The sequence below is a fragment of the Suricata suricatta genome, chromosome 15 (genome assembly GCF_006229205.1).
Source record: "Suricata suricatta isolate VVHF042 chromosome 15, meerkat_22Aug2017_6uvM2_HiC, whole genome shotgun sequence".
NCBI lineage: Eukaryota > Metazoa > Chordata > Mammalia > Carnivora > Herpestidae > Suricata > Suricata suricatta.
Window position 1 is genome coordinate 12,535,287 of NC_043714.1, and position 144,179 is coordinate 12,679,465.

Consider the following 144,179-nt stretch of genomic DNA (forward strand, 5'->3'; position numbering starts at 1 on the left):
TAAGCTTGCTAATTTCTTTCTTCTCTTAACTAACAAAGTATTCATAATTTATACCATATAAAGTTATCACTTGACTGTAAATTATTTTGAACCAGTATCCAATTGTTTGAAATTTATGAGTCTCCTTTCTCTAATAAGCTCTTTGATCAATATTGCTCACTGCAGTATAACCAAGGATGATTTATATTAGTCACCACAAATGCTTAATGAAATATTGTTCCAAAGTCTTTCTTAGGGAAGTCACGCCATATACTTAGTCTCTATCCTCAATGCCTAACAGTTGGCTGAATGCATAGAAGGTACTCAGTAAACGCTAATTCACCTGATACGGGCAACTATTAAATATTTAAAGCATGTAAATTATTTTATTGAATATATTTTCAAGGTCTTAAAATATAGAAGGCTGTACTTACTAGAATTAGTGTCTGCTGTAATGTATAAACCATGTGTGTGAACCCTTAAGAGGGACCCTGCATAAATTAAGAAATACATAATATTTATATGATGCTTAAGATTTGTTTTCCAAATCCAGGGAAATAATATTGTTAAGTTGCTCATGATATAAGGTATAAAGTTAAAGATTCCTTTACAACAAAAGAAAAAATAGAATGCTTGAATCACTCTCACTTTAAAATAACTTATATTTTAAAGCTTTTCTCCCTAGTTTCTGGGCTCTAAACTTTGCTCAAACACTGGCCCTGTGATAGAACTTGTAATTATAGGGGCACCTGGGTGGCTCAGTCAGTTCAGGTCCAACTTCGGCTCAGGTCATGATCCCACAGTTTGTGGGTTTGAGCCTCACGTCGGGCTCTGTGCTGGCAGGTCAGAGACTGGAGCCTGCTTTCGATTCTGTGTCTCCCTCTCTCTCTCTCTGCCCACCTGCTCATGATCTGTCTTTCTCTCTGTCTTTCAAAAATAAGTAAATGTTTGTTAAAAAAAGAACTTGTAATTATGTTACAGTATTATGTTCAGAAATATCGTATTTGTACACTGTAAAATATCATTTATACCATTTTATTTAAATTTAAAAACATTTTTAATGAATTTCTACTGATTTAGACAAAGGTGTCTAGGCATAGTAAATATTTAAGAATTTTCTTCTTCCTACTATGTATCCTTGTCTCTAACTTTACATCTGAAAAGAGAAGCTGTATTTTTCCTACATTTGTATGCGATCATGCAAATAAAATAGACCACTTTATTATTCCTTGTGTATTTTTCTGGGAAAACATCAATGAAAAATATTCATTAGGATAAATTTCAAGTGGTGTTCCCATTATTTTTAGCTGTGAATAAGGGACAGTTGTCTTTACTGTAATTTAGTTAACCACATTGTTGATGCTGTAATCACTGTCTTATTACATTCAAGCTATGATAGCAAAAATATCACAAACTAGGTAGCTCATAAACAAAATAAATGTATTCCTCACAGTTCTGGACACTGGGAGTCCAAGATCAAGGCGCTGGCAGATTCGGTATCTAGTGAAAGCCTATTTCCTATTCCACAGCACCTTTTCTCTGGGTCTGGAGAGGGTTAAGGAGCTCTGGGAGGTCTTTATAAAAGCACTAATCCCATTCCGAAGGACTTAGCCCGCAGTACATAAGCACCTCCCTTAGGACCCACCTCCTAACACTATCACCTTGCAGGTTGGAATTTCAATGTGATTTTTGGGAGACATAAATATTTAGACCATACCATTGGCTAAGTTACAATGTTTATGATAAAGTGGATTATGAAGATGAAAAATTCATAATAGTTCTTCCATATAGAATTCAATTGGAAAGATTTTTAAATAATTCTTTTGACAAATTCAAAATAGTACCTGGTTATCATGGAAAAAAGGAAATGATGGGAGATATTAATAGAGAAGAAATAAAAAGTACAGATAATAACACTCAGAGATACATTAATGTTTTTATATACTCCCCTTTTCTATGTATATATACATATGTGCCTTTTTCTTACTTTCAAAAAACATGGGATCAATGTTACTAATGTGACATTGTATTGAATTTATTATCTGAAAACAGTTTTTAAAAATATAATGTGTAGTAGTTATATTATTGTCTATCATATACTGATGTACCATGAACTTTTATGTATCACAGTTTATGTACCATGTTTTATGATACATAATTTATGTACCATATTTATCATACTGTTTATGATGCCATGTATGTATCATATGTGTTTTAGTTTTTCATCTTTTTTAGAATCTTGATTGTCTCCCATTTTTTTAGTATAATGAAACTTTGTACATAGCTCTAGATATACATTACAATTATTCATCACAATAGATTTCCCCAGTGGAATCACAGTCTCTGAAGACTCTTGATAAACACTTTTAAAAATACTTTTAAAGACTGTACAAGTGTACATTTGTCTAGGGCCAATAAGAATATTTGTGCATACATGTTAATAGCAACTTCTGAAGTTGTTCAGTGCACAACTCACACAAATAAACTTTGACTACTCCTACCTTCAGAGTAGAAGTATACACATCTCACTGTCACTAACATTAAATATAATCACTTTTAGAATCACTGACACTACAAAAGATGAAAAAATACGCTTTCATTGAGCATTAGTTAAGGTTCAATTGCATTTAGCAGAGACTTCAAAAACCCTTGTGATGTAAGGAAGATAGAGGTTGGTGTTTACTCTTACTCAGAGCACTAGAGGTAAGCAGAAGAGGTTCCTATCTCTGCTTGGGTTCTTCATCAGCGTTTTCCAAAGACTCCTGCAGTTGTAATTACGTCTCTCCATGCATTCTGCTCCCAACCATTTGATCTAAGATAGTACATCACCACAACCACCATCTTCCAAAAAGCACGGTGGAGGAAAGTGACAAGAAGAAAGGGGAACCAGAACTTTCCTTCCCTTTAATGATACAATGCAAAGTTTTCTTATAAAACTTCTGCCTGTGGATTGCATTAATCAGAACTAAGTCACGTGGCCAAACCTAACTCTTAGAGAAATTGGAAAATACAGTGTTTATTTTAGCCTATTCTAGACCCAGCTAAAAACAAGGAATAGTTGAGGGAAAAGAACTGTTTCGAAGGATGGTCTCACTGTGCCAGCAAGGAATCTTAACGTTACAATGTGTTTGGTTATTCTCAAGGTTAATATTTTTCCCATCCATTTCTATCATTTCTTCTGTGAATTGCACATTAGTGTCCTCTCCTATTTTTCCACTGGATTAGGCTTTTTGTAAGATTTTTGTTAATTTATTATTATTCATCACATTCATTTCAAGTATTTTTATAATGTTTTAATTTATTGGAGGCTTGCACATTATGTGGTCAAAACCCACAGTGCCATTTTTATTGCTCTGATACTTAGGAAGTTTTCTCATTCCCCTGGATGAGTTTCAGTCATCAGTATTTTATTCTAGAATTTAAAAAATTAACTTTCACTTGTAATTCACTTTTTATCTGCAGAAGTTTTTGGTTGTCGTTGGTTTTGTTTTCTGAAAATGCAAAGAAGAGGGGCTCCTGGGTGGCTCAGGCAATTGGGCATCTGACTTTGGCTCAGGTCATGATGGATCTCAAGGTCTGTGAGTTTGAGCCCTGTGTCAGGCTCTGTGCTGACAGCTGGGAGCTGGACCCTGCTTCTGATTCTCTCTCTCTCTCTCTCTTTCTCTCTCTGCACCCCTCCTCCTGCTTGTGCTCTTTCTCTTTTGCTCTCAAAAATAAATAAAACATTTAAAAATCTATAAAAGGAAAATGCAAATAAGAGAAATATCCAACTTGAAGCTTACTTTTTAATGAAGAATTAGTTGTTTTTCTTTACTAGTTTTAAAAATAACTTATCTGACAGTATACTGAAAATGTTATGAAATGTTGTTATGTTCTTATGTAGTCTAGCATCTCTTTAAGGATTGTTAGTTCTGTTTTGTTGCGTTCTCTGGGACTGATGGTCAGCCAGGATAAGTGAGTATGCAGTCTTCTAGCAAGATCCACTTAGAAGGTTTGAAGTAACTGCCAGACCACCGTCAAATACTTTGCCTATCACTTTAGGTCTGTTCTTTAGTCTTCGCTTAAGTCTCATTTTCTCATTTTCCTACCTTAACAAAACAGTATTTGGTAATTGATACTTAAGACATTTTTTTGGCTTTTCTTATTTATTCTCTTAGATTTTTTTGGTCAAATTTTTAAACAGCTAAATTACTTTTGGTTGGAATTGTAGTAAATGTTAAACTAACTGGAGAAACTGATTTGGAATATTCTACTTTTTAAAATTTACAAGCATGAGGGGGAGGGGAAGAGGGAAAGAGAGTTGGGGAGAGAGAGGGAGGCAAAACTTGAGAGACTATTGAATACTGAAAACGAACTGAGGGTTGAAGGGAAAGGGGGACGGGGGAAAAGAGGTGGTGGTGATGGAGGAGGGCACTTGTGGGGAAGAGCACTGGGTGTTATATGGAAACCAATTTGACAATAAACTATTTTAAAAAATTTTTTAACTTAAAAATAAAAAATATGTTAAAAAATAAAATAAAATTAGGGGCGCCTGGGTGGCTCAGTCGGTTAAGCCTCCGGCTTCGGCTCAGGTCAGATCTTACGTTCGTGGGTTCGGGCCCTGTGCTGACAGCCAGCTCAGAGCCTGGAGCCTGCTTCAGATTCTGTGTCTCCTTCTCTCTCTGCCCCTCCCCCTCTCATGCTCTGTCTCTCTGTATCAAAAATAAATAAAACATTTAAAAAAATAATAAAATAAAAAAATAAAATAAAATTATAAAACACACAAAAAAGAAACATTCATTCTAGAAAATTTGGAAGAAAGCTGTAACAGCAAAAATTAAAATTATGTATAGTCCTATCACTCAGCAATAAATATTTTTAACATTTAAATATTTAATAAAAATGAAATGATCCTAAAAAAAATTTACAAGCATGGGTCTATATTTTATTCAAATATCCTTTAGTGTCTTAAGTCATAGTTTTAAATATGTAAATCAAGCAGATTTCTTTTACAGTAATTTTAATATGTTATATTTTTATTACTAGAGGGAATCCAGTATTTTTCTAATATAACTCTAGCAGGAAAGGCTATAGTATTATGCATCCATCTTTTACATGACGCTTTACTGAATCATCATATTAATTGAACTGATTTATCAAGCATCTTGATAACCCATTCTATCATTTCCTTTAAAGAAACTTGACCTATTATTTCCATTATATGACTTCCAATATTGTCCAGTACTTCCAAAAACGTCAGGAATAATTATGGCCATATCTGTCTTCCAAATCTTGTCCCCAGTTTGAATGGGGAATCCCTCTAATATTTCACAGCTTTCTGGGTATGGAGGGGAATAGATACTCAAAGTTCTGACTTGGTACATCTGCTATGTATACAAAAGTAGTGAAAAGGAACTAGATTATATTTCCATGAAAAAAAACCTATTGGATTGATCACAATCAAAATTAATAATCTTTGGAAGTTTTTAAGAGAATTGCATTTTGACGACACAAAGGCAAGAAACGTGAGAAGTTTTGATAAGCTATATTATATGTCAATGGTATATTAAACATTTGGGATTAGAGTTTGTAGGTGCCTTTGTTACAGTTAAAAAACAGCTTTTATTTTATATATACAGTTTTACTTGTATATGTACACATATATATAAATGTGTGTATGTATAAATATATATACGTATACATAAACACATCCTTTAAAACTAGGAAAATGGCATGGGAAAAGGTTTCTTACATTTAAATTAGTGTACATTATAATAAGTTGATTTGATCACTTTAATATTACTTTTAAAAATTATTCAAAGGTGTAAAATTCAAAACAAATGCCTCTGCCATCTTTCCTGGTTCTACTGAGAGTTATATAAGCCCCGGAACATTTCCATCCGTTTCCATTTAAGCTGAGGAATGGGGAGGATGGGAGAAAATGGGGAGGAAAATGACTGAGTGATAGTGTTCTTACAGCGCTTTATTGCAGGGTGTAATCACTTCCTAACACAATGTGTGGCGCGTCTATTAGCAACAGTTCCTCTGCCTGTGACAGGAACTCGGAAGATTTGATAAGAGCAGTCAAGGAAAGGTGAGCAATGATTCTACTCTGCTAGTTATTTTCAGTGAACTGGATTCAATTAAGCACAATAAATACTTCTTCAACTGGTCTTACAAAGCCTTCAGAGGATGTGGACATGCTTAAAAAGAACTGTATTTCATGAAATCGCTGACTGTTGCTTCTGGGTGAGGAACTTAGCCAACAGTCAATATTTAGTTATGCCGTATTAAAGGTTACCGGCTTTCAGTTAAAAATAACATGAAATATCAGGGAACGTTAGGAAACAATTTATAGACAGGTAGGGTTTTAGCATTCATGGCCTGTAAATACAGTCAGAGTAGAAATTTGGACACTAAGAAGAGTGTTTACCCAGAATAATGTAATGTGTAGTATTTATATGTAGTGTAGTTAGGACCAGTGTGTGGAATCTCATAGATTTGGATTTAAATCTTGGGCAAATATCTAATCTCTCTAAATCCCAGTTTACTTATCTGTGAATTGTTTTGAAATATTATCTATTTCTGCCTCTTAGGCCTGTGAATCTTGGGATGATAGGTGGTGTGTGTGTCCATGTGTGCATGCGTGTGTGTGTGAGAGAGAGAGAAACAGACAGAAAGAGAGAGTTATCTGAAAAGTCTGGATCATAATAACTAAAGAAATGATGTTTCTTCATCATTATCATCAGCCTAGTCATGGTCAACTTTATGCACAGTTATGAAATTGCTGAACGTCTTGGCCAGGCATGCTCTTATTTCATAAATTAGTGATTAATGATGCATAAAAAGCTAATAAAATATTCTAATATTAAGTATCTCTAGAGTCTACACTTCCAAACCCTTTCAATTTTTATCAGTTTTGCAGTGAGGCTTTTGTTGGTGTTTATGTATATTGTTCAAGGACATTTTGATTATAGTCTATATATTATGAAAACTCCCTTCTCCCTTTTGCTGTTACAAATGGCTCAGTATAATAAGGTCATTAAAAATTCATGGCCAAAAGGAGGTGAGATTCCAGTCCTTCATCCCACTGCTGCCACTTCTCAGGCCTTGACCTTGGGATAGGGCTTTACCTTTTCTAGACCATTCTGGGCCCTGTAGACCTCCTGCTTGCTCCTCACCCCCCAGAAAACTGCAGTTCATGCCCACCAAAGATGCACTAGTAATATTGAGCTTGTTGTGTTCTTTCTTCTCCAAAAAGAGTTAAGGATTGCCTCTAGTTTTATGAGTGTAGGGGATCCTTCAGCACTGTTCTTCTGTATCACCACCTACTTCCATTGCCTGTCTTTCCCTTTCTTTTCTCCTCAAATGGTATTTTTCTTTTCTCATTTTTCCCTAAGTGGTCCTCCAGAATGCCCCACTGTGGACATATTCCTTTTATAAGAATTGTCAATCTTTTCTTTCCAGAAAGCAGAGCTTGACAAAGAGGGCTGATGGCTGGTATTTTGTTAGGGATCCAGAAAGAATGAGTGAAGAAGAGGGAGAGGGAAGGAAGGAGAGTAGTAGGTGGTCTGATCCTGTCTTTATTTAAAATTCTTATATTTTGCTCATTTTTTAAATTAATTTTGAGTTGTTAAAACTATTTTAAAAAATTTTAAATACTCTTAAAATTCTCTATGTTTATTATTGAGATTTTGATGTTGTCTAACTCTTTCATCAAAAGCAAATGCCTCAGAGATGCCTGGGTGGCTCAGTCAATTGAGTGTCCAACTTCAGCTCATGTCATGATCTCGCTGTTCCTGGGTTCGAGCTCCGCGTTGGGCTCTGTGCTGACAACTCAGAGCCTGGAGCCTTTCTTCTGATTCTATGTCTTCCTCTCTCTCTGACCCTCTCTTGCTCACACTGTCTCTCTGTCTCTCAAAAATAAATAAAACATTAAAAAAATAAAAATAATAAAAAAGAAAAAGAAAAACGCAAGCGCCTGCCCACCTTGCCCCATTCCAGCACTGGTTATGAGATGTGTTATCAGTCTAGCTGCCAGCAAGTGAAACTGCTTGATTCAGGGTCGTTGTTTCTCAAGATGTATTGATAGCATCTGGGGACCATCCAGCAGTGGGGAGTAACGGGGGAGAATGTATCAGTCACCCTTCATTTCTGTTGGCTTAGAGTTGACTCCATGGGCTATTCTCTCCTCTGTCCTTCAAGGGTATGCGTGTGTGAGCATAGGAGTTGAGAGGTACAGATGTGGGCAGAAGATGAGACACTGTCTGGTTCTGTCTGCAGGAAGACAGTCAGAGGTGACACAAGTTGAAACAAAGGGCAGATGGGGTAGAGAAGATGTGAGAAGGAGACTGAGAGGAGTCCGTCTAATCTTCCCTGACACTATTCAGCTACTTCTGGGCCCTCTGTTACATGTGGTTCCCGTAACAATATGATAAAAAGTAAATGGCCCTCACTACTTCCCAGAGAGAAAAGAGTAAGTTCAGTCAGGTCAGGGAATTTATGGCTGCACTCTTTGAAAATGCAAGTGGGTTAATGCAAGTGGGTTAGTGAAATCAACTAGATTCTCTTTCTGTAGCTGGTCTTGAAGCTGTAATTGGTATTTACTGTCTCCTTTCTCCACTATGCATTCTAGACTTCCCTCCCTCTAGAGGCTGGTGAGGCGACTTGCCAGGTGGGGTGAGGTAAGTCTTCATATCAGATATGTCTACATCTCCCTTCTTTCTTTTGCTGCTGCTTTTTCTGTGGTATTTTGGAGTCATGGTCACCACATTTTCTAATTTACTCTCAAAACTGGTCACGGAAGTACCAGGAGATGCCCTATGGAATCCCTTGAGTTATCAGACTTACTCCTCTCTGGCCACACTGTGTAGCCAAAACCCTGACTCTTCACGGTAATCATGTTTCTTTACCTCCACCGGTATAGCAGCTCCTGTATTTGCTTGTGGATCCACTAACATGAGAAGCACTGTGTGAATCAGGGAGAGTACAGCTCCAAGTTCAAGGGTACCTTAATATGTTCCTTAGCAGAAGCATTTCTCTACCGAGATTTAGGATCTCTTAATCCTGCATAGCCTAATGCCGCAGGAATGGGAAGCATATATTCTACACATGGGTCACTGGGAATGATAGTTAAAAAGGGCCAATACTACTCCATCCTAGGGCTCCAGGACCCAAGTAGCCGAGCTCATGGAGACACACAAGTATATATTGGCATTTGATTTAGTGAATGTCCTGTCTCCTGGAGGTCAGCCCTTCAACCCCACGAGGTATTGATTTTAAGCTGGTACCTTAATTGAGACTTTATGAGTCCATCTCTCCAGTATCTTTTTTTAAAAATATATTGTTAAATTGGTTTCCATACAATCTCCAGTGTCTTAAACTAACCGCTTCTGGGCGACTGTGTACACGATTCCAATGTATGTGTTATGATCGGTACACTGCTTTTTTCTTAAGATAGATTTCTCTAAGTGAGGCAATACTCTGTGCAATACCACATTGACAGTTTAGGTACGTATTTGGAAAGTCAACCTTCCAAAGGTTCTACAACCAGGGAAGAAATATGGAAGAGTTGTTACTTTGGGGAAGGACAAGTCATCATTCTCTAGGGTAGAAGAGGTCCAATGGAACTGTCCTGCTGTTAAAGACCAGATGATATTCCCCAGAAATGGTGTCATAGAGAGAGCTCAGTGTAAGTCTTTGCTGGTAGTAGCCTTGGGCATTCAGCAGTGATAGTCTACATCAGTCTAGTAGAGAAGGAGTCTGTGCTATTACATTTATCTAGGCCCTTTATCTCTGTCATCAGTGCCATTCTGTTCATGGTACCATTAAACCTGTTATAACTCTGAGACAAACAAGAGGAATATTTGGCTGACATTTATAGGATGAATCCTCCTGGTTGTTTTGAGCTTTGACATCGGTAGACACTTTTTTTTAGGGCATTAATGTGTGATACAAAGTTGGAAATGAGTTGCATCATTCCCACAGATCCAACTACTGAGTACCTTCTCAGATGTCCATCCCTGGTTTTCTAGTCTTGCTCCTTTAGGTCTCATGACCAACTAGCCAGGACATTTGCTACCTTCCAAGGAGTACAAGCATATCTATAATTAAAGACACTTCTAGTTACATATAAAGTAGATGGCTAGTTCTGTAACCACACACATGTCACCTGAGAGCATTTTCCTTCCTTACTATATTATTTTAGGGCAAAACTTGAGTGGAGCTGTAATGTATCAACAGTCAGCTTTTAGCTAACATATCAAATATGAGCCAGGCCAGAGTTCTTTCCTCTTCCATCATTTGGTGGTAAGAAAATCTCACAGGAGTCCAGAAGTGTGAGTAGAGGGAGAGACCTTGTTTAGGTTGCCTTATTTGTGTTTACTGGTGCTTTGTGGATCTGCTAAGGCCGGGTTCCAGATATATGCCTTCCATCAAATGATGGGCTGCTGCTTTGTCCACCTAAACTCATGCCTCAGCAGATGTGATTACACCCAACTACAGGGTAGTAACAATTGCATAAATGATTTGTATTCCTAGGCCAGATATTCATTTTAAAAATGTAATTGGTGGGGTCCTGGTTAAGTGGACTACTCAGTTTCTCCTCAAGTCATAATCTCAGTTTCGTGAGTTCGAGCCCCACAGAGAATTCTGCATTGACAGCACGGAGCCTGTTTGTGATTCTCTCTCTCTCTTTCTCTGCCCCTCCTGCTGTCTCTCTCAAAGTAAATTAAACATAAAAAAATGTAATTGCTATTTCCATCTTATACATTTTAATGTTTCAGTATTAGGGTAATAAAGTATAGGTTTGGAAATAATTATTTATGACAATTTCTTATTACCTTTTGAAGCTATTGGCCTTAAGCATATCAGTAATAAAGGAGATACTGAAGTGGTCTAAAATTTGGAGTTTATTTAGTCTTTAAAAGATAAATGTGTAGAGTTTTACAAGTTTAGGCTTCATAAAATTATCACAAACTACCCAATCACCATTCAGTTGGGTATCTTTTGGATTAGCAAGTTTGAAGATTTATATTAATGAAGACTACCTCAATGTTTACATTAACAGTAAACCAAATATTAAGAAGAAAAAGATTATCAGTACACTTTATAAAAATTGCTAAAATAGGAATTAAGTCACCTTTCAGATCTCTTAAATGACATATATAACCAAAATTTGTTTCTAAAAATATTTCAGTGGATTTTGTTAATGTGATCCTTAAAATTTTGCTAAGGCATGATTTTGTGTAATGTCCAATTTTTATTTAACTGTGTTCAGCAATTTAATTGTTATACTACTTAGAAATAACATAAATACCCACAAGCAGACTCTCTTTATCACTTCATCAGATGACTATGTTGGGTCTCAAATGTGGCCAAGGATACTTTTAACACATTCAGGCAACCATGTGAGCCCCCTGGCTGAGAAAACGCAAGACACAGGATTGAGGATTGTAAACCAGAACAGCCAGGTGCCCAGAGGGACCGTCCCTACCAAGAGATGGATTTTTGCTCTGTCCTCAGCTCCAGTCCTCTGGCCACCTGGTCCTAAGCAGGGAATGTCAATTTTCTTGTGCCTTTTGGTACTAAACTCAGGCTTCCCAACCAGGCAGATGTTGCAAGTAGGAAGGAGTGCAACATTGCTGTGAGATCAACTCCTCCAGAATCCATACAGTTAGTGAGCAAAATGTTTTTTAGAAAGTTTGTACCAAGTTTTACTCCAATTGACAGTTCCCAAGAGCACCTGCATCCCCATCACCTCAGTGACCATAGCATTCCTTCGTTTAAGTCTAGCTGTCCATGTCCTGGGTGGTGCTCAGGGAGACTCTAACACCCCTAGGTTTGCTCTTTGGGGAAGTAGCCCATTTGGAGAGCACCACACATAGCTGCTTGGGGAGGAGTTTATTTTCCTATAGCAGCTACAAGAGCTGCAGGAGAATTTGGCTGTCCGTGGGAGTCTCTCTCTTTCTCTCTGCACCTGCCTGGGAATGTGAATCTGCTCTCCACGGCAAACCAGACTGTAGTTCGTCACCATGCTTTATATTCATATAATGTAATTCTTATAAAAAACCCAGGGCATAGGTACAAGAGTCCCATTTTTATATACAGAGAAAACTGAGATACAGACTAATTGAATAAAGTGTGTCTATGAAGTCTTACAGTTAGGATGTGGGGAAGCTGGGAGACCAAAGGAAACCTCTAGGACTCTTAACTCTTTGCTACTACACAGAGTGGTGTAGAAGAGGGCCAGCGGTTAGGGATGTTGTGACAGCCAAGGCTTTAGAGGTACAGTAAAACCTTGGATTGCAAGTAACTTGTTCTGAGCATATTCCGCAAGTTGAGCAAACATTTCTTATAAATTTTAACTCGATAAATGAGCAATGTCTTGCAATACAAGTAGTACCTGGCATCAGACATCATATGATCACAACGGAGCCAATGGTTCTTCTCTCTCTCTCTTTCCTCCTCTCTCTCTTGCTGAGGGATTATGGGTGATCCTCCTCTTCCATGCTTGGATGCTCGGCCTCAGGCTGCAGTGTTTGCAGGAACCAAGAATTTTTCAGAACATTAGTGGCACTAGTACATTTTTTGCCACTTCAGCACCTGTGGACAGTCCTTTGCTTTTCCAACAAGAGCAAGCTTAGGAATGCTTTGCTCCATTCTAGGCCAGGCTGTCTGCAGCTATAGACCCTTTCTTCTGCTGCCTTATTGTCAGTTATGTAAAATACAGTCTATGACAAGAGTTTATTAATGCTGTACTGTAGTCAACATCCAGGCGAATGAATACAATGGCCCCGTGAAGAAAAAGGTTGAAAAGCAAGGCAGTAAGAAGATGATTACAGTGGGTTAAGAAGGAAATCATGGGGAAGTACGACTGAAGCATGCAAATGGTTGAAATTGCAAGATTTTATAAGTAGTCTACATCTCCTTTGCAGAGGAGGAGAAAAAGGCACAGGAATCCCTCACTACAAATGAGATTAGGGAGATGTGTAAAATGTGGGAAACAGTGCAAATTTTTATAGAAAAGCACCACTCGAATAAGGCGGTAGCAGTGCGAGCGATGAATCGTTTAATGACAATAATACAACGTCACATTTCCATGAAATCCTCAAAAGAAAGCAAAGTAGATGTCATTGGGTAGCTTTCTTGTTGATGTTGCAAGAAAAGAAAGAGATTCCATTAGGCCAATAGCTAGCAGTGATTCCGTGAGTGATAGCGAAGTCGTCCTACACAATACCTCTCCTCTCCCTTGCCTCCCTCACACCAGGCACAAAGGTTTTCCAAGTTTACGTGCAGGTTAATTTGTTTATTTTTCTTAATATTTTGTATTTTCTTTATTATTTTGTATTATATTTCATTGTAATTATTTTCATATGAATATTTTTGGGTTTGGGGATGAATCATCTAAGTTTCCATTATTTCTTACGGGGAAATTTCCTTTGATATACAAATGCTTTGGATTACAAGCATCTTTCCAGGACGAATTATGCTCGCAAACCGAGGTTTTACTGTATTGCTATTTGGCTAGTCCAAGAGTATGAGGAGCTCCTTACCCCCGTGTTACAGATAACCCTCAGACACTGAACAAAGATAACAAAGAACTAAAGAAAACTAAGATATGTTGAGTTACTCTGGGGCTAAAATGCCACAAAGTAGCGCTTCTTATTTTGTTCACTTTGTTTACTGAAATACATCATCAAATATCCAACGAAACACGATTTTTACAAATATTCTGTTATGGTAGGAAATCTTGCCCAAGTTTGTGCCGTCGTTCCTAGCAAAGTGACGTGGTTTGAGTGGGCAATACATTAATTGATTTCTAAGATTATGAGTCTTTCCCTTTGTATGCCCACTGCTTACTGTTGCCAAATTGGAATCAAAAAAGTATTCAGAACTCAAGGTCAAGCAGATGAGGTCCCTAGTAACTGCAAAGAGATTTTAAGAACAAAGCTTAAGCTGATCAGGTTTGCTTGACACTTTAGTGAAGACTTGCCTTTTTAACTTGGTTTTGAGAACCCTACTGGGATGACTTTGAAAATCACAAATGACAAACACGTGACACCAGCCTCCTTGCTCCATCTTGCATTCCTTTAAGACATGACGAATCAATCACATGCTCCTTCTCACTGAAACTGAGTGTTATCTCAGACGTTTTTCAACACAAGGCTTGAGGCAGCTCTAACAGCTGACTGGAGTCAGAACAGGTGTCAAATTTATTTCCCATCTCTGACATACGTAATAACATGTCTACCACAGTGACATATAAAGCCAAAATGGAAATACTGATTACTTGTTACGTGTTTTATATATTGTGCTAGACAATGGAAATGGAACAGTTAAAAAATTAAGATCATTTCTTATTCAGAGCAGGCAAACTTGTCATAAGAAACAATCACTAAATCTCAATGACTTCATCAAACAAAAATTCGTCACTTGTGCAAAGCCCATTCCAGCTATTACTGACTAGGTGGCCTTGGGTAGCTGTCCCCCCGGCCCTATCTAACTTGTGGCTCCGCCATCTCTACACTTGCTGAGGTGAGAATGTGAGAGCGTACCAGACATTTAATCATGGCAGCCTGGAAAGGACACAAATCATGTGTGGTCACACCCATTAGCCAGAAAAAGTCACATGGACTCAAATAAATACAAAGAGACTACAAAATGTAGTGACTCCCTGGACTTCCTCTTCCTAAAGGTGTGGAATGGAAACCTGAATATTTTAGTAGCCAGTTAACTCTGTGAAAAATAGGCATGGAATTTTCTAGTTAACATAAGCTTTATTCCCCATCTATGCTCAGTCTCAAGTTCTTGATTTCCGGCAGCATATGTGTCCTTTTAAAAACCTGACATCATTTATATATTTATATAACAAAAAATTCAGAATATAGATGTAGGTGTAATGCATGTATATGTATGTTAATGCATTGGCACATACATGCACTTTTATGTATATAGTGTCTAAATTTAAAGCTATCCATCTTTCTCAAATTAACAGGAACTTGTATGCGTCTCTATTACTGGTATTCTTATTCTTCATCGCTTTACCATCACAGAGCTGTCTTCAGCACTTTAGACTCTCCCTTATTTAACCAGGCCCATCCAATTTAGAAGTAATGTTGAGATTATTTTTTGGCAGTGATTTTTTTTCATACTTTCTCTTGATTCCCCTAGTTCTCTATCAACTTGAAATTAGCATTGCCTTTCTCAAGAGGTATTCCTGTTTCCATCCAAATCACAGACTTATCACAGCTGGCGAATTTGGCTCCCCATGACTTTTTCTAACATGTGATTTTTATGCCGAAATTTCCATTTTTATAAATTTCCTTTTTCAGTAAATACTGACACTGTCTCATCTTGTCACGACATGCAGTGGCGTGATGCATTCCATATCATTGTGTGAAAAACTGGCTTTGTGGGAGTCCTTCTCTAGCTGTTGTTTCTTGCTTTCTCTTCTCTTGAGAGAAACCACACCCTCTGCTTTCTCCATGTGAATTTTGAGGGCGAGGGCAAAGGTTTCTCTATATATTCTTTAACTCGTTCTTCCAGGTGGGGAGGACTTACTCTAGACTGTCCTGTTTAATATGATAAGTCTGAGTCACACGAGGCTATTGAACACTTTAAATGTGGCTGACCTGAATGAGATGAGCTCTAAGTATCAAATTCAGATGAGATTTCAAAGACTTAGCACAAAACAATAATATAAAATATCTCCTTTAAAATGTTTATTTATTTTTCGTGTTGAAACACAATTTTGCATATTTTTAAAATTGTCTAATTGAAAAATCTAAATTTCACATGCAACTGACACAATATGTCGTTAGGACAACACAGCTTTAGACAAGCTCTTTTCAAAGTATAAGTGGTCATGCGACGTGCGGCTTAAGAAGACTTATGTGATACATATGCTGTCGATTTGGCTTGGAGTCAGTGGGTAACATACACTCTATGTTTTCTATTTTCTTATTGTTTTTCCTGATAAGGTTAACAATGACAACAAAATTTTAAATATTCTGAGAGTGTAATTTGGCTTGGAAAATCATTTGAAAAAGAATGTTGAATCAATGCACTAGTTGTCTTAGAAGGTATGCTGGCTTTCTTCAAACTACAAGTCTTGGCATTCAGTGTGACCTTTAGTGTCAAATACATGCTTCCTTGAATAATTCGTTTGCTCTGGTGCCCACAGCCTCAGCAATACATGTCTGTTTCACCTACACAATATTATTTGACAATCTGCTGTTATACTATACAGTTACATAGACTTTAGGTATTTAGATGTTTAGGTGTTAATTTGATGAAAAATTAGGAATAGAAAAAAGCATTTAACATCTCATCTGCTTTAATTTGATTAATTGATTGATTTTAACAGTCAAAAGTCTTTCACATTCTCCCCATATTTACTTACATTTTAATGAAAAATCATCAAGACCCTTTAATAAGGTTGGGAATGGCAGGTCAATATCTGTTCAAGTCTTTGAGGTTGAAAATAAGAATCTTGTCCATTTCAAAAGAATAATGATGAGAACAGTGAATCTGCCATTGGTGACACACAGTGACTTAAATACTCCAGTTTCTGTTTCATGATGATAAAAGGTATTTATGGAAAATTTGATCATGCATATTTGTTAAGTAGTCCTTTTTAATTTCTTGAAGTGAAACTTCCTAAAGAACTCCACTAATCAGGGAGCTGAGTTTTAATTTTTAATTTTTTATTTATTTTTAAATTTTTATTTCTTTTGAGAGAGAGAGAGAGAGAGAGAGAGAGAGGGCACATGAGCCAGGTAGCAGCTGAGAGAGAGAGAGAGAGAGAGAGAGAATGAATCCCCAAATCCCAAATAGGTTCCATGCCATCAGAGCAGAGCCCACTGTGGGGACTCAATCCCACAAACTGTGAGATCATGACCTGAGCCCAAATCAACAGTCCAAGGCTCAACTGATTGAGTCACCCAGGCACCACTGAGGTGTGAGTTTTTAAAAGCTAATTATTTCAGAATATGAATTTAGAGTGGGAATTCACTTCTTTGATGACCAGACAACTTAATTTTTTTTATGTTTTTTATTTATATTTTGAGAGAAAGAGAGATAGAGAAGAAGAGAGAAAGAGAGAGAGAGAGCATGCAGGGGAAGGTCAGAGAGAGGGAGACGCAGAATCCAAAGACAAGGTCCAGGCTCTAAGCTAGCTGTCAGCACAGAGCTTGATGTGGGGCTCAAAGCCACACACCATGAGATCATGACCTGAGTGGAAGTTGGACGCTTAACCTACTGAGCCACGCAGGTGCCCCTAGACCACTTCATGGTAAACTGAAGGGGTTTGTATGAAAAATCAATAGTGGCTAGTTACCATTGTCATGGTAACAGACACCTTTAACTTAAGGTGGCCTTTAAATATGGAAATGTTACCTTTTAAAAACACATTTCCTGGGGCGCCTGGGTGGTTCAGTTGGTTAAAGGCCTGATTCTTGATTTCAGCACAGGTTATGATTTCATGGTTCCTGGGTTTGAGCTCCATGTTGAGCTCTGTGCTGATAGCAGGGAGCTTGCTTGGGATTCTCTCTCTCCCTCTTTCTTCGTCCCTCCCCTGCTCACACACACACTCTCTCTCAAAACAAAAACATTAAAAACCACATTTCCTTTGCAATACTTGCACTTTGGATTGGCTGTTTGTTCTTAAGAGAGTTTGGGTACTCTAGTATTTTCCCAAACGTGCTCTTCTTCATTCCGTATTTATGGTTGATGAAGAGCTTTAGTAAAACAGCCTCAAAGTGGATATTTCATGGAGACGTTCCATAGAAGAAATACAGAAGAAGTTTCTGACTTTCGTTTTCCATAGTTTGCTTTTCAGTTTGTTTTTGTTGGTTTACTCTTTTCTTTATTACATATATCCATGTGAAGATGCTATTACAGAAGCTGGTGACTTTGGTAAGAACGAATTTTATTCTGCCTGTGTCAGCTTGACCACCATGAACATAAGCTGGAAGCATGGGTAATAAGAATCATACAGGAACCTCAGAAAGCACCTGGAGATGATAAAGACACTCCTGAGCTTGAGACTTTTGTACAGAGTCTTATGTGTAGAGATGATATGCACTCCCAGGCTGGACGGGAGCTACTGGTGGTGTTGCCATCAATGAACCGAGGGAGGTCAAGATGGCCATTTAGTGCAGTTATTTATTGACACAAGGAGATTGTAAATATAGGCTTTGATACTATCTGCAAATGAGGTTATTTTATCTCAAAATTATTAACATAATAAATATAAGTTCAAATATATTATAATTTTAGGAAGTCTAGTGGTTTTGTGGGGTTTGGGGCACAGAAGCAAAATATTCCAGGATTGTCACAAAACTGGAAATATCCTAGATCTCTCCAGATTTCTACCAGATTCCACTATCACCCAATGGAAGAGTACCTGAAAGACACCATGGCTGATGAGAAAAAGCCTCTGAGGGAGAGTGTGGGCTCAGATCCTTGCTCCAGTTCTTGCTGGCTGGCCAAGTTCTTTGTCACCTGTCAGCTTCGGTTTCCTCATCTGAGGGATAGATTATAATACTTTCAAGAATTTTTTGAACAACAGTTGAGGCTATGTATATCATGAAACTGATAATTACCAGGTACAAAATGATCATTAGCAAATAATGGCATCAATAAGAGATGATTTATCAATATATATTTTTTTATGTACAGAGAATGTCTCCATAGGCAGAGCTTGCTGCCTTTGGTTCTGACTCCTAGAGTCATATTTTCTGTCTTTTCTCAGAAGAACCCATTTCTTGCTAACATTGGGCCCATTCATAGGTACATTATAAATGTCCCTTCTGCCATCTTTCTTTTGTAATACACTAGTGTGGGGCTGAAGACACTGACGTTCCATGTGAGCATGGCTCACATCCAGTCCTCTCTAGTCTGTGTGCTACAGCTGCACTGGTAGCCACATCTATCTTAACATGTCCTTAAAAGAGGCCAAAAAAGAAACTTATCATTTAAAAGTAAGTATTTTTCTGAAGTATGAGTATAGATTAAAGAAATTGCCTTAGATTAGAAATAGGATAATAGTGGGGCGCCTGGATTGCTCAGTCAGTTAAGCATCAGATGCTTGATATCGGCTCAGGTTATGATCTCACAGTTGTGAGATCAAGACCCAAGACATGCTCCATGCTGGGCATGGAACCTGAGTGAGATTCTTTCTCTCCCTCTCCCTTTGCCCCTCCCCACGAAAATAAAATACTAGGGCTATAAATGACTTTTATGAAAACACGCTAATAGTGAAAGCACATACAGTCAAGTTATGAGTAAGTTCCTTCCTCTGTGGTACAACCAGCAACAATAAACAAAGACAGAGGCCTCTGAATAATGGGGTGGGGGTGGGGGCTTCTATTTGGAAAGGGGCAAGCAGGAAAGAATCACAGAAGGGATGGAAGTCCATGTGACTCGTAAATAATTGGTAGGCGTTTCAACCCTGAAGAGGTAGGCAAGCACCAGAAGCACAGGGCACAAAGCAAGTACACTTGGAATGAATCTGGCTTCCTGAGAAATGGCAAAGCAATAGGATTTAGGATAAAAGTTGTATCATAAAGATAGGAAATATTGCAATTTTAACATTTTGTAAATATGTTTATGACTTTGTATTTTCTATTAACATTACTTGGAAACCATTCTTCCTTTTACTAGGTGAGTTTTCTTATGTCACATCCAAAGACAGTCTGAGTCAGTCATTCGTGGTGGTTGGGTTCCTTTAATGCAAACCATTACTTAGACCATGTTCTTTGAAAGTAGGTGTTCTGAAAATGTGAGAGTTCATTCTCTAAATGTATTTAACAAAACACATAAGGAACTAAGATGCACCTGCTGGGTTTTTCACTTGTATGTGTCCACTTTCTAAGTGACCTGTAGCTTACATCCAAATAAACATATTAATAGTCGTTTATTTGTCAACCTTGTTCTTTCATTTGCAAAGAGCTCCTGCTGAACCGATTTATGTTAAATTGACTAAGATAGATGACTCACAATAAACCAATGTTGTATTTGTAATTGTGAATTCAAAGAGGTGAATGGCAGGAAATAATAATAATTTCAGGTATCTTTTACCAACTAGATTAAACTATCACAAAATGAAACAAATGACATCTTTGTGTTTGTTCTTACCCAAGGCTTGTATCTGAAAAGCATTATTGCTGTAGTAATTGATTTTCTTGTATTCCAAAATAACAAAGGATTTTTTTAATGTTTTCAGATAACCTTAAAAAAAAGGTGGTTTATTTTCTGCTAAGTCTTGTTAGCAATCGATGGTAACAAGGACTGTAAAAGTGCCTTAGAGAATGCTTAATTATCTGCTTGAGATGCTGGAAGAACAACCATAAGAAAGGCACATAAAAAGTTAATTAACTTGCTCTAAGAACTATATCCATCCAATTAAACTGTAACTGACGTACAGTTATCCTATACCATAACCTTTTTGATATTTCAGTATATGAAGAAAATCATTTTTAGCAAGAGAAATAAAATAAGTAATAGGAATTGAGAACCAAAGAGTTGGCCACATGGGTTTAACCTCAAAAAGCTTCTATCTTGATCATTTCACTTTTATAGTCCCCTCAATTTGCTCGTCCCTCAAAGATAGCCAGAACATTCAACATAATCCATAGAAATGCACAAAGAAAGTTTATGATGTTGTAGAAATACTAAGCGAAAATAGGATCATTATACTTCTTCACAAGTCTGAAATCTCTAGAAATGAGAAATCCCTGCAACAATGGTTTTATTTAATTTCCCAGCTGAGTTCTGCCTTTCTAGTCAAGGAAAAACTTAGCCTAAGAGCTCTTTCATCACTGGGAGGAACTTCAGAGATAGGGAAATTATTTCCATGCAAAGAGACAATCATTTTAATGAACTACTTCTATGTTAGGAGAGAGGACTGAAGAATGGTCCAGATTTGTGACCCAGGAAAATCTTCTGTGATATTGATGTGACTTAAGCACTTATGCATCAAACTAATCTGTGACAGAATTAGCATGATGTGTGATGTCTGTCGTAATATTGCACATTATCTTCTTCCGTGCTGTCTCTGATTTTTCTTGAGGGCCCTGTCAGGGGAAATAGCCAATCTGAAGTATAATTCATCATCTAACAGAGAATGCATCCCAGTTTAAGCCTGTCAGCCTGTGCCATGTGAATTGCATTTTGAATATAGATTTAATATTTGCTTCAAACATGTGCTTATCTCTCAACCTGAGCATGCAGTAATGAGTCTCAGAACTAGGGGTTGTTTTGTCCCTTGGAAACTGACTTGTTTAGAAGATGGCCATGAATTTTACACTACCCCAGTCCTCTTGAACCCCAAACAGTTCTTAATATTTGATCAGCACTGTGCATTACACCTGAGCTCTGGCGTCTTGTGCAGCAATGGGGTCCATTCTGGACCAGGGAAATGAATCCGTCTTATTCTGAGCACGTGACAGCCCACCGTGAGTAGTTTTTTGTCCTCTCAATCCCAAATGGAATTATCTTTAAGTAATCACTTTGACAAAGCATTTTATATCTGTGAAGGTTTAATACATTTTGTGGCTCTTTCAAAGTAATTTAACTATTTTTTATTTTCGATGTATTTTCCCCCTCCCTCCCTCCCTTCCTCCCTCCCTTCCTTCCTTCCTTCTTAATAAGTTGTAAGCCCAATATGGGGCTTGAATTCACAACCATGAGATCAAGAGTTTCACCCTCTACCAACGGAGCCAGCCAGGTACCCCTGGCATTTCTTTATTCAAATAATATTTTAATGATTTTAGTTCAACACAACTGAAAATGTAGTGTCATAAGGGGGCATTTCCTGCTAAATTTCAAATCACAAGTTTGTGCACCATCTCTGAGCAAAAGCATCCGTTTCTTCTAAATATTCAGTTCATTAACTCAGGTTAGAAAGACCCAGTGATGTATAATTGGAGAAAAATTCTAAGAAAGGGCTGCTTTTTCTCCCCCAGCTCTCTGTTCCTACACCTGATCTAAGTAATAAAATAATTTACATCATAATCAAGTCATTTTTTTCTACAAAGGCTTCAACCTATACAAAAAAGGAAATACCACTGGATTTAGGCAGAGATTTTTAAAAAGGTCTTTTGAAAAGCATGAATCCTGGATATGTTTTGAGACCAAAAGCATTTGTAACAAGTGTACTACTCTGGTAAGGTGTTTTGATAATAGAGGAGGCTATGCATGCATGGGGACAAGGGACATACTAAAGATCTCTATAACTTCCTCTCAATTTTGCTGCTTCAAAAAGTACAGGCTTAAAAATGCAAATGGCAAATAGCTACAGATGTTAGTAAAATAAAAATACAATCCTGAGTTTCCATTTCTTAAATTATTAGAAAAAATATAGGCTAAGTTACAGCAAATACTGTCTTAACAGATTTGGGTGACTTTATTTGCATTTCATAGTGATTTCTTAAGCCCTATGTCCAATGAATCCATTTTTAAAAGCTCTACCAGAATATGAGAATTTGGATATCTTTTATGCTTTTTCTTGATAAGATGATGGGAATTTTTCTTTAACCAAGTCCTATATTTCAGGGTTATTACTTTAAATGTCATTGACATTCACTTTGATTAATTAAATTAAGTGAACTAAAAGGAGTTGAAAATTCCCTTGGCTGAAATATCTACAGTCTTTCCCATCTCTGGTTGTTGAGACTAAGTCTTTAATGAATGTGAAAGTCAATCAAAGGCATGGAATCAGTCCTTTAAGATCTTGTCAGTCTTGTGTGCATTTGATTTCTCACCTACAGTCCATTCATCCAGCATATTTTTATTGAGCACTCCCCAAGTGGGAGAATCTTTCCTGAGTCCTGGTGATCCAGGTACGAGTAAGACAGATATTCTCTTTGGCCTCATGGAGCTGCTAGTCTTGTGTGCTTCATGCTGGGCATACCAAAGTCAACAGGACAAGATCCAGTGAAAGAAATGAATGTAAAATACACAGTTGCATCCTGGGATAAGTGCTCTGATGGAAATTTGTACTGCCATTATAGAAGAGCTCCACTCTTAAGAAAGTCAGAGAAATCATCCTTCATCCAAGAACATTTGTTCCATGATGTGAAAGGCATTTTGCAGGATCCTGGGAATGCTACCAAGGTGAGTCGGTCAAAGACTCTGCTCTCAGACTTCGCAAAGAGAGAGAGAGAGAGACAGAGAGAGAGAGTGAGCGAGCAGTGAAACAAGGAAGAGAGTGATGGGCAAAATGTGGGATGAGAATTCAGAAGATGAAGGCTCTTCTCCTAGTGGGCGCAGTCAGGGAACAATTCCTGAATGCAGCGGCACTGGAGGTGGCTAGAAATGTGGCCGCACATTTTTCAGCCTTGTTCTGCTTTATCAGAACAAGAGTTAAGATAAAGACCCAGTGATGGGTAATTTGAGGGAAATTCTAAGGAAGGGCCACTTCTTTTCTGCCAGCTCTCTGTTCCGACACCTGATCTAGGTAATAAAAGAATTTGCATCATAATCAAGCCTTTTCTACAAAGGCTTCAAGCTGTACCACTGGATTTAGGCAAAGACTTTAAAAAAGGTCTTTTGAAAAGCATGAGTGCTGGATGTCTTGTGATTAAAAGGGTTTCATGATGATTAAAGTTGGAACGCATTCAGTCTGTAGACATCTCCTGAAAATCAACTATACCCAATGCACATTAAGGAGCTTAGAAATTCTGTGGTTAAAAAATAAATCAGCTAGCCTGAATACCTCTCTCTTTCCTGGTTTTTAAAAGAACATCTGTTAACACTGAAGGAGCTTTGACATACATCAATCATTCTTTCACATCAAGATATGTTCCCTTACCCAATAGTAGACGTTAGCCAGGAGAAGACTTGGAGACACTGAGCCCTGGACAATGGATGGAGGACGAGGACCGGAAAGGAGGTGCGGGGTGGGGGGGTGGGAGAGGAAAAAAGGATTAAAATAAAGTGGAGGTTTCTGATAAATTGACAAATTTCACTAACACCTCTAGCTGCTGAGGTAAGACAAGTCAGGCTCGAAATTCTACCGTAGGGTTTGCTGGGCTTTTTTTGCAGCCTGCTTTCGGCTACCAGAAGTGTGAAGACTTTATTGGATCTCGAGGCTGGGCTTTTTGATGGTTAAAGGCAATTCCTCCTGGAGACCTAATATCACCAGTTGGTGATTCATAGCAACAATAGATTTTGACAACTAAAGGTTGTAGACACAATAAAATCTCTCCCAACACAACTTCCTTTATGGGTACCCTTACTTACCAAACCCACATGCTGACAGACTTACAACGTGAGGGGCATGGAAATTGGATGGCTGGGCAAGTGGACCATATATAAAATAAAAATAGGCAACTTAAGTAGATGTGTAAAGCAAAACAGAATAATTTAATTTCAATCTTTTACAAACTCCATTGAAAAGGAGTTATTGCTACAAATAACTATACTAATTTTTCATTAGTTGTTTCCACATATATAAGTATATATAAGTGTCCCAAAGATAAAGTTCACCTCTTTACACCTCCTTAAACTGATTAGAAATTAATATGGATTGTTATCAAAGATTACAAAGTAATACATGCTCATTAGAAATGTAGAAAATATTTTTAAATTATTTAAAATATAAAGTCCCCTCTCTGGTGATAATGATTTCTGATGTACAACATTTTACTAATTTTTCTAAGATATACATCTAAACAAGCATAAGTTTTCCTAACTTCATATCATACTACAAAAACTGTTTTGTAGTCCTTTTTCATTAAAATTGTACAAACAGTCCTTTCCTGAGTCATTAAGTATTCTACATAGTATGCCTTTATATGAACACTGTAATTCTTTAAAATACATAATAATCTTCTATTTTATTCCCAGTGTTTTAATCTCATAAAAATATGCTGAAATAAATATTCTTTTTAAAATTTTTTTAATGTTTTTTATTTATTTTTGAGAGACTGAGAGAGAGACAGTGCGAGCAGGGGAGGGTCAGAGAGAGAGGGAGACAGAGAATCTGAAGCAGGCTCCAGGCTCTGAGCTGTCAGCACAGAGCCCGATGCGGGGCTCGAACCCACAGACCGTGAGATGATGACCTGAGCAGAAGCCAGACGCTTAACCAACCAACCCAGGCACCCCCTGAAATAAATATTCTTAGATGTAAATTTCTTCACTTGCCCCCCCCTTTTTATCCTTCAAGACAAATTGCCAAAAGCAAAGTGTTGGGTCAGTTATATGAACATTTAAAACTATAATGTAGCCGATTGACAGATGGCCCTTCAGACACGGTGTCTCACAGTCCACTAGAGGGTATGTGGAAGAGTCAGTATCACCCCATCCTCACTAACAAATGAAGATTATAAAGTGTCAAAAAGAGTTCTTTTAAAGTCTCTTTTCACTTATCTTTACCCCAAATCTTACTAACTGTATTGTAATTAAAGCAAACAGGTGAAGTTTTTCCTGCTCCTGTGTGGAGTTGAATTCAGAGCTAAAAATTGTGCATAAAGGTATTTTCTGAGAAGGGTCTACACTGGGCAGACATCTTTTATTTATTTAAATAGTATTTACTATGGATATTTTGAATGAGGCAGAATAAAGGCCATTACATTCTTTCTTGTCAGATTAAGTGGTTATAAAACAGCTGTGAACACCAGCTTAATGAGTGTAGAAATTCTACTTAACTATTGATAGATTTCAATCCTCATCTTTTTTCTTATTAGTTGTTAAATACACAATTAAGTAATTATATTAGCATATAGAAATTGGAAGCACTTTCCTTTCTCAGATTTCTTAATTTTGTTCCTTAATTAGAAGTTTTACCACATGCTGATCACTTTCTTAAAATAACAATGATATAAATGTCAAATAGCTTTTCATACAAATAGTGTAGAATCAGAAATGTGCCTTGCTGTAGAGTGAATGGTGACAGCATAGACCACTGAACAGATGTCCTGTGACCTGGCAGTTTGCATTTTTCATGTTTCTCAAATGTAACAGACTTTGCACAAACGGAATTAAGGAATCATGATCCCTCCACAGTGAGAAAAAAAGTAATTTTGGCGTGTGAGATAAAAGGGGGCTCCATATTAAAATGTATTAATAATTACATTTTAATCTAAATAAAATGTGCCAAAGTAAATGAAAGATTATTTTAGGTTTTCAATATATTATTCTCCTAGTCATTTTCATTTTCATTTTATGAGGTTAAAGTAGAGGTAAATGAGTTACAAAGGAGAGATTTCTGATTACAGATTGCTATTATAGGATGCAAAATTTGTAAGATTATCAGCACGGGCAGAAGCAGAATACCTTTCATTTGGCACAGAGGGGCCAAAAGCCTACAAAAAACCATGGAACCATTAATGACCTATCGTATCGCACAGAATAACCACTGAAACAAGAAAATAAGTCAGACTAATTTATCTGAATTTTCCTTAAAGAATCATTATAAAATTTCTCTTGAGTAGAAACTAAGCTGTAACACTTTTAGTTAAATAAGGAAAAATTAAATGTGCTTTGCAAAATAAACTCTCCCGGGCTCAAAGATCTACACAGACAGCAGAATATTGAGATGTTTTATGTATACACCGTCTCCGCTTACCTGTGAATGTAAGCATCCTGAGGCGTTGATTGATGACTGGACACTGCTTTCCTGTCACTTCTAGCAATGACATAAAATGACTTATAGATGCTGCTGTCCTTCCTGTGCAAAGAAGAACCTGTGAGACCTAGATTGTGGAGGCCACAGAGAGCAGGGAAGACAGCATTAGGAAGTCCTCAGTTAATTCTTAGAAACTGTGAACTTAGAAACCTATGATGGCAGAAGTAATTGCCACAGTGAGTATTTATAAAAGTGCAAAACTGGAAAAGTCTTTATTATCTAAGGGGGCACTATTTGAAGATATTCTGGGCAACCCTTGGGCCAGGGCATGAGAGAGAGAATACAGGCACCGCTGCTGGCTGCCCCTCCCCCCCCCCCCCCCCTCCCCGCACCCGTCCTTCCAGCCCCTTTGCTGGGCTTCTTTTAGCAAGTTTCACATTTTTCTTGTGTGTTTTTCCCCAGGTCATGGCCTCATCCTCCTCTGGAGGGAAATAATAGGAATTCTTCGCTTCCTTAGCTGCACCATACTTCGCGTGGGGAATCACGGTGCTAAAATCAAACACAAGCTGCATTTACAAGAGGAATGACGTTACACTTACATCCCGTTACAATTGCTGTGAGGCCTGTATTTCCCTTTCCGTGACTTCTGGGTGCACCAGTGAGCCGCGTACAGCACGGATCAGTCTGTCACCCAGAGTCACCTTGGGTCGGGCTCTGTGCTGACGGCTCAGAGCCTGGAGCCTGCTTCAGATTCTGTGTCTGCTTCTCTCCCTGCCCCTCCCCCACTTGTGCTCTGTCTCCGTCTCTCAAAGGTGAATAAATGTTAAAAAAATTTTTTTTTTAAAAAGATCAACCTTAGCAGGTATTTGAGCCTGGAAGCAAGAAGCAAATTAGAAATGCCAGCATCCTTTTGGGTACCGAATAGATTTCCTTCAAGGGTCTCTGCACTTCATGAGTTAGAAGAAAATGTATCCCGCACAGCTTGTGCCCCCTCAAGTCACTCTGGGTGTCAGACCTGGCAGACTTCATCCTCCATCCAATCTAATGCAGACTCATTAACATTTGTCCTTAGCCACACGGATTCAGATGCTGAGTGTTTCTGAACGTTTGCAGGCAGATGTTATCAAAGATGTTCTCTTTTCACAGTTTCCTCTGTTCATTTGCATAGAACAAGGATTGCCACCCGACATGAGGCGCAGTCAACAGAGAAGCACTTTTGTTTGTTTGCTGCTAAGCTGTGAGCATGTGCTTGTGTTGGGGAAGCATTTGACTTTACTGCTTTGAATTAACTATTGTTCCAATACTGGTTTATTGTTATTTTGTTGTTTTGCTTACTCTGTTCAGAAGCAGATATTAGTATGGGGGGGGAGGGATGGAAGCCGTTTTTGCTTACATTTGGATGCTGATTTTAATGGAAAGACAGTCAGGACCCACTTTTTCATTGAATTCTGCCTTCCTTTTTGTAACCAGGATTGGATGCTCCCTACCTTTCCTCAAATGTGCATTTTATTTACTCCGTTATGCAATTTCAAGGTCAGAGAAGTTCTTGAATTAGGAAAACATCATTATCTCGAATATTGATTTGTCAGTCTTCTGAGTTACCTTCTGTACTGACCACTGAAAGAAACCAGAAAACAGATAGCAGAACAGATTCCAACCCAAACTAACGGTGCCCTTTGAGCGTGTATTGTATGACTTCTTTGGTCTTGTTCAGAAATTAATTTCCGTCAAAGGCTCCTTGTTCAACCTTCACTGGTGATGAAAAGCTGGTGAAGATTCAGAGAAAATTTGCAACCAATGGGGAAGCCTTTTCAGTGGGTGTGGTAGGAATCAGTGTACTCAGTATATTGACGGGTGTGCTCAGTCTCAGAAAATAAGGTTTCCTCCTCTTGTCCTAAGCTAAAGTCTGCTCTTGTCTTCTTCATCTCCATTCTGGCTCGTTATATTTTCTACCGGCTGGTTTTCCCTCCACGCACATACCTGTTCACTTTCTTCAGTACCTTTCTCAAGACCACACTGTCTCTCCTTTCTTCTTTTCATCAAGAGACAGCTAAGTAAAGATGCAGTAAAGATGTGCAGTGAAGATGGCAATGAGGTATCTCCACCCTCAGACATGTTTTAGTCTCTTGACCTGTAGTGTCCCAGAAATTTTAATCTGGACGTTGGGTGCGACGGCTAGGCAGATCAGTGTTGTGGCCGTTACAAGAGTTTATTAACTGAGACAATAAATGTTTGTGCAATATTTTTGTTGCAAATATCCTGACTTATTTCAGAACTTCCGTGGCTTTTGCAAATTTTGCTCTCAAAAATCCTCCTCAGTCTCATACATGTCCTCCTAGGCTGCCATACATCTTCCTCCATTTTTTAAAAATCTTTGTTTTTTTTTTTTTTGAGAGAAAGAGAGAGAGAGTGTGAGTAAGTGAGAGGGAGAGGGAGAAAGAGAGGACACAGGATCTGAAGTGGCCTCCAGGCTCTGAGCTGTCAGCACAGAGCCTGACGAGGGGCTTGAACCCACAAACTGTGAGATCGTGACCTGAGCCGAAGTTCGAGGCTCAACCGACCGAACCAAATCCTTCATTTTGAAGGCTTCATCTGGTGATGGTCAACACACTTGGCTTATTGGTTTGTTTTCTGTTCTGTTTCTACTTTGCTTTTACCTTTTGTCATTCCATCTACAGCTTTAAATATAGATAATCTATCATTTAAGGTCTTAGTGGTTCAAACAAGGGGATGCGCTTTTTACTCTCTCTCTCTTTTTTTTAAGTAGCACATAATCTAACCTAATAAGAAAGAATTAAGTTCCCTACTATTCTTACTTACTATAGCTGTGGTATTTTGTTTTGTGTTTATTTTGCTTCTTGGTGTGTGTTCCTGCCTGATTCTAATCTGAGTCACTTCCCCCAAGTCTTCATTATAATTGTGTTTAATCATAGAGTTAATGTATTTACTGTGTTGTCTATCAGTGAACAGAGTACAAATCGCTATTTGTTTAGGTCTTTTATATTTGTTAGTAGAGTTAGTAAATAAGATTTAAAAGAAAACATTTTCTTTGTAATGTCTTATGCATTCATTATACTACAGTTGCAGTAATTCCTAGATATTTTGCCTTTTTGCCAGTTTGAATAATATCTTACTTTCTGTCTTATTTTTTCCTTGGTTATTCCTCCTGTAGAAGAATTTCTTAAGCTGATCTCATATCTGACAACTTTCCAAAACTGTCTTTTATTTTTAAGTATTTATCTGTTAATTCTTTTGGATTTTCCTTGTAGATAAATATATACATGTATGTCAATAATGACTATTTTATCTCTTTCTTTTCTAATCCTTATATCTCTTTTTATTTTATCTTATTACATTTTTTAGGATCTTCAACACTATATAGAAAAAATAAAATAAAATAAAACAATAAAATAAAATTGACAAGAAACATCTTTGTCTCATTTCCTCTTTTAGAAATATGCACCCCTACTGTATATTTATGAATATTGTTAGGAGAGTAAATCTTAAGAGTTTCCATCATAAGGAAACAGTTTTTTCTTTTTCTTCTTTTGTATCTATATGAGATGCTGGACGTTATCTAAACTTGTAATCATTTCAAAATATATGTAAGTCAAGTCATGATGCTGTACACCCTAAACTTATATCATGTCTTATATCAATGGTATTTCAATAAAACTGAAAAAAACTGCACCAAAGTTACTCCATTATGTAGGTGTGGGTTTTTGGTACTGTCTTTATCAAGTTAAGGAATTTCTCTTTAGTTTTACTTTTCTCAGAATTTTTATTTTGGTATTGAATTTTATCAAACATTATTTTTCTGTCTGAAAAAATCCTATGTTTTTCCCCACTAATTCATTAATTTGATGAACTGAAGTGATAGGTGTTCTGATATTAAAATGTACTTGTGTCTCTAAATTTAATCCTACTTGAACATAATGTGTTATTTTTGTTAGTTAGTTGATTTAGAGGAGCTAATTTACTTAATTTGGATTTTCTTTCACACTTGAGAAATATTCATATAAAATCTTTTTTTCTTCATTATCCAGTTTATATTATTTGTCCCTTGAAAGTTTGGTAGAATTCTCTGTAAAACTGTTTGAGCCTTGGATCTTTTTTGGTGGAAAGGAAAACAAATAATTCATATTTTAATTTTTTAATAGTCATTGTCATATTCATTATATCAATGTTATCAGTTTTGGCATTTTGTATTTTACTAGAAATGTATCTTTTTAAAAAATACAATTATATTTATTGGCATTTGGATGAAGATAATATTATTTTAAACTCATATCTGGAGGTATTTCTTTTCTTAATTTGTTTACTTAGATCTTTTCAGCTGGTATTTATATAGTTTTTCTTTTTTTTATTGTTTATTTTGAGAGAGAGAGAGTATGCATGAGCAGAGGAGGGGCAGAGAGAGAGCTAGAGAGGATCTCAAGCAGGCTCCATGCTGTCAGTGCAGCACCCATGTGGAGCTGGATCTCAGGAACCGTGAGATCATGACCTGAGCTGGAATCAAGAGTCATGCACTTAGCCAACTGAGCCACCCAGGTGCCCCATCATGTCCTATCTACATTTAAAAAGAAATATTAACAGAAGTTTATCTAACTTTTGGTATTTTCAAATAATTAGTTGCGGTTTGTTCATTTCTTTGAATTGTTAGTGTTTGTTGATTTTGTCACTGACTGCTGCTTTCATTTTTATTTTATTTCTTATTTCTTTGACTTTATTGTCTTTTCCTCTTCTTGTTTCTTATCTAATGTGTTTTCCTTTTGTTTTCTGATAAATCCACTTAAAGCTGAAATTTTTCTGTGTCCCTTGTTAACTGTGTCCCACATTTGTCAATGTGTAATATTTTTTGTCATTTAGCTTTAAACTGTTTCTACTTACTCATGATTACCATTTTAGCTCGTTTATTTAGTCATAGTCTTTTAGTTTATAGATATGTGCAATTTTTAGTTATTTTTCTTAATTTCCAATTCATATGATTGTGAATATAATATTTGTGATATCAGTTCTTTGAAGTTTACAGAGGTTTCCTTTGAGAGTTATTTCACCATGGACTTTTGTCTGTGTGCCATACATACTTAAAACATTTTTTTTACCTATGAGTTTCTGAAAATGCGTATTAAAATTTCAATCATAGTTTCTTATTAATCTATTTTTCCTATAGATGTGATCATTGATGGACTTTTAATGTCAATATAGACAAATGTATCCATTTTTATGGTATTAGGACTTTTTTTTGCCTGTGTTTTTTTCTGGCAGTATATGTTGTACTTCATTTTTTCTTTTGATTTATTTTTTGTTTTAAATTCCATTTTGTTAGTTACTTTAATTACCACTATTGACAATTAGTTCATATCATTTCTTATTTTATAATTTTCCTTCTTTCCTCATTTTATTTTTAATTCTTTCTGTATCCTCTTGTCACCAATGTCTCAGATAGGTAATATTGTTAAATCATTTTTTAAGCATCTTATCAGAGAGTCAGAGAGTCACTATTAAAAAATTTTATCCATGTATATTTATTATAATTTAGTGACATTAGAATTTATTTATATTATCTTACTATTACATACAAAATTATTTTCCTTAACTTTGAAATGATAGAACTTTTTTAATAGTATAAATTATATATTTGGTTTTTAACTTTCTATTAATTAGCCCTAATACAATGTATTTATAGTTCTTTAACCATATCAGTATCTTGAGTATTTCAATATAGACATCTTCCCCTTGGATAAGATATATACCCTGAGAAACTCTCTTTCTTCTATTTACCCGTTTTCCAGCCGTCACCCTTTATCACTCTGTTGTGTGTCATTTACAGCTGCACGGTAGAACAGAACTTTCTGTGAGGACGCGAACATTTTGTAACTGTTCTACCTGATAGAGGAGCCACTAGCCACCTATCTACTGAGCACTCTGACTGTGTGCTGCTATGACCGAATGGAGAACTGAATTTTTAATTTAATTTAATTTAATTTAATTTAATTTTTTTAATTTAAATATCCAAATGTGGCCAGTGGCCACTATATTGCATAATATAGATTACCTAAGTTATTTATGGATATGATTCTCTTCCTTGGTAGATGGAACAAAATTTTATTTAGGCTACAATAAACTTTATTTATATATTCATCCTTATTTTTAATGTTTTTAGTACCTTTTTGAATTTATTTCTCTTCCTGTTGGTTTACCTTATTCAAGAATGTTTTAAAGAGTATTTTGCTGTTGATGGGGTGCTTGTGTGGCTTGGTCAGTTAAGCACCTGACTTCAGCTCAGGTTACGATCTCATGGTTCATGAGTTCAAGCCCCACATCTGGCTCTGTACTGACAGCTCAGAGCCTGGAGCCTTCTTCAGAGTCTGTTTCTCCCTCTCTCTCTGCTCCTGTCCTGCTCACACTCTCTCAACAATGAATAAACATTAAAAAAAATTTTTTTAAAGAACCAAGCCTTCTGACTCTACTAACACCTGTATACTGTACATAGTAGAACCACTGTAACATATTTAGAAGGATAAAATAGATGTACTCCTCTCAATGACCATCTAAATATAATAAAGGGAATAAGAAAGAGTAGTTAATCGAGGGTTATAAGTTATTTGGACTATTTGGAGCTTGAGTTGTTATTTTTCATGAAGACTGAGTATTGGATTACCAAATGATACAGGAATCATGTTCTTCTATGTAATTAGTAATATTTGGTTTCTAGCAATATGCCAAGCATTACTTTAAACACTTTACATATACTCTCAGAGGTGGATGCTGTTTTTATATCCACCTTTTTTATATTAAAAAAATGAGCCCCAGAGAGGTTAAGGAAGTTGTCCAAAGTTACGTGGTAAGTGCTAGATCTGAGATTTGAATCTGGAGAGTCTGGTTCCTCAGTGCATTATCCTGGTTTTGCATTACCTCTACTACCGTGCGATCACACAGAGCGAAGAAGATGCCATACAAGCTGGGCAGGCATGAATGAAAGAAATTGCGGGATGACACCGAGACAGGATAGGAACAGAAGCTAGGGATAGCGGTAGTTCCGTGTTATCCTGGCGCTCCCAATTCTTGCCCTCTGCAGTACTTTTCCTGGTCTTCCATAGTTTCTCCTTACCCCACTAAAAATCTACCCTCTGAATGGAACCTGAAACAACCTTTCAGACTGAAGTATGGGGTCTGGTGAGTTAGTTAGTTCTGAGTCTAATGGTAAGAGACTACAGTAGAGGAAAATTATAGATTCCAGAATATTTTAGGCATATAGATAGTTGTGCTTGATAGGAAAGAAACAAAAAAACATAGATTACAAACAGTACCTTTAAAGGGAATGTGGCACAATTCAGAGTGGCAAGAAAGGGATGAGATGTTACAAAAGCAGTTGGCAGCTTACAGAGAGTAACAACGAGGTATCGGGAACAGGTTTTCCATTCTGGTCTGAGTTAAAATGTTCATATGTATTCATTATGATTGCTGATTTTAGATTAAACCTTAGGGCAAAGAAGTTTAGGTGAAATTAACAAAATGCTTCTGAGGTGCTGAATCAGCTGACAAAAGTTTAGGTAGTCTTTATTATTTTTTTTAAGTTTTTAAAAATTTTTTTTATTTTTGGGAGACCGAGAGAGACAGTGTGAGCAGGGGAAGGTCAGAGAGTGGGAGACACAGAATCTGAAGACAGGCTCCAGGCCCTGAGCTGTCAGCACAGAGCCCGACACAAGACTCGAACCCATGAACCGTGAGATCATGACCTGAGCCGAAGTTGGATGCATAACTGACCGGGCCACCCAGGCGCCCCTGGGTAGTCTTAATAATAGCATAAAGAAGAGATGTTAGGCATATGATTATGGCACCGGAGACAGAGCTAAGTATTGTGAAAATCCCTTGTGTGGCATCAGCATCTTGACACATGGCTGGCGTTCACTGGTTTTCAATACAAACAGCTATAATAAATTATTAAAACATATGTCAAAATTAATTAATAAGACTTGTTTTATATTTTTTCATTTTTTTAATTAAGTAAAATGGACACACAATTCTCTATTGGTTTCAGATGCATATCATAGTGGTTCAATATTTTTACACATTACAGAATGGTCCCAATGATAGATCTAGTTACCGTCTGTCACCATACAAAGTTGTTACAGTGTTACTGACTGTATTCCTCATGTTGTACATTAGGTCCCCATGACTTATTTATTTCATAACTGGAAGTTTGTACCTTTTAATCCCCTTCATCTACTTTTAATACATGCCTCTTTTTTATTGTGGTAAAATGTACCTAACAAAATTTACCATTTTAACATTTTTACATGTATACTTCAGTGGCATTCAATTCATTCCCATTATTGTTCAACCACTATCAATCTCTGAAATTTTTCATCATCCCAAATCGAAACTCTGTGCCCTGTGAACAATAACTCCAAATTCCCCTCTCTCTCTCTAGCCCCTAGTAACCTCTACTCTACTCTCTGTATTTATGAATTTGATTATTCTAGGTATCTCATATAAGGAGAATCACACGATGCTTTCTTCTGTGTCTGGTTTATTCACTTAGCCTAATATCTTTAAGGTCCATCCACCTTTGTAGCATATGTCAGAATTTTCTTCCTTTCTATGGCTGAATAATACTCTATTGTATATTTACACTGCATTTTGTTTATCCACTCATCTGTTGATAAACATTTGGGTTGTTTCCATCTTTTGGCTATTGTTAACAATGCAACCATAAATGTTAGTGTGAAAGGTTTTCCTTTTATGCATGTGATTTAGGTATCTAAAACATATAGATCTTTTGGCATTTATGCAAATTGCCACCACAGGATAAATCTAATGCTTCATGTTACTAGGATGCTATTCTTGGTGAGATTTTTTAAGTATTTTGTGAGTATCAATTATACTTAAGAAAACTATATAATTTATCATTCAAACCAAGATGACAATAAAAAATAGTATGATTAATATTTACCCAGAGAAAATAGGCATAAATCAGAAGCGGCTCAAGTCTACCAGGCCATATGGTCATCTTATCTTTTGAAAGGTAGTTGCATAAATAGAATCTTTAGTTTATAGTGATTGGTAAATGTGAAATGGAATTACTTTATGTAATCACATTGGAAAATGAAGTCTATTAGGAACTATGTTGATGGTCTTAAAACATTAAGATTCTGTTTAGTGAAATATAGTCAAATTCATCTGTTTTCTCTGATTTAACAAGAATCAATCATTGTTACTTGAGGCAGTGGTGATTATTAATAGACTTGACATGAAACAGATACATCTAGGTGTCTTTTGTCCACAGTCAACCCAAATACTCCATGAGAAAAAAAAAACTGAACACAATAAAAAATAATTTGTACTTAGGGTTCTTCTCATTCTCTCACATGAGCACAGCTAACTGATGCACATAGTAACTGTCTAATAATTGTTTCTAAAAGTAATGAATAATGTCTGGCTCCCATGACTTCTCCCATCATTCATTAGAAGCAGAAGTTCAGACCCTCCAGTGATCCATTGATCCTGATAGCCATTCTGGCTCCCCAACCCCTACCCCTCTAAATGTTCAAAGTATACGGAGGGAGTCCTGATTGTATCTATATGATGAGTCTTCCAAGTCAAATGGAAATAGGATAATCAAATCCAGCCAACTTTAATTACATTTTTTGATAAATGGTGTAGATAAATGGGAACTTTTTTTTTAAGGTAGGTGGAATATTGTTTAAAGTCTAAAGTCTTTATCTGAATAAAGGTAAGGTTAAGACTATTTGTTGGGGGGAATGGATAGTAAGTGTTATAATGGAAAGTATTAAGTATTATTGTTCCTAATAAAATGAATTAATCTTGATAAGTTCATATTAATGGAAAAGCCAACCTAGATTTCTAAACTTTTTGAAATTCAGAATCTAGTTGAGATATGAAGTTTTATAAATTTTATTTCATATAGACACCACTAGTAGATAAAGACAGGAGAAAATTGTGGATTGTCATTTTGAATCTATTAAAAAATGGATATGTTTATAATTAATAAATTGCTTATTCTATATAATTGTTATTATATATAAAATGATATAGCTAACTTTGCTCTGTGATATGCCACATTTATACCTAAGGTGATTTTTTTAAAATGCGTTTTTCACAAACACAAGGGACACCCTCTAAGTTTTGCTAAGTCTCTCATATTACAAGATGATCTCTAAATAACATTATTTTTAACAAACTAGGTTAAGCAACTTTCCAAGTATTAGTCAAGTCAATATTTGTATATCATGGTCATTTTATATTGAGGCATACACGATATATTAAGTTTCTTAGATTTTTTTTTATTTTAGAAGTATTTCAAGTTATTGTGTGACCTAATCTCCAAATTATCCCTTCTTATGAAGCTAATTGAGATATACAGTGCAAACCATAATTTCATCTGAATCCAAATGCATGTATGTTTCCAATGAATTATCTATCAATTGTCACCAATAGCAATGAGGACCTTAGAGCTATATTAGAAAAATGTATCGCCGGAATTTAACACTGCAATCTCACTCGTTCTCAAGAGAACACCGTCTATTTCAAATCTGTGTCACAAACTCCAAGAGACCGGGAGTAGGAATGAGGGGTGGGCAGAGCAGTAAACAGAAGCGATGGACAGAGATACAGCTTTCAGAGAAAGTCCAATCAGGTGCATTATTACAGTGAAGGACAAGGAAACGCTTATGGAATCTTTTTTAAGTTTATTTATTTATTTTGAGAGAGACAGCAACAGCCTGAGTTGTGGACGGGCTCAGAGAGGGAAAGAATCCCAAGCAGGCTCCTCACTGCCAGTGTAGAGCTCGATGTGGGGCTCAAATCCACGAAAATGTTGAGATCATGACCTGAGCCGAAACCAAGTTGGACCCTTAACTGACTGAGCGACACAGGCACTCCAAGGATATTTTTTAAAGTTTATTTATTTATTTATTGAGAGAGAGAGAGAGAGAGTGTGAGAGAGAGAGAGAGAGAGAGAGAGAGTGTGAGAGAGAGAGAGAGAGAGAGAGAGAGAAAGCAAACAAGTAGGGTAGGGGCAGAGGAGAGGGAGAGAGAGTGAATCCCAAGCAGGCTCCATGCAGCTAGCTATTTGCATGGAGCCTGAGGCGGGCCTTAAACTCCTGAACCCTGAGATCATGATTTGAGGCAGAACTGAGTCAGACGCCTAACTGGCTGAGGCACCCAGGCACCCCAATGCCTATGGATTTTTGAAAACTGACTTTTTTGCCAGCACCGTGCAAGTCTCACAAAGAGATGTGCGACAAATCAACTGACTTAAAAGGACAGAGGCTACATTTCAGAAAATTTCAACTGCAAAAAGTTGACCCCTTTCCATTGAGGTTCAGCAGCAAAGTTGGCCTTGTCCAGAAGCCCAGTGCTGGATTTGCAAGTACAGTGTACTTTACAGAAATTCAACATTATAAACAACAGGCACCTCCCACCCCTCTCCATCCCCTCCCTCCCTCCTCCTCGCCCCCCATCCAGTCCAGCTGGGTGCAGACCAGGCTATGCAGACTGAACAGTGATGCAACTCTGCTGCTTTGCAGGGACACTCAAGGGTGATGGGACCTGCCTGCACCGTGTCCTGCTTACCCTGCACGTGTGCGCGCCCACCTCACAGGCCACCAGAGTCTGGCTGGGCCCGGCTACACTGGGCCAGTTAAATGGATCCAGGCCAGTTCTTTAATTCCTTCATGTCATCCTCCTCCTCTTCCTTTGTCTTGGTGGTTTTTGATGGTAAGGTCTAGAGGGAACATTTGGCAGACAGACTGTTTAAGGTCCACTGATGTCCAGCAAATTCCTGTCTGGTTTCTCCCGTTCTAGTGCTTCTAATTCCACCTTAAGCTCATCCTTGTCAATCTTTTTCTAAGCCCTGCAGGTTTTGAAATAGCTTTGTTTCTAAGTTTTTGCTGGTCACAAATGTTCTGCCTTAAGTCTTCAACTTTATCAATGTCCATGTTGTCTTGGGCAGACCTCCTGGCCTTGGTGGCACAGCCCATGTTCTTGAGCACTTTGGTGCCGGAATCGGCATTCCTCAGGGCCTCTGCTGAAACTCCGTGGTTGATGATGTGCCCGCAATCTGCGCCAGTGCTCGCCATGCCTCTTCCTGTGTTTGCTTTCGGCAGGACGCTTCTTGGTGGCAGTCAGCTCCTGCTCAGTCTTGCTCTCCGGAAATTACTGCTTCTTACTTAGCCCGAATTATCCCTTTTAAACAAATTCATCAGGCTTTATTTGATGAAGAAAAAAAGTGCGTATGCAAGTACTTTACTCACTTGTTTATACACGCAAAGTACTTTTAGGAAATATGTAGTGAACTTACTCTGTGTCTCTCTGTCTCTGCCATTCTCTGTCTCTCTCTGTCTCTCTTTGTCTCTTATATATAGAATATGTATTTATATAATGGAATATGTACATCTATAAAAGTTTCTCAACTTCTAAATCATACAGAATACTAAAAAATCTGTGTAACACAGAGAGGATGACAATTTGACTATTGAAAAAACAGTTGAAGAAAATAAAGTTTTTAAAACTCAACTCATAAATAAATTGTGCAGTGATCCAGCCATGCAGACATGCACTTAAAATGAGATTATTTTTCTCAAAACTGCTGATAGTCTTTGAAGTTCAATTTAATAAATATAAAATTATCAAAGACTAACCAACTCTAAGAACTTGATGCATAAAAACAAACAAATAAACAAAACCAGATTGTCATCTAAAATAAAATTTCATTACACTCGCTTTGCCCAAGTAACTATTTGGAAAATCAAAGACAGTGGGAATCATTTACTCACCAAAGCCTGTATATTAAAATTTTGTAGTTTCCTATAATGATTTCCATTATGGAGATGAGAAACTGGTTCAGAAAGGTTCAGTAGCTTTTTCAAGGTCAGGATCTCCTAACTGGGGTAGGCAGAGCTCCATGTTGGTGGTTTGACTTTAGATCTCAGTGTTTGCTCTACCTCATATTGTCCACTTAAAAGGAATGGACAATTTCTTTTAAAAACGGAAACTTTAAAAAAAAAGTTTTTGGGGCATCTTGGTGGCTCAGTCGGTTGAGCATCTGACTTTGGCTCAGATCGGGATCTCACAGTTCATGGGTTAGAGCCCCACATCGGGCTCTGTGCTGACCGCTAGCTCAGAGCCTGGAGCTTGCTTTGGATTCTGTGTCTCTTTCTCTCTCTGCCCCTCCCCTCTGGTCACATTCTGTCTCTTGAAAAAAAATAAATGTAAAAAAAATTTTTTTGGAGTTTTTGTCCAAGGTTTTGAGGCAGAATGGTATGCTGCAAAAAGCAAAACATATTATCACAGGAATCAGAAGAGCTTGTTCAATTTGAGCTTTGTTGATTATTAGCAAGATAGGTGATTTGTCTCTCTGATTATTAGCCCTTAGGACCTAGTATGCTCATCCAGCCTCCCTAACTTATTATCGTAAGTATCAGATAAGATAATGTCCAATTATAGCATGTTCAAAATCTCAAGGACTTTCAAAGATAGGGAGCCAGGAGTTCTTAATGCAAATAGAACTTACTGCAACACACTACAAATGAGCAGTTGTTGGTTTCTTCTTTGCTCTGTTCTACTTCATCATGGAACAAAATGTCTAGTGGGTCATATCTGAGCTTTTAATGGCATTGGATCATGACCATCTCATATTCAGCTTTCGTGAAAGATCTTGGGGGTTTTCTTTGTTTTGTTTTGTTTTCTTACTTTATTAAAGGTCCACAATTCTTCATCTAAAATGCTCAGGATGGGGATATCTTCAGAATTCAGAATTTTTTAGGTCTTAGAAATGTATTATGATATGGCAACTATAAATGTCAGAAGAACCCAGTGGGGTCTGAGACAGAATTCTATAATCCAACACATTAGTATTTGTGCAGAGTAATAGATCAGAGTTCTCACAAGGTGGATAAAGGCCATAGATAGTTTCTTGCCAGGTCAGGGTGGGTTGTGCTGCCAAATGAAGGATTGCTGAAATTACAAAAAACTTCATCTTCAGATTTCAGATACGTGGATAATGGGTGAAAATATTGTAATAATGTTTACTTTTGGAATTATAAAAACAATGCCAATACACTTTAGAAGTTTTAGAAAATCCAGAGGAGCTCCTGGCTGGCTCAGTTGCTAGACCACGTGGCTCTTGATCTTGGAGTTGTGAGTTCAAGCCCTGCCTTGTGGGTAGAGATGACATAAAAAATAAATTTAAAATTTTTAAGGGAAAGAAAAAAGCACTCACAGTTGAGAGAATGTCTTCTAGCTGCTAGCGTCTATCCCTTTACACAACTGACATTGTACAACATGTATCATCCTATAGTTCACTTAATTCATTTAATAGCATCGATATTCTTAAGGATCTTCTTAACACAGACAGAAAAAAAAAACGAAGGGAAAGGACAGCAGAGCTAGAAGAGGGAACTCTGCGAGTCAATGACGGAAGATGTAGAAGGCTGTTTTTATAAGAATCTCAGTGGATTTTGTAAAGAAGAACTCCTGAACCAGAGTCTAGATCAATTTTTAATGTTATAAAGGATATGATACAGTATGGATTTTTAAAATGCATATAAAAGCCTCAAACCCCATTTATGACATCTTTCCAATCTGCTTGCTTTCTTTGGTTCTCTTGCCCAGGGGAACCCAGTTCCTCATTTGAGCATACAGTGTTTTATTAGTGCCTGTTGAAAAAGCAGATATCTTAGGATTTTCAAACATGTGGTCTTTTTTCTTTTATAGGATTTATATTTGCTAATTTTAATGTTTACCATGAGAAAATGTACATACTGTGATCTCTGGAAGGAACTCTGACTATTTCCAATGAACTCGAAATCTCAAATGCTTTTCGCATCTGGGGTTAGACAGCTTCATTTAAGTGAAAAACACTGGCCTTTAGAAGCCATGCTTCAAAAGTTACAGGATCCACTATTCTGCATGCTTTTCCGGGATCACACGGTGTTGTGTATACAACCATTTTTTGAGATTCTAAGTGAATGAAACAAACCTAAGTTTAGAAGCCAGGCTTATTCTATCTGTAGTCTATTAAATTCGTCTGACTTCCAGAACGCCAACCTGCTGTATTTCACTCCATAGCTGTATTTGACTGGAAGCATTAACAAATGGGGAGAGCATAAAATATTTAGGACCTATGAAGCACTCAGCACTGTCAAAATGATCTATTTCACATACATGGCCGTCTGCTGGGGCTTTCAGGTAAGATTCGTCCATTTATGTCAAATATAGCTACAGTTCCTATTTTCTTAGATTTCAGTGACTTCTATCATAAAACTAACAATAAACTTTCAAATGCACTTAAGTTCTATTTTTTTTATTCCTTTCTTTTCTAGCCTTTGGGTCATGTATACATGATGGAGAGAGGTCGAATTATGTCTTCAGAGTGAGGGAGTTTTAAGTATTAAAATACTGAGAGGTACGTTTATAGTTTAGAAAGAGAACAATCCCCAAGTGTCCCCCACTTGCTCCCTTTACTTGTTGGTGAGTTTATGCGTTATTGAATTGTCAGAAAAACTTGTCTCTATTGAAATTTAATAAGCCATATTAAAACATTACATGACACAGACCACAAGGAAAGCCACCGCATATGGTCCTTCCTTACTGGGTTTGCAGTCTGTCAGTAGTGGATATAAATGGCTCTGACTGAAGTGAGTCTTAGCGACAAGATCAATGTGTATCCACAATATCACAAACCAGACCCCAGGGAAAAGCAAAATAATGTATTTTTAATTTCAATTTTCTTTATATTGAGGTTGCTAGTGAGTTTTAATGCCTGTTTATTGTCCCCGATACCTTGGAGAGAGGTGGTAATTATATGGTGTTTTTGGTGATTGATTTGCTGTTCTCAGTCTTTTTTTTTTAAAGTCATTTCTTGCTCTCTATCTTTCCAGCCTTTGTTAATTCATGCAGAATGTTGTAACCTTACAAATCAAAAACTGAGGCTAAAAGCTTACTCTAATACATCAATTTGTACTCTAATTGTACGCTAAAAACTCCACTACATCTGTAAAGTTACCATCTTCGTGAATCAGAGAACCAAATTATGTTGTTCTCCATAGAATTACAATCTTTAGTTGGAACAAAAATCTTTTATCCGCTGTCATGGTTGAGTGAGCTAATGAATGTTCTAGCTTGGCTTCACTATTTGCCAGAACCTTACTAAGGAACCTGTAATAAAAACCTTATTTAAGAAAAAAGAAAATAATCTAGATTTGTTAAAATCATCTGAATGATGTTTGAAGGGAGTGGTGTTTGAATCAACCTGAATCCTAATCTCCAATATTCAAAGCAAATAAATGACTACTTATTTTTAATATGGTTGAACATCTACATTGTTTTGGAACTACTCATTAATGTGAACCAAGGATGATACATGGTGTCAGAGCACAGGTAAGGTAGGGAAGTAGGAGAAGGACGAAAAGTATGGCTTTCCCAGACCCAGAGGAATTACAGGCACAAGTGCTGGGAGCCTGCTCCAGTTACATCTCAAACATTTTAAATATTCTACAACAGACCAATAGTTGTCTTTGGTCTGCCTCCCCAAAACAAATGCCCCTTAATCAATACAATATTCATATATATTTATATATATACACACACACACACACATATATATATGTATGTATGTATGTAAATATACATATATATATTGCATCAAACACTGTAAATAATGACTCATTTCACCTTTAAAACAACCAAACAAAGGGATGCTGTTATTATCCACACTTTACCAGTGAAGAACTGAAGCTCAGAAAGGTTGAGTTAGCCTAAGTCACACAGCAAGTTAACTGCTGAGCCAGGAGATACGTTCTCTTCTCACTTACCTACGACCAGGTCAAGAGCAGAAACTAGAATCTTGAATCCCTGCAGAAGTAATTTTGATCCAATTCTTACATAATTAAAGTGATTTGGAAGAATGTCACATTATTTTGGTATGCTTTGAAAACATGTCATTAACAACCTTGTGTAAGAGTAAGCTAGGGTTGATTAATTAATGTATTAATTTAATTTATTTGTTTGTTTGGCTTACACTTGTTTTGGAGAAGAGGCATCTGTCATCTGAGGCCCATCCCATTGTGCTCCGAGGATTCTTCAAATCAATCTGTAACTATTTAGAAGGTTATCCAAATTATGCATAATATATGATTATAGACTTATAGATTAGACAGACAATTCATGTAGAAATTAAGCTGCAGTTCTCAGAAGTACATGTTTTCGTTTTTATTTTTATTTTATTTTTACTATTTTTTTATAGTTTATAGTCAAATTGGTTTCCATATAACACCCAGTGCTCTTCCCCACAAGGTTTTTTTATGAGATTTTTTAGAAGACAGGCAAACCAAAATTTGCAATACATTTTCTCAATAACATTGTGACTATCTGAGGGAAGTAAATATTTCTAAACAGCATTTGAAAAATACCTCGAGTTCTGTGTATTTTCCTTACTAATCTCATCCTGAACACATTATTTATACACACACACACACTCTCTCTCTCTCTCTCTCTCTCTTTCTCTCTCTCTCTCTCAGATACAATTCAAGACCCAGAATAACATTAGTAATTCCCTTTTTCTCCAAGGCAGTAGGTATTATATAGTTCAACTGACCTTTGGCTAGCTGCATCACTACTTATATTTGATGATTTCAAAAAAAAAAAGATAACAACACTTAAAGATAGGCAAGAAGTTCAGTAGAAGTTATTGAGTTAGCAAAACAAAAATTGGGTTCAATCCAACATCCCTGTCATCTGCCATTTTTCTGCATTGATTATTACTCTCAGAACATTCCAAGCCACAGTTAACTTAGCTAGCTGGACAACTCATCCAGAACACACAAAATGGTAATAAGCATTATATGGGCAATCTGCTTCCAGACTTATGCTATTTGGTAGATGTTTGAGTGGAAGATCTATGTTAAAATCTGCCATAAAAACATTTTATGGAATACCAAGAACTGAATGTTTCAGATAGTGGATATAGGTTAATGTCATTTATAGTCAAGTATTCTTGAGACTTAGAAAAATTTGTTATTTTTTGTATTTTGGTTAGTCTCCTAATTACCAAAGTGTTTCTTTTCCATATATTACAGAGATGGTGTTAGGAAATTAATCTAAGCTTAATTAAACAGCATTCAGATTCATAGGACATTAAGGCTAGGAGCAACAGACAAAGCTTCAGAATTGACATTGCATTTGCTAGTCCAAATATCCGAGATCAGAAAAGCTAGAGAGGCAGGAAGATTACATAGTTGCTCAGTAGAACACTACCTGTTAAGTCAACTACTTTTTGCTGACTTATTTATTTTCTAGGTTATTTGATTAGCAGTTAACAATGTCTGAAGACCACAGTATGATCCACTCTTTATGATAATGCAACTCATTCACCATTCTCAAGAAAATAGAGCAAAAACACACAACAGAGGAGATTCCCTGGGCAGGATGAAGTTGGAGGAAATGCTGGGGGATGTCCTTAGGGAATATGATTACACATTCAATACACTTTATATCGATTTAAAATTGCTAGTGTGTTAGCAAAAAATAGTTTAATTGGGGGATTTCCTTTTGGCTGTTTTTCATTGTTTTTGACATATGGAGAATCTGGGGAAATACAAGTAGATCAAACCTATTTCTACCTATTCCTGATATGCACATTGGTCATCTGAACAGGGCATTCATTAATTGAACCAGGGGGCTTCCCTTGGAAGTTTTCCTCGGATAGTTTATACTTTTTCCTGGAGGAGCATGGTATAAGTACAGGAGTCATCAGTTACTGTGAACCGTTTACCAGAATTTTGATTCACCTCAGCCTTACTATGACTACTTTACACTCTGTTATGTGATTTCTCAGTTATTTCAGTCTTGGCCAAATTAAAAATATCATAAATTGGATCAAGGTGATAAATCATCCTAATGCACCTTGCCTTCATTAAACAGTTCTTGGAGTTTTACATACAGATCAAAGCACTCCTTTTGAAGAATTCAGTAGTGCCCATGATCTTGTGCTTTGTAGCATAAAATCACATTTTTAATAAGCTGGCTTAAAGCATTTGCTTTTCTTAGCAGCCTATAAGGTCCATGAGCGCAGATACTATGTTATTCTGTCCATCAGCATATCCTCAATACCTGGCATGTAGTGGGTGCTCGATTAATAGATGTCAAATGAATAGAGATGGCAACTAAAATCAAGAAAGTTGGGGAAACCATGCACATGGGAATTTTGAATTGGGACTGTTTATGGAGGCGGGGCTACATTAGAGAGATGAGAAAGGCATCTTCAAATATTTGGAAGGTCCTTGAACATAACAGATATTTTTTAATTTATTTTATGTTACTAGAGAACAACACAGAGTTCAGGTGCTGAAAGCTACTGATAAGTGTTTTGGTTCAGGAGGAGTTCAAATTAAAGTAGAATGTTCACACATGAGCAGAGAGAGCTACTTTGCAAAGTATCAAGTTCTGCCACTAGTACTGTTCAGAGATGAGATAACCCACTGGCAGGGACGTGTGATAGAGCAGATTCTTACCAGTCTGTGGGGGAGTGAGCGTGCTGACTTTTAAATCCTCTTCAACAATGATTATGTGGGCTTTTTGGTAGGGGTGGGGTGGTTTGTGTGATTCTTTTTTGTTTAATTTCAGCTTTATTGAGATGTATGATTCTGTGACATTATTGTGATTGAGCCCACAATGATTTCCACTTGTGATTTGTAACTCTTCTTTCTCTTCTTTTCAAGACACTTCCTAATTTCATTTGAAAATCTATTTTCTCATTTTTCCAGCCATGAGTTCTTTTGCCTAGGTTGATGATGATTGATAAGAAATATTGAGTAAGTCTTGATGTAAGCAAAGTTTACCATTGATTCAAATGTACACCAATCATTCTTATTGCATTAAATAAGGCATGTGTAGATATAATCAGAAACAATTTGAGTCTGTCAAACGACATAAATTACTTTTTCTGACCATGGCCATTAGCACCTGCTTATACTCAATTAATTTTTTTTCAGGGAGGATTTATTCAAGTCTCTTTCAAGTGGATAAAATAGGCATGTAGCCAAATTACCTAAGCCACTGCACTGTAATAGGCTCACTATTGATCACCTACAGATTTTCTGTCTCTTGTGTTTGCATTGTGTCTATAGGTAGGTCCCAGAGGGGAATAGTTAGTGTATTAGTCTGGTTTTATCTGGTCTTTAAATGTTCTAGTTTTACATGACACAAAAATAAGCACTACAACAGACAACTCGAAGCATATCATCATCTTCCTGCCACAGTATCTGCAAGTCTGACTCTGTCAAGATTAATCTCTCCATATTATTCAGCTGCTTAGTTGAGGCTGCTGCCTCTGAAAGAGGTTTGTCTTAATTCCCACCATTTGACCGGATTGTTTACTCCTACGCTATCTCTACCAAAACTTACCCGTCAAACCTAAGGAGGGAGAAACATTATAGAGAAAGGTGTGTGTGTAGATGAACATATTAAATGGATTAATGTTTATTTAAAAAGGAATGAGATGTTTTAAAAATACAAACATGTCAAAACTTATCTGCCCATGGAAGGAGGCTGGGGAATGATGTGTGGCTGGGTTTGAAAGTTATCGACCCACCGGTTTGAAGATCTGAATAATGGCTGTTGACAATTTAGCTCCAGATCCTGAATCAGCTGTCAGTATGAAGGACAGGCAGAAAGCACGTTCTGCTGGTCATCTTGATTTGAAAAAGCAGCTGAGACAGACGGTTTCCAAGTCTTTGCCTTTGTAGGACAGTATGCACTTGTCAGATGGATGGTCCTTCGGATACTTCTGAAACATCGTCCATCCATTTGACAACTAGCTTCTTCCCAGAGCACATGTACTCCATATGTCGGCTTTGCAAACCTTGGTTCATAACACTTTCTTTTGCATGGAATGACCTTTTCTCAAATTACTGAGTACTCAAAACATTCTAGTCATCCCTACAGGGTATAAAGGCTGCTTCCTCCAGTCACATGTGTTCTCGAAGTTTTCCCTGCGTGGGCTCAGCTCTTACAGCATTTCTCATGTTTGGTCTTTTATGAACTCTTGTTTGCTCTTCCTTTCTGCCTCTTTTACATTTTGAGCTCCTCAAAGGGAGAGCTGGCATTTTTATTCATTTTTGTAATTCTACTCAAAGTTAATTAATGTTCCTGTAAGGTAGGAAAAACAAAATGTGCAATGATAAGTGTGGTCCATTAAAACTGAATTTAATAGAATCCAGCAAATTTTGAATCTATTTTAGGCAGAGTACAAGGCTTATTAGCAATTAGTGTTGATGTTCCCTTGGAAAATGTTGAAAATCAATGTAATTCATCTTGCAACACAAAGCTACCTAGCAGAAATCCCTATTATGTTCTATGTGATAATATTGTAACTCAGTGCTTTTTAAGTCTGTTATAGAAGTTAGTAGAGATATCCTAAAATGCACCACGAGTCTTTTGAATGCAGATTTGTTATTGAAACTTGAGCCCTTAGATAGAATTTTGCGATATCTAAAAACTGTGTCACAGCATACATGGAAAACTATTTCAATACTTGGTAATTTGCTCATTTTCCTTGCCCCTAAAGCTGAATCTCTGTCCCTAAGTGCTTTTATTTTATATATAATCTTTCCTGAGCCATGTGTGTTTATAGATGTATATATCCAGATTCCAAGACAAGTAAGATGTCTTGGGGGAAACTGAGTGAGGGATGTATGGGAACCCTCTATACTATTTTTCCAACCTTCCTGTAAATCTTCAGTTATTCCAAAATTAAGTTTATTCAAAAATGAATAAATGAAAGCTACAGAGTTTAGAAAGTATTTTCATATGAAAACTCAGAAAACTGGTGCATCCCTCTGTTTCTCTTAGATCATGAAGTCAGTAGAATTACACTTGATAATAGCATATTTTATTGAATAATCCTTGATGAATAATCTTTCTAGATATAAATATTACATGTATGTGTGTACGTGGATTCACATAGAAGCAAATAAAAAAGAGAGTAGTTAATATTATTTGATTCATAAAATAATCTTTTTAAAAGAAAATCAATATGTGGGACCTTCATTTTTTATCATTTTTTGGTCCAGCAACATTTTAATGCTTGTTAGAAGTATAATGCTAATGAGTATATCTTTTTTTTAATGTTTATTCATTTTTGAGCTCAACCAGGGGAGGGGCAGAGAGAGAGAGGAAGACACAGAATCCGAAGCAGGCTCCAGGCTCTGAGCTGTCAGCACAGAGACCTTCATGGGGTTCAAATTCATGAACCACGAGATCATGACCTGAGCTGAAGTCAGACACTTAACTGACTGAGCGACCCAGGCGCCCCAAAAGTATATCTAAAATGCTTATTAGAATATTCTGTTTGAAGAGGCACCTAGGTGGCTCAGTTGGTTAAGTGTCCATCCTCAGCTCAGACCATGATCTCACAGTTTGTGGGTTCGAGCCCCACCTCAGGCTCTGTGCTGACACCTCAGAGCCTAGAGCCAGCTTTGAATTCTATGTCTCCCTCTCTCTCTCTGCCACTCTCCTGCTCATGCTCTGTCTCTGTCTGAAAAATAAATAAAACATTAAAAAATTTTAATTAAAAAAAGAATATTCTGTTTGAAGATGTTCACAGATATGTCCTAATGATGTTCTAAATCTTCTAATATGAGAACAGTCCCCCATGATGAGTCAGGAGAATCTTCAGGTTTACCTATTTTTGGAAAGCCTAATTGTTGTTTATTATCAACAAAAATTTCCAGTTATTTATTGCTGACTCTGAAAAGTGTCAGAGTGGAATCTTTCTTGGTATCAGTGATATTTCACATGCTCAAGCATGTAATTTAGTTACTTACACCCTGAAACAAAAATATACCTGTGAATAATCTATCACAAATCTATTTAATAGTGCAGAGTACTATTTGTTTGCAAAAACACCTGACACTGGATTCATATGTGAAGATGGAATGGATATTTCAACATACTGGGTTTAGCAGGGAGAAAGAATTTGTGTTTTCTAATGCAGTTTCCTAAATGGCTTTCTGCCTATTTGGAAGACATTTTAAAGACTGATACAATATAGTGTTTTCAACTATAAAATGAGAACATATCAATTCACAGCTTTCCTGTTTTGGAATATTCAACTCAAACATTTTATAGACTAAGTGGATTGCTTATGTCAATAATATCCAGAATTCTAAGCTTACAATATCTTTCTTAAGTTGCCATTATCCTATGCATTGAAAGTAGTATACTATCATCAGATTTATACTCTAATTGTAAATTGCAAATGTATAATTACTAGAATTTAACCTCTCCAAATTGATGTAATTCAACCTAATTATCCCGGCTACATAAATGCATGCTAATTAGCAAGAAAATACTTACATAAAACAAGAATGTTAACACAACAACAACTACAGAATAAACAAACTTTTGAAAAAGGAAAAAAAATCCAGGAACTAATTATATCTACAACAATAAATCATAAATGCATAGCATTTTAAAGTCTTTTTCCTATTCATTCAGACTTCGATGTGACCAGAATTGTTTCAGTATGTGTTTTGAACTCTATCCACATTGATAGTTATCCCTGTATTCATGTCTTCATTCATTAAGCCATTTGATCGTATTTATTTACAAACAGTCATTCTCAGCTTGTTATGAACAGGACAGTGTGGAGGTGTCAGGGTGCAGAAACAGTCCCCGTCTTGAATCTATTTAAGTTACTTTCATAAGTAACACTAACTCAAATAAAAATATCATTTTAAAAGGTTAGTGACAGTTGTCTGCTTTACTCCCTCAATGATTCACCATGGGGCTTAAATTCAAATCTAACTTTTAACCATAGCCTTTAAGACCCTATTTGACCTAGCTCTGGCCTCTACCTTCAGTTATTTCCATGCTCTCGAGCTCTACTGTGCAGCAGCTACAGGAGATGCAGCAGCTACAGGAGATGCATTTTTATTCCTTAAATGTGCCCTACACATTCCTGCCTCAGGGCCTTTGCACTTGTTCTTGTTCCTTCTGCTGGAAAGCTGGCTCTTGGTCCCTTACTTCCTAGCCCCTAGAAGACAGAAATTCTAGGCAGTGCTTTATTCACATTACTTTCACATATTTCTTAGAAACTGTATCAAAACAAATAGATCATATATGTCACTAGAAAAGAAAATACTGGAGGATTCCTAACCAAGGTTTATGTAGCAAATAATTCACAGCCATGATCAGCAGCCTTATGAGAACAAAGATACAAGCACTCCAAACCCTGTAACAAGTTTAATAGTCTTGAAACACCTTGAAAAGTAGTGCTTCTATTGTTTAATTTTTTTAATGTTTATTTATTTGAGAAAGAGAGAGAGAGAGACAGAGTGTGAGTGGGTGAAGGGCAGAGAGAGAGGGAGACACAGAATCTTAAGGAGGATCCAGGCTCTGAACTGTTAGCACAAAGCCCAGCGCGGAGCTCAAACTCACAAACTGCTAGATCATGACCTGAGCCGAAGTCAGATGCTCAATCAACTGAGCCACCAAGCTCCCAAATTAGTGCTCCTTTTTGATCAGTATATGTAAGTGCACGTGTATTTGACATAAAAGTCAAATGACATCAATGCGGGGGCATATAAAGCAATAAAGCATTAGCCATTTCATTACCAATATTTTTACCTTTGAGAATTTACAAGACTGAGGGAAGATGATTTGAATGGTCTGGATCTTTCTTAAAAGCTGCTAACGTAGGTTGTGTTTATGTCTTCTCGTCTCTCTGTGACTTTCTTTACATCAAAGAGAGTCACTGTGACTGATGCTCAAATATTATGTCTCCTCCATTGAAAAAGTTGTTATTTTTGAGCTTACTCTACATTTTCTCCATTTTTTTCCTTTGTTACCGTGCCCAATGGATTTGCCACAAGTACTTATTCTTAGCCCATAAGTCTCTGGACAGCTAGTCATGTGACTTCAAGAAAGATCATCTGAAAAGTTAATTTATTTGATTTTTTGTCTAAATGTATTTTTGTGTAACAGTGTTAACTGCACAGAAATGAGGATCATGCAAGGAGTAGGGGAATAATTCACCGGGAGAGAGGGAGGCGGTTTGGCCTCATTAGGCCTCAGTTTTCTGCAGATCACGCCTTGAGGTTGAGGTTGGCCAGGGTCAGAGTTCAGAAACAATACACGTGGGCCACCATCCCAGGGCAGGATCCAGTGTTCAGTGATTCTTTTTAAGTTTCTTCACTGTGTTTGCACAGTTTCTCTCTGTGGGGTAAAAACCATTTGCCTAAAGTGAAAAATAATCCAAGTCCACTATCCACACTGATCTCTATTTTGTTGTGATTCAGTTTCAATAAATTTATGGTAAATAGATGGCCACTGCTCTCCGTTTCTTATGTCCTTTTAAAAGCCCTTAGTTCTGCTTAGTGTCTTATCTATGCCCTAAGGCGTAGATACGGATGGATTCTAATCTTGACTAATAATGGTCATAATAGAAATCATGTTCTGAGCAAGCGTTGTATGCTAAGCAATGCCTGAATCATGTCATCCTTAAAAACAACGCATGAAACCATTATTTATTTTATAGATGAGAAAGCAGAGGCTTAGGGAGGTTAAGTAACTTGCTTAGAGTCACACGGCAGGTGAATAATGGGGTTGAATATGAACCAAATGGCCTGAATCCAGACCTGCACTCTGAGCTCCTGCTTTTTGCTCCTCTGGGATTACTGATGTATGGCTCCTGCAGGATTGGTCACAGGTAGGCTGGGGACACAGAGAAGACCCGCCTTAATCAGGACTGGTGCCCAATAGGACCTACCCCTTTCATTGTTTTTATGACTCTCTTATTAAATAAGTGTGTTCATGGAGTTGTGCTTGATCCTGCAGATATGTGACAGACACATGAGACACAGTCCCTTCCAACCAGCTAAGCATCCGGCAGAGGAAAGAAACCTTAATCACCTAGTTGTGCAAAGAATTGCATGAGTTCATGTGTGGTAAGCTAGCAAAGAAGATGGCAGTGCACAATAAAAGCCTACCACAGGACGACCTGACCTGTTCCGGAAGATCAGAGAATTGCTGCTTGGCCTCACCAACTCAGTTGGATGGCTCAGTACTTATGGTGTGACTCACACATGACTTCCCTTCCAGGTTCAACCACAAGGGAGTCTCTCTAGCAGAATCCCAGCTCTGGGCGGTGCATGTCCCAGCATGCTTTGCAGCTCTCCCCGTTCACAGCAGCCTCATCCCTACTAATAGAGGTTTCCCTAAATATATTAACATATTCCAAGCTACCATTACCTTATCAGACCTCTGCTCTGCTGAAATACTGAGCAATATTGTTGTATTGATTGGGCACCCACCGACAGTAGCAATATGCACACATGAGTTATTCTCATTCCACTGTAGCTTTAATAGGCTGAAGGTAATACCAACAGTAATTTACTGTCCTCTATATATGGCAGTTCACACTCTGTGGTAGTTAGAGCTGCCAATTTGGAAATTCTGGCCTGCATACAAATGAGTTATCTACAATCTTTTCAAGAACTAATGTGATAAAATCAGCAAGAAAGACTAAGTCTCTGAAAGCATCACTGATCTGATTGTCGTACACAAGGATAGCAGATGGGAACAGTTCTTTAAGAATGAGAGATGGACATATCTTCCTTTATCCTGAGTTTTCAGTGGAGTCAATGACAGGGACTGAATGAGAGTTTGCTAACATGACAACTTAATTTAGTGTCAAAAGTCTGCATCTTTCTGCTACCTGCATTGCAGGCTTCAGCACACGAGCAGAAGACAGGCCAGAGGCTTAGATGAGGAAAATACTGAAACACTTGCTGTTGGTTTTTTGCACCAGTGATAACACTAAGAACCTTTATGTACTCAGTCATTCAATATTTTATATTATCAAGGGATCAATCTTAAAAAGAAGCAAACAGAAACCTGCTATTGTAAGAACTCACTTTATATTCATTGCTTTCCTTGGCTAACTGCATTTTTTTAAGAAAAAGGAACTTACGTTCTGTAAATATGTGTAGATCTTGTTGATCCATTTTAACTCCTGGGTAGCATTTTTAGCATTCCATTACATAAATCACATTTATGTACACATGGCACAAGAGAGGAACAATTAGGTTGTTTTCATTTTTTGTTTTACTAGCATACATACAGTGATGCAGTGACAATTCTTAGCCGTAGCTCCTTGAGTCAGCTCATCTAGTTTCTCTAGGATAGACACCCATAAAAAGTGGGAGAAAAACAAGTTGTAAAAAGATATGTGCAGCTGGATTCCAATTATATAAATCTTTAAAACTCACAAGTATATTGCTTATGGGTGAATTTATTCATATTATAGAAGTTCAAACACATGCGTGGAAATGATCCACACCAACTTCCGGACAGAAGGCTTCTGGGAGAAAGGGATAAGGAATAGAAATAGCATTTTAGTGATATCTATAACATTATATTTCTTTAAAAATGATCTGGAGCAAATTGCAATATGTTAACATCTGTTCCATCTTGGTGATAATTATGAAGATATTGTATTTTTCTTATTCTTTTAAATATGCTTGCAATGTTTCACAAGTTCTGTTAAAATTAAGTTCTATGAACGTTGCAGGCTATTATTTGGAGGAGAAAAATTGTATGCGTACCACACAAACATTAGAGTTATTGGTAAAAAAAATCTTTAATGCATAGTCATCTCTCTCCTGTGAGAGGAGGCACACATGAGTGGAGAAAGATGATCAAACCCCCACATAGCGGAAGGATTCACAAGGCTGTGGACTTGAGCAGCACTTCCTACTGGCACTCCCTCAGGGTGAGGGCTGGAATCAGGAGAGGCACCGAGACGTCGTGGGTGTTCGGGGAGCTGACTCACACGTGGCCGGCTAAGGACGATGCAGCTTCCTCCTTGGATGAGGTGGACTGTTACAGCCTCTGGGTGGGCGGAGGCTACAGGGGCCTTGAATTCCACATGGAATCATAACTGGGTCAGGCGTTGGTGACAAAGAAAAGTGGCACTGAAGCGTCTACCGGAAAGGCAAGTTTATGTGGTGAGACCGTGCGGTAAGGTGGGAAGCCAGTGCACTTGGGGTCAGCCCACCTGCGTCTGAATGATGCAGAAGATTAGAAAGCTTTCTGCGACTCCGTTTCTTTATCTCAGAAATAGGAGTTAACCCTGCCGTGGATGGTATCCTTATCCAAGTCAAAGGAGATAATGCAGGAAAATTCGTGGCACCTCATAAAAAGCTGTTTTTTCTCTCCAACAATAAGTGAGTGTTGATTGGGAATAAAACAGGGAGGAGACAGAGAGAGGCAGCTGGAAGGCGGCAATAGGCTGACCCTGGCTGAAGTGCCCTTGCGGAAGCGATCGAAGAAAAAAAAAATCCCATCTCTGCTGCCCCTTTCTCAGACCAGGGGGTAGGGCTGGGGTGAGGTGTTAGACTGTGACAGTGCGCGGAAAACAGCTGCAAGTCAGGGAGGAAGGCAGTAACTGGATTATGTGTGCAGTCCTCGAGTCAGTCAGGACATGGCAGTTCTCGATTCCATTCAGTGTTAGAAGTTTGGCTGTTCTGACCATGATGCCAAGTACTGAGCAACCTCGTTCCTGTTCTTTTTTTTTTTTTTTTTTTTTTTTTTTTTTGAGAGAGTGCAAGTGGGGGAGGGGCAGAGAGAGTAGGACAGAAGATCTGAAGCAGGCTCTATGACGACAGGCTGAGAGCAGCAAGCCTGATGTGGGGCTCGAACTTACAAACCACGAGAACATGACCTGAACTGAAGTCGGACACTCAATCAACTGAGCCACCCCGGTGCCCGGCAACCTCGTTCCTGTTCTGAGCACCCGCTGGTCAGAGGTGCGGGAAAGGCCCTCCAAGAGGACGTGTCTGTCTCTGCTGGGACAGCGGCCGCGACACAGACTCAGTCACTGCTTCTGTCACTGCTATCTGCTCTGCGCGGCAGTCTGACACTTTCACACATGCGTCCCAGTAGAAATTTCCAGTGGATGATTTTGAAATCAAGTAAGACTTTAACACAGCCATTCTCTGCCTGCTACCACTCCTGCTCACTGCTGCTTTTTAATTCTTCTTTTATTCAAATTAAATACCTTACAGTCATTCAGAAACTGTGCCTTATGTTGCCACATCTTCCCACTGTCAGAGCAGTTAATTAGCTCTTGGCAGGTCTGAGATTCTGAAGAGCTTGAAAGATGATTTGTAATTGTGCGCTGAAGTACAGCAAGTTGCTTCAAATAAACATGGCTAAAAGTCTATTGTTTGGCATTTGTCAATTTCCGCAAAATCTAGATTTTCATTTATTTGGCAGAAATAGAAAGTCTTGTTTGTTTCACATCCCTGGAGGTGGAGCCATCATCATTTCTTACACCTGAACAAAGGAAGACTGTAAAACCTAAGGAAAAACATAAAAAGGAAAATGCGATCTTATTGAAGCAAAAAGCCCTATAAAATCTGAAAAGGGCTTTGCTATGGAAGACCTATACCATAAAATCGATTCTTATTGCTACCATTACCTTTAAAGAGGTCAAAAATGAGAGACTTACAGAGAGTCTTTCTTATTCATCTTTGGCAGCAAAATAGAGTCTATTCTTCTTAGATTGTCATTCAGAATCCTCAAGCGTTTTGAACTTGACGGATTTCTCTGACCGTTTCTCCCATGTCTCATCTGCATACGCACTCTGTGGTAATTTTTGAACATCTCAGTCCTGCCTTAAGAGCCTGACTTAATGTTTACTTCTAGAGTCTTTTTTTCCTACTAGTGGCCCCTTCCCTCCTAGGGACAAAGTTTGAAAAAAATATAGGATATCCAGTTAAACCTGAATTTCAGGTAAACAAGGAATATTTTTCAAAATAACTGAATTGCAGGAATATTTGGAATATATTTTTACTAAAAATTTAGCCCTTTCATACCTGAAGTTCAAGTTTAACTGGATGTCCTATATTGTATCTGGCAATCCTAGTTCCTACTCTGAACTCTTAGGAAATTAATTTTCTTAATCATTCACTTACTACTGACATCTCCAACCGAGTTCTGTTGTATATTTAAGGGGTCTTAAGCCCCTTAGAAACAGAAAGGAGTTCCAATATCCAAGCTGGAGGAAGGATGTGCAAGATGTCCAGGTATGTGCTAAAAATCAGAAATTACCAGGCAACATACAAACAAAAACAGTCTTAAATATCTTGAAGAATTGTGGGTGCAATTACATTTTACAGGAAACCCTAGAGGGAGAAGCAGGTGGAGGTGAGTCACACCAGTTTCTAGGCTGTGGCCAGAGAGGTTGGAAAAGACCACCAGCTCGGGGAGAACTGTCTTTGCTCTGACTAGCAGAAGCCAGCACTTGCTTAGCAAATCTGTGTTTGAATCTCCTGCCGCCCCAAACACAAAAGTAATCCTCTTTGTCTAGTAATTCCTTCTTTGGGAATTTTACTAAGTAAGCAGAAGCTGGGAGCCTAGATGGAAAATGGAAAACGACCTCATGATCATACAGCCAGGAAAAAAAGACCAATGCCTACAGAGAATAATGATAAATATGACAATGAATAAAAAAAGGAAGACCAAAAGAAAATAGAACCAAACCTTTGATGTGTTCAAATGCAAAAGTAAATACTGTCAACCTAGAATTCTGCATACAGTAAAAAAAGATTTTAAAAATTATGGCTAAATAAAAATTTTGTCAGGTAAACAAAGGATAAAGAGAAATGATTGCTGACAAATTCACACTGTCAAAAATGCCAAAGAGAAATTTTCAGTCAGAAAGAAGATGATGCCAGATGGAAATTCAGATCTACAGTAAGGAGTAAAGAACCTTATAAGGATTGTTTTAAAGGGATAAATATAAAAGATTATTTCCTCTCTTACATTTTTTTAAAAGTCAGTTAAAATCCGCTACATTATATGTGAAAGCATATAATATTAATTCATGGTTGATCATGGTAAATTAAGAATGCATATTAAAATTCCTAGAGCAACGATTATAAGAATAATTTTTTAGGTAAAAAGCCATTAGAGAGGATACTAAAACTTACTCAATTATATCACTCTTCTCCAGGAAAAAAAAAGATACAAAATGGAAAGAAAGAAAGAAAGAACAAAGGATAGAAAGGACCAGAAAGAGAACAGAGACCATGTGTCCCTCCGGAGATCTTTCTTATAAAGTACTTTAATTATTCAGAGTAAGTGAAAAACCATGACACTCCCAGCCCAGAGAAGGGATCCCTTCCAACTCCGTTCTTTGTGAGCCCTGTGGTCATTTTTGCTCGTGACTTTTTATTTTTTAACTGTTTTATTGAGATCCAATTACATGCCCTTTCGCTCACCCATTTAAAGAATACAATTCAACACGTTTTAGAATATTTACAGTTTTGCAACCTTGACCGTAACCTACTTGTAAAATATTTCATCATGCCCAAAGAAAGCTTGTCGCCGTCAGCCCTTCTCTTCTATCTGCTCTGTTTGTTAAATTAGGAATCCTGGGATCCACTCTGAGTCCACGGAGACCAAACCCCGCTGGCGGACTCGGATGTCTGTGTGGGTGACCACTCCGCAGGTGACTTCGACAACCACCTTAGTAATCCTGCTCGTGTCCCACCAGATCCATTTCATTTTGCCTCTCTGCGAAATCTTGGAAGTTCACAAGGATCTCGTCTTTCAGTGGTGAGAACAGTCTCATCAGTGAAGGGCACACCCGGTGCCCTGGCGCCACCCAGCTCCAGAGGCACATTTCACATGACTGTTTGCAAGGAGCTCCCTTGGGTGGTGCGGTCGAAGGACCCATGAAAACCCGCGCCGACTTAAAATTTTAAATGTTCGCTGAAGGACAGGAACAAACATTTTAACTAATTAATATAAATAGCATTATTTTTTAATTTAAAAAAATGTTTATTTTGGAGAAAGAGATGGAGTGCAAGCCAGGGAGGGGCAGAGAGAGGGGAGACAGAATCTGAAGCAGGCTCCAGGCTCTGAGCTGTCAGCACAGAGCCCAATGTGGGGCTCGAACCCATAAACCATGAGATCATGACCTGACCGGAAGTCAGAGGCCACCGAAGTGCCCCTAAATAGTGCTTTAAAAATGTTTATTTATATTTTGAAAGAGAGAGAGCAGGGGAGGGGTGGAGAGAGAAGGGGACAGAGAGTCTGAAGCACGCTCTACTCTGACAGCTATGAGCCAGATGAGGGCTCGAACCCATGAATTGTGAGATAATGACCTGATCCAAACTCAGATGCTTAATCGATTGAGTCACATAGATGCCCCTTAACAAATTAATATAAAGCATAGTAGAGAGTTGTGCTTAAAAACAAGAATAGCGGAGTGTGACAACATCATGTGTGGCTTACTACCTCTGTGAACTTGAACAAGTTTCTCAAAGCCATGAGCCTCAGGTCCCCTCTCCAAAACAACACATTCTTCATGAGTTTGTGATGAGAATGAAATGAAACAAAAGAAATTGATTATTTGGGAAAATACCTGGAACATGGTAGATAGTCGCTAGATATTAATTATTATCATCATTATAGTGTATAGCTGACAATTCACCTTAGAATTATACTAGGACCAATTTGAAGCATTTCACTTCCCTGTTCCATGATCAAGTAAGAGGCTTAGGATTTTATAACCGTGGCACTTATTTTATAGGATTGTTGTCACTGAGAAATACATATAGGAAACAGAAAGCCAAGTGGCAGGGTGGTAATTTGTCTTATTCAGATGGAATTTAGAAAAGTGGGATGTATGCATTTTTAAAACTATTATTTGGAAGCATAGAATATGGCCATGTTTTGTTTGCTGTCGAAGCGTTGTCAGTAGCCTGTGCGTGTTGTACAGTTAGTATCTGTTTGTTTCTGTAGTAATTCAAAAAGCCTTTGCACCCTCCTGCACAAATACCTCTTGCGGTGATTTATTTATTTATTTACTTCTCTCTGTTTGTCCCTGTCTCGTTTCCTAAGTAATATCCTGCTTTTCTCTGACACTCTAAAGTGGTCACAGGAATTTTAAAGTGAATTGCTGCATCAAGACAAGAAAAATAGGAGGAGAAGGAGTACGCTGTGACTTTAGGACGGAAAGAAATGTGGTTCGACTGCACAACTAGAGGCAGCTTTGATTGGGGGAAACAGGAAAGGCACAAGAGCAATCAGAGGAGACGATTACAGATCTCCCCGGCCGAGGGAAAAGTCGGTGCAGGAAATGTCCCTGGGGGGAGGGAAAGCTGGTTAGAGCTGTTCGGCGTGTCAGTCATGTGGGGAAATATACATGGAGCAGAGCAGCATGCGAGGAAGGCTCCTTGCCAGGACCGGAATAAGGACAGGATGGGTTTCGATTTACACGCTCATTCTCACACACACACACACACACACACACACACACACACACGCGCATCTTTTGGAGTCCTTTGCCAAGGACGGTGCATTCTTTTTTCCGGGGACAGTGAGAAGTGTTTCTCTGGTGCTGGGGTGAATGGAGAGCCCTGGGCCATCTCTTCGCAGGCCACTGCAGAGGCTCCTGGGGAAAAGCTGCACAGGCTGTGATTTTCATTGATTTCATGGCTCTCAAAGGGCACTGCTGCTCTCTCATCCTGGCCACAGAGCCCAGGAAACAATTCCCCCAACAGGATGGTTTCTTACAGCTTTCTCTTTTATAGTTGCATATATTGAGCTTCCTTGCGGGAGAGAAATAGTTCCAGGAGACAAGGGTGCTTGCTTTATTGTGTGAAGGGGGCTTCGAGGAGATATATGTCCTACGACCTAGAAAGTCCCACAGAGAAAGAAAATGGAAAAGAGGGCAGCAGCGAAACAAAAACAATAGTTGTGATTCCCATTGAAATATAATCAACAAGGCAAGAACCCATGTGGGTACAAGGCCAGAAGTGTAGAAAAACACAAGAATGACATTCTGGGCAAAGAAACGGCCCACTTATAAAATACAGGAGTTTAAAGAAATATTAGAAAAAATAGGTAGTTTTCAGAACTACTTTGTGCCTCGAAAACAAACTAACTTCTATAAGCTCAAATGAAAATACATAAATAAGATTATTTTTATAATAAAAGTATCTAAAGTGAAAACTCTAAAAAAGCCCTCGAGGGACGCCTGGGTGGTTCTGTCGGCTAAGCCTCCGACTTCGGCTCAGGTCAGATCTCACGTTCGTGGGTTCGAGCCCCACGTCAGGCTCTGTGCTGACAGCTAGCTCAGAGCCTGGAGCCTGTTTCTGATTCTGTGTCTCCTTCTCTCTCTGACCCTCCCCCTCTCATGCTCTCTCTCTGTATCAAAAATAAATAAAACATTTTAAAAAATTAAAAAAAATAAAAAATTAAAAAATAAAAAATAAAAAAAATAAAAATAAAAAAGCCCTCGACATCATCATTTTTATTGGACTGACAAAATCTGAAAATTGAAAAGCAGAAAAGGTTAAAGGAGGAACGTTTTATGTTTTAGTGTACTTTGTGGCTCATAAAATAAGGACAAGGATGGGAAATAACCAGGTTTTTGTGATCCTCCTATGTTATAACTAAGATGCTTCTGAGACCTGAAACAAAAATTGTTCCATAGGAAAAAGATTGGCAAAAAAAAAAAAAAAATGACTTATAAAATGAATCCACATGGGGCGCCTGGGTGGCTCAGTCGGTTAAGCCTCTGACTTCGGCTCAGGTCAGATCTCACGTTTGTGGGTTCGAGCCCCACGTCAGGCTCTGTGCTGATGGCTAGCTCAGAGCCTGGAGCCTGCTTCCGGTTCTGTGTTTCCTTCTCTCTCTCTGCCCCTCCCCCTCTCATGCTCTGTCTCTCTTTGTATCAAAATAAATAAAACATTAAAATAAAAGTTTAAAATGAATCCACATACTGTGTGCTTTGAGGAAAGAAAAAAAAAAAAAAAAAAGCCTACATAAAAAGTCAAGGACAGGAGGGAGAGAAGGTGAAAGAATAATAAACATTAAAATAATAAGTTACTTCCAGGGGAAGAAAATCCCACTTCAAATAAAAGATAGAAAAATCCTGAGATGTTTGAAAAGAGAGTCCTAGGTTTCATTCCAAAAGTAATTCAATAAAAGGTACAAACATGTCAAAGCCTGATAACATTTTATAGAGTTTCATACAAGAAATCTAACCACGAAAGAAAACAATGCAAATCAAAGCATCAAGATTATAGAAATGTGAGGTTTTAATGTGTACTTTTGTATTTTCTTTAGCACTGTATAACACCAAATTAAGTAGGATAAAATTTACTCAGTGTTTTATATTGGCCTTGAGTGAAAGTGCTATTTTCTCATGGTAAACAGCCAGCTCATAGCCTATAAATAATAATTTAGAAATGAAAGCAGAATATAACTAGAAAAATGTTTAAATTGCACAGGATTCTCAGGATGGGCCTTCTCTTAATCACATAATGTCAAGTTGGGCCTAAATGACGTCAATACTTATATTTTTAACCAGTACCGTATATGTGTCTTGTATTACTCTTATATTTGATAAGGCATCTATATGGCATGGCTGAATACTGTACACAGCACTACTTCACATTCTTCTAAGGCAACGTACAGCCTGTATTAGCAGTGGACATGGGAGCCTGTGGCCTTGGCTTTTTATCAAGGCATCAAAAGATGGTAATTAAAAATATGCATAGACTCTGGACCTGGAGAGCCTTGGTTCAAATACTGGACCTATCACTAGTCAGCTGAATACCAGGCTCTCCTAGTTACCATTTGTTTAACATGTTTCCCAGTTATCTCATCAGGAAAATGGGAATAATAATGATAATGATAGTAATAATTAATAACAATAATGGGACCTTACAGAGTTCATCGTAGAGGATTAAATCGTTATACATGTATACTGCATATAATAGAGTCTGGCATATGGTAAGCGCTATATAAGGTTTTTGGCTTTAAATTTATACCTAACTGAGGCAATGACCAACATTGAGAACTTCAGGAATTTCAGGAAGCCTGTCAGAGGAGACACTTTGCAATGTTTAATTCTTTGTCATATTTCTAGTATCATGCTACATTTGTGGCAATTCAGTTCTGAATGTTTCGTGCACACAGTGGATTACATGTGTTAGCGATTCTCAGTGGGGGTGGTACTACCTTCTAAAGAGGATTTTGGAATATGTGGGAGCATTTTTATTTGTCACAAGGAAAGGTGAAGTCCACTCATATGTAGTGGGTGAAAACCAAGGTTGTTTCATGTTCTCTTCAAGGGAGGACTTCCCCATCCCAAATGACAATACCATCCTTTGATGAATATTTAGGAGGTAGTACATAGTCCAGAGTGATATCCATATGAAAGACTTTAATCGTAAAGTCAGAGAAACAAGGACAACTGCAAGATTCCTTTAACTGTGAAAAGGAAATAAGACCAGAATATTTGGAGAATGAAAGTGGCAGCCAATGAAAATCCAGTTTTGCTAGGCAGAAAAGGGGTGCGTAAGGTCAAGAGTATAAAGACCACAATGCAACAACAGTTAGTCTGGAAATTCAGGGCCCCAGGCCGTAGGTACAACACATTCTTTAAAAAGCTGTGCTATAGTTATTGTGTCAGAATATGTAAGCTTATGAACAAAGTAGAGACAGGAAATAGTACAAACAAACAAACACAAGTGTTAGAATAATAGGGCTTCTTTTAAGAGTAGCAAATCTTTGTGGATTAGTTCTGTTATTATTATCACTATTATTAGAACTATAATTTATTAAGCATCCATTCCATCCAAGGTTCTACATATATTGTCTTATTTAACCTTCAAAACAAACGTGATATAGGTGCTATCTTCAGCTGAAGAAAGTGATGCAGAAAGGAATCAAGTTTCCCAGACTCATATAGCTTTTATGTAGTGAGGTTGAGTTTGAACCCACATCCTAGCTCGAAAGCCCCCACTGTCTCCATAGCGTTTGTATTATCTTGGCTAAGGCTGCCTGCATCACCGTTAGAACTGCCAGCAGCAAGCAACCTTTCAGATCTGGACTCACTCCAAATGGTCCTTAATCTTGAGAAAAATAGATCAGTATTGGTTCCTGAAGAGAAGGATGTGCCCCTAGGGACTAAGATGGTTCTGGAAACACTGGATGCACTCAACAAGAATCTTATTCAAAGATGAGGGAAGAGACAGAGTATGTGTATTATCTCTCCAATCCTGATGGTTATTGCTCTTAGAAGAAGAGGTAAAATAAGAGATAATCTCAAAGGCCCAGAATTAACTTCCAGAAATAAATCAACCTTAGAAATGTTATTTGACAAATTTCATTCTATGCAAGTTTGGTCAGCTTATTTTTACACTTGATCTTAGCCGAAAGGCCGAGAAGTGATGGTCAGCTTATTTTTGTCTCCCTTACCCACAGTGGAATTCTAAATAACAAGGAAACAAGGGAGCAAGGTAAAGGAGTAGAAATGAAGAGAGACAATGAGAATGATCCTGACTACTTCCCAGAATATTCTAGAATTTCATTTCATTTCGTTCCATTTTGAGCCAAATATTTAATGTTTTTAAGGCAACATTGGGACTTTAAATAACATCTCTCTTCACAGGAACTTAAAAAGGAATAAAATCACTCATAGTTTGCCATGTTATAGTGTCTTCAGGATAAAATTGGAGAAGAATTGATTAGGTTATCATTCCCGTTTAGACATAAACAATAGAGGACAGAGAGTTGGGATTTCCCAAAGTCCCCAAAAGAGAGAAAAAGACAGCACTAGATACTTTCAAAATGTTCCTAGAGGAGGAATGCCTCAGGACTTGTTGAGAAAATCCATGGTTTCTATTTAAAGGACAGCTCTGAACTATACCCAGAAAAAAAAAAAAAACATTTCTTAAATAACTTATAAAGAAAATTTCTCTGAAGCTAGATCCCAAAGTCATCGGATGTATGGAGACCACTGAGGAGTAGTGAGCAGTAGGCTCTGAGGAGGTGGGGGAAGTAGAGCAGGTTTTTTCTCAGCGTTTATAGAGTGCAGAATGTACGGAGACAAAATTGAGAACCCATCAGAATAAAATCATCCCCCAGGGATATGCAAAGAAGCAGGAGAAAGGATGCTGACAGACAAGTCACTAATCCCCAGAGAACTTGAACATCCCCACCTTTCTGGACTGATGGGGACTATAAAACCTAAATGGCTGGACAAAGACATTTAGAAACCTGATCTTTCTCATGCTCTTCATATTTATAATCATGACATCATTGTCATTTCATATTTTGAGTGATTTTCTGACAGGTAATGTTAAATTCTCCCTTGATTTAGATATTCACAATAATATTAATAATTGCTCAAATTATCCTTTACTGCCATTCTTCCTTTCATACTTGATGCTCCAGCAACACTTAATTGCCTGTAATCCCTTGCATGTACCACACTACGTCTGACATCCATGCCCTCCCCATTATTCTCCCCTCCTGCCGTCTAGCCAACTCTTACTCATCCATTAAGATACCTCTCAGGTGACACTTTCTGTAAGAAAACTCTAGGTTGGGTGATGTATCCATCCTTGTGCATGACTCTGTCATTGGACTTAACCCATTATATGTTAACTGTTTATTTCATTCACCTCAACTAGAACTGTGAGCTACCTGAAAGCCATGGAGAGGTTCATCTTTAAATCCCCACCAGCTAGCCTAGAGCAGTTCTTTGGTAGCCCTTGGTAAATGTCAGTTGATTTAATAACAGATGGAAGAAAAACAAATGAAAATTTATAGGATAGCTTTAGTAAAGGTCATCTAGAAATCTACAGAGATAACCAAAACTGAAAACCTACTGTAGTGTTTCCTTATAATTTATCAGAATACAAGACAATAGGTCCACTAACCAAAGAAATCATCCTGTGCTTTAAGATACAATTGAATGTTGAATGTGGCAAAATCCTATATTAAGCAGAGACTTCCTCACTTGAGAATAGGTTAGATTCCACTCAGTTGGACATCTCATTTATTCAAACCTCAGAATTATTACTGAATGGTCCATGCTGTGAACAGTGGTCAGGTGCCCACACCAGCCAACCAGCCGATTAAATCCACGGTGTATCTGAGAATTCTTGTGTTGTTTCTCTTCACTCAAAAGTATTATGGATTTCAGAGTCCTTCAAGATTCTCCTATCCCCCCACTGTCACTTTCAGAAGGATAGTCTCCATCCCTTTAAGGGAGGCCTTATAGTTTTCTATCCTCTTCTCTTGTTCTTTCTCTCACACATTTCTTAGTGTCTTAAAGAGCCCAGGCTGCTATAAATAAAAATATCATACACTGAGTGGCTTAAACAACAGGCATTTATTTCTCACAGTTCTGGAGGTTTGGAAGTCCAAGATCAAAGTGCTGGTGTGTTCTAGGTCTGATGAGGGCCCTCTTCCTGATTTGCAGACTGCTATTTTCTCATTGTGTATTTTTCTTGGAATGTGAATGTGAATGTGGAGAGAGAGAGAGAGAGAGAGAGAGAGAGAGAGAGAGAGAGAGAGAGAGAGAGAGATCATTTTTTGAAGGTATTCAATCTCATGATCGAATGTAACCTTAATTACTTCTCAAAGACCCCACCTCCACACACTGTCACACTGGTGATTTTAGGGCTTCCGCATATAAAGTTTAGGGGACACAAAAAATCAGTCCATAGCCCCTGGATTCTGGCTCCACAACACTTACAACTGTCCCCTCTTCTCCATCCCTATAGCTTACCTAAGTCAGGAGCATGCATTCTCGTGGTACCGCTTACCCCCACCAAATCTATCCTTCACCTTGCACACGTAGTTACTTGCAGACAAACCTGTTAATACATGAAGTGAAAGGATGATACGGAAACTTACTGACACATCTCCACAGGTCTGTGAGTGCTGCCCTCCTAGGTAAGGCCATTTGCTGGCTTCCCGTGCACTTGGGGTGACGTCTCTCTTTCTCCATGGCACTCTCTGATGGACTCCTGTGTTCGTCCCTGGACAGATCTCTTGTCACATCTCATCTCCCACAACATGCTTTTGTCAGACTCGGCTTTCCCATGTCTCCAGGAGTCTCTCTGTTCCCAGGATACCTCACGCCCAGCCTTCTTCCTGCTGTGGCTCCCATCCCCCACCCTCGTCCACTTAGAGAATGTCTGCTCATGTTTCACCATTGTTCAGCTTGAAGGTCTTCTCTGTGAAAGATTTCCTGACCCATTCCTCACTCCCCACTAGTTGAACTGGTCTTGTGTTCTTCTGTGAGAGGTCTTTGCCCTCTGCTCATCTCCACCATCTCTTTGTTATGACTTTTAATGGAGAGGCAGCATAGCATTAACTCTGAGCTGGATCTGACTTCAAATCTCAAATTTCCACTCAGAGGCTTTGCAATGCAGGATGGTTTGCCTAACAAAAACTAAGTACTATATATTTCCTAAGTGTATGTATATATATTTATGTGTGTGTAGAAAGAGAGAGAGAGAGGATATATATATAATATATATCTCCAAAATGTGTGTGTGTGTGTGTGTATATATATATATATATATATATATATATATATATATATATACATATATGTATATACACATATCCTACTTCTCCCTTTGTAAGGTATTTTCTCTCCTGTCAGATGTAGACAAGAGATCCAGAGTGGGGAACCTTGGGGTTCAGCCCTCATTTCCTTACACTCCAGTGCAGAAGGGCCCACACTGTGACATGTAGTCACAGTCAGTCAGGCACAGCTTTAGCTTGGACAGCATCGGCAATGATGATGGCGGGGACTGCATTCAGGTGTGGACAGGTAGTCACTGGGCCGTGGACTTAGTAAGAGCTGTCCCCATCCAGCCAGGACTAACAAATCCTGTGCACAACACTGTCATTGAACTTACAACATTGTATATCAACTACTTACTTTCGTTGACTAAACAGGAAGTGAATAGCCCTGACCAGGCAGATCCCCTGAACCTGAAGGAACCATGACTACAATTGTCCCAGGACTGGGACAACTCAGACCTGTTTGTGCTGTCCTGACAGCATAAGAATGGGGACAGAAATCTTAGAGCATTGGTAATGGTGGCAGTGAGAATCCATGCGTCTACTTAGGTGTATTTTCTTAAAATCCATTCCTAAGTTTTGGAAAGTTATGTGGAGTCAGCATGTATAATTTCAAGTCAGACGTGTTAGATGATTTTTATTTATTTTCACTTCATTGAGAGGAAAATAACATTTTTAAAGCACAAATATGCTAAATCCCATTTAAAAATCATTCATTCATTTATTCATTGTGTGCTATGTTCATTGTCTCCTAAACTAGAAGGTAGATAATAGAGATTAAGTTATGTGTATTGGGGTCAGTTTATTTGAGTACATTTTGATTCTATGCCTAAGAAGTCTGGTTGTCAAGTGTTTAGAGCCTAGAGGACAGTGAACTGTCATACAGAGCAGCAGTATTGAGAATGGGGTGAAGCATGAGAGTGGGGAGCTGGGGAGATCTGTTAAGAGCTATAGCGTTCATTCAAGGAGAAGAAAGTAAAATCTACACAGGGCAATGACCTTGGTGAAAGAGAAGAGTATGTGGGTTTGAGAATGATTCTGGAGGTCGACTTATGAGATTTAATGACAGATCAGATAGGAAGCCCGAAGGGAAGTGCTTTAGCCTGAGTTAGCAGGCGATTGATAATGCATTAACTGATTTATGAACTATGAGTATGGGGCAGGGGTGAGTGATGACAATAATGTTAATTAGGAAGTCGTTGTAAATAAGAGTGTCAGCTTAGGAGTAAGATCAGGCCTGCAGATGAAAAAAAAAATGGGGGAAATAAAGTGACAAGAGAGGATGAAATCACATAAGACAAGCAAAGCAGAAAGAGAAACTGCTGAGGACAGAGTCTTGGGGGCGGGGGGGAAACCAACATTTAAGGGGCAAATTAGATGAGCCAGGAAGGAGACTGAGAAAGTCAGATAAGGGGAGAATCAGATGAAATAGATGGAATGATGATGTGAGATAAGAGAGTTTCAAGAGGGAGAGGTAGATGCTGAAGTCAAGAGTAAGGGGTGTCAATAAGTTGGTATTCATTTATCTCAAAGATGGAAAGTCTATAAGGAGTTAGTTCACAACAGGCTTCAATCAGGGTCATAGGATTTCTTTCTTTTTTTCTTCTCCTCTTCTTCTTCCTCTTCCTCCTTCTGCTCCTTCTTATTCTTCTTTTCAGTCTTTTTGTGTAAATTCTTTTATCTGAATATTTGGCACTACAGTAGCTAACTTGTTAGGTATTTGGAACATCTTCTTGTGGTAATTTGAAATATTACTCAAATTAAGCTTGAATGCAAGTTTAATCTCTGATATGGCTAACCACAAGCTGAATAGGACGTCTTGCTCACTTGGATTTGATTTTTGATGGGCTATCTTTGACCTAAGGCAATGTGAAAAAGTAATATCCTTTATTACAGTTTCACAAACACACACAGAGAAAAGTTCTGACAGACACCATGAGGTGGAAAAGTGAGGACATTATTAATCTTCCCAAGGCAGTTCTCCTGTTATTTTTATTACTACTTGTGATTTTTTTAAGACTCAATAAATGGTGACTGGCAACAACTTCATTCCACATCCTTTTTCTGAGGAAAGACTGCATAGGAGGAAGATGAAAGGAATGGAAAGGAGGGTCATTTAGAATAGAAGAAATGACAGTTTAGGTTATTCCTTTGCTACTGTTTGGATATCTCATGGGGCCACAGAATGGAGGCGAGCAAGCTAATGAAATCAGTCCCCTCATGCGGACCCAGCCGAATCCACCAGCACTAATACCCTTCATACATGTACCATCTCTTTCTTCCGTTTAGGCTGTTGACCAGAACTCCCAAACCCCAGACCGTGCCAGATCAGAGAATTCACATATTCAAAATGAAGGCTTAAGTATTGAGAATATCACAAAAGGTATTAATTAGTCCTCCCTACACTTGCCACGCAGCTCAGGCAATCATTGGCCATGGTGCATTGGCGATCTCACCAGGGCAGAGCAGGTGCTCTGGTTTGGGTTCCAAAATGGAACACGTGGTACTAACAGACTGAAACAATCTGTGCTTCCTTTGTAATCATTAAAAACTCGGAATTATATGGGGCTTGCTCAATGGGAAAAGAGCCACAATGCATTGCTCATGGACGACAGGCTTGAGGAAATACGACACATAGAAAGACAAAGAGATCAGGAGAATTTGGACAGGGACAAATTCATTCATTGCTTTCTAAAATGAAAATTTGCCCTTCTTTTTTTAAATAGATGGAATGAGGGAATGATTTACCAATATACCTTGAGAATGGTATGTTTTTAGAGGTGAAGACACATATCATGTTTTAATTCAAATGGTCATGTTATCCGGAAGACAATTAAATTTCCATGTTGGCTCAATGGCAACTTTCCTGTCCTAATGTTTCACTGATGCTCTGATTTGAAATTCTGTTTTTGTCAAAAGTTTTAAATACCTCCACTGTCATATATGATCACAAAATACATGTGACAATTCAACAAATAGTGACTTGGTAGAAGAGATTACTCTTAAGTTATTAATAGTAGTGCCATTCAGTTCTGTTATGACCACACATCCTGTGAAGCTGTCACATTCTCCTGAAATGTGCTCATTGTCACTCTTTATAATAGCTATATTCAGGCCAGTTCCATTGCCTGCTACAGATTGCATGTGAGACTCGAGTTTGGGGGAACATATCAGAAAAATGACAAAACATCCGTCCATCTTCAAGGAGTCTCGATGTGATCAATAAATGTGAGAACTTCACTTTTGTAGCTTATTTGAATTCTAGGAAGGCAGCTGAACCACTGGGGAGATTTATTGGTCCATTCCATTGTTGGCAATGTTTTACTTTAAAGTCTAATTTTTATTTTTATAAGCATAAGCATTGCATCTTTAAACTGAAATATGTAACGTTAGATCACTTTGGCTGAATGGAAGCCAGTGCTGCAATAACCTTAGCAATAACTCAGCCAAGTTTTAGCCCAACCTCCTCATATCCCAGAGACACTACCTCCTTACCTGCTTTTGCTTGTTCGTCCTTAGAGAACGTCTCAGTGTGCTGGAAACGTTTTGGGCTCCACCTTATCTTGGTGCCGCTGCTATGTGCTTTAAAGGCTTTCCTTCTTTCCTCTTTCTAATGCTGACCTATCTTCATGGAGGAGCTAAGTGTCAACTTCTCTGTGATTTCATAGCTCCCGGATGCCTCTTTCTCCTAAAACTTACTGTTTTATATGCTTGTCCCATTGCTCCACCCCAGTAGGCCACAAGTTCTTTGAGAGCAGAAATCCTCTCTTTTTCATCTCTGCTATTGCCTACCTGAATGGGTGTGTGCATATATATACATACATACATACACACACACACACACACACACACACACACACACACACACACACACACATATATATATATATATATGAAAATCACGATGAAAGAAGACTCCCTTCATTCCTGAAATAGTGGTTTCTAGACCTGAGGTGGGCTTGGGCATCTATATTGACAAAGTTTCACAAGTAACCCAGATATAACATCAAGACCAAATGACATCAAATCCCATCATTATTTTTTAATGTTTTAATATTTATTTATTTTTGAAAGAGAGAGACAGAGCATAGTCTGATATATATATGATTATGATATGATATATATGATGCATATATCCGGCCACTGACATACCATATTGGATTGTTTTCTTCTTTGTAGCTGTGCCAACATACTAACATCAAGATGTTACCCAACTCTATTTGCAATTGCTCAAAATTTAGTCCCAGTACATACCTTCTGACTATTGTCCTGTTGTGTGTAGAAGCTGGTTCAAGTGTTGTGACTTGTTACCTCACAAAGTTGTGAAAATGTTTGAAGTACAAATTTCTACCAATTTTGCAATTATGCTTTTTGCAAGTGCATGTGAACAACAGAAAATGCTATCAGTAATTTAATGAGTAGCAATTATGGAGGGAAACAGCAACGTCTGGTCTAGGGGCTCCTTGGAAATCTGTCCCTCCATTATCAGAAACTTTATTTTATGGTTACCCCTTATCTCTCACTATCCATTATCATATTTTGCTACAGCAGCTGTAGATAAAACTGTTTGCTTGCTGCACTGCAGTTTTGCTGTCAGTGTTTCATGCCCAGTTACTTGTAGGTTATGTAAATTCTTATTAAATATTTTTGAATCAAAAAGTAAGTCTATATTTAAGTGAGAGATTGAAGTGAATGGAATAACAGCATGATTATATAGTCAAAAAAATTCACAATCCCAGCAAAAGGAAAACAAAATCTAACTGAGAACTATAAATAAAAAATGTGTGCAGAATGTAATGAAATGTTAAAATCAGCATTATGTTTGGGAATCACACTGGCTCATGTTTTCAGTGCTAATTCCTTTTTCAGTAAATTCATTTAATCAGATGGTACGAGGTTTATAGGAGGCACAGAAGAACTACTCTTGGAAAATGACTAATCAAAGAATATGTAAAAGTAGAAAAGTAGATTAAAATATATTTTATGGGACAAGGAGGGTCTTAGATTTTTTACTAAGTGAAAAAAAAAACAGAAAGAAAACTGAATTACAGAGAATTAACTGAGGCACTCAAGATGTAGGTATCTTTATTGACTAAAACAGTGCTAAGCCATTTATCCACATTACCTAATTTAATATCTCAATAGTTCAGTGAACTAAGAATTATATATTGTGGGTAAGAGAATTGATATTTCTCAATAAATATCAGTCCTTTATTAGTCAACCCAAGGGCTGTCTTCCAAGCCTGCTGCTTCCCACTAGAAAGCTCTTTGGCAAGGAGCCCCATCTCTGCCGAAGCCAGCCCAGAGCTCACTCCACAGCACAAAGGTCAAAGTTTGTCCGATTAAATTGGTCTGAGCAAGGAGTTTTGAGTCTAGTCACTGGACACTGAGTTTGTGTGTAAGTGTTATCTGTGGCTATATGCTTTTATTAAAACCATCATGCCTTATTAATTTAATAGCTTTTAATGATGTGCTTACTGCTTATAATGTGTGAACACTAAAGGAAAGGCAAAAAAAGTATAAACACTCACAAGAAGAAATAAGCTATTTTAAACCAGACTACCAATGATGTCTTCTTATATTGCCTTCCACTAGGCATAAACATCGATATACCCAGTATGCTCAGCAAAGCTTTACCTAAAGGGGGAAAGTCACATGTTTCACTAACTTGAATGAGTTTCTGATCTTTACCTCAGTCCTGTCTGAATGATGTTGAAAACACTGGGTATCAAGGCTTGTGCAGGATGTCATTGCTAGGCCATCAGGGATGGATACAGCTCCTGTAAAAGGAGGAGCACTGTAGAGAAAGGAATTCCACATACCACCATCTTGCCCACTGACACGTGAGACTGCTGAAATGAGTTCAGTAGGAAGGTGTACTAGTATTGCTTATTCAAAGTTTATACCCTGGGTGACTGGGTGGCTCAGTTAAGTGTCTGACTTTGGCTCAGGTCATGATGTCATGGTTTGTGAGTCTGATCCCCGCATCAGGCTCTGTGCTGACAGCTCGGAGCCTGGAGCCTGCTTCAGATTCTGCGTCTCTCTCTCTCTCTCTCTCTGCCCCTCCCCTGCTCACACTCTCTCTCTCTCTTCAAAATAAATAAACATAAAAATTAAAAAAAACACAGTTTATACTCATCCACTTATTCATTTATTCACACTTGTATTTATTCAACAGACCTCATGATAAAGATACTATGAAGGGAAGTTTCAGTGGTATTGGGGAGTATGGGAAGAGTTGGTATAGGCTATGAGAGACCTTCTTTCAAGGAAGCAGAGATAAAATGTGTTGTGTAATGTGATTGGTGTAGATTTGACTGACTTTAGCTCCTTTTTTTGGAAGCAGAAGTTTCATTTGCTCTATATTGCCTATGCAATTATTTTCTTAGTGGGAATGTTTTAATTATGGTCTGTGGCCTCCTAGTTTCCTGCCTCCTCATCATTGTGGTGGTTTCCTAGTATCTTAATAACTACAATGGGTGTGCTGTGCTTAATGGGTATGAGCTTTAGAGAATAATGCCATTTCTGAACATTTAATGAGTTTCACAATTAAGAAGACATTGGAGTTCAAGGTCTTAAGAAAAAAAGACATTTTCCTAATGATACAGCTGCCAACTAAAGAGTTGATAATCTGGAAAAGAAGTTGTTTCTTCTGCTTTAAGACTAAAATAAATTCTCTATTTCTTACCTTGACAAAATTCAAAGTGTTTGGGAGCTTGCTGGCTGCTATTTAAAAAAGAATAAAACTACCAAAAATGTATAATTCAGTAGTTTTTAGTTATAAAAAATAGAATTTGAGGGAAGAAGAATAACAAATTATAGGAAAAAATGAACTACTAAACAGAGTATCTGTCTCCGTTGTTGACTTAAATGCTAACTAATTTGGAAGATAGGATATAAATTCTGCTTCAGCAATAAAAACAAGTGATGATAATTGATGCAGTGTTCTCTGGAAGGCAATATTAGATGGAGAGTGACTTTTAGATATGCTCTGAATTTTCTTATCAGGCTCCTGGCTCTAGTGGTTAAAGATGTCTACTGCCTTGCAGTTTAATTTAGGATAAACTCTTGTTAGGGGAGTAGAAAATTGTCCACTAATCCTACAATTTACTTCCTACCTAGAAGTCTCTGCTTGGATCCAGACTTATTTTTCCATGGAGACATACCAAAGACTTTCATTCTGTTTTAAAAATGCCAATTCCAATTAGGAGTATCAGGAGGCCAATTCAAAGTATCTAATAGAGGCCCAAAACATCCTAATAACATACACTGACAGTCAAATTTGAACTTGATCTTGGGATCTAGGAGTCCTGTGCAGTGCCATTAAAGCTTTGATTCTTATGCCCTTGGACATTTATGACTCTGTGGGTTCCCAGCCTGAGGGAATTTAGTTTATTAACTTCTGCAGGCAGAGTTTCTGGCATTATCAGCTTGGGATTATTAGCTACAAAATACAAAAATCTTTGGATTAACATCAATAAACGTGTTGGCACGTACCATTGGAGGGCTGAGTACTTAAGGAGAAAGTGACTATGTTACTTGACTTGGCATTCATGAATTCTAATCCTCTTTTATTGCATAGTTTTTTTTAATTGGGCTTTTAGAACATTGTCAGTATGTGTGTGTCTGTGTGTAGCAGGTGTACACAGATTATGAGTGTAGTCACAAGTAAGGACTGTTGGTAATCATCAAGCCTTTGAGTTGGATTTAGTATAATTTTTAGCCAGGGTTGTTACGTAACACATTGTAAAGCAAGATCCATGGTTGCTTTGTCAAAAAAAGGTGATGACATAAAGATAAGAGATTGCAACCCATGTCATTGAGCAGGGCAGAATTCCTCTGAAGAATGCTTTATTTTTGTAGTCTCTGGTGTCTGCTTTCTCTTACCCAACTCCACTGTAAACACTCTATAATGGAATAGCTTTTCTCTTCAGATTCCCTCTTGAAATGTAAATTTTTCAATTTGATTATGAAGACTATCCCTTAACTGTTTTTCACTCACCTTATTCCTACTGACAACTCCACTCTCTAACATATGGAATGTCCTGCTGCTTGAACTTTGTTATATTAGGCCATTCAACTGCATCCTCAGCTCTCACACTCTACCTTCACGCTCATACTCTCTGCTGCATGTTCCTTGTGGTGTTGGCAGAGCACAAGGAACACGACAAGTGCTTTTCAAGTTGCTGCTTGGGTCACAGCAGAGACTCTTGTTGGCCAAAGCAAATCACATGGACAAGCCCAATGTCAATAAGTATGTCATAGTGAGCTCGAAGTGCCATAACAAATTACCGTAGACTGGGTGGCTACAACAACAGAATTTATTTCTTAGTTCTGGAAGCTGGGAAGTGTAAAAGCAAGGCATGGGCGGATTCAACTACCAGTTGGAGCCCTCTTTCTGACTTCTAGGCAGCTACCTTATTGTGTGCTCACATGGCTTCTCCTCCATGCCTGTGCCTGGAGAGAGGGGGATATCTCACTTCTTACAAGGTCACTAATCTCACTCATGAGGTTCCCATCCTCATTACCTAATCTAGGAATTATCTCCCAAATGCCCCACCTTCAGATATTATCACATTGGGGGTTAGGATGCTAACATATGAGTTTGGGGGTGGGGCACAAACATTCAGTCCACAACAGAGTGGTGAAGTTCACTGTGCCTTTTTAGGGCGGAACTGTAAAGCTATACACACACACACACACACACACACACACACACACACGCACACACACACACCTAGATACATGATGAATAAAGAATTAGACAATAATTAAATCTACAAGTGCTACATGTGTTTTCCTTCATTCAACTCCTATTGCTGTATGCTAGGATTTGGGATTGTTGCTATAAATAAGACAGTCTCGGCGTTGATAGATCTTACAGTGCAGTGGCAATGACTGACGTGGAACAAAGGACAGGTGTGGTAATTATGCTAAGACTTCCCTTGCCATGCACTATTTATTTCTGCAGTTTTCTTCCCTCTTAATTTCATTAATTTATATCTAATAACAGTTTCAAGATTGACTCAAATGTCACCGTCTGGAGAAGTTGATTCCCAACTCTAATAATCCTTCTTATTCTGGTCCTCACACTTTTATCAGTTCAGATTCCCTAGAGCCACAAGGGGATTCTTTTTTGATACACAGTTCTATAGTAGTTGTCAGATGGTGTATGTGATTGTCCTAAACCTACCTACAGGGCAGGTAACTGTCACCTGCACAGAGGACTACTGTAAGTATGAAAGATCTTCTCTGTCCCATGGAAAGACCTCGGAAAAGGATATCAAGTACCAACCTTTTGAAGATAGAAACTATTTTCTGATCTTTTTGCTGCTGGTCTATGACATAATGCCAGTGAATGATTCCCAAATCCAACCTTGCAATACCATTTATTCAAGAGCTGTTTCATTTAGTTGAATTCTCCAGAAAAAATTACATTTTATTTAAGGTAATTTAGAAGAAAAAAGATGTTTATGTGCCACTGTGGAGGGGAAATAAAGCAGCAAAGGATACAGCATCATATCTTCCAAGGGGTTTAAAGTCATTATATATAGGTACTTTAATCAAGGTTAGTTAATAACAAGATTAGGACTATTTCCCTTTATTAATAATTTAGGCAGTATACTTTTAGAATGTACACTGGTCATCCTATGTGTAAAACCTTGAAACCTAAAATAAACAAGGACTGTAAAAAAATGCTGCAGCTAGGTTTTTTTCCCTCTCTTTTTTTCTTTTTGTGTCCTTGTCACTGCAAGGATTTTTCAGTTCACCAATTAATCTTCCCTTTTATTAAGTCTTGTCATGGTTGAAGCATCTTCTAAGACCTGATAGGAGGGGAGAATTGATGATTTATTTCAAGAGGAAAATCAGATCTAACATTTCCAAGTTGACACCAACTTCAGTGAATACTTGACGTAAGTGTGTTTGGATAGGTCTGAGTGTGTGGACTGGCTGTCACTGAGCAAGGTCGCAGGGCCTTGGGACTGCAGAATGACAGAGAACTCTATAATCCTCAACCCTGGTATTTTGCATATGAGTGATCCGAGGCCCATTGAAGTTAATGTCCTCTTTTAGAGGCTATAGTGAGTTGGTGTCAGGGTCTGGATTTGAACCCCAAAATTCCATCTCTGGTCCTCTGCTCTTTGAATCTTGTCAGCTTTCTTGGAGATTTATGTCAGGAGTTGAAAGCTGCAGATAATGACATTTATCATGTCTTTCTTAACCAGGGACAGATGCTACAAGGGTTTAAATCCCAGGAGAAAAATGTCAGATTTTATTCTAAAAAATACAAAATGATCAGAAGGCAGTTGGATGTTACCTCTGTGACATCACATGCCAGTAGAAGGGACTAAACAGAGGGGAGCAAGAATTGAGGAGGATTTGATCAAGGAAATGACAGAGTAGTTGGACCCTGAAGAATAGATTGCACTTAATGTCAGTGTGGAAAGAGATGGGTTTTGACAGGGAGGGAGTATGATACTCCTGGGAAGGAGATGGAGGTCATCAGAGAGAAGCTGGAGACCAGAAGTCACCAGGAAGGGAATGTGGTCATTCCAAGTTCATCCTGGGAGCATCACTGACTCGCAGGCTGTCCTGAGGGAGGGGCTGGGGTTTGCTAGGCCAAACACGATTACTACCGAAAAACAAAACATTTCAGGGTTTCTGAAAATTGAGAATGTACTGAGTATTCTTTTGTTATGCTAATATAGGCACATGCATGTATTCTTACACGTTCCATTTTTTCTAGTTATTCAGTTTATGTTATTTCTTTACTTTTTCCAATGAGGTTGAGCTGAGAATTTGGGGAAGGCAAAGATCATTTATAACAACTGCATTATCTCTAAATCCACTGGTATAGTCTTATGAATACAGTATGAAGACATACTGGATATATGAAAGAAGAGGCTGTGGAAAAAGAAATCATACCCTGACCCCCCTCGGTGGCTTTGTGGGTCCCGCCCCCATAGACCTACCAAATCCTCCTAAATCTGCCTCTTCTTTTCTCTTCTTAAAATTACTCTTCTAGGGACGGAGTAACTAGGATGCCACATTGATTTTGTTCCTTTTGGGCTTTCTCCTCAGGGCTGACTCACATCTTTTGCTATCTTTCATTTGTTTTTTCAATTCCCTCTGAGTTACAAAGCTTTCTATTTGCTCATGTCCTTTCAGGTCTCTTTATTCCTCATGTCGGTTGCTGGTTCCAAAGCTTTTGTAGCTCCCATCTGGGTCAAGCTCCATTCTCCTTTCTCTGTGCTTTATGTCTATCCATTATGCAAAATGTGCATCACTGCACTTGTTTATTCTGTATGGCATGGACCTAGACCTTCACAGATGCTCTGCATACTTGTTGTGTGGGTGCCCACTTAAAAGTTTAATTCAATTTCTGTCGCAAACATAAGGCACAGGACTTACATTTTACTGTGTGCAAGTATTCAAATCACTGCTATTGTATGTATGCAAAAAAAAATAGACTTGAGTGACTATCCTTGGTATTTACTAACAATATAACTATGCTAAGTGATGAGTCATGTCTGGAATACAGCATTTTTCCTCAGTGGGTGCATTTTAAATACAAATATAGCCCAGCTGGATATTATGTTTAAGATAAAGAGGGTTTAAAGTGGTCCCAGTTTCCTAGCTATGCCACTGGGCTGCCCAGAGCTCTGTCGGCAGTCCACTCTGTAGCAGCCCATGTGGTCACAGCAGATGGCCATCAGAAGGATGTGGCCCAGTACTGATGCACTGCTCACATTGTCTCTAGATGACCTACCAAGACATTGAGGAGAATTTCTCTTGCTCATATATTTATATTCTTCCCTCTCCACTTATTGTTTTACCCAATAAGCCTTCTATAGACATTTAAATATACAGAAAGAAAATACCTTATCTTTTTTTTCTCCTTGTTCCTCCATTCTCTGTCCCATATCTAGTCCCTCCATTCTCTGTCCCATATCTGTCCCATATCTAGAACAGACTCCATTTTTTTACTACTCCTTTTCACCCATCCCTACATACAACCTTGCTTCTGTGCTCTATCGATACCTAGATTAACATCAAGCTGCCCTCTCAGAGTCTCTAATGAGTTTTCTTTTGGAAAATTCAGTGGCCCCTTCCCATTTCTCACCTTCCTGTAACTTTTCTAGTTTATTCCAGTTGACCACCCATTCCTTCTTGACATGGCCCTTCTTAACTAACATTAAGACTAAACTCTTATCTCTCATGTCTCCCTTCTCCTTCTACTTCTCAGTTTCTCCTTCTGACTTCTCTTTCTTTGCCTAACATTTAGTGTAAAATTCTTTGTCTTCTTTGTGCTCCTGTACCCTCCCCAAACTACCTCAGACTCTTCCTAGCCACTGTCTACTCTCAGATGATTTGAAATCTGTGTGCCTCGATTATTCTCCTCCCTACCACATGCACATTTGCATCAGCATGCTGGGTAGAAGTGTTATGGCTTTCCAAATTCAACATATCCAGATTACGAAATTCATCTGTGAAGAGCATGACCTTTGTGCTGATCTCATGGCCACTTTCTCTCCCCTCTATCCCAGTCCTTGCATTCAGTCACTGGTTATATCATGTTGTTGCCACTTCTTTAGATTCCCTTGAACCCATCTTCAGCAACCTGTGTCTTCATCCTTATTATTTGTTACCTGGATTATTACAATAACATTCAAGTTGATTTCCCTACTTTCACTTTCTCATTTCTCCAAACCATCCATCATATTGCTATCAGAGTTTTGTTTTGTTCTGTTTTCCTGAGGCACAGAAATAAACAGGTTAGTCTTCTCAAAAATCTTCAGTATCGCCTGTTGCCTGCAGTCTATGCCGTAATTCCTTAGCTTAGTTGCCATTGTCCTCTACAGTGTTATTCCTACTGTCTTTTCCAGATTCTTATCCCACTAATGTATGCTCCAGTAAACATAGATTATTCAGTATTCCCCAAATAGTTATCTAGACTAATGGCGTTTCTTCTCTTTGGAATGCCCTTCTTCCTCAAACAAAACGCCAGTTACTTTTAACTACTTCCTTTTGGTTCCTGTAATACTTGAATGTCTAGTTAGTGCTTTTTCATTGTATTATAATTAGTATGCAAGTGTTCTTTTCCCCACAAGCTAAGTCCTTTGAGAGCAAACAAGACAAATGTAATAAGGCCCCCCCCAAAAAATAATAAAAATGGCATAAGAAGAACCAAGAAAAGCAATTCTGCCACTAATAAAGTCAGGACAGCAAAAAAGGCAATCATTATGGCAATGCACAAAACCTACCTCTGATTCACTCATCAGCCAAGATTCATTCCACTAATAGTTTTGGATGAATTACTTTGCATAGCACAAATCACTTATATATAGGTATTGGAGGGCAGTGAAAAGCAAGGCAGGACTGGCTCCTACTCACAAAGAATTTATAGGAACAAGTCATGTACTTGACATCATCTTAGAGGAATATAAGCAACAGTTCATCGTGAAGCACAAGGTTTCTCCTGGTTCTATACTTTGAGAGAAATTTCCCAGTTTGGGACATTACATAGGGCATTCTGGGCGAGACAAAGAATAAGGACCTCAGCAATGCTTTCATCATAAAAATAAGAGCATAGGTTTATGTGACTGTTAACGAAGCCAGACTGCTGAAAAGCAGTTAATATCCCCTACTGTATCATAGGAACCTGTTCAACGGTTGTTGAAATCATGCACTGTTGTCTGATTTTGTCTGTCTTTTCACCAAATATAGCCAGACCCCTATCCAGTAGTATCACTGACATCACAGTGCATTTGTTTGAGATATTGGCACTAAGAAACCTGTATCTGCCAGTCCATAGTATTAGCTTCCTATTGCTACTGTAGCAAATTACCATCAAATAGTGGCTTAAAACAATCACATTGATTTCCTTATAGTTCTTTGGTTAGGAGTCCCATTGAGTTCTCACTGGGCTAACAATAAAGCTACTGGCAAGACTGGGTTCCTTTATGGAGACTCTCGAGCAGAATCTGTTCCATGACTCAAGAGGCCATCCACATTCCTTGGCTTGTGCTTCCCATCTCTCAAGTCAGTGACATTGGATCTCTCTGGATATTACTCCAAAGTCACATCTCTTTGTGACTAGGCCAGAAAAGATCCTGTGCTTTTAAGGACCCACGTGACTAGGTTGGGCACATGTAACGTAATCCAGGGTAATCTTCTCATTTCAACATTATTAGTTTAATCACATCTGCAAGATCTCTTCAATCATGCAAGACAATATACCCAGTATTTTGAGCATTAGTGTGAGGACATTTTGGGAACCATGATTTTACTGGCATGTTCTCATTGACAGTGACAGTGGAGACAGTGACTTTCCAACTACTTGTTCAAGGGAACAAACCGCATGTTGTAATTCTGGATCCTTTCCCTAAAACAACAATGAAAGGTTTATTTCCTTAGAATCCATAGCTTGTTATATAGTGATATGTGTGCATGTGAGATGACGTCATACACATTTTCTTCTGCTTTGCAAGATTAGAAATCAGAAGAGGATGTCCTGGGTGACCATGTCTGAGTCTGCTTCCTTACAGGGAAGATTGGAGGTCCCTCCTCTCCTCCCCCATCTCCTCCTAAAGTTTGGCACTTCCCTACCCTACACCTGATGTAGAATGGATAATGGGTTAAAAGCATATACTCCATTTCTTTGATAGAAGTAAAATGAAGGCAATAAAAATAGCTACCAATACTGGGAAGCTCTTGCATAAATGACTGGTTTATTGCTAATGTAAAATGTTTTTGATTGTGAACATGCTGCTTACATGATCTTCTGAATAAAGATAATTTTGCACTGTGTGAATAATTTCCCATTGTTTTCCAAAGTGTATGAGTGGTTAGAAAAAAACATACTTCTATTATGCACTTGTCAGTTTCACTTTACAAAATTGAAACCCGCTTGGATATTGTAGATACAACCAGATGGATGAAGATTTCTGATTTCAGTCTGGAATGTGAACAAAGCATAAAATGCTCCTTGTGCATTACAAGTTACTCACTGGGCTTTATCTAAAACCAGTATAATCAGTGCCCCAGCAACCATCTATTTCTGCACACAATGAAGATTCAATACATACTTATTATTTGAATAAGAGACTACTGCTTCAGCTTTTCTCCCCAGTCAACAATTATTTGATGGTATTCTTCCCAGTCCACCTAATTTGAAATAGGTGGAAATGATGGACATGCCTGTCAGGTTAGTGCCTCCTACTATAGTTCTTCATGCCATATTTCAGGTTGATGCCCACTCCCAGTACCTTACAAAGCCTTCTACTGAAGACTATCACCTTCCTCCACATTTTAAAATTATATGCCAGCGGTTGAAGCCACAAAGCTCCCATCTGTCTCTTTTTTTTTTAAAGTAGTGTCCCAGGATGGATGAAGGAGACATCATTAATATGACCCTCTCTTCCTTTCTGTTATAAGCCTGATTCCATATCCCACAGTTGGACCAAATTATTCAGCAGATGAAAGGCTGTTCCACATGAGACCTGTGGAAGCTCGACCAAACCTATACCTGGCTGTCCATGGCAAGGGCCAAGGATAGAACAAAAACTTGCAGAAAGGACATTTTGGTGTGGGGCTGAGGTGGCTTCAGGTAACCTTTGGAAAGATCTGTGAGTTCATGCACTGGTGCCTGATGGTGTTGTGTCGTAGTTCCACGGCATAAAAAGTGATGAAAACCATCCTAGTGTGCTGTTTCTCAGGCTCAGCTAACATAGACATCTGTCATAGCTTAGTGACAGCTTCCTTAGGGAAGGTGATACATTATTACTTCCGGGAAATAAGTCCTTTAATGCCTCCTCCCCTACTCCTTGAAAGCTGTGTGCTGGGCTGGGAAGGAAGCAGGTCTGTGAAAATGGGAGATTTTGGTTAGAGGGCAGTGATATCTCCCCACAAATGCAGAGGAAACGCAAGGAAGAGGAAGGCGATCCTCTCAGGCCTTGGCAAACCTGAGTTGTTCCAGATCAAGTCTTCACAACTGAAGAAGGGGTTTTGCTTAGTTATAGAGCATTCCTTGTTTCCAACACTTTGCTTGAGACCTTTTTGCACCTCCTTCCTCCACCTTAGACAGTATTTTTTGGATCCTCATTTACTTTCTAGCTCACTCAATTCAAGACAAAACCACCAGTTTCCCTTTGCTGCATTTCACAAATGTCCTGTCCACTGTCACTTTAGCCTATGACTCCTGTACCAACAGTTGGAGCCAAGCAAAGCCCCTTGTGTAGTGGTGCCTATTTCATGGATTTGCTGGGAGGCCCCCCCAAAATGACGTGATTCAAAGTGGTTGGCCATCTCCAATGCATTCTTCCAAGATGACATAGTTAATAGTGGTTTTGATTTAGTCCCTCACTATCCTCACCTCTCAGCCAGACCCTTGTAATCCTGTTGGCTTTCATATGGATTTTCTTTTTGAACAGAGATTTCTCAGCATGGCTTTTCTAATAAGTGTTGTTTTTTTTAAGTTGAAATTTTATTGAAGTATAACATGCATACAGAAATATACACCAATTTTAAGTGTTGAATAGAATTTCTACAAAGTAACACACTGATAATAAAAAACACCTAGAAAAACAAAGAAAAGATTGCCATTATCAGTGCCCCAATCCCCCCTCTTGCCCCCTCACAATTCAATAGGCTTTTAAGGAAGGATCTTTTTGGAATCCATTCACCTATTCTCCCCACACACCTGTATGCACAATTCGGTACCTTCTTTAGTGAGGAGGTGGCTTTCTCCATGGGCGTGTAGCTTGTCACCTTGTTAGGAAAGCAAAACCCCTAGAACGAGAGAAAGACAACTAAAGGACTAGAGGAAATGTGTGCAAGATTGGCATGAACTGTATCTGTGATGCTAAGACAACTGATCAAAAGAAGCAGAAGAAGGGAGTGCAGTGGATCTTTGTTAAGGGAAGCTTTGTCAGAGGCTGGGAGCAGCATTTATAGACACGTTTCTTTGTATCCCCCATCTTACTTCATCATTTGTACCTGGACCACCCACCGTGCCATCTGTCCAGGTGAAGGGTCCCACCCAGTGGGATGTGTGGCCCTTGTTCTTCACATCCTTTATCTGTCACTCTTACTTATGTCTGTGCTCCCCAGGCTCCCTTTTTTTATTGCCCGTGTTGCATGGCTGTGGCATAACAAAAACAGCCTTGGGTTTGGGATACCTGATCTATGGGCTATTAATGAAATGCAGCAGTAGTTGCATTCTTATCTCTAAGTACCATAAACATCCAAGTGCCAGAAACATACTATGATCACTAAATAGCCCTGAGATACGGGTCCACAACTTCAGTGATATGCCATTTGCCATGGCACTGTGACTGAAATTGCTATTAAACCTTTCCTTTGATTTTGATTATTCTACAAGGGGCTCTTTTTTCTTATCATAACTCTCCTAAATATCACACTTTCCATAGATCTCTATTACCAGCTTCATATATGTCAACATTTGTAGACATTTTATTAAGTAGCTCAATTTATTAAGGTCCTCCTATGTACAAAACAGTGTATTAAGCACTTGGAAATTAAAATAATTTGGACATAGATCTTATCCTTAAGCAGAGTAAGATCCAGCAAGGAATATAGGACATGTGCATAAATACCTATACTTTAAATAGTCAGAGAGACTTAGAGGAAAGGAAATCGATGGTTGAGGGGTGAGAAGTGGGAATAATTCTTTTGGCCTGGGAAGAAGAGAAAAAAAGCACATGATGAAAGTGATACCTGAAAATTGGGTTGATCTGGGATGTACAAAAGTTTGGTAAAGATACTCCTGGCAGAGGAATCAGAATAAATACAGGGAAAAGTGAATACACAAGAGAGTTTGTATAGGGGAGAGTGAATAGTCAGGTAAGATATCTGGTAGAAATATTTTCAGATGGAACAGCAACCAACAGGGCTAATCTAGCTTTAACTGAAAGGACATTCAGGGTTCATTCTACAAGAAGGCTGCAGGTAGTCACTCCTAGGACCTGCTGTCTCTTCAGGGACCCCCAGACTTCTCCTGTTCCACTCCATCATCCTGAGCATGTTGGCTCTTGGCCAGTTGGCCCTGGCCACTCATGTCAGAACTGAGCCTCAAGTCCATCTCCAGGCTCATCACGGGGAACGCAGTGAATTTGCTATGATTGTCTTAGACCAATTGTGTTGGATGGAGTCCCTTACAAAAACAAGGTGCATTAGCAAGGAGGAGGAAGGTGAAGAAAGGGAGAGGAAGACATGAAGGGGAATAAGAAAAAAATGTAAAAGATGAATGAGGAAGAGGAGGAAAGAAAAAAAGTTGAGCTTTCATGGCACAGTTAATAGGTTTGGGTGTATTTGGGGACCATATTATGGATAAAGCCCATGTTGCTAAAAATCCATCTTTTTTGTCTTCTTGCTTGACTTCGTCTTGGAATCTGACTCTTGATGCACCTCCCTTCTCTGTTGCAGTCCTTCTTTTATGTCCTCCTCCTACAACACTGGTGGCTCCTTCTCAGTGCAGTTTCCTGGATCCCACTCTCCATTTCCCACAAAAATGGCAGATTCCCACAGTTTCTGGCCAGTTCCTACCCTTGCCTTACCCCTTCTAAAGGAACCCACATCCACTCACCAGGTCTATACTTACACTTGCAAGCCTCCAGCTCAAACTCTTAACTGTGCTTTCTGCCCTGGTCTGGCTCTATTTCTCCCCACCTCACTTTCCACAGGTGGTAGAATACCACATCCTCTCCTTGGTTTTGTTCAACAAATAATTCGCTATTCAAGATTTCAATTAAGAGGCACTTATTTCCAAATGCTTTCCTGCAGTTTGATTTCTGTGATTTCCCTCAGGGTTCCTGTTCCTTCAACCCACTTTTTGAGGTGTTTGTCTCACTATATTGAGTCATTGATTCCGTGACCAATGACTCTCTGAGTCTCTCCAAGGCCATTGTAACCTGCCCACTCCAAGCCACTATCAACTCCCATCTGCATCACTGGAGAAATTATATTAATCTCCTAGCATCCTTCTGACTGTTCTCCAAACTGTGCTTTAGGCTGCAGCAAAAGATCTTTTCCAAACAAAAATAGCATGGTAACTGTTCTCTGCTTAAAAACTGTCAAAAGTTTCTTGTTATTTTCAGGAGACCAAAGTCCTTACATTTCATACAAAGCCTTACAAGGGTTCTCTCTCTTCCACTTTAAAGTACATTTGTCTCCCTCTTGCTCTCTCTACCAAAATCTTACTGGCCTTCAGTCATTTACTTAAAAATGCCATGTCATTTCCTTCCTTCCAGAATCTTTACAAATTTTCATTCCTTAGCTTGGAATGTCATCTCCACCTTCACCAAACTAACTCCTACTCTGCTATCTGATTGCAGCTCAAGAGCTACTTCCCTCGGGAAGCCTTTCTTAGCATCCTGGTCCTTGTCTTCAAGAAGCCATGTCTCAGTCACTCACTGCATTTATCTTTATTTGTGACCATGGGATTGTTTTGTGATTATTTAAATAATGTCTCTTTCTCCCCTAAATAGTAATCTCTGTGAAAGTATTGGTTGGATCTATTATACTCAGGTTTATAGACCCAGTATTTTGCATGGTACCTGGCATGTGGTAGATACTCAACAAGTATAGTTTTACTTAGAAAACTGAAGGAGTGAATTGACTTTCTATTTTATACCATGAAATTCTAGAGAACTGAGTTAATCCTTATTTAATATGACATTCCCAGGACCATGGAGAGTTCTCCTCCATGAAGGTTACTAAAATTATCAATGTGTGATTGATTTAATAAATGAAGATTATGAATATCAAGCTAATGAATTTATGGCTATCAATTGTGGGTTTGTAAGGAGTTTATTGCCCTGGAAATCTAATCCCTGATACTCGTAACTAGTACTTCTTTCATCCTCCTAACCCATTCCTTTACCCCAGTCTGCTCTTTTCAATAATTATTGAATGCTTGGAAACATATTCTAATTCCTGCCTCCTGTGATGAGGCCAAGGAAATAGGTCTCCTTCAATATGTGGCCACGATTTTCCCGGTTTTAAAGGATTGGTTATTTTAGATCCCTCTGACTTCTTATTCAACTTCATAGTCAGTACTATTTGAGGTTGGTACTTATTTTGGTTTTTAGTCCTCTGAACCACTTCCCTTGATCTCACATTCCACTTAACTACTTGCTCACCCTTTCATCTAGAAGCTACATTGAGGGAAGAGACACTTCACAAGACTCCCACAACCCAAGTCCTAAAGGAAAGTGTCCACACCACAGTTACTGATACTAGGAAACCTTCATTTATAATGAACAAACCATGTGTTGGACTATTTTTGCATGAGCTGCTGCTACAAATAAAACCGTGCCTCTCACATGGAGAGTCTGTGTATGTAACCACATGTGGAAGCTTGGATGCATCCTCAAGTTTCAGCCTCATCTTGACTTTCCTTTCTGATCAGGAAAACTTCTATTTATCATGTTTTCACTTCCCCTGAACAAATAGTGCATTACCAGCAAGTGACAAATGACTATCTTTTTAAGAAGTCTTTAGAAACAAATAAAAGTAACCACAAAAAAATATGGCAGCAGGGTGTATGGAAAACTCAGTAAGTAAATGAGTTTATCACACTGTACACTTTCCTACTGGCATTGTAAGATCCATTTCTGGATATATATATATATATATATATATATATATATATATATATATATATATAGTTAGCATCATGTACATTTCCTTTGTAACACAATTATTGGGGAAATATAAATCTCTTGTCAAAGCATTTGCATTCCTAGAAGACAGAAGTCCTGTTTAGCCTCATATATGTAGATAGTGATAAAGCATTATAATAAATAGATGTCTGATGCCTTGCTAGGAAAAAATATACTAAGGCCATTACTGCAGTAAAATCCTGTAGTGCAGGATTCAAGCAACACATCTGCAAAGCTGCCTTATGTCACTTCAACTCAGCAACAGACTTCTTACTCGGATTTTGTCACTTCAACATAGCAACAGACTCTTGACTCAGATTTTCTAGAGGTAAGGCACAAGACTAGTCGTGGCCATGATGCAACAGTACGTACCTGTTCATATTTCTGAAACTTTTAAGTATTCCTTTTCTAAACCAAGCTTCCCTATTGGAATATAGTTAGCACTACACATAAGTTCCTCTAAATTTCATTAAAAATCTTAGTTGTGCACTGAAAAGAACGTAAATCCTGGTCTTCTCCTTTGGGTTAAATGTAACTTAAATTATATGCCAGTGTGTAGATTTACTAATAATAGCACCTCAGTTTCTTTTTATATATCGTATCCTTGAATTGTATCCTCCAATGGGGTTATGTCATTGCAATGTTGTTTTTGCTGTGCATACTTTCAAGAAAACAATTATTTCCTAAATTTGAAGAAAACAAAATTGTGCCAAAGGGTTATTCTGATTTTAACATGTTTTATATCCATCACTATTGTAAAAATTCATTTATGTTGTTACATGTACCTCTAATATATTTCTAGGTTCCATAGCATGAACCTTCCACATTTTACTTCCCTTCTCTTAAACTGCCTTCGATCTCATAAACAACACTTTAGTATTTTTATGCATATTCTCTTTGTCATGAGGGAAGTGTGTGTGTGTGTGTGTGTGTGTGTGTGTGTGTGTGTGTGTGTGTTCATATCCATTGGGGGTGGTTCTGTTATAGGTTACACAAAAATCAAAATCTCCAAGTCCTGCCAGATTGTTTTCCAAAGAGGTTTTAAATAATCTGTACTGTCATTGTAACTCAGGATTTTTGTTTCCACGCATCTTCACCAACACTCGATATTGCTTGGGTTTTCTAATTTTTGTCAGTCTGAATTAAGTAAAGTCATATCTTTACTTTTTATTTTTTAATTTAATATTTGCATTTATTAAATTGCTAGTGAGGCATAACAGATTTTTTTATTTTAAACATTTTTAAAGTTTATTTGTTTATTTATTTATTTTGTGTGTGTGTGTGTGTGTGAGAGAGAGAGAGAGAGAGAGAGAGAGAGAGAGAGAGAGAGAGGAGGAGGAGGGAAGGGGCAGAGAGAGAGAGAAAGAGAATTCCAGGCAGGCTCCTCACCTTGGTACAGAGCCCAAGGCAGGGCTTGAGCCCATCAGCCACAAGATCATGACCTGAGCCGAAGTCAAGAACTGGAGGCTTAATCGACTGAGCCACCTGGGTGCCCTGAACAGTTCTTTATATATGTGTTAGCTATTTGGATTTCACTATGAATTGCCCATTTGTATTTGCTTGCTTTTCTGCTGGCCTTCCTATCTTTTTAATTTGTAGGAGTTTTGTTATATTTTGAAAATATCATTCCTTGTTTATATTAGACATTGTAATTTTTTCCTCCATCTGTGATCTGTCAACTTTGCCTAAGGGACCTTCTGCTGACCAAAAAGTCGAAATTTAGATGTGCTCGGCTCCTTCAAATTGTTTTGGATATATAGTTTGTATATTTGGGAGTCTCATAATGTTTTATTTATTCTCGTATCAGCCTTATAGCCCTACCTCTCACAATCCGTTGCTAATCATTAACTTTCTTATCCATCTTGACCTGGCTCCTACCCCCATGTGGCATAAAGTTAGGATTCAGACGGTTTTTCCTTTAATTGGTAAGCAGTTTTCTCTCTATACCTTCCACTAAACAGTTTACCATTTCCTCATTGATTAATGGGGCCAGCATCACTGTATATTAAGTTAACACAGTAATGCACTATTTTTGCATATATGCAGATATGGTTGCACCAGCACCACACTTCTGTTCATTACTAGGATTTTGAAATGTGTCTTCGTATATGATAAAGGGAGATCCTAGTTTGGGCTCTTCTTTGGCGAAGTAACTAGGATTCACATTACTTTGAAGCTAATTTTCCAATAACTTCAAAAAATTTCTCTTCAAATTTAATTTGGCAATGCTCAAATTTACAGATAAATTTGAGAATAAAAAGACCTTTAAAGTGTGAAACCATCCATCTATTAACAAAGTCTATTTCTCCTTTTATTTATACATAGTTGACATTCTCTAACAGAGTTTTTAAAATATGCTCTATAAAAATCTTACGGGTTCTTGGTTCAGTTCATTCCTAGATACTTACTAATTTATTCTTATTATAAACCTGAATCAGTAGTCCAAGTCTTTCTTTTGAGAATCAACACTGTATGCATACCCAACTGCCACTTTGACACTTCCATTTTGGAAATTTCTTTTTAAACTTCTTTTGTACCAAACTGAGAATCTGATCTTCACCTCACACTCAAAATGCCTCCCCTTCAGTCTTCTACATTTCAGTAGCTGTCACCACTTTCAGCTCCTTCTAGACACCCTGACATAAATCCTTTACTGATTTTCAACCTGCTCTGTCCACTTTTTTACATCCCAGTTAATCCATCATTAAGTTCTGTTTTAATGCCAAAATTACTTGTATAGCAAAATTGGTACATAAGTATTGACTGAACAGATGAGCGATTTGTTGTAGTCATTTCTTTCCTCTGATTACAGAGGTTGGTTATGACTTTTAGATTGTGGTAGTAATATTTTTCTTGCTTCAGCATAAAATAAAGTGATCCTTTGTCACAAGGACAGTGTTTTATCTTATGAAGCTTACTTTCAAACGGCAGTGGGCATTAATTAAAACAGCCTAAATTTGTGATATAAAATAAATTGGTAATTTATAATTTGTAATAAATTTGTAATAAATATCACTAAATACTAAAGACTTATTTCTGGGACGCCTGGATGGTTCAGTCGGTTGAACATCCAGCTTCGGCTCAGGTCATGATCTCACGGTTCGTGGGTTCAAGCCCCGCATCAGGCTCTATGCTGACAGCTAGCTCAGAGCCTGGAGCCTGTCTTCAGATTCTGTCTCTCTCTCTCTCTCTCTCTGACCTTCTCCTGCTCATGCTGTCTCTCTCTCTCTCTCAAAAAATAAATAAAACATTTAAAAATTTTTAAAGACTTATTTCTTATTAAGTGAAGTCTGCTATAAGTTTAGGCAATTTTCCAGAACACTTGCCCTCCACGCAGTTTTATTGTGATACAGCAAATGGGGTCTTTACCATCCTGTAGCCATATAATCTGGCACTCACAGCATTTCATAAATAACCAAATGTCCTTCATGTTTCCTTCCAGCACTAGCATCTTGTGATGCACGTACCTTGTTATCTTGGAACCATGGATTTTAAGTTCTCCTGAGATACTGTAGTCAATAGTTTGTTTACATTGGGCCTATTGTATTTTGAAGTATAATTACTGTACAGTGCTATATTATTTTCAAGTATACAATACAATGATTCAGTAATTCTACACATTGCTCAGTGCTCATCACAATTAAGCAGTCTAAATCCCTTTATCTGTTTCACCCATCCCCTCACCTATTTCTCCTCTGGCAACCACCAGCTTGTTCTTTTAATTTAAAATTTTCTTTTTCTGTTTGTCTCTCTTTTCTTTCTTTGTTTTGCTTCTTAACTTCAACATGTGAGTAAAATCATATGGTATTTGTCATTCTCTGTCTGACTAATTTCATTTAGCATTATATTCTCTAGATCTACTCATGTTATTGCAAATGGCAAGCTTTCATTCTTTCTTTGTGGCTGTTAATATCCCATTGTATATCCCTATGATGTCTCCTTTATCCATTCATCTATGGGCAGACACTTCAGTTGCGTCCACATCTTGGCTATTGTAAACAATACTGCAATAAACACACGGGTGCATAAATCTTTTCAAATTAGTGTTTTCATTTTCTTTGGGTAGATACCCAGCAGTAGAATTGCCAAATCATATGATAATTCTACTTTTAATTTTTGAGGCACCTCCATACTGTTTCCCACAGGGGCAGAAACAGTTTGCATTCCCACCAGCAGTCGATGAGGGTTCCTTTTTCTCCATGTCCTTACACTTGTTATTTCTTACTTTTTTTTTTCCTACCCATTCTGACACCTGTAAAGGGATATCTCATTTTTGTTTTAATTTTCATTTCCCTGATAATGAGTGGCCTTGAGCATCTTTTTTAGGTATGACCAAATGCTTTGACCATTTGTATGTCTTCTTTGAGAGAACATCTACTCAGGTTCTCTGCCAATTTTTGATCAGATTCTTTGTTGTTGTTGTTGTTGTTGTTGTTTGGCGTTGAGCTGTATAAGTTCTTTATATATTTTAGATATTAACTGCTCGTCAGATAAATTATTGGCAAATATCTTCTCTCATTTGTAGTTTGTCTTGTCATTTTGTTGATGGTTTCCTTTGCTGTGCAGAGGCTTTTTATTTTGGTGTAGTCCCAATAATTTAATTTGGCTTTTGTTTTCCTTGTCTGAGGAGACATACCTAGAAAAATATTTCTGTAGGTGATGTCAAAGAAATTGCTGCCCATGTTTTCATCTAGGAGTTTTATGGTTTCAGGTCTCAAATTTAAGTTTTTAATCCACTATGAGTTTATTTCTTGTGTATGGTATTAGAAAGCAGTCCAGTTTCTTTTTTGCGGGGAGGGGGAGGGATGTAGCTGTCGGGGGATGTAGCTGTCTAGTTTTCCCAGCACCATTTGTTGAAGAGACTGTCTTTTTTCCATTGTATAGTCTTGCCTGCTTTGGTATAGATTAGTTGATCATACAGATGTGGGTTTATTTCTAGACTCTCTATTCTGTTCCATTGATCTATATGTCTATTTTTGTGCCAGTATTATACTGTTTTGATAACTATAGCTTTGTAGTATCTCTTCAAATCTGGGATTGTGATACCTCCAGTATTGTTCTTCTTTCTCAAGATTGCTTTGGCTAGTTGGAATCTTTTGTGATTATATACAAGTTTTAAGATTATTTGTTTTAGTTCTGTAAAAAAAAAAATGCTTTTGGCATTTTGGTAAGTGCTGGAGTACGGCCCCAGCAGGTCCAGGGCTCCCTGAAGGATGGACAGTGTTAGTGAAATAGGGTGAGAGAGCCTGGGCTTCTTTCTGCTCACCAGGCAGGCTTCTCTACCCTTATCTGAGAGGCAGCTTTATTTATTGAAAAACGTCTGGGGTACAAAACAGAAGTGGAAATTGCCTTAGACAATGATTTCTGATAACAAATTCTTTGGTATGTAAAAATTTCCCAGAACATAGATTGGTAGAAGACTCATGCATAACCTTTATCAATAGTGATTGAAGTAGGTGACTAGATACTTATCACTGGGGAAGGAAGGGATCCTTAGCATTCAAATACAAGACAATGTTTCTAGCATAGTAAAAGCAAGGGTTAGGTCTTTGTGAGCAGAGGTCAATAGCCTGTTTTCTCTAGGGGAAGAAAACCAGGTTTCTCAGCAAATGTAATATTTGCTCCTATCATCACAAAAGAAGAAACTCTTATAAGTTTTTTCATAAGGTACAATTTGCATATTTTTAGCATAAGAAGGCAAGTCACTCCTGATATCAATCAGCCACATGCATTGGGGGTCGCTGCTCAAGCAAAAATTGAGTGGGGGTTGACTGGGGGTAGATATCAGTTGCCATCTGACTGTGGGAGGCCTTGCAAACCTGCCTTACCTCACAAGGAGATCTTTTTCCCTCAACTTTGTGAGTTCAGAAACTGGCTTCCGTCAGGTAAGGATTGCATTAAATCTGTAGATTATTTTTGGGTGGTATAAGCCTCTCAACAATATTGCTTCTTCCAGTCAATGAGCAGTATTCCATTTGTTTATGTTGTCTTCAATGTCTGTCATCAGTGTTTTATACTTAGTGGAGTACAGGTCTTTCACCTTTTTGGTTAAGTCTGTTCCTCAAAGTTTTATTCTTTTTGATGCAATTGGAAGTGGGATTGTTTTCTTAATTTCTCTTTATGCTATTTCATTATTTGTGTACAGAAAGATTCCTGTATATTAACTTTGCATCCTATTACTTTTCCAAATATCTATTAGTTTTTTGATTGGGTCTTTAGGGTTTTTTATGTATGTTATCATGGCATCTGCAAAGAGTAGAAGTTTTATTTCTTCCTTACCAGTTTGAATGTCTTTCTTTTTTCTTGTCTACTATGGCTAGACTTCCAGTACTATGTTGAATAAAATTGGTCAGAGTGGACATCCTTGTGTTATTTTTTATTTCTGAGGAATAGTGCTCCATTTTTCACCTTAAGTATGATGTCAGCTGTGAGCTTTTCATATATGGTTCCTATTATGCTGCAGTATGTCCCCGTTAAACCTACTTTGTTAATGGTTTTTATCATGAACTGGTGTTGTACGTTGTCAAATGCTTTCTCTGCATCTATTGAGATGATCACATGGTATTTGTTCTTTGTCTTGTTAATGTGATGTTTCATGTTGATTGATTTGTGAATTTTGAACCACCTTTGCATCCCTGGAATAAATTCCACTTGATCATGGTGAATGAGGATGAGGAAAGCTCCTAAGTTCCTTCTGCAAGGCCAGAATTACCCTAAAAACAAAACTCAACAAAAACACTACAAAAAAGAAAATGGATATCTCTGATAAACATAGATGCAAAAACCTTAATAAAATATTAGCAAACCGAATCCAATGACACATTAATATAATGGCTTTATTTTTAATGTTTGTTTTTTAGAAATTCATTAGAAAGGAAAACTATCCAAGAGAATATATATACATCTATGTGTGTATATCTATATCTGTAGATTCATATCCTTCTATGTCTATATCTCCCACTTCACATGGCATGGAAAACAGCATGAAGTCACCTGACTGGGGTGACAAATGAGTTAATTGTGATAGCAGATATTGAAAGATCAAGTGTAATTCAGCACCTACAGATGCCCAATTGATTCCATCATTGAATTAGATTAATGTTTGACTTTGCTGTTAGGTAATTACTCTTTGTATCAATTCCATCATTGGAGATTATTAATAGTACTAGCACTTACCTCCTCAGGAGGTTGGACAATTAAATGAGATAATGCATGTGAGGAGTATGACACAGATCTTGGCACAAAGTAGATGCTCTCTAAGTGATGCTGGGTATTAAGGATATATGATTTCATCATGTTATAAACATTTGGTTTTAATTTGTGGTATCAAGAATATTAGGCATCAAAAGATTAAAAATTATTTTTCTCAAAACACAATAAAAAATACTTTTTTATGCCATGACTCTTTAAAGATAAAAGGAGACACCAAAAATTAAACTGAAATATTTTGTCTGTGAATTTGAGTTGTTCATAAATGTGCACCTAACTAATCTCAGCTGTTGCTAAGACAACATAAGGAAGCAAATCTTTCCATGACCTGGATTCTATCTGCAGTTTTCCACTAACTAGCCACAGGATTTAGAAGTGACATTAATGCCTCAGTCCCAGCTTTGTGAGTTCTACCATAAAGGGATTTACTAGGCAATCTCTCAGAGTCATTTTAGCATTCAAATTCTAATATTTAATAACTTTAACAACGTGTGATCTGGAATACTTTTCATAAGGATTAAAAAGCATTCTGCAATATTTCATGTAGACTTTTGCACCAGGCCATATACACAGCAGGACTTAGGACATCCCAAAAAAGTTGGAAACATGGTTCATGCACTCAGGGAGCTTCTGATATCAGTGTGATTACATGCCTGTCAGTGTTTGCATATCAAAAGAAATGAAAGGGACACCTGAGTGGCTTAGTGAAGTGTCCTACTCCATCTCAGCTCAGGTCTTAATCTCAAGGTTGTGAGTTTAAACCCCACACTGGGCTCCATGCTGGAAATGGAGTTTACATAAATAAATAAATAAATAAACAAGTAAATAAATAAATAAATAGCAGTGAAATAACAAAAGGTTAGTATTTCAAACAGCCAAGGAAAAGTTGGAAGGGAAAGTTTACTTGCTAAAATTCTCATGGTGATTCATTAAAAGATCTGGACAGGCATCTCATGTCTTCTGTGTTCATCCTCCTGGGTGTTCCTCTGTCAAAATAGACCAGATTCCCTTTCTTGACTCTTAAAATGGTGCTGTCATAATATACCTTACATCAAAAAAAACTATTGGTCATTCATTACATGTTACTTTCTTAGAAGATCAGAATCCATGAGAATGTATAAAATAATGCTTATAATCACAGGGGGTACACACGTATAGAGTGCTCTTTTAGTATGATTAAAAGACACCAGAAGGGGGTTGCTGGGGAAATAAAAACTAGCTTTTAAATTAAGGTGATAGAAGTGAACAAGAACTCCCCCCACCCAAATCAACTTTCTGTGGGCATCTCTATATGATTGCCTCTCCTCCTGGACAGAGTTGGGTCTGGCAATGGCTCTGATCTATGAGGTAGCATTTTAAAAAATCATTTCCAAGGTATAATGCTAATATTTCCATACACAGTTGCATTCAAAACACCTTCCTAAAGTTTCAGATTGCCAAGATCTCTTTTCTCTTTGAATTTCGCCTTGGAATACAAGTCTCAAGACACCAACTTGTGCACACACATCATATCATATGCAGCCCAGCATAACCCTGTGCACATGGAAATGATTTCCAGACCAGCCAGATGTATTGAGGATGTGTAAAATTCCTTCTGCAGCATTTTCCCCTTCTTGATCAGACTCATTTCATATCTATCACATAATCATTTGGAAGGTCTGAAACAAAAAAATAAACAAACAAAAAAACAAAACAAAGCAACCCTTAAAGTTAGGATGCTTGTATCCATTAGCCATTCAGTTGGAATGTTAAGATCAGGTAGAAGACCTTAAGTTCTTTTCCCTGGGCTGCTCCTAATCATGACCTTGTGGCACAACATTTAAAATCCTGCTGTTCCAACTTCCTTCCTTTCCTCTCTCAACCTTTTAGCCCTGTGCCAGATTTATGATGCTAATGAGGAGTGATATAATAAGGGATAAACTCCCATTAAGTGATTCTTTTCAAGATTGTGATTTATTTAAAAAAGGTAGAATTAATTTTGATAATGTATTTTATCTGACCCAGTGTCTTAGCTCAGGCTGTCATAACAAAATATCATAGACTGGATGGCTTAAACAATGGACATTTATTTCTCACATTTCTGGAGGCTGAGAAGTCTGAGGTCAGGGCACCAGCATGGTTGGGTCCTGGTGAAGGTTCCAGCTAATGACCTAACTACCTTTTAAAGGCCCTACCTCCAAATACCACCATATTGGGGATTACGGTTTCAACATATGAATTTTTTCTGGGGAAGGGACAGAAACATTTGGCCTATAGCATCCAGTATATCCAAAATACTAAGTTTCAACATGTAATCAATAGGAAAATATTAAGGAGATACTTAATTTTTTCTCTTTCTATCATGTCTTCAAAACCCTCTGTGTACTATACACTAAAGAGCATTGCAAAAATTTTCATAGCAATATTCGAACCTTACTTATGTTTACATTTGAAATTTACATTTGAAAAAGATGCACAAACCCAAATGTTCCAAACATACTTAAAATTTTCTAAACACTGTAGCAAATACCAGTCTTTAGATCTAAACTAAATTTAGTACAATTAAATAAAATGTAGGGGTGCCCAGGTGGCTCAGTCAGTTAAGTGTGTGACTTCAGCTTAAGTCATAATCTTGTAGTTGGTGAATTCAAACCCATGTTGGGCTTTGTTCTGGCAGCTCAGAGCCTGGAGCCTGCTTGGGAGTCTGTGTCTCCTTCTCTCTCTGACCCTCCCCTGCTCATGTTCTGTCTCTCTCTCTCTCTCTCTCTCTCTCTCTCTCTCTCAAAAATAAGTAAAACACTAAAATTTTTTAATTCAGCTTCTCAATCACACTAAGCATATTTCAAGCATGCATAATGACTGGTGGCTACCATAGTGGACAGCATGGAGGCTTTTTATTTACTCAGATTATCGATCTTTAATTAGACCTTACTGAAAAATAATATTTAAGTCTAGAGTTAAGAGCTAAGGAGAAATAGAGATAACTTTGAGAAACAAGTGTCTTTCACAAAATATTACTATTTTAAAGGTTTTGAGAGAATGTGTTGTTCCACAAGGTGGAAACCCGTGTCCTTTCCTGTAGAGAGTGTGTGATATAGAGCTTGGGAGAGAGGCCCTTCTCCATCTCAGACAACAGCCAGACATAATGAATAGACTTTAGCTCTAAAGGGAGAGATTGTTTAGCTGTGAGAAAAGAGTTTTTTCTACTCTGAATAGGAAGTCATGAGAACACTGTCCCAGAGCTCATTAAAATTCGGGCAAATGTACCTCTGTCTGGGATGATTTAGTTGCAGGCTTCCAGAAAGACCAAGGGATTGCATCAATGTTCTCTCAAGGTCTCTTCCTGCTCTGATTCTCTGATTCTGGGATAGCCCGTGGATAAAGAGGCCACATGCCAGCTGTTTTTAAGTGTTGCTATTGGAAGAACAATTAATCTGTATGATTATGTGACTGGCGCTATAGAGTTTTATAACTTTTGTTTCTTGCCTGGGAATGTGTTAATAATTGAGCAAGTCCTTAGCAATGAAAGCAGGAAAGTTCTGTCTGGAGTGCTAGAGGAGTCCTTCCCATGGCCAAAATTGTGGTCATAGTCAAATGACAGTACATCCATGTGTGTCTCGGAGAGGCCCATACACACATCCCATGTAACTGGTCTGTAGAAGCCTGCTGAGGCCGAGGACACATCCATGTTGAATTAAATGCAGAGGCAGCCCATTGACCCACTTGGAAATGATCGTGGGTTGCTTTAATTGTTGACAGTAGGGCTGACTCATGGACAAAAAGAGCATCTTGGATCTGGACCTACATTGAAACTTCCAATTCTCCACAACATAGTTCTAGTTTATCTCAGAAGATTCGTTAATCCAGAGTACTTAGAGCTTGACAATTCAAACCAGAATGATTCTAGAAACTAGAAAACCTCTCTGGCTGATGTCATAAGAGTCCTTATTCCAAGATAAAATTTAGCTAAGGTTTCCCCTAAGTCGTTTTACTTCTTAGTCCAGGGAAGTCTGAATTCCTAAGTGTTATAATTGTAACATTGGAATATGAGACTAAAAGTTCTCAGTGTTTTGGCCGAGCTTAAACATGGGTTCTCTGGATGAGACAGTTATTAGGAAGCAGTGGTGGCAATGACATTCAAGCTGCATGGCAACTGTAGTCCTCTCCTGGAGGTGAGAGTAAAAAGAGTAAGCAGCAGTCTGGGATTTGCTATGGGGTTAGATCTCATCATATTCATACATGGAACATGGATTCACTTAAATATTCTGTTTGGTGAGAGAGGGCTGGGGAATGCTGGCTCTTGGACCACAGCACAGTGACCAAGTTTCCCAGTTTTGATCACGTTCCTCAATATCTGACTTCCCTGAACAAATATAAAATGTTAAGGCAGTTTAGTGAGAATAGAAGAGCTAAGCAAACTTGTGAGAGGGAGTAATTACATAGCCCACTGGTATTCACTGCTGCAAGCCAGAAATGAAAATGTTCAGGACTGGAAATATTCCTCTGGTGTAGGGAAAGGAGAAGGGAATGGTGCATGCTGTAGGCATGCACAACATTCCCATGAGATATCACAGCGGGAGATCTCTGGGTTTTATCGTGACCGCAGGGGTACCAGGGCTCTGAATCTTGGAAGAGGGCGAGGAGGTAGTACATCAATAGCAAGTATGTTTCACACTTAAATGTCCACTCAGCTATATTGAAGAGCATGCACTAGAACAAGGATATGAAAAAAAGATGAGTTCTGGCTGTGATACCAGCAGCTGGAGCAGGTGGAGCCAGAACTTTCCTGAGCCTCACATAGAGAAGGATGAGTTAGAAATCCTGCTGGCTTATCCATTGTTTTATTTAGGTTTAGCCTAGCCACAAGGGACTTCTCTGGGGTTTTTTGGTCCCCAGGGATGATGATCTGTCCTTAAAGTAACAATAGTTGCTTTTACATAATGTTCCCTTTATTAACATTGAGCTGATGACAAGACCTTTTTTGTCAGTGACATTGATAAATCCAATACTCTCCCATAATGGCTACATATATGTGTGTGTGTGTGTGTGTGTGTGTGTGTGTGTGTGTGTGTATACGGAAAGATGAACAAAAGAACTATTAAGTTCACCACATTACATCCAACAACAACCAAAATTTAGCTAATACATCTTCCAAGATTTTAGGCCAAGACTGGTTTTAAGAAGAACAAACACGCTCTGATTTGTCTAAAGATTCACGTTGTCATCTCCAAAGTTTTCCACTACAGAGATTCACGCTGTCATTAGATCTAATTATGAATTAGTGATCGATTCATTTAGGGAATAACTCAACCAAATGGCAGTGAATTGAAAAATGAGCAGGCCCTGAAGGGACACATTGGCAGTGATAACTAATTCTGTCTGCTGATGGGAATCAGCATAGGTCATTCAGAAAACAGCCCTGGATGGAACAAATTATTCACCTTCAATCCACAGTGAGTGGTTTCTTCAGCCTTGCACTCCTGACATCAATTAACCCTCATGACATTCTTCAATTGTTTGAAGTCTCCAGGCACACCCCACCCTTGTAAGGTAGCTATCCAGAATTTTCAAATTTGTTGTGCTTTCTTTCTGAAGGTTTTCAACTGAACGGTTGTACTATTTTCACTCTGTTCTTCGGAGCACTCTGTCCATCCCTTGCCGGTGACTTGTTTGCTGTCACTGCTGAGTATGTCTTGAGATTTTATAAAATGAATGCAGGCCTTCAAAGAATTCTTGAGATACTGTGGTTTAATAGCTGCATTAGTTGGGAGATGTAAATGGCTATATTAAAGATGTATTAATTGCACTTAAGGATTGATTTTACTGAAGAGCCCATAGGAAGGAGCCCACAGAGAGCCATCTACTGCTGAGTCACCTCATCCTTTCCAGAGGCTACTGTGGTGGGGATGGTGTGGAGAGGCGCCCCAGGGGTAAATTAGTCCATATAAATTTCTTCATTTACCAACAGTTTTATAATTCCTGCTGTGAGCCATCAGCTGCACTCAGATTAGCTTTAATGGGGAGCTATGTACCAAGAATTCTGCCGCAGAACGCCCTAAAGAGAGCTGATTACATTTTGTTCACTTGCTTACTAAGAGATGCATACTTAAGAGTGAATTGTAACCTTTACAAAATTGACATTTCACAAGAAAAACAAATACTGAGTAATGGGAGGAGGAGGAAGCAATTGCATAAGTAGAGGAAAGGATCACCGCAGAAGGACCCCTTGTTCTTAGTAAACTTGCCAGAACATTCCATGGAGTGACTAATCCCCTTTTTATCTTCCTTTTTCTGTACCAGCTTCTTATTCATCTTTGTAATGGAATAAGACTAGATGCCAAGGAGAGGTTTCTATCAAAACTTTCATTGGAAGAGTTCCTTCTGTCTTTCACCATATAAATAATTGAACATTATATTTAATTTGACTTATTTTTCCAGCCCATATTTTCTCCATTAAAAATTTAATTACATTATTTTACCATTAAACTTGACCCAAATGAGTGGTTTCAAAACTCATTAAGCAAATCCCTCTATTTAAGTTAGGTCAGTTCTTAATGTTTTCTCCATAAATTACACATGGAAGGTGGTTTTCAATAGCAAACACGCTCCACATGTAGCCACACCATAATTACCAGTCCTCTATTTTTTTCTCAAATAGGAATCTAGCACTATTATTTCTTCTCTTTATCAGGACTGCGAACTTAAGACTTATGTGCCAAGGCACATATTATCTATACTGACTTGGGAATCAACAAGAAGGAATGAGCACAATTCACAAATTGCGTTGAGAGGAAGGAATGAAGAGTAGGTAAATGAAAGAAGTGGACATGTTGCGCGTGGTGGAGTGTGTGGACGGCTGAGAGGAACCTGCTACTTCTCCATTCTCGCTGAAGCAGGAGAGGTGGTCCTGCGTTGGAATGGGAGTGGTGGGGCATGGGACAGCTACTGTTGGGGCAGGAGAGGCGGAAGTTAAACTGGTGCTTGGGGAAGGTCCCCAGTCAGGCCTAGGGATAAGATGGGGAAGTAGAGGGGCGCCTGGGGCGCTCAAGTTGGTTAAGTGTCTGGCTTCGGCTCAGGTCATGATCTAGTCGTTTGTGGATTCCGATCTAGTCGTTTGTGGATTCCGGCGGTGCATCGGGCTCTGTGCTGACAGCTCAGAACTTGGAGCCTGTCTTCCGATTCTGGGTCTCCCTCTCTCTGACCCTCCCCTGCTTGTGCTGTCTTTGTCTCTCAATAATAAAAAAGAAAATTTAAAAACATTTTAAAAAATTGGGAAAGTAGAGCTATCTGAAGCAGGAAAGATTATTGGAAAATATTAATCTGACAGCAATGGAAAAGAAAGATGGTAGGATTGTTGGCCTAGGATTGGAGAAACTAATGAGGAAGAGGCCACAATGGCCTAAGAAAGAGATGTAAGAACTAGAAGTGATAGGGTTGTACAGGAACAGAAGAGGGATCTTGTAAAATAATACAAAAAAGGAATCAGTTACATTTGGTGACTAAATATGCCTAGTAAAGAGGTAGGAGAACCAGAGATGCTGCTGAGATTGCCTTCTGGGAGGGCAGAGACAGGTGTCCACCTCACTTTGTATTTCTGGCATTGAGCATAGGGTCCACATCACACTAAACACTTACAATGCATGATAAACAATCTATTATTCAAGTTTGAAATGAGACCAAGAAAACTCCAAATATCTATATTAAGTAATAATATTTTAGAGGTGAGATTGTGGAGGAGCTAACAAATTATGGAGGTGGAATCCCCTTTTCCACTATTCTACCATTAATAATAATATGCATAATTACTTTTACCAGGCAAAAAAAAATCAACAAAACATTTTAGATGGGATATCAGAAAGAGGAGGCTATTTGTGAAGAAGTTGATGGATTTTATTATAGAATTCAAGTCAGTAGTAGGTCACTTAACTGGAATTGTCCAGAAGGTAGTTTAAAAAGCAAGACCAGAGCTTCAGACTGAAATTGTACTCAAAACTGAGGATAGAGATTTCTTTTTCTCACTCACCCTTTCTTTGTTTTATTTACTCATTTGTTCTTATATACCTCACTTCATTTCAAAAGGAATTTAAGGCAGCTTATAAAAACACTAATATTGTCACTACATAAAATAAATTAATGGAAAATTTGGTGGGTGAGTGGGTATGGGTAGAAAAAGAAAACTGTGCCAAGCACAAGTTTATTGTTGCTCTGTTTTGCACTGTTGCTGATGCAGTCACACACTTGGTTGTGCAGTCAAAGCTTCCAGTGGTCAAAGCAAAGAGGAAAATATATCAACACTTATAAAATGCACAGGGTATGGAAGATAAAATAAAACCAGATGTCAAGAAGTACAACTTTCCCATAGTTCCCACAAAGGCATCTTTCCCATTCTCTCTACAAAGGAACCATTATATTCTACAGTGTACAATAGTTAGAAGAGCATTTCCACCTGTACTAACTATAGTGGAGAATTTCATAAAACCTTTTCTTATAATGTTCCTCAGTGCATACATCTGACCAAAGAGTGCCATAGGGTTTGAACTTAACTTTTAAAATTATTTTTTTACTGTCTCTTTAAACTAGCCCATAGTTACTTTCTTGGATTCTAGGAGTTGAGGAGGAAAAAGTATCGTCTTACTATTCAAGATTCTTCTGGCTGTTTAAGAATTAATTTGAGATGAGACGAATTAACAGAAGAAAGTTAAAGGTTAATAACTTCCTTAAGGGGAATCCACATAAACATGAGAGATTCCAAATACAGTCAGGCAAAATGAGGCTTAATGACACCCTGAGCTAAGAAGCAGGGTAGGAGTCTGGGGCTACAAATGGTGGGAAGACCTTTAGCTGGAAGGTAAGAGGAAATGTTTGGAAGACAAAGGCTGCACTATTATGTACACACGTTTCTCAGATATAACGGAAACTTTGTTAGTAGCTCCCCTCCAGGTACAAGACCCCTGTTTCCAATGTAAATTTAGGCAACTGGGGGAAGAGATATAGAACTTATCCTGAATCTGTTGGGTTTTGATTGCCTAGAATCCAAGAAAGTAACTATGGGCTAGTTTAACTCAAAATAATCCTTAAGCCAAAGTGGCATATTTCCAGGAGACTTGCCCCGAACCCCTTCACAAACATTTTACTTTTCATCCAACAAAAAGACATTTTTGTCTATATTCATATAGAATAATATATTTTCTTTTTGAACATCAATGTAACCATTTGAAGAGCAATTTGGAAATATTTAAAGAGTTGAATATGGTCTGACTTCATAATTCCACTTAGAAGAACAGACCCTATGAAAATTCTCAAACATATGCCAGTGAGTAGTTCGGCTGTAATGGAGAGAAATTGCATACAACCAACTGACCTTTCCATAAGAGGTTTGCTAATTAAGCTGGCTAATTATTTAGAGATTTACTATAGATATGTCAAAATGAATGAGCTAGTCATACATATATCAACATGAATAAAACTGGAAACATAATACTGAAGAGATATTGCAAAAAGGTGCATACAGCATGATACCACTCACATAAGTGTTTAAAAAATACATTATATGTTGTTTACATATGTACTTGAATATATAGTAAAAATATAAAAATATACATAGGAATGATGGACACCAACTTCATGTGGGGCTCACTTCTAGAAAGGACAAACAGGGAAGAGGTTGTGAATAGGACATTAGCTACAGAGCTATATGCCTCAAAAAAAAAAAAGGGAATTCTGGCACAAAGATAATGATGAATACATTATATATAATTGAAATGTTTCATAGTGAAAATAAAAGTAGAGGAAATGAGATCATTTAGTTATTAGTAACTTTCTCCAAATATTCATATTTAGATTTTATCAGATGCTTTCATGAAGGTCAAGTCAATTATATACAGCTTCTAAAGCATTTAAATTCTATGTTAAAGCTTTTTTAGATGTTTATAATATTGTTGCTATTGGTCTTCTTATCTAAATTTCAAAAATATGAGTTAATTATTGATAGAACCACAATTATGTTTTCTTATCTATGAATTTGGAGATATACAGGGAATTGACTGCTCTGAGACCAGCAGAAAGCATGGCAGTCATATGTAATGAGTGATATGTATGCATCTCATATTAAACTCCTGATTGGGAAGCAAACAGCAATTCACCTTAAATAATGGGTGATTTTAACAGGTACAAATTATAGTGTGGCTCTTAAAACATGCCCGACTTTCATGCTTAGTTTGTAGGTCATACCCAGGTTTATGGGGCTGTACTCTATCTGAAGACTGTGTCTGTACGTTTTATGAGAGACATTGATCCTTCAGAGTGAATCAGAAGGAGCAACCTGTAGGAAGAATGCCCTGGGACCCTATGGAATAAGAGAAGGGCTGAAAGAATGAGAATTCGAGTGAATGAGCGCAGGAAGGGAGAGGAGGGGCTTAAGTAACAATAATAACACAATCCAATGTGGAATACAACTACAAATATAAGAAGGCTTGCTACAGAGGACAGAATGAGGGAGAAAATCTACAGAGAACCAGGGTTTGGCTCAAATACCTAAGTGCCTTCTAACTTAGAGCACTCCAGAAGAGAAATGGGCCCCTACCCCCAAATTTTCCATTATAGCAAAAAGCTGGCTATTCCATAATGAGGAGCATTTTAGAGTAGAATTCTGTCTTGGCATACATTATTTGATTATTATAGATCTATTTACATACAGGGCAACAATATAAGTAATGGATTGTTTGATTTCTTTGTTATACTTGACACAAGGTTTCCAGAAACCAGATCAGTTTCTAAGATATTCACAAAGGAGTGTTTAGCATTATTTAGCCTTATGATCTCCAAACTTTACTTGATGAGGAAAACAAAAAGCCATGATCTTGTGTGAATATAAAGCCATGGAACAGTAGATCTAAAATGATCTTCATGTTAGAAGTGAGAAGTAAGAGCTCATAGTCTTCAGCCCTTTCCAAGGATTTATTAGTAATGGGCAGAACACTGTCCCTCGGTAACAGGTCCTCGGTTCTTTCTACCCACTTGATCAAGACTTGGCCCGTTGTAATCTGTAGTTCGGCAACAACAGCAATTAAGGTCCCTGAAGCCACCCTCCTGCATCCTCCCACTGCCTGCTCCTTGACATGTCCTCCCCCAGATGAACCAATGTCGGGGGCCTCGCCTCTGTATCAAGTATTCATCTTATTCCTCCACCCACACTGCAGCTTCTGGCATTTTCCTGTATGCTCACACCAGTGTCTCTAAGAGGTAAACTTCAGTCTTTCTGGTCCCCAGCCTGGAATCCCTTCATGGAATCCTCAAATCAAAGACAGCAGAGCCCATGACTGGATACATGGCATTCCCATCCAACCAGCCTTCCCCGCTGTGTGAGGTGAACACCAGAATCTCCCATCCCCGCTTCAGCTAGTGACTCAGCAGTCCAAGAACTGGCCCTCTGGTTAAAGCTAAGCGAATGCAGCAGTCGAATCCACTCTGCTGAGCGTCCACCGTGAGGTTCACTGTTTCTTCGGGTTTTTTTTGTTTTTGAGTTTTGGTTTATTTGTGGGTTTTGTTTTGTTTTGCTTTTGCATTTTTGGCTTATCTTACTTTAAAAAACAAAACACAATACAACATGGGAACATACATGACTGCATCTTCATCCCTCTCTTTTTTATGATCTCTTCAACATACTAAGTTTGTCTATTTGCATAAATTCATAGCTCTTTCATTTCAGTTATAGAGACAGTGAACATAAAATTTCATGTAAAATGTCATCTTGGTCTGCAAGGCTGCATGTGCTGAATCATCAGAAGAAATACATTCATCTTTTCAACTCCTTTGCCGCTCCCCAATACCAAGGAAACTGGGAGCAGGAAAAAGCTTCGTGTTATCAAATAAAAAATTCATCAAGTATTTAAAGTGCTCTACTTTGAATATTGCACTTTGTCAAATGGAAAATCTACACAGTAGGAATAGAGTAGGATGTATTTTGAAAGTTTATCAAATATAACAAGTAATCTTGATGTTCTAACATTGATATTTCTGTTCTTGCATTCAGATCCTTGAGCTTTTTTATAAGATGTTGGAGTTGAAATCAACACACAGTGGCTTTTAATATTTTTAAAAGTAAGAAACAATGGTAGACACTCGATTAACATAAAACTTGAACATATTTACATAGCAATTGGAGATTAAAAAAGTAACTTTTACAACTTTAGTTAGCACATTTTGTTAGGGTGATAACTGCTATTGAGAATGATATAAAAAGAGAAAATCACTATATCACACATCCTGTTTCTACAGATAGGTTATACTTCATACTTTAAGTCTGCCTTCCATCCCTGAAGATTGGAACTTAACCTTTATAAATAAAATTGAGGGGTGCCTGGGTGGCTTAGTCAGTTAAGCATCCGACTTCAGCTCAGGTCATGATCTCATGGTTTGTGGGTTCAAGCCCCACATCGGGCTCTGTGCTGACAGCTAGCTCAGTGCCTGGAGCCTTTCTTCAGATTCTGTGTCTCCTTCTCTCTCTGACTCTCCCCTGTTCATGCTGCCTCTCTCTCTCTCTCTAAAATAAATAAAAACAGTAAAAAAATTTAAAAAATTAAAATGAAAATGAAATTGAAAACAGTCAAGATGCACAGATATTGACATTGGCTCAGGTCATGATCTCACAGTTCATGGTTTGAGCCCCACATCAGGCTCTGCATTGACAGCTCAGAGCCTGGACCCTGCTTCAGATTCTGTGTCTCCCTCTCTCTCTCTGCCCCTCCCCTGCTCACTTGCTCTCTTTCTCTCTCTCTCTCTCTCTCTCTCTCTCTCTCTCTCTCTCTCTCTCTCTCTCTCCCTCTCTCTGTCTCTCTCTCTCCCTCTCTCTCCCTCTCTCTCTCTCTCTCACTGTCTTTTTCTCTCAAAAATAAGTAAACATTAAAAAAAATTTTCAAATGAGTGAATCTTACATAAACAGAAAATATGTATTGAGAGATTAGACAGTTATATTCACATCCCTTAAATACTGAGGATTTTCTATTAAATTTAAGTCATTTTACAATTGGATAACCTTTTGCTGGTGAGCCTGGGTGGCTCAGTGGGCTGAGTGTCCCACTTCAGCTCAGGTCATGATCTAGCTTGTCCATGAGTTCGAGCCCGTGTCAGATCCAATTTATTTTTGAGAGAGAGATGAACCAGGGAGTCACACACTTATCTGACCCAGCCACCCAGGTGCCCCCCAATTTTTTTAAATAAAATTCTTTTAAAATATGTAATCGGATAACCTTTTTTCTTAATTTGGGAAATATATCTGCCATATCTTGATGAGAATTTTCCTCATAATGCTAGATCCCAGAAACGCTGCTGCTTTTGTGTGAGTGTTGTTAGAATTCTAAATGCCTTGCAATGTCATGTACAAGATAGTCCAAAGAAGAATGAAAACAAAGGGTAAAGGAAAGTTATCTTATTTTGTGTATGCTTTTTCTGTAAAAATGTCTATTCAGAGATTCTGCCCATTTTTTAATTGGATTGTTTGTTTTTTTTGCCGTTGGGTTGTTTGAGTCCCTATATATCTTGGATATTAGCCTTTATCAGATATATGATTTGTAAATATTTTCTTTTATTTATTAGATTGCTTTTTTATTTTATTGATGATTTTCTTCACTGTGTAGAGCTTTTTAGTATGATGTAGTCCCATTTATTCATTTTTCTTTTATTGCTTTTGTTTTAGGTGTCAGAATTTTAAAAATTTATCACCAATACCTCTTTCAAGGAGCTATTGCTTATGATTTTCTTCTAGGAGCTTTAGGGTTTCAGGTGTCACTTCAGGTCTTTAATCCATTTTGAGTTTATTTTTGTGTAGGATGTAAGATAGAGGTCAAGTTCCATCCTTCTTCATGTAGCTGTCCAGTTTTCCCAACACCATTTATTGAAGAGATTGTCCTTTCCCCAATGTATATTCTTGGCTCCTGTGTTGTAATTAATTGATAAAATGCATATGGATTTATTTTTATGCTCTCTATTCCATTCCACTAATGCATGTGTCTTTTTTATGCCATTACCATACTGTTTTGATTACTGTAGCTTTGTAATATAGTTTGAAATCAGAGAGAGTGATTTCAGCATACTAAGCTTTTTTTCTTTTTTCTCAAAGTTGTTTTGGGTATTTAGGGTTGTTTTGTTTTTGTTTTGTTGTCATTCCATACAAATTTTAGAATTATTTGTTTTATTTCTTTGAAAAAATTCCATTGGAATTCTGATAGGAATCGCTTGAATCTGTAGGTTGCTTCGGGGAGTATGGACATTTTAACAATATTGATTCTTCCAATCCATGAACATGGAATGGCTTTCCATTTATTTGTGTCTTCTTCCAATTTCTTTCATTAATTGTAGTTTTCAATATAGAGGTCTTTCATCTCCTTGATTAAATTTATTTCCAGATATTTTTTAAGTTTATTTTTTAATGTTTATTTATTTTTAAGAGAGAGAGGCAGAGTGTCAGTGGGGGAGGGGCGGAGAGAGAAGGAGACATGGATTCTGAAGCAGCTTTCAGGCTCTGAACTGTCAGCAAAGAGCCTGATGTGGGACTTGAATTCACCAACTGCAAGATCATGACCTGAGCTGAAGTCAGATGCTTAACCAACTGAGCCACCCAGGTGCCCCTATGTATTTTATTTTCGATGTAATTATAAATGTGATTGTTTCTTCTTTTTCTGATAGCTTGTTATTTGTATATAGAAATCCATCAGATTTTTGTGTATTGATATGTATCTGCAACTATATTGAATTTATTAGTTCTAACAACTTTTTGATGGAGTCTTTGGAGTTTTCTGTTTTTAATGTCATGTCATCTGCAATTATTGATAGTGACAGTTTTATTTTTATTTTCCAATTCAGATGTCTCTTTTTTCTTTCTCTTGCCTAATTACTCTGGCCAAGACTTCCAATGCTATGTTGAATAGGAGTGGAAAGAGTATCATCCTTGCCTTGTTCCTGATCTGAGAGGAAAGCAACTTTTTCAACTTTTCACCATTGGGTGTGATGTTAGCTCTGAGCTTGTCTGATGTGGCTTTTTTTTAATGTTGAGGTACATTCCTTCTAGCCCCACTTTGTTGAGGGTTTTATCGTAAGTGGATGTTGAATGTTGTCAAATTTTTTTGAATCTCATTTTACTTCTGTATCCTTTAATTATTATAACTCTATTTTTACTACATTTGTTTTTTTTAACCTTCAAACTAGCTTTATAAGTGATTAATATACTATCTTTATGACATATTTACCTTCCTAGTGAGATTTACTTTTTCATATGGTCTCTTGTTACCAGTCACCTCTCTTTTCAGCTTACGGAAGTTTCTGTAACATTTCTTGTATAGTCAATTTAGTGGTGATGAACATCTTATGCTTTTACAAATTCAGAATAGTCTCTATCTCTCCTTCAATTCTGAATAACTTTGCTGAGTAGAGTATTTTGGGTGGAAGTTTTGTCTATGGCACTTTTAATAAATCCTGATATGCACTTTTGACAAGGGTTCTACTGAAAAATCTGCCGATAGTTTTATGGGGTTCTCTTGTATGGAACAAGTTGGGTGTTTGGTTTGGTTTGGTTTGGTTTTTCCTCTTGCTCTTTTTAATATTCTCCTGTCTTTAACTTTTAACATTTTCATTACAGTATGCTTGCTGTGGGTTTCTTTGAATTTATATTCTTTGGAATTATCTGGACTCCTGGATGTGTATATCTTGTTTCTTTCCCCAGGTTAGGGAAGTTTTCATTCATTATTTCTCAAACAAGTCTCTTTTTGGGACTCCTACAATGTGAATGTTAGTCTGCCTGGTGTTGTCCAATAAATCCCTTAAGTTATCTTTACTTTTTTTTATTTGTATTTCCTGCTCTTATTGTGAGTCACACTGCTTTGTCTTTGATCCTTTCTTCTGCTTCATCCAGCCTGCTGTTGAATGTACTAGTGAATTTCATAGTTTAGTTATTATATTCTTTTTAAAAATTTTTATGTTTATTTATTATTGAGACAGAGAGAAACAGAGCATGAATGGGGGAGGGGCAGAGACAGAGAGAGGGAGACACAGAGTCTGAAGCAGGCTCCAGGCTCTGAGCTAGCTGTCAGCACAGAGCCTGAGGCGGGGCTTGAACTCATGAACTTTGAGATCATGACCTGAGCCGAAGTCAGACACTTAAGCAACTGAGCCATGCAGGCACCCCTAGTTATTGTATTCTTGAGCTCTTAGACTTCTGTTTGGTTCTTTCTTCTATTTTTCATCACTTTATTGAGGTTCTCACTGTGTTTATGTTTATCCATTTTTTTCTCCAGGTTGATAAGCATCCTTATAACCATTTCTTTGAACTTTTTATCAGGTAAAATACTTATGTCCATTACATTAAGGTTTTTTTCTGAGGTTTTATCTTGATCTTTCATTTGAACATGTTCATCTCTTTCCTCATTGTGCTCATACTCCTGTTGCCTCTAGGCTGTTTCTGTACAATAGATGAAACAGCCATCTCTCCCAGTTTTGTAGGAATAATCTTGTGTAAGAGATGAACCTTCTCATTCATGCCTGCCTTAACTCTCTGTTGTCTCTCATACTTTTATGCTTACCCACTCAATCTATTGTATCTTAATAGCTCCCAGTAGATGAGGATGTGCCTAAAAGAAGGATCTCAGTTAGCACCTATTTAGGAGCCAGACCCTTAGGCAGCAGCTTTTAAATGTATACAAGTATACACAGTTCTGTAAGATCACAAACATAAGCCCTGCTGTCCAGGTCATCTGATGGGGTTTCCTGGGTGGCAGTTACAAAACCAGAAGCTCCAGAGAGTGTATTTACATGTTTCTATGCTCTTTTCTGGTGAGCTAGAGCAGGTAGAAGAACAGCACCAACATGGTGTTCATAGTCTACTTGAGAGCCCGTCCATAGTTTACTAGATGCATACCCAAACTGGAAGCCCTGCCATCGGCAAAGAGGCCTTCTTCACAGAAAGACTGAGGGGCGTGCCCCAGTCTGCCGTCTGCATAGTGCCCTGCTGGTGGCAGCCTGCCAAGGGCCTTCTCTCCGATTGCCGCAGTCCTGTAGTACCCACGAATGCAGGGTTCCCTGCCACCAGAGCTAGGTGATCAAAGGGTGTCCCCTGGGTGGAGCTGCAAAAACCACGGTGTCAGGCATAAAACCAAGGGCACCAGCCACGTGTAAAACTCTGCTCCATGAGATACTGGTGCTCTGGAGTGTGGCAGAGAGAATGAAGGCAGTGTCCACCCTCCAGTGTCTCTGGAAAGGATGACACCCAGCTCCTGGATTTGTGTTTAATTAGAGACCTGCGCCTTAGGTTACAGCCATGTTACTTAACTAAAAGACCTCCTTCATAGAAAGATGGAGCTCCTGGGTCTTTACCTCTTGCTGTGCCTCGGGTGCGGTAGCTGTTTTAAGAATTCTTTCTCTGTTGCTTACAGGGGGACCCCCAAGCGTAAGCAGCACGGGCCGCCAGAGCCAGGCCATGCAGACCTCCTCTGGCGGCAGCTGTAAAACACAGGGGTGTGATCCCCTTTCTAGGTACCACCAATTATCACAGCCCCGTGATGTTTGCTTGTAAGCTTTCCTGGCCTCCAGAGTCAGGCGGCCAGGAGGCCTCCCCTGGGGGAGGGACCCCAAATCAGGGCACCGGATGTATAAAAGCTTCCTTCTGGGAGAGACTGGTGCTCTGGACTGTACCAAAGGGAGAAGGCAAGAATGACATCCACCATTTTTCATCCCTGGAGAGTGTTCCAGCAGGCTCTTAGATGTGTGTGTTAAATTAGATGCTGCACTTTGGGAATGTACCCTGTTCCTAAGTTCTGTCTCTCTGCTACATCAGCCTTCCTCACTGATGATGTAGTTGTGAGGTCAGAGTCAGTGGGTCAGAGACCAAAACTTTGGGGCTTGTCTACCTGTGTCTCTTTCTGGGCACAGTAGCAAAATCCCTGGGCACATGCACAACTGACCAGAGTCCCGAGAGGGTACCTTACATCTTTTTAGTATGTCATAAAGGTTAAATGGTCATTAACATCAGGTGCCTTTTATTATTTCTGTTCTCTTTGACTGTGTTCAGCAAACATACCCAGGGCAGAGCAAGGGGTAAACATCCACGAGCTCCACCCTTCTGTACCTAACATGTCTCATGGGTTGGTACGAACTTACTTATGTCTTTAAAACATCATAGGACTTCTGCCTGTTTCCTAAGTTATTTCTTTCTACACTTAGATAGGATTAGCGGCTCCCTCCATGTACTCCTAGCCCACGGGGACTTTTTATTTTTTAATCACAATGGCACTGTGCCCATTGTGTACATTTTCCCAAGACTGGGTACTTGAAGGACAGGGGTCATGATCTCTTTTCTCTTGTATCCCCAGCCCACTTTCTGGTGCAGAAGAGGTGGCTTACACATTATTTTTTTTCTGAGTAAAGGAACAAAGAAATAAAATCAGCCCACAAAATAGTTTAAGACGCTTTGACATAGAGATGAACCGAAGTCAGAAACCAGCTGGTGGGTTGTTTCTTCCAACCCCTTGTTTAGATGGTGTCTGGTTTGATTGGAGATGAGCAGCCAGGTTGAAGGGAACCAGGCAGACTCTGTACCACAGAGCAGCAGCACTACGGCCTGCCTTCCCGGCTCCCTCCTGGGGCGGAGCAAGTCTGGATCATCCCCGTGTGTCCAACAGCTTGCCAAGTGTTATCATGATTGCCCGGATCCCTCTGATGACAGTAATGAGGTAGAGACTCCATACACCTCACCTCGGCGTGTCAGGGAAAACACATTGGTATTTAGAATCTCCTTGTGAGCCCCAATGGATACATTCTTCTCACTGACTTTGGCATCTGTTCTTGGGCTAAAGCTCCCAGTCTGATTCTTTCTTCCTTGAACACAGCTCAGTTTGGCCAGGGGCTCTACTAAACTACTGTTTTTCAGTGACATCCATGAGAAATGAGATGATCTTCTAACATGTGCCATGTCATTGCATTAACTGAAGGTGAGGGCAGCCTCATGGTGCCAGGAGACAGCATCAGGGCCTGGCAGAGAGACAAAGACTTGCCCATGCCAAGACTGTAGTCTGCACCAAGTATACGCTACCCAAGCCCCCATACTGAGGCTTCTTGCCTTCACAATCCTGTCCAAAATATAACATCTATATTTATGCTGCAGCCCCAATGGGGAGAGGAAAACTGCATTATAATGAGTGTGTGCATTGCTAGCAACAGCATAATAAACATGATGCTATAATTGTCCGTGTATTCATAGAGCTGGGAAGCTAATCTCTTTAAGAATTAGTGTCCCTGGAAGACAGGTTCAGCAGTTTGCATTTGTTTTGTGATGATACATGGCTTTGTACTAGGTTTGTGTCAGCATTTCAACGATATCTGGAAGAATATCATATTCAAAATGTTTTTGTACATACGTCTGATTAGAAGTTAGTATGATTTCAGTCACTTTGTGATTTGTCTCTGTCTTTCAATTCCACTCAGTGAGAAAGTTTATCAATGTGGTATAAGACTACAATAGTGATAGCTCTTCCCAGAACCTTCTGGAGGCTCCTTCTCATTCTATGCAGAGTTTACAAATTGATTGAGGTAGTGAGATTCGAGGGTGTGTGTGAAAAATTCTCTTCTATATCTTATATCATTGATGGGTTTGATGCTTCACATTCCAGCATTAGTGAATGAACATTTTGGATCTAAAAGATATTATCTCCTAGAACATTCATGTTCATTCAACAGCTCTTTCTCTGTCTGCCTCTGTCACTCACTCCTCTAGGTACTGTGGATACACAATTGGCTAAAATCTCTTGATTTTTGAGAGCCCGGTCATTAGTTATTTAAAGAGGAAAAGCCAATATGTAGAAATTGGTATTTCATATTATATGCTCAGGAATGGTAACTATGCCTTGATTTTTAAAAGCCTTTTCTCTTTAGACCCTGAATAAATAGAAGTCCTCCACCATAGATTTATGGAAAACGAAGTAGTGATAATAGTTATTCTGCAGTATCATCCAAACTTGGAAACTACAGACATGGAAGAAAGGCAACAGACTGCAGTTGAGAACTGGAGCACACTGGAGAGTGTGGGTTCCACAGAGGGCCCTGGGCATCCCAGGTAGAGACTGCTTCAGCCTTCTGGTGAGTCATCACCATTGTGGCAACTTCATGAAAATGGAAAGGGTGAGCTGACCTTGCCCAGCTACTGAGTTTTCTAAGGCTCTCTGTCTTCCCCCATGATTTTCTTGCTTTAGATCTGCCATTCTTTCTTCAGCACTGTGGTCATGAATGGAAGCTCTTCCCCTGAGTACATGTGTCCCAATCAGTGCACCAGAAGGCTGGCTCTGAGCTATCCAGCAGCCGTGGGTGGGAAGAGTTGAGTTGCTTCCTTTGAAGGTTTGTGAGAATCAGGTGAGGCGACAGAGAACATCTCGACCTGTCTGAAAGAAACACAGTCTAGCCAACAGGGAGCTAAGAAATAGAACAGCTCCCCCTCCGGGCTGGCTCAGTACTGTAAGTTCTCTTTTGCAGTGGGGACATGGTGATTATGAAATCACACACACCCACACTTCATGGTAGTTGGAAGTTATGTAACTTTGGTCCTAATTATATGTAGCTGTCACACCCAAAACACAACATACGGTGAGTCTCATCTGGGAACTTTAAATGTCATTGGCTGCTTCTTATCACTGACAACCCACCACAGTGATTTTCTTGCCATAGCACGTGTCAGAATTATCTGGAGGGCTTGCAAACACAGAGTACTGGGCCACACCGGGGATTCTCTTCTGGAAATCTGGGGTTGGGCCCAGACATTTCTATTTCTAGCAACTTTTATATTTGTTGATGATTTTATATTTGTTGAAGCAGCCGCTTCTGAACTACACTTTGAGAAGCCAGTCTAACGGATGCCTCGACCTTTCCACCTGGCTGCCACTTCCTGTCAGAGAAAGAGCCTCTTTCTTCATGGCAAAAATGTGATAACATTCCACTTAATTCTGTTTTACTTTGTGTGTTTTCTGATTTTCTGAAAGTACCACAGAATGGTCCCGAAGGGAATGTTTCTAAGCAGCTTCGTGTGAAACAGAGCTAGATAAATAGCACTCTACCCATTGCAGATGCATATTGGAATTCAAACTGATTTGTGTGCATGCTTTGTTTATGAGCAGCATTATTTATAAAACTTGGAATGGGCCTGTCTTTATGGAGTCATTACCACCACTCGGTTCAACACTAAGTGATTCCTTTTTGCATCCAAAATTGATAGAGCTGACAGATGAGCCCTGAATTGGATTCATACATTGTTCATCATATACTGTTCATCTTACTAGTAGCGTATGCCACAGTACATGTCCTGTCACATTCATATACATGCCGTATGATCTATATCATATAAGATGTGTATACATATATAGAGACGCATATATATATGTAATATATATATCTATATGTGTACATATAGACATAAACGTGTATATATGTATATAAAATCTTTAAGTTCCCTTGGGATATGCGTTAATTGTTTCAAATTTCAAGGAAATAACCCTAAGTATTTTTTGGACATTTGAACATGATTATAAGTGGAGCCATTTGGGACATGGATAAAGAATGCTTATAATATTTGTAAGAGGAAATTTTATTTAAAAATAAATTTATCATTCAGAAAGCAAGGCTGTAAACTTCCATGATGCCAGACCTCTAGCTGAATGAGAGAAGGTGGCATGGCCCAGTTGCTTCCTCTGTCAGATCTGGAAAACAATATTATTAAGGCATGAGCATATGGAACAGTTAGTAAACACCTGTTATGTGCATGTCAGGTGTTAATTTAACAATGATATTTATTCACGTCCTCTCTCACAACGGGAGATAGAACGTAATCGATTGGATTTGCTGAATTGCATTTGCTTTCTGGTATGTTTGTAGAAAATTAGATGAGGGGACCAGTAAAAGGGCAGTGAACCTTTCCTAGGTGTTCCAAGTGGTGGATCCCTGGACACATTTAAGAAGATACCTGTCAGGAACAGTTTCTGTGGCCGTGGAACCGTCTCTGGAAAACCTGCAGACCCCTCTTGAAACAGTTGCTATTCCTTTCTAGTCTCCTGAATTAGGTTCTTGCAACAAATGAAACAGGGTTTCCAGAGGTTTCTTGCTTAGATTCTCTTAAATTATATTGGAACTACCAGCAGTAAGCCTCCGTTGATTTTTCTTAAATTTAAATACATTTTATATACAGTTCAGCCTACATTCCAACAATATTCCTGACACTCAGGGAAGGAGAATTGTGATTTGTTGACTCAGCTCAGTATTGCTGAGCTCTGCCCGCCTGCTGTCAAGAGAGGGAAGCTTCTGAAGACAGCAGTGATCATCAGAACCGAGGCCCATCTACTTAGGGAGCAAGGACTTGCACACGGCAACCCACAGTCAAACGTTGCTTTCTGCAGTCAGCACTGCGGCATTTCAGGGAAGAGAGAGAAAAGAGGAATAGTCACCACGTGCCTTCCCTTTGGAGTAAGTTCTGGGCAGAGCACATCCCAAATGAGGACAAAATGTCAACGTGTCCTGGCAGTCAGACTTGGAAACAACTCATTATGTAATTCGTGATTTCACCAAGCGGGGCCTTCTCCAGAATCTCTTCATAGGTGCAGCTCTCGGCTAAGGAGCCAGTGGGAAGGGAGCGATAAGGAATTTGCTGGAAACTGCATCTGTCAAGTAAATACACCAATTTTACCCAGGGTTTACTGGCAAAGTTTTTAAGAATATGCCTTTAATTTTATTTTATATATATTCTTCTACTTCAGTAGTTCTCTGTTTATGGCGGCTGGAAGAGGAAGCCAATCGAAGTTTCTGGGGCTCATGTCAGCCGTGCTCTGCTTCTGTTACAAGGTACTCAGCATCATTTCAGGTGCTGCAAGTGATGAAATGGCTTCGGTTGGAAATGAACCCTCTCCAGCCTGACTTCCCAGAAAGGCTGTACTTTTCTTAGTTTGACAACGCTGCTCCTGGCCTCTTGCCCTGAATGCATCTTGTTATATCTGGCGATGCCCTCATTGATTTCCCTCCTTTTTCCCTCATGTTTTTCATCCTTGAGCTCTTGATCAGTAATTCCTTTGAGCGTTAACGTGTAGGCCTATGTAGAGGCTCGTTGTGACATTTTTAGGACTCTCAGAGAATAAACCTTGCTTGAAAACAAGCAAGTAGGGCTGGTGACTTTGGAAGTTGATTTTTGTTTTCTGGGGCCACTTTGATCAGGTCATTTTGAAAGGTATGCCTGCTCAACACTGCATTTGTAGAAACTTGTGCAGGATAATTTTCACTTTTTGACACAACCTCAGACCAGCCAAATTCAAGGACAGAGCTGTGTCATCTTTGGGCTGTTCCTCATCCTGATGCCTACTGTGATTACAGCCTAGTCTCCCCAAGTCCTGTGTCTCTGCCAGGAGCTGCTTGCTTGACAGAAAGCAGTCCAAACACAGGGAGCGAGGGACAAAAAACAGAGCCTTGAGGAGCTGTGGATTATCTTAGGTCTAAACATGTCATTGGGAAAGCTAGTTCTTATTATGAAGTAGTTTTACAGTTGTCCTGGTGGGGGTTTTTTCCTCTTCCATCACAAAATACATCTTAAACACAGTTCCAAAAGAAAATGGTTGCATAGCATTTACCATAATAAAGTTTATACTAGTTCATTTCAGTCACAAAACTAATTGTTGTTGGAATTAGAATGAGGATTTTTCTACTAGTGAAATATTTCAGATATACTATAGCACTAAATGTCATTTCAGTCTTAGTGGTTGGTCTAAGTTAAATTTACTGTTGATTGTTGTATTCTTATGCCATCAATATGTTCCTCTACATCACATAATACTTTTTCTAGTTTTTCCTGTTACCTTGAATCCTAGAGGATCTATTTATACTAATTCTGGGAAGTTAAATGGATGCAAGTTCATGTAAGCAGAGGAGGAAATGTATGCTGGCGTCTCCCTTAGCAACTCATTCCCTTGCCCTCTGTGTTCTCCTGTGATATGTGTTATACATATTAAATGTTTGTTTGTTTGCTCACCCACTCCCACTCTTCTCTGTCCTCTAAGCAGCTACGACAGTGTGGGGCTCATGAGAGGCTTTCAGTGGGTGTTTGGCAAGTGAATACATGAGATTAGTAGAGCCCTAACTTGTCCTAGTTGATACTCTCTACCCATGGCTCCTGTGTCTAGGTTCTGAAACGTGCGTGTCATTCTTGCATTGCCTTTGGAACTATTCGAATCAGTCATCAATTCCTTTTGAACTTGAGCACAAAACACGCAGCATCTCTCTACAAATGTGACACCATGAAGAATTAATTTCTGACACGATTACTCAATAGACTAACAGAGTTCCAGAACAATGGAGGGAAGTGAAAGGCTTGGCCTGGAACATCTGAGAAATCCGTTGTAAAACCGGCAGAACATGTAGGAACTTAATTTCAACTTTACTGCAAAATAAACTTGGTCAATTGCCACAGACTCTTCCTACAAATCACCAAAATTAGAAGTATAAGGCGTGTAGGTCTTAAAAAATTTCAAGGGATTTCTTTTGATCACTTGCACAAGGATATCAAAGAACTGGAATGCATTTTTCCCACTTTTCTCTAAAGTCAACATTCTAATACATATTACATATTTCAGCCAGTCATAGTCACAAAAAGCAACAAATGTCTATGCATTGGTTCATTCTGTGTTAGCAAATGGGTCAGCTTTCAGTCAGGAAGAACAGTCACATACTTGATGAATCTTATGGTATTTTATTATTTTATATTTGTATCAAATTTATATTCCTATAATTTAACAATCAACTACTTCAACAATCATGAAAAGTATCCGTCTCTTGCCTTTCCAATTTCTGCTCTCAAAAGGAAACACAGCTTAGAATCCTTCTAGTTATCTCCTTGATATTTACCTCCAAATCACTCAACAACATGCTTGCGCTGCTCTTCCTGACTTTACAGCTTTATGCAGTTAGCGATTAGCTGCCTGGGGTGAAAGAATTTTTCATTATTCCCTCTCAACCACTTCCAGCGCCACAGTTACCTCCCACCACTTAGCCAGAACAAATAAATCGTAATTGTTGGAAGATCCATATTCAGTGTTAGCATGAAGCACCATTCATAACTGAGCCACGTAGTATGCTACAGTTAGATTTCCATTCTCATAATCTTCTTTTTGGTTACTGATTTTCCGTGTATTTGTCTCTGATTAACTCCCCAGCTCCCGTCCATAGTGTAAATCTGTCAGTATGTTCAAACACATTGGTTATGCTATCAATTGTATCTTCTGGGACGTATCTCTCTCACAACTCTCCAGCTGGGGTATTCTGTGCACCTGCTTTTCACCTGTCGTATGAAGAGCCCCCTCAACCATCATTTTGGGTGTTTGGGATTTTTATGTCTTCTCTGTAGACTCTCCTATTGTCTAAACATGTATTTCTTTTGTTGTTGTTGTTTATTTTTTATTAAGGTAGAGTTCTTTCCAGTAGATTCCTAAGACACAAAATAAAAGAAGTAATTTTTAAAGACTTTGTAAAGATGCTTTATACCATGTTAACACTCAACTAAGAGTTTGAATAGGGTGCACCTGGCTGGCTCAGTCAATAGAGCATGCGACACTTGATCTCTGCGTTGTGAGTTCAAGCCCCATGTTAGGCTTGGAGCCTACTGTAAAAAAAGTCAAAAAAGTCCTGCCTGAGGAAGAAAAGGTTTAGAATTATGAGTTCAAAATTGTTTTCCCTTGAAATTATGAAGGTATTAATCCATTATTCTCTAGGTTCTAATGTTGAATCAAGAAGTCCAATGCTGTTCTTTTGTTTATCTTTATTAAAGTATAATTGAATAAAGTTGTATATATTTAAGGCATAGAACTTGATGTTTTGATATATGTATACATTGTGAAATAATCACGGTTAAGCTAATTAACACATCCATCACCTCACATAGTTAGTTACCTTTTGTGTATGCATGTGTGTTATGTGTGTGTATGGTGAGAACTGTTCTCTTAGCAAATTTCTAGTGTGCAATACATTACAGAGAAACAGTATAGGTTTCTTCAGAAAAATTAAATGCAGAACCATCTTATGATCCAGCAATCCCACTTCTGTGTACATATCCGAAGAAAATAAAAACCAGGATCTGAAAGCAGTACTGCACTCTCCTGTACATAACAGCATTGCTCACAATGTCCAAGGCAATGGAAACTACCCAACTGTCTGTTAGTGGATGAATGGATGAAGAGAAAGCGACATACACATAATGTAGTACCATCTAGCCTTTAAAAGAAGGAATTCTTGCCATCTGCAGCAACATGAATGCAGCTGGGGTCCAACACCATTGTGATTCTAAATCCTTTGTATGTGCTTATGATCTGCCCTCCCTTCAAAAAACAAGGCGGGGAGGGGTGCCGGGGTGGCTCAGTCAGTTAAGCCTCCAACTTCGGCCCAGGTCATGATCTAATATTCCTGGGCCCGAGCCCCACGTGGGGCTCTTGTGCTGACAGCTCAGAGCCTGGAGCCTGTTTCCAATTCTGTGTCTCCCTCTCTCTCTGCCCCTGCCCGCTCATGCTCTGTCTCTCTCTGTCTCAAAAATAAATAAAACATTAAAAATAAAAAATTTTTAAAAAGAAAAGGGGGGGAAGAAAAGAAAATGAATAGTAAAACATTTTTTTTTTGTAGCCAAGGTTCTGAAATGTCATGATAATGTAGCTCGTTAGGGTAATTTCCATCCATTTTGCTGAACGAACGCTTGGTTGAGGAGGAAGATCTTTTATATGGAAATGTTTGTTTTTGAGCTCTGAGAAATTCTATTAAATTACTTTGTTTCCTCTGTTGTTTCTTTGGGAACTCTTATTATTTAGATATTGTATCTCTCATTCCTTTTCTTCTATTTTCCTATGTTTAATTCTGTTTTCTGAGATAGTTTTCAAATTTGTCTTCCTTAAGGAGTTTTCTATTAGTACTATATTTTTAAATTTCCAGAAGTTCTTTTTTGTGTTAACAGTGTTTTTTTTCTTATAACATCTTATTCTTGCTTTCTATACGTGACAGTCTATATCTCTAAGAATATAAATGATAGGATTAGGGGTTATTTCATATTGTTGTGTAAATATCTTCTCTCTGCATAGTCTCTTCTCAGTTGCTTTTTAAAATTTTTTGATGTTTGGGGCACGTGGGTCGCTCAGTCAGTTAAGCATCCAACTTTGGCTCAGGTTATGATCTCACAGTTTGTGGGTTTGAGCCCCACATTGGGCTCTGTGCTGACAGCTCAGAGCCTGGAGCCCGCTTCGGATTCCGTGTCTCCCTCTCTCTCTGCCCCTCCCTGGCTTGCGTTGTCTGTCTGTCTCTCTCTTTCTCTTTCTCGGTCTCTCTCTCAAAAGTAAATAAACATTAAATTTTATTAAAAATAAAATTTTTTGATGCCTTTTGTGTCAAAGATGTGTGTTATTTATATGTTATGTTGTGCATACCCACACACTCACTACCAAACTTTAGAAAAAATGCCTCAGTGCACAGTTAAATAAATGTTCCTTATGTGTCTTTCCATGATCTCTATCTATCTTTGGCTTTTGTGTTTATTTTCACTACAGGCTTACACCTAACTGTTGTCTAATATTTTGCATATTGTTAAACATGCAAGTGTTTTTGCCATCTATCTGGGAGTTGACTCATACTTGGGAAGATCTTTTCAGCAAGGACACGCTGTTATGTGTGGCTGTTGACCTCCTTCCTCCTGTAGGCAAACCACCATGTTGGTTGGGGCTGCCGGTGACACTGCCAGTTCCACACACCTCATTTTTCTGGGCCAATTTGTCACTTGGTGCTTTTTCTAGCACTCCAGGCTCCTAACCTTCCGTTGGGCCATCTGGCTCTTGGACGCCCCATCCAGTGTCTGTAAAGAATCTAGAGGTCATTCTTTTTCCTTCCGTGCCCAGTCCAGAAGGCACATGTCAACAACTTCATAGAAACTTCACTCTACTGGATCATACCTTAAGTTTCTATATAAATAGTGGCTCAGTGATGGCACTGGCTACGTTGCTCAGTAGCTTCGAAGTGACCCCTGAGAGGACCCCATAGAAGACGTTGTTGACCACACTGCAGAATCCCATTGGAATTGGTGGCTTTGAGATGGGGTTTGAGCGTGGATGCCCACAAATGCCCGAACTGGCTATCACGTTGGTTCAGAATGTGACAGTGTCTGGGCACCATACTTGTAGCTCTCAGAGGAGACGCTATCTTTATCTGCTTTATTTAAGCTTATTAACTGGATACTTTGACTAAATCCTTAGCAATACGTAACATCTTTGGTACATAGGAGACTGGAAACCTCAAACTTGTCTCCTGAATTTAATTTCTTTCCTGTTTGATGCAACTTATATTTTAGGTGTTCGGCAATATGTAACTTTTTGGCCCGCTTTTCCCAGGATTTGGAAGGTTCTCATTTATTTTGTTTTGTTTTGTTCTTATTTTTTTTTTTACCAGTGCAAAAGTATTACGTATAGACAATTCTTTTAAGTAGGCTGCATACCCAGTGTGGAATCCAGCACAGAGCTTAAACTCATGACCCTGAAATCAAAACCTGAACTGAGATCAAGAATCAGACACTTAACAGACCGAGTCACCCAGGTGCCTCTACATATAGGCAGTTTGTAAGGTGCAGTGAAATTTTAAAAATTATCCAGAGTGTTACTCACCAAAGGAAATTACTGTTAATATTTGTGTGCTTTTTTTCAAGTTACTTTTTCTTCCTTACTATGATGATAGAAACAACATTGACATTCTACATTTAAAAGATAATTATTTTTGTGATTACAGTAATAGTATGTGTTCACTATAAAATATTTAGAAAATACAGAAACATATATAGTATTTAAATCCAGTATCTGACTATTCAGATAAACCACATTAAAACTTTATACTTACATATTTCTTCAAGGCCTCATTAAAAAAGAAATGTAATCACAAAAGCATTAAATGCTCATTTAAAAAAAGATAACACAATTATGGAACAAATAAATAAAATCCCCTTTTAGTCCTATTTCCTCCTAAAAGTCTTCAAGGTTTAGCTTCTTTAAAGTTTGCTATATATTTTCCCAGATCTTCCTGTGGATTACACTATTTTTTCTTAGAGAGAGAAAGCATGAATTGGGGAGAATCTTAAGCAAGCTCCATGCCCAGCATGGAGCCCAACATAGGGCTCGATCTCACAACCGTGAGATCATGACCTGAGCTGAAATCAAGGGCGAGACACTTAACCAAATGAACCACCCAGGTGCCCCTACATTACACTATTAACAACATTCATATAAAGCACATTTCTGAAAATCCAAACAGACTAACATAGATAAGTATATAAACACCAACCCTTAATATTTCCTACTTAAAATTATAACATACATACTGTTCCACAATGTACTTTTTTTAATCGGTCTTTTACAACAAGCACATCTTCTATCTCAGTGAATATAAATTTATCTCATTCTTTTCAATGACCTCATTGGCTTGATATACAATAATTTACATAACATTTCCTCAATTGAAAAATACTTAAAGTTGTGAATAGTTTCTTACAATGATCTACAACACTTTTTTCTGAACCTTTGCACACAAACCACATTTCATACGTGTACAAAATAATCTTTTTAGTCAGATAGAGTCCTAAAAGTAGAATTATTCTATCAAAGGACATATAAATATTTAGTAATAAGGTAAGGTCCAATTGCTTTCCAAAAAGGCAATATGAGTTACTCCAAAAACATATAAATATACTTATTCACACCATCACCGATACTGAATATTGCCAGTCTTTAAATGTTTTGATAATTTGAGCAGTACAAAATACTAATGTTTATTTGAATCCATATTTCTTGGAGTTTAGGTACTCATGTAGCCTGGAAATTTTGCAAGCAGACCGGCTGTTTGCTGCTCGTTCTCTGGTAATGTGTAAAAGTGCATTCCAGCATACACTGCTTCCGTGTCACTGTCTGTAGTGGTTTAATACATTCCTTATGTGCCCATATCCATCTCTGAATCTGAGGAAAAGATTCAACACACCTTCATCAGACCACTCATACTACAGCCCGGTCAATTTCTGGGCATCACAGTTGGAATGTTTGTAGGAAAAAATACTTTGGGGAGTAGAGCTGATGTGGTACCTTGGCTGCCTGCAAGAACAGATGATAGTTTCAGAGTTGCTATAAATCTTGCGTTCCCGGTCTCAGAGCACATAATGAGATACTGAAATGATGAGGTGAGGTGGCATCTAGGTACCTATATACCTAATTGCAGCTTTGCTTGGTTTCCAAATGGCACAGCACAAGTGGGTATTTACTATACCTTTTGTCATATCATTGATCATGTCTTTCAGGTCCTGCAATTAGCCCTTTGCTTGTGCTGTACTTCCCTGAATTTTCAATGTTTTAGTGTCTTGATCAATATCATTGTGTGAATTTGGAAAGAGCATGTTATAAGGATGAACCAATCACTATTTTAAACGAGAAGTCTCCGGATTGGCTCTGGAAGAAATATTTCCTATAATTTCACATCTACTTAAACATAAGCTTTAAAAATATCAGAAAGAGGAGCAAAAGAAAGTGCAGTAGTAGATGTTTAAGTCTTGCCATTATGCTTAGCGTGCCATCCCTAGGATTCTCCAGAAGGGTGTCAGGGGACCCACTGCAGCTTTAAATATTGAACAATAGGATTCGTGTCAATGTGGTATATGATTTTGTGTAAACAATGAGTATTTTATTCTATGATGTGTGATCCCAGAGAAGAAGTGGGTTTTTGAAGGCCTGGTGAACCTGAGCCTACATCAGAGACCACCCTTTTCATGACTAAGGTCTAAAAGATGGATTGGAGAACTCACTTGAAGAAGTCAGACATGGATCAGTCCATTAATGAGTTATAACTGTCCTCAAAAAAGACACCAGCAATTGCTACAACCACATAAATTTTGAGTGACTTGGTAGTGTCCCTAGTGATCTGTGCTTGAGCCCAGCTTGCATCTCACCCTTGCAGCTCCTGACCTGTTACCATATCTCTTTCTCTCCAACCCTCCAGATTCAGTTTTTGCCTGTATGGGTTTGTCGGAAAGAACACTGGGTAAGGAGGAGGAATATCACCAATAATTAGCAACACACTGTCCTGGCTTATGACAGCTTCCGTTGACTGTTTCCCCTGCTTATTCATTTCTGATCAAAAGGGAAAACTCAGAGGCCAGTAGGCTGATAGTAAGGAGCAGTAGAAATCTATATTCCATGACATTAGTGATTACATTTCCATTGCTTATCTGCTTTAAAATGCGGGAGAATCTCAGGGCCATTACTTAAAATAGCCTCTGGCCACCAGCTCAGTTATGGTCCTCTTGTGATGAAATTGCTCCTCCAATGATAAGCAACCAAATACATTGTGAAAAATCAGCTATTACTGAGCTTCAGGCTTTAAGGAAAATCGTGGATGGCCTGTTTCCATTGTCACATGGATTGGCAGACACCATGGCATCGAGATTAAGTTGTCCTCTAAGGCACTGCTTCTCAAATTTGAATGTGCACACAGTTCCTTGAGGATCATGTAAAAATGAGGGTTCAGGGTTCAGGTTCTGCAGTGCTTGGTGAGGCCCAGGAGTCTGCAGTAACCACAGCTGCTGGTCCACAGCCTATACTTTGAGTATGTGAAGTCATATGTTCTAAATCTTTTAACTGTAGCTAGAGATATAACCACAACTTGTCAGCTTGTGATTCCTTGTGTTGTTCATCTTGAGGGAACATCTACTCCCGTGCCCTCACCTGGACATCAGTGAACAGAAATTCAACCCTTACAGTGAGGAAAAGGTGATAAACACATTTTTCTAATAATCCCTTCATTCCTTAGGATGTCACAAAGTCAATTAGCTAGAGTTAGCATTGAGCTTTTACTAAATGAACTGAATATATTCAATATTTTACCCCTTGAAACATACTCCACAATTTGCTGGAGTAGTTGGGAATGTTTGGTAAGAATGGCAATGTTAAAGAAATAGTGATTTACAGCTTCAGATCTGTTCTACTTCCCCGTCAGGACTCAGGGAGGCTTGGGGTTACTGCCTCCACATCACGGGGCTTCCCCTCCATGTGGGGTTGTCACATTGTTCCAAGGACTAGCTCCACACCCATCATCCCTGGGTGCACCCGCCACGCGCAGGGCCAGGCGCCTGCGAGTGCTCAGTGAAAGCTACTGAAAAAAATTCTTCTTGGAATAAGAAGTAAATTATAGTGTACCAATCCAGTGGAATAAAATGTACCTCAGGAAATAATAATCGCAACAACTCTTACAATACAAATTTTTGTAACATTATGTTAAGTGAAAAAAACTAGATGCAGCTATGCATTTTTGGTGTTTCCATTTTTTAATATATAATAATAATGAACAAGAAGAACATGAGAAAATGGAAACAATAGGTTAATTATGAATGAGTTAATTTCCTCTTAAAAATATTCCTTTTTTATATTACAGTTTTACTATCATTACATATCATTCTCGGTTCCCTCCACGTCCTTAACTGTAAAATCTCACTCTACCTAAGTCTCCCTTTAGAGGAATTACAGAGAGATTTTGAAAACATTTAACTGTAAGAGTGAATAAATTTTTATAGATTATGTTAATGCTTTCATTTTCCTTGTAAACTGTATAGTGTTCCCTAAAATTTGATGAAACTGTCATGGCCCTTAAGGAAGGGCTCTTGCCATGTTCATTTTATTCTTCCTTCATTGAGACCCTCAGCAAAACAAATGGTAGGCTGTTAGGATTCACCTTATCAAGTGGAACATAGCCACACTTTTACATGCCTAAATCGATTGGATAGTGTTTTCCCCGCTGCACTTTCTTTAGCCTCTGTACTACATAAGTTATCTTTTTCTAATTTAAATTCATGCCTTTGTTTTCATCTTGTGTAAAATCTAGCCTCAGTAACTGGTATGTTCCTTCATCTTCCTGCTGACAACTGTTAAATTTGAAAGTGATGTTATCAGGTAAAAACCGGCGAGCGGCTGATCAGGTCATGTTAACTTTTTGCATTTTCACTGAGAAGTAAAAATTCTGTTTAGAAATGGACAACATCAGTCCTTGTTGAAATAGTTTGATTAATGGCAGAAGACGAATTATTTTTCTGAGAGCAGCATAGGGACTCCTTTCCCTTCTGCAGTTGGACACGCTCCTCATCTCTCTCCCAGTCTTCTCCCCCTACCCGCTTCTCTCTTCTTCTTCCCTCTTTGTCCTCCCTTAAATGATCTGCTCTTCTAGATAAGTTGTCTTCAAATTACCTGTTATGGAGTTACCTGAGTTTATATTTACACATACAAATGCATACGTGCACTTATGTGTGTACACATATGTTATGGTATCCTCTTGTTTCTAGGGGTGCAAAACAAGAAACAAATATGACAACTCTCCTTTTGTTCAATTTTGTACCTCCAGAGCCTAGCAGATCCCTCTATGTATGTTCACTGAAGCATGAAGATGTGAATTAAGGAATGAACAAATGCTCTTACTAGTGAGAAAAGAAATAGTGTTGAAGACCAACAAATTTTAGAAACTCTTAATAATTATAGTTTGCATGTCCACGTTGACTGCCCTTTTGCTAGAATCTTCAGTCATGTCACTTTTGTTGGTAAATATTTCTCTTTCTCTTTGCTTCGCTGTTTGCTGCCAAACCATGGCCCTTAAAACTTGTTCACCTTTTGGGGTGCCTGAGTGGCTCAGCTGGTTAAGGATCTGACTCTTGAGTTTGGCTTAGATCGTGATCCCATCGTTCATGAATTCGAGTCCCACGTCAGGCTCTGTGCTCTCAGCATGGAGCCTGCCTGGATTGGGATTCTCTCTCTCTCTCCCTGCTTGCTCTGTCTCTTTCTCTTTCTCTCTCAAAACAAATAAGTGAAACAGTTTTTGTAAATCTTGTTCACCTTTTTGTTTTCATACTATCTCTCCTTTTCCTTCTGAAAAATCTAGACAACACTCTACAGTCTGTAATTCCATCTTCTTTGAACTAGGACAGCATTTGGTGTACTCTTCTCTGACATCCTTTATCTCATCCTGCTTTGCCATTTTGGAACTTGACTTTTCATCCCTAGGTTTTAAACCCTTTTAGAAAAATAATGACTTTTCTATTTGTTTTAAATCTCTGGTATTGCGTAGATCGGTTCCTAGAACATCACTGACAATGGCTAAATTGGAGTTGGAATTTGAAACGTTCTCTGCAATGAGACACCGTTAAAAATTCTCAAATAGTGTTTATCCAGAGATGGAGAGTAGAAGTGATTTTAAAAGAGTAAGGTGCTCAAAGAAAAGTAATATTTATCAAACTTCCCTGAGATAAAATGAACACTGAATTTTACACAAATCAAAAGATTTTGTGCATTTAATGTGCTCCTAGATAATTAGATGTGTTATACATTCTAAGGGATTTTACGGACTGCCTCATTATAGGAAGTGGGGAGGGGAGAAAATATATGAAAACAGATCAAATATGTCTTTGGCTGGTGCAAGGAGAACAATACAAATTCCTTATTTTGTTTATAAGTCCTGGCCTTGGAGTCCCAGACTTTGGAGCTACTGACTATCTGCTGGATTCCTGATATCATCTTGAGCCCCCCCCCCTACTCCTGTTCCATAGTTTTTGTATGCTGATTTATTTGCCATTTCCTCAGCTTAAATGTGAGCTTTTGGATGCACTATGGCCCCATCCTTAGAGAACAAAACATTTTTGTATTGAATTGTTGATGCACAGTCCCATAGTGAATAATGATTTGAAGAAAACTTTTATCAGTGGCTACTCTGGAATGTGTGAATAAAATTTCATTATTTACTTTAGCATTTTTCAAATGATGTTCCCCCCTAGTGGATAGAGCTAATGCAATAAATTGATTGAAGGAAAGAGCAAAAGTTGAGTCTCTAGGCTCTCCAACTTCACTTTAGCTCGGTATCTTTTTTTGTTGGGACTTATGTACTTTGAACAGAAAGCTTTATGATCATAGTTTTGTGGGGTTTTTGGTGGTTTTTGTTTTTTTTTTTTTTGGTATTTGTTGTTCTTATTGCTTAACCACAAACTAGCTTGGTTTGAAATAACAGTGCAATTGAATCATGATGAAGAGGGAAAACAAAAGAGCTATGGGAATAATGGTTATTTGTGCCTTAGCAATTATTATAAAAGAGAAAAAGAAGGAAGATGCTTTAAAACTAAGAGAAAATAGTATCATATTGTTTGAGTGTGTGGTGCTGGAATAGGGCTTACTCCTGATTTACAAACTTTTAACTTAACCTGCAAAGGTCAGGGAGGACGAAAAGCTATTATGTTTGAACAGGTGTTTTGAGACCTTTGGGAATGAGTTTGTAATTTGAGTTGCATTCAGGGACAACAGGGGTATATCACTGTAAAAAGCAACCAGTCACTTTGCCAGTAGTTTCAGAAAGAAGATTTTTGTATGCAGAAGTCAGATTGGAAATGTGTAAAACACGCTTACTCTTCAAATAAGGGTAGATAAACCTTGTATCAGAGATAGTGATGACCATGTATGTGCACTTTATTTGATACTGCATCCTTGGCTTGAGTAACTTCGCACTTGGAAACATTGGATGTACCTTTATTTGCATGGAAAAATTAACTTCTGATCACAATTGTTTGCAAATGTTCCTAATCAAGTCTTACTATGTGCAAAATACCAAAGTGGTTGAAGATGTGGTCTTTCCATTGAGTTTCTTATGCGTTGAGCCAGGACATAATTCATTTGCTCAACATGCAACTATCGAAATCAACATGTTCTAAATATTGTAGTGCAACGGATACACAATCATTGAGGAAATATAGAGCAAGGAACTTGTTGCACATTGTTTGAGCTACATTCACATATCATAATCAGCTCTATGTCCTGCTTTACTTTCTAAGTATGGCTTTCTTTTCTCATTAACTTAAAGAAGATTTATTTTGATTAATTTAGTAGCTATTAGAATAAATATAGTATGCTGGGTCCAAAAAGTTTAATGATTTCTTTTCATGAGCAATCTATCATAATGCAATGCCTGCGTGTGCTTCTTCTTCTTTTTTTTAATGTTTATTTATTTTTGAGAGAGAGACAAGTAGGAGAAGGGCAGAGAGAGAGGGGGGATAGAGATCAGAAGCATGCTCTTCGGTGCTGACAGCTGTGGCGCTCACAGTGGTGAGCCCATGCGGGGCTCGAACCCAGGACCCTGGAGATCATGACCTGAGTCAAAGTTGAAGGCTCAACAGACTGAGCTACCCAGGTGGCCCTGCATGTTCTTCTTAGTCAAGTCATGAAAATGAATGAGAGTTCAGTCTTGATAAGCAGTTCATTCACATTTTATGCTATTACAGGCGTTAATACTTAGTGACACAAGAAGCATCCAGTTTTCATTAAACTGTGTCCTGACTGGCACTATGTGAAACAAAAGAGAAAGAAACGTGCTATTTCTGAACCTGACGTCAGCCATGCTGCTTCTCTTTTGTCTGGTTTGATATGTTAAAATCTCAGTTAATGTTGTTGACAAGTCTGTACACTTGTAGTTGCCAGTCAGGTCTTAACTTCCACAAAAGAACTGCTGGAGAAGTTCTGGCCCAGAGACAGCTGCTGGGATAAGAGGCACCTTTCACTAAAAAACACTACCTCTCCCCTCCATGTGGTGCCACCGGAAGGTGACTCAGAATGCCAAGGTAGAAAGAGAAAATCGCGGCTTCATGGTTGCCAGAACAGCGTTACATCAAGTTGGCCATACAGTTGCAATCATGCTGGTAAATCAATATGTGTTGCCATGGAGAGATGGCTGTAAGGAGAAAAACAGATGGTGGCAGTTGTGGTGCAGACAAAGAAATAGGAGCCCCAAACCTCCTTCCGTGTAAAAGCTATATAGAATTCGACAGTTCAGGGAAGAATGTTGTGTATATTTAGAAGACTGACATTACCATTTGTATCACATTAATACAAAAATATACCATTAAAATCATTGCATGATTTGTCTTTTTATTTCCCTTATTTCCCAGGTCAGAAAACAAACTCCCTTACTTTACCTGTCAACCCCTTATTTCATTATTTCATTCAACTCATGTAAATATCCATCTTATTTACCAAATTTAACATGATTTAAAGCAAGATTGCCCACCAAATATTTTCACTGCAAGTTCTCTCCCTCCCTGCCAAAAACAAAAAAAATAACCTAGGGTGCCTGGGTGGCTCAGTCGGTTAAGTGTTTGCGGCTCAGGTCAAGATCTCACAGTTTGTGGGTTTGAGCCCCGTATTGGGCTCTGTGCTGACAGCTCAAAGCCTGGAGCCCGCTTCAGATTCTGTGTCTCCCCGTCTCTCTGCCCCTCCACTGCCCATGCTCTGTCTCTCTCTGTCTCAAAAATAAATAAACATTTACAAAATTATTTAAAAAAAAACTATCCTCTCTTTCTCTAAGGAGAATTAAATAATATTTGCAAATATTAATAAAGAAAATAATGTTTGTCAAATAAGACAAATATTTATCACGCAGCCACTACATGCAAAACCCTGTTATATTCCCTATTATATTCCCTGTGCTGATCCAAGCCTTGGATTACCAAAACCTTACGTCTGATGCTACAGTTTTGTCCTCTAATGTTTATGTAATGAGAACGAACATGCAGTATTTTTTCTACTTAACAGAGTCTGATCAGTGAGTTCCTAAAAACCTGTAGCTTTATAATGAAAAACAGATTTTGGCCACTATTATAAAAGAAGAGTTCTACTTTTATTTGTTCCAATGTTTGGTATTAACAATAACATCACTTGCTGGAGAACTAGATGAGTGCAATTTTCCACTTTGTCTCAAAACATAAAGATGATCTATGTCATAATGTCCTAACAAAGTGTATCAGTGGAATTTTGTTTCTTTGAAACAAGACATTTTTCTTTGTAATTCTGTAAGAGGAACATGGAAGAGAGCTGATATAATACTTGAGATCAGAAACATCTTTGGAAGACGTATTTCTGGCACTACAGTAGAAACATTTTCCTGAACATCACTGCTGTTAAAAACAACTGTAAATGTCAGATTTTAAAATGTTTTAATTGCATCAATGGACTAACAAGAAATGAAGTTTTCCTAAACCTGAGCTTCAGTGCCCAAGACTTCTTTGAGTCTTCTTAATAGAAGAATATTTTTGTAGAGCTGGAACCCCAAAAAGGCTGGAAAGTAGAAATGAGAACTAGGACACCGCCTTCCCCCACCAAACCCAAAGATAAATAAAATTGTCTGCCTCCAACCCTGGTAACTAGATGGAATTTCTCCTGAATGTTCATAAAATTAGACTTATAAACTAAATTCACACCGTTTGAGTGATCCCAAAAATCTATAAGCAAATAATTTAACTTGAAGTAGTAGTAGGCTATTTGTGTCTCAAAGAACCTAGGAAATACAAACAAAACTCCAAAAGCAAATGAAAGTCCTTTTGGAGGTTATCTGCCTTCAAAACAAATCACAAAACTTCCCAAAGGTAAAGTTCCAAAGAACAAGACTAAAAATCAATAATTCAGAATATACAGAGAACCAAGGTACCATACCTGTAAAGCAGTAGAAAAAACAAAGTGAATTAAAGAAGCTGAGTTAAATCCACTAAGATATCAGAGATAGAATATGAGATAAATATAAACTAGTATACTCAAAGAAGTAAAAGAGGTTTGAGGTGAGGAAAGAACAAAATGACTGAGCATATTTGAAAAAAGGACCATATACAATTAACAGAAATAAAAATATATAATATTAATTTTTAAAAGCTCAATGGATGAGTTTAGAAAATTCAAAAGAAAGGGGGGAAATGATAAATGGGAAAGTATTTTTGTGGATACTATACAGATTGCAGGAGAGAAAAACGGGAGTTAGAAATTTAGAAAATGAGGAGAGAGGAAGATATAATGAGGAGATCTCTGTGCCCGTAGAGAGTTCTGGTAGGAAAGAAAGAGAAACTGAACAGGACAGCTGTATGTGTTTGAAGAGACTTTTAGCTGAGAAGTCTTCAGAACTGATGGAAAATGCCGATTGTCAGATGCTGGAACACCAAAAATGACCAAGAAAGAAAATTAAAAGACATCCAAATAAGGTACATTATAATCAGTCTTCAAACTTAAAGAACATAGATTTTGATATCTGTTGGTGGGTTAGGAAGGAGACATTGTGTCCAGAGAAAAAAATAATTAAACAATAGTTCACTTCTTACTAGCATCGCTGTAATCCAGCACGTTCTTTAATGTGCAGAGGGTAAAATATACTTAATTGGAAATGTTTTTAAGTATTTGAATGAAATAAAGATACTTTCAAGTGAAGAATGGAAAGAGTTTGCTCACAAACTTAAACTTAAACTTCTTCATTTAATGATTTTGAAAATGTATTTTTCAGAAAAAAAAGAAGTTTTGCCAGAGAGAAGGTCTTAGAGACAAAAATAAATGATAAGCAGGAAGGTGGAATAAAAGTGGGAAAATCAAATACATTTAGTGACTAAAACAAACAATAATAATGTCAGTGTAGAAAACTAAACATTAAAAAAATGTTATTGGTTGAGTTGGGGAGGGGAGTGCCTGCTTGGCTCAGTTGGCTAAGCAGCTGACTCTTGATTTTAGCTTAGGTCATGAACTCACGGCTCATGAGATTGAGTCCCAGGTTGGGCTCTGCACTGTCATCACAGATTGATGAACTTGAAACTAAAAAGGGAAGAAAATAGAAAGTGGAAAAAATGATCATTGTAAAAGAAAAAAAGAAAGTAGAAAAAAGAATCTTGGCAATGGCAAGAAAAATAAATACAAAACTAAAATAGTGAAAACAACAACAACAAGATATCATTAATCACAAAAAATATAATTGGATAAAATGCTTGATTTAAGGACAAAGTTTCTCAAGTTGAATTGAAAAAAAAAAGTCCAGTAATATGCTTATGTCATTCATTTGAAGTGAATTTTTTCTATAGATAACATACAGATGGGTCATTTTTAAAATCTACTTTGCCAATTTATATCTTTTAGTTAATATATTTAGACCATTTAACATTTAATGTGATTCTTGATATATTAAGGACTGAAATTGTAACTTTTTTTGTTTGTTCTCACTTTTTTTCATTTCTCTATTTTCTTTTGCTCCCTTCCTGTGGGTCACTTAGACATTTTTCAGAATTCAATTTTGATTTATCTATAGTGTCATTTAGTATATCTTTATGTAGAGCTTTTTTAGTGGATTCTCTTGAAGTGACATAATTTACCACAGTCTATTGGTGTCATCATTTTACCAGTTCAGGTAAAGTATAGAAACCTGACCTCATCTTTTCTCTTTACCCTACCCTTTTAATAATATAATTATTTTAAATATTTCTTCCACATATATTTGGAACCACAACAGTGTTACAAATTGTGCTTCAATCATCAAATACACTTTAGAAAGTTCAAGAAGAGAAGGAAAGTCTACTGTATCTACTGGTATTTTTGCTTATTGTGTTCTTCTTTCTCCCCTGGTGTTTCAAGATTCCTTCTTTGATTATTTCCATTCTGTTTAGAGAACTTTATTTAACTGTTTTTTGGAGGGGTAAGTCTGCCAATGACAAATTTTCTCAATTATTTCTTATCTGAGGATGTCTTGATTTCCACAAATTCCTGAAGGATGTTGTTGCTGGGTATGAGATTCTCCACTGACACTACTTTTTCTTTCAGTATTTGAAAAGTATTGTGCTAATTTGTTCTGGCATCCATAGTTTCTGGTGATAAGTGAGTTGTTAAACTTATTTTGCCCTATAATAAAAGTGTTGCTTTACTCTGGCTTCTTTCAGGATAATTTACCTATCTTTAGTTTTCAGAAGTTTAATTATCATACATCTTCTCATGGATTTCTTTGTATTTTGATTGAAGCTCATTCAACCTGTTTAATCTCTAGAATTTTTTTTTTTGCCAAATTTGGGAAGTTTTCAACCATTACTTTATCAATTTTTTTTCAGCTCCACCCTCTTTCTCCTTCCCATCTGGTAGTCCAATGACAGAAATTTTAAATATTTTGTTATAGGTTCACAGGCCCTTGAGTCTCTGCTCGTTTCTTTTCAATCTGTTTTCTCTGTTTTTCAAATTGCATAATTTTTATTGTTCTACCTTCCATTCCATTGATTCTTTCCTCTCTCCCCTCCTTTCTGTTTTTGAGCCCATACACTGAGGTTTTGTTTTAGTTATTGTATTTTGAGCCTTGGATTTTCCATTTGGTTCTTTATATCTCTTATTTCTTTGCTGAGAACTTCTAATTTTTTGCTGAGGCTTTCTAATTTTTCATTTGTGTGCAGTATGGTTATAATTGCTTGTTGAATCATTTTTATCATGGCTGCTTTAAAGTCTTTGTCAGATAATTCTAACAAATCTCCATTCTTGGTGTTGGAATCTATTGCTTGTCATTTTTCATTCAGGTTAAGATCTTCCTGGTTTTCATATGACAAGCATCTTTAAAACCCGGACAACTCTGTATTATGTGATGAGACTCTGGGTCTTATTTAAACTGCCTTTTTTGTGACTCTGCCCAGCAAGAGAAGAGGGTGGGGCAATCTTCAGGTGGATGTAGAAACACAGCTTCCCCTTTCAGATTACATCGATACCTCTTTACTGCTGGGTGTCAACGGGAGTCTCATCTCCACGGGCACTATGGTGGGAATACCTCGGGCCATTGGTGAAAGCCCTCACTCTCCACTAGTTTTCCTCTTGCACTTCCCCAAGGGAGAAAAGGAGAGATGCCTCTAAGAGTGGAAGTTCCCGTCCCCCATGTGCCCTCCACTGTCACTCCAGGGTGGAGAGGACTCACTATTGGCTGGGAGAATGAAAGGCTCAGCAGCTCACTATCTGAACTCCCCTGGCACCGCCCTTGCCTCGGTAAACTTTCCCCAGGACGAAATTCTAGGCTCCTCACTCAGCCTTCTTGGCATCACTGAGTGCATGGCTGCAGTTGTGTTGTGTTGTGTTGTTTCGTGGTGTCTGGAGTAGCAGTAATTGCCTAAAAGGTTTCTAACTTACTAAGCTACCACTGCCCTTCTCCTGGTCCTTGGGGTAGAGAGAACAAGTCTCGAAGGACTTTTTTGTCTGCACCCCCTGGCATTTCTGAGTTACCAGTTTTATAGTTCCAAGTCTGGGAGTATAGGCAGCAAAAAGAAAACCCACCATCTATCTCATTGTTCCTGAGGTTGCTAACTGCTCTACCTTCTTCTCTTCACCCTTCAGAGTCTTATGTTTGTTTAAAATGTGAGGTCTGAGATTTGTAGATGTACTTAGCAGAAGTAATACAGAAAAGTATGCCTATTTCATCTTCCTGTAAGAGGAAATCTCATTTGTTTTGTTGAATTTCTTTCTATAAATTATTGAATTTATTCTTATAACCTTGCTACCACAGATCAGAAAACAAATTCATGGAGGAAGCACAAATGAGATATCTGCAAGCTTTATAAACTGTACATATATCTTTTAAATAAAAGATAAAATATTTAAGCCATGTAGGGATTAATGTAAACCTTTAGAGCAAGTGTAAAAAATCCAGACTCTGGAGCCTGACTGAGCTAGGTTCTCGTGTTGATTCTCATACCATAGCTGTGTTTCTTGGGTGTGTTAGGTACCCTTTAAATCTATGTAAAATGAAAGCAAAAATACCTTCCTCATAGATTTTTGTTATTAGGTTATAATGAGATAAATATGTAACACCTACCACACAGTAGGCAATAGGCAAATATTAGCTCACTCAACTTCCCCAAACTTTATCCGAAATGGAAACAGATTTGTAAAAACAATAGTTCTTCTTTTACTTTAAAACATAAAGCTCTTTGAAACATAGGTCAAAGCATCACAAATATGTTCTGTAATATTAAACATCATGTTAAGGCACAGTATAGAACAGTGATTATATTAATTGCACATAAAATTATGCATCATCTCTACAAAGAACTTTCCAAATATGGATCCTCAGTAGAAGCAAGGGAATGAGTGTGGCTGAGATAAAGGCTCAGGATGTTAAAAGTGTCTCTCTGTATGATCAACATAGTTGCGTCGGAATACACAAAATTAACCCTTACTCAGCCCTGGTCATTAATAGACGGCCCAGAAGACAGATCATAGGATAGGTTCTGTTTTATTTAGTCTGTTTGTACACTTACAATTTAAAATGCTGGAAACAAGGGGTTTATCAAGCTTCCCTGGTCCTTTGAGAAACATTTGTCCAAAAAGTCTGAGCATGTGGTTAATATGTGGTTAAATCAGTTGTCCCTGAACCTCTGAAGATGAAAGACATTTGTATCAAGTTGATGAAGACCCTTTCACCAAATTAGGTCGTAGTCATTGGTCAGTGCCAATGTGAAGAAGAAAGTAAAATGCAAGTTCACACCAGAAACACCGCAAATGTTGTTTGAGGTTTTCACTAGTTCTACAACCAAGGACATGTTCCATTGTCAGTGTTACCTGCACCCTCCCCAGAATATGGGCAGCAGCAGGACGCTCAAGCATCTGTTACATAGTGCATTTAGGATAGCAGGAGAGAGCCAAAGATACCCATAAAAAGGAAGATAAATCATTGATGGCATTAAAGTAGGTTAACACCCCCAACCATGTATTACATATTCGTGTACTCTAATTTTCAAGTGAGAATAGCTTCTCTACAGCATAAACACTTTGACGTGTTCAAGGTTTTTTTCTGTATTCTTTTCTAAAGAGGAAACATTTAATTTCACTCCCGAATGAAAAATCGACTTCTTGCTGAAAACTGCCAACTTTAAAGGAATTCTTTAAAGAAGCCATTCTTGCAGGTGGTCTCTACTACAAATAAAAATGTGAAAGGGCCCTTTAAGAAACTTTTGGCCCATAGCCCTCTCTTCGGGCTTCTCATGCTGGGCTGCCATGCAAGTAAAACCTCCATGGGAATCTTAAATGCCACGGCAGGCATGTTCCCGCCAGCTGTTTGTGGGATTGTATAGGTCACCCAGCCTAGGGGTTCAACTTTAGTGTTCGTGGGTCCATTATGGCTCCACTGGAGGATTGAAATTCAATCTTCAATCACTGTTCTGTAACAAATTGGCACTTTGGGCTTTTGATAAAATAGCTGCCTTACTCCTGGCTTGAGCTATTCATGGACTAGAACTGCAGTTTTTTAAGGTCGTCTTCTGCTTGGCAAAGTTGGGGAACTTGGGCTGTGGGATAGTTTCTGACAGAGGAAAGATAATTGCAAATGGAATCAAATGATGACATCGCACTGTTTAGAGATCAAGGGACATCCTTGAACAAATACTAAAAGATCATTGCCTCCTGCCGAATTTTTGTGGAATTCTTACCCAGAGTGTTACTGACTTACCATGAGAGACGGAATGAGAGTATCCTACCCCTAGTTTCTTTGTGGCAGAAGTTTGTCCTACATCTGGATCAGTGTCTGCAGCACTGGACAACAAGTCTGAAAACCCATCTCTGGGTAAGAACCTATTGATAAACGTAAGAATCCCCTGAAAATTGTGTGCTGCCAAAGGATTTTAAACGTTTACTTAATTGTAAGAAGCTCATTTCTTATAATTAAACCCTGGAGTTTGAAATTTCATATATTTAGTTAAGCTAACTGGGTTGATATAAGAAGAATAGTGATTAAAAATAATTCCTAACAGTAGGTAACCCAGACATTATTTTTAGTAGGCTTTGGTTTCTTTACAGGATGTTTTTTTTACCCAGTTCTCATTATTATTTCAATTATTCAAATTATATTTGACTTAACCTAACTTGACTTTTTATGCACATCTTGACAGACAGAGAGGAAGGGGTCTCTATACCTATATTGAATTCAGTGGCAAAGTTCACAGTTCCTTGCTTTGAGGCATTATCAAGGGTCACAGTCTATAGATGGACCATCCACAGTAGGCTGTAATTAGTCTTTAAAATGATATTTGAAAAGATAGGGAAAGCCCACAATTGGAATATGTAATCTCATGCTGTTTAAGATCTGTAAGGAAATCAAATACATTAGCTTCAAAATTATAACTTTCCTCCTCACTTTCAATGATTGTAACAGTATACACTGAGCAAGTTTTCTTTGGTCTGAGCAAAGATGTAAGCCAAACTGACCTGGGTTATCCTTCACCTCTCACATATAAGTGGCCATCAGGTTCTAGTTCTTGAATATTTCCACACTGTCTCTGTTCTGATTTCCCTTGTCTTACTTCTTAGTTCAGGGTTCCATCCCCTCTCATGTGAAATTTGCATTCCACCATGTCCCCTTCCTTTAGTCCAAGTCTTACGCTTACCCCCATTACCTCCCTACTCCCATTACAAAACAAGATAAAAACAGTTCCAAACCTCTGACAGAGGGGTTTTCTAAAGCATAATCCTGTTTATGAAACTTACCCATGAACTAAAACCCTTAATGACTTCTAACACTTACAAAGTGAGTCATAAACTCTTTAGCTCTGCGCATTTTGCTCCTCATCTTGCCCTGATGAAGCACCTTCCACAGCATGTGTGGTATACCAGAACTTAGCAAACTACAATTCTTGACCAACTGGTGGCTTGAAAATCAATTTAGTTGGTCTAGACTAGCACTGCTAATGAGATACAGTAGAATAGACCAGACTATGGCACACATAAGATCAAACATTGCTTCTTGATCTTTTGTTTCAGTATGTATGTCTTAGAGGATGTAAAATGTATTTCATTACATAGATTAAAGTAAAAGGCACACACAGTCACACGCACATACAGAATGGGATAAAGAGAGAGAGGGAGAAAGCACAAACCTTTTTCTTAAATAATCAATGTTTGTTGAGTAAAATATTTAGAAAAACTTGAATAGCAATAATGTTTAAACAACCAAAATTCTACTATTCAGTTGTAATTTAGACAGATGGGTTTAATGTTGTATGCTTCTAAACACACATTTACATGCACGGACACACAAGCATTTCATACATTTAGTAGGGTCTCAAAATACATGCTGATTGAATGACTAGAGTTAAGCTTCTTGTTATCAAGTAGAATCTCATTACATGAACACATGATTTTGTCCAACATATTATGATCAGTTTCTATTATCAGTACCTATTGATCCACATTGTTTCATATGGATATGTAATGTTTCATTTTAAATATATATCAACATAGACTTTTAACAGCTCATAATAGTGGACACTTAGTTTTCCATCCCCCTTCATTATGAACAGCATTTTCATAAACATCTTTACATGAACAAACATGTATGCACATATGTGAAGTGTATGTGTGTGTGTGTATGTGTGTGTGTGTGCGCACCAGGCACAGATTTAAGTGTCTTATATATATTAACTCATTTAGTCTGCAGAGAAACATGGTGAAATAAATAGATTCCGTCATTTTACAGATGAGGAGCCATGACACAGAGAATTTAAGGATATTGCCCAGGATCACATGATAATAAGACACAGAGGCAGGATTTGAAACAGCCACTCGGTTTCAAGAGTCTGTGTACTTAACACTGTGCAGTGGTGCCTCGACTTGTCCAATCAAGATAAATTCCTTAAAATGAACTTAAATTTAGTGGAACTAAAATTGATATTTTATGGCACTTTGAAATGTTGTGCTGTGCCTTTTGCTTTAATTGTTCTTTAATTAATTTAACAAATTGTTTAATTAATTAATTGCTCTTTAATTATGCTTTAATTGTATTTCATTATAATTTCATTGTTAATATAATTGTACTCTTCTTTGCATGAAAAAATTTGACCATTCTTTGGGGAACCAAATTCAATAGCCACCTCTTTTTAAAGATATCTTAAACATACTGGTCATGCCAGGCAGAGGTTAATACATTTTTCTCTATGTTCCTGTAGCTCTTTCGACACTGCTGTAGCATAGTGTATATATTTTATTATAATTCTTTAATCTATGTATTTCTTCCCCACTAGAGTATGAACTAGTTTCTCCAATTCAAGAATTCTGCCATTCATCTTTGAACCTCAGAGCCTACCTCCTAGCTATTGTTAAGTGCTACATATTGAACAAATGAATAAATTAATACATAAGAAAAAATAATTGGTTTTCAGGTCAAAAGAATGAATCTAAAAAGAAATCAGTGATGACATTCTAATGATTGAATTAATTATGTTCTTGAAACTATTTTATGCTTGTCTCTCCAGTCTTTCCACACTGCATTCATTAATCATTTCATATATCATCTGGTATCATGTGACTTTTACAATGCCTGCCCTTCAAAGCATCTCTGCACTCTAGAAAGACCAACTACTACAATTTCTCTTGCAATTAATTCTTCTTGGAAAAGTCAGAGCATCTTGAATTTGGTTAATAGGGTGACTTGAAAATAAAGACAGCTGCATAAGTGCTGAGTGTTGCTATTGATCATTAAGTATCACACAGTCCAAGTAATTTTCCTCATTATTGACATGAAAGTGATTTTATCTAGACAAAAAATAAGGACATATTCATATTTTCATTTCAAATGGGGTATTACTGGGAGATATGATATATAGCCTGGCATGTATCCTGGATATAGTGATGCCTTCCTTTCGATTTTGCCTTGTTGAGAGAGACTTCTGCAGATTTAAAGCTCTATTTACATCAAAATCATAATACCTACATCACAAATTTTGAATTTTAGTGCTGTTCCAGAGAGTTTTTCAGGAAAGGTTTGTGCAAGAAGGTTTGTGAGAAGAGCCAATAAAGCTAGTTCAAGAAACAACTTAGACAATCATACTTGGCATTAAGGAAAATACTCTTCCTCCTCATAGCATCCACAGATCCACCACACCTAGCTTCACAAATATTAATGGTCATTCAGATACTGGAGAAGATACTAAAAATCAAGTAACAGAAAAAGGAGGTGATATATTAAATTTGACTTGACTTTATTCATATCACTAAATGATCAGTTTCTGGATTCACTAGAGTAAACTTGCCATCTACCCCTACCAAGGATAATACAAAACTATGAAGAAATTGTGAACTCTTAACAGGATCACAGTCTTCATTGTAGGAACCAAATCATAAGCAGACCATTTCTAGAATTGCTGACTCAGCTGATGTTTGCATACCTCCTAAGGCTTGGTTACCTGTCTACAGACACACAGAAACTTCTCTGGAATAGCACATACTTTAGCATAGTATAAATCTCCAAGTTATTGGAACTCTGTGACCTGTCTCTATGAAATAGAATCATGATATAAATGCTATTGATCATTTTTTTAGAGCCATGAAAGAACATTCACAAATTATAGCTTAAAATAGAAGATCATAATTTGGCTAGGCCAGGCCTGTGAGCATACAAGTTGTACATTTGGACGTTATCACCTCCAAGCATGAAAAATCCTCTGAGACTTGAGTAACTGTGAGATTTTAGAACAAAGGAACCAAGGATGATGGTGGTAGAGTGGAGAGCAACATGGACTCTCTGGATATAAAGAAACCTTCTCTAGTAGCTCAAAACTTACTTGAAATGGCCTGAGACATATCAGTTTAACTAATGGGAATGCTAATTAGAGCTTTTAAATTCCCACTTTAAGGAAATATTTGATCCTTCATGGTTATAAAATACTGACTGCATGAATTTCTAAGCTAGAAGTTATACAGAAGAGAATATCGGTCATACAATATGCTTTAATTTCAGTCTTTTGTGAAACTATGGTTTGATCAAATGCCTTCTTATGATTCTGCCAACATGAAAAACCCTGTTTTGATCTTTTTCATTGTGTCTTCCTCCAGTGAGCAGGGGAAAAGTCCAAGGGGGAATGAGAGCAAAAGCCAGCTCACTTTTCTTACTGGGAAGTTGAATCTCCAAGGGTACTCACTCCTTAAGAATGAACATTCTTACCCAGCTTTTGTTTGGGCAGAGACTTATTGTGTAGACCCAGCCTAGATAAATGCCCAGGAAATATTTGGTCACCTGGCATTTTTATAGCTCTTTAATTAAGCATAAATTATTTTTCTTAATTAGTAATAATTATGAGCAATTAAACAAAATACCATGTGTATCATTAAACATAATATATGGATCAATAAGAAAGTTACTGTATTTAAAAGTGCTCCTATTTATCTCTGTCTTCATTGTGTGGGCATAAAATAAGGAAGTAGAAATACTTCTTGAGCTATTGGTGTGTGTGGTTAATGTGGGTTGCAGTTAATGATTCATAGATTTATAGGGAATATTCCCACCTTGGAGCCTAGAAAGAGGAAATGCCTGATCCTGCAGAAAGAATTTTAAAGTGTACTCTATTCCCTTTGCCATACATACAGAACATTCAGCCTTCCCTAACTTTTGTTAAATATGCTTTATATGGTAAATTCCACTTACATTTTGTTCCATAACCATAAGGAAGACTTTCAAACTTT

The 144,179-nt window shown here is 38.0% G+C and overlaps 1 pseudogene; it reads right to left on the minus strand.

Moving 5' to 3' along the window:
* Positions 1–38,198: 38,198 nt before the first annotated feature.
* LOC115278780 lies at positions 38,199–39,506 on the minus strand (annotated as a pseudogene).
* Positions 39,507–144,179: the final 104,673 nt, after the last annotated feature.